This window comes from Rhamphochromis longiceps, linkage group LG13 (assembly GCF_057381845.1).
Source record: "Rhamphochromis longiceps isolate RC_006_pf linkage group LG13, R_longiceps_female_GT1.1, whole genome shotgun sequence".
NCBI classification, from domain to species: Eukaryota; Metazoa; Chordata; class Actinopteri; order Cichliformes; family Cichlidae; genus Rhamphochromis; species Rhamphochromis longiceps.
Window position 1 is genome coordinate 28,548,005 of NC_140569.1, and position 143,529 is coordinate 28,691,533.

The following is a 143,529-nucleotide window of genomic DNA, read 5'->3' on the forward strand; positions in this document are numbered from 1 at the left end:
GATGGAGCAAGATGGAGCTAGTACTGCAGGGCCATTTTAACTCAACGCAATGTCAGTGAAAACAATGGCTGCACTGTTCAAGGGTTTATTTGTTTGGAGAACTTTAGCTGGGACTTAACAAACCAATAAGAAGTCCCACACCAGTGCTGGATTAGAGTATTTTTAAGTAACCTCACATTCTTTGAAAATTCCAGTGGTCTGCCTTCGTCATCGCTCCAAAGCTGGGTCACATTTTCTCAGCATGTTGTTTAGTGTTAGCTGTTAATTTGACATCCTCAACTCTGGCCCAACGGTGGAGCTGAGTAGCACGGTCAAATCTTGCTGTAAGCTGCCAAAAACACAGATTTATTCCAGACGTTCAGTGATGCGCTGCATTGCTTCCTGAATGGCGACCGGATCTCATTAAGCTGTTCCCAGAAAGAGGAGTCAATGTTTGGGCTGCTTGTACGACTTACCCTGGCACCAGATGTTCTTGTACCCATTAAATGAGAGAATTCCACTGTGCCAGCGCAACTGAAATCATGCTTAAAACACATTTGCCGCCACATGAAAAACTAGCAGAGGTAAGAAACAAAAAGAAGGACAATGTGTTACTTTGATGTTTGTACTCATCATAGATTAAGAAAAATTGATATGTTGGATTATGTTGATTCCCCACGGAGCCTTTAAGAAATGAGTGTGTGTGCACGTGCTCGCAGGTTTGCGCATCAGTTTGCAAAGCGCATTTTTAAAAAGCAAAAGATCACAAGCGCGTGTGCATTCGCTGCATTGCATGGATGTGCAAGTGTTTATTTTAATGCACCGTGCATCTACGAGGGTGAGCTTGATTGACAACAGAGGAGCGGGTGCCTGGCCGTGCCTGTGGTCAAGGCAGGCTGTGGGAGGTGGAGGGTGTTAAGTCATCAGTATGAGGCATATGTCAGAGATCAGTGCTGTACTGCGGAGATCATTTAGATGAGAAGGGAGGAAGGGCACCAGGGGTTGACGGAGTCAGAGATTACTGGCGGCTTGGTGCCTTGACCGCAGGCCATTCTGGCTGTTTGTTACACACAAACACGCACACATATCTCTCCTACTGTATCTTCCTTGCAAGTGCTGACTGTGGAGATCCAGCTCTCCAGAGAGTGTATGCAAAGCCCCGTGTTAATAAGATTGCCTTCCACTCTGAGTGGTAGTGTATCCTCTTTTGTCTCTGGAATAATGACAGGGGGAATAAGAGACTGGCCCTTCAACCTCATCAAGCTTTTAAGTGTCAGCAACTGAAGGAAAACAGAGTGTGTGTGTGTGTGTGTGTGTGTGTGTGTGGGAGGGCTTTAACTGTTAATCTAAGTAGATGTGCTATGATAGTGCTGCACAAGACTTCCATGACCACCGTCCCAAATAGTCATGTCAAGACCGTGGCTCAGGGGGTTGGGAATCGCATCTGTAACCGGAAGGTCGCCGGTTCGATCCCTGGGCTCTCTGTCCTGGTCATTGTGTCCTTGGGCAAGACACTTTACCCTACTGGTGTTGGCCAGAGGGGCCGATGGCGCGATATGGCAGCCTCGCTTCTGTCAGTCTGCCCCAGGTCAGCTGTGGCTACAACTGTAGCTGCCTCCACCAGTGTATGAATGTGAGATTGAATAGTGGTATTGTAAAGCGCTTTGGGTGCCTAGAAAAGCGCTATATAAATCCAATCCATTATTATTATAAAAGATTCAGCCGGATGCCTCAGAAGTAGTTTGTAACCTCTTCCACAGCAGCTGGCTGAATTGTCAGTGGTGTTTTTTGTTACCTCGCAGATGTTTATTGTCTGCTTGGAATGATAATGTGAAAAATCACTGTGGAAATCCTCCATTTTAACATACTGAACCAGACCTAGTGAATTAGTCCCACTTCATGGATTACAGCAGTGAAAGATGCATTTAAATGGGTGTTTTTCTAGAATCATTCGGTCGTTCGGTAAAACAATAAGCTGTAAATGCAACGCTTAGATACAATCAGCTGTACTAAATTGAAATTGTAAGTTCAATTCAATTCAGTTTTATTTGCAAAGAGCAAATTCCCTGAATGAGCTCTGTATTGTAAAATAAAGACTCTACAATATTAGAGAGGAAATCCCAACAAGTACACGACCACTTATGAGCAAGCACTTAGTGACAGTGGGAAGGAAAAACTTCCTTTTAACAGGAAGAAACCTCCAGCAGATCGAGGCTCAGGCAGCATCAGCCATCTGCCGTGACCAGTTGGTAAAAACAGGGATACCTATGAAACTCTAGTTGTCTGGACCAGCGGTCCCCAACCTTTTTTGCGCTACGGACCCGTTTATGTCCGATAATATTTTGGACTGGCCTATAAGGTGTTGTGGATAAATACAACAAAATAAAAACAGTACCGGTACCCCCCCCCCCAAAAAAAAAAAAAAAGATTTGTTCATAATACACGGGAAAAGACACAGGGAAACCGAGTTAATGATAAAAACTATTTTTAAAAAAACAATAAAAACCCTGAAAACCATACATTTCACACCCGAGCCTCAACTCTCGTGGCCCGGTACCAAACGGTTCATGCACTGGTACCAGTCCGTGGCCCGGGGGTTGGAGACCGCTGGTATAGTTGGTCTCCAATGACTCTCCGTAGTCTCTTTTTACCTGCTGAAAGTTTCCCTGTGAATACATCAGCCAGATAAATAGCTTGTAAGTCTGCTGTTTGGGCCTACACATAAGAACGAAGCAAAGGGCTGAAAAGCCCTAAAATATTTCACACAGATGAAGGAAGATGCGATTGCGTGATTACAAAAATCCATTTGATCCCCCATGAATATGAAGAGTATAGGTGAGTGCAGCTTCAGTGTTCAACTAGCAAAGAGATTAGGGTATGCTTTTTTTAAAGTGAGGTAGCTACTGGTGCTCAAACACTTGATGGGAAATTTACAGATTCTGGCCGATTTTCTTTTCTGTGAATCAGCTTTAACATACAGTGGGGCAAAAAAGTATTTAGTCAGCCACCGATTGTGCAAGTTCCCCCACTTAAAATGATGACAGAGGTCAGTAATTTGCACCAGAGGTACACTTCAACTGTGAGAGACAGAATGTGAAAAAAAAATCCATGAATCCACATGGTAGGATTTGTAAAGAATTTATTCGTAAATCAGGGTGGAAAATAAGTATTTGGTCAATAACAAAAATACAACTCAATACTTTGTAACATAACCTTTGTTGGCAATAACAGAGGTCAAACGTTTACTATAGGTCTTTACCAGGTTTGCACACACAGTAGCTGGTATTTTGGCCCATTCCTCCATGCAGATCTTCTCGAGAGCAGTGATGTTTTGGGGCTGTCGCCGAGCAACACGGACTTTCAACTCCCGCCACAGATTTTCTATGGGGTTGAGGTCTGGAGACTGGCTAGGCCACTCCAGGACTTTCAAATGCTTCTTACGGAGCCACTCCTTTGTTGCCCGGGCGGTGTGTTTTGGATCATTGTCATGTTGGAAGACCCAGCCTCGTTTCATCTTCAAAGTTCTCACTGATGGAAGGAGGTTTTGGCTCAAAATCTCACGATACATGGCCCCATTCATTCTGTCCTTAACACGGATCAGTCGTCCTGTCCCCTTGGCAGAAAAACAGCCCCATAGCATGATGTTTCCACCCCCATGCTTCACAGTAGGTATGGTGTTCTTGGGATGCAACTCAGTATTCTCCTTCCTCCAAACACGACGAGTTGAGTTTATACCAAAAAGTTCTACTTTGGTTTCATCTGACCACATGACATTCTCCCAATCCTCTGCTGTATCATCCATGTGCTCTCTGGCAAACTTCAGACGGGCCTGGACATGCACTGGCTTCAGCAGCGGAACACGTCTGGCACTGCGGGATTTGATTCCCTGCCGTTGTAGTGTGTTACTGATGGTGACCTTTGTTACTTTGGTCCCAGCTCTCTTCAGGTCATTCACCAGGTCCCCCCGTGTGGTTCTGGGATCTTTGCTCACCGTTCTCATGATCATTTTGACCCCACGGGATGAGATCTTGCGTGGAGCCCCAGATCGAGGGAGATTATCAGTGGTCTTGTATGTCTTCCATTTTCTGATGATTGCTCCCACAGTTGATTTTTTTCACACCAAGCTGCTTGCCTATTGTAGATTCACTCTTCCCAGTCTGGTGCAGGTCTACAATACTTTTCCTGGTGTCCTTCGAAAGCTCTTTGGTCTTGGCCATGGCGGAGTTTGGAGTCTGACTGTTTGAGGCTGTGGACAGGTGTCTTTTATACAGATGATGAGTTCAAACAGGTGCCATTCATACAGGTAACGAGTGGGGGACAGAAAAGCTTCTTACAGAAGACGTTACAGGTCTGTGAGAGCCAGAGATTTTCCTTGTTTGAGGTGAACAAATACTTATTTTCCACCCTGATTTACGAATAAATTCTTTACAAATCCTACCATGTGGATTCATGGATTTTTTTTTCACATTCTGTCTCTCACAGTTGAAGTGTACCTCTGGTGCAAATTACTGACCTCTGTCATCATTTTAAGTGGGGGAACTTGCACAATCGGTGGCTGACTAAATACTTTTTTGCCCCACTGTAACTGTTCTTCGTCCTTACAATATTACTGTATGCGTTGGACTCAGTGTTGGTCAAGTTACTTGAAAAAACTAATCAGTAACTAATTACTGTAATCCCGTTACTTTACTGATTACTTATTTTCAAAAGTAATTAATTACTTAGTTACTTGGTTACTTTTTAAAAACACGATTTACAAACTGAATAGGTAATAAAGAAATAGATCTTTCAGCCCAATTCTACTTTTTCTGCATAACCCCATCCATCCATCCATCCATCCATTCGCTTCCGCTTATCCTTTTCAGGGTCGCGGGGGGCGCTGGAGCCTATCCCAGCTGTCAAAATGTAATCAAATGGAAACATCTCTTTTTAAAACTTTAAATCCGTTAAATTTATGTATCAAGCAAAAATTTAATTATATGCAACATTGTCTGACTGGAAGAAATTTGTTTAAACCTATTTTCTGCACATTCCAGCACATAAAATAAAATATTTTTTTTGTGTTTACACTCACTCTTTCAAATAGATGTAAGTGAAACACAGCAGAAAATAAATAAAATCAAAGACTCAGCGGTCCTGTTGCTCTATTTTCACCTGTAAAGCAGGAGTAGGGTAGGCAGAGGTTTACCCTGATGCAGGTGTGCCGCGGCGGTCAGTTGAAGAATCCGCGAGTCTCTCTGTGAATTTCCCATTACGTCGTTGCGCACTCGGTGCTTGCTTGGAAGTTTAGGGGTCCTTTTCGCTGTAAAAGAAGTTTTCTTCCCACGCACAACGGACGCTAATGTTTTTGTCACTTTTTATGGAATCAAACTCAAAGTAAGGTCAGTACTTCCACGCTTTAAACGCTGCACGCTCATACTCTCTCCCACACTTGATATATGATCCACTGTTGATCTGCACACAGCTGTTGTCACAAACGTCGCACTCGCTTACGTCACTGTCATGAGACATTCTCGCAAAAAAATCACGGTTTTAGTAACGCAGTAACGCAGCGTTCCTACGGGAAAGTAACGGTAATCTAATTACCGTTCTTGCAATAGTAATCCCTTACATTACTCGTTACTTGAAAAAAGTAATCAGATTACGCGTTACTGCCCATCTCTGGTTGTACTTAACACAACACTCAAATACTTAATAAAGTGGGCTTTAATCCCTGGATCTCATTAACAGAGTCTGGCTGGGACGAAGAGCTGAGTACACCTCAGTTCCCTCAACAACTCTACAATAAAGCAGTGCATGCATGCTCAGCAAAAGTCCTGTCTGGGTAAATAACAGTGTCCAGATTCCTAACAGTAACAGCTTGTTTGTTATATCTGTGCCTATCCCATATTGCATTGTAATCTACAACAGCATTATGTTCACTTAGAGGCGATTCCTATCTGCGCCGCTCTCCGTGTCCCAAGCTTGTTTGTTTCGTTGAAAGAAAGAGCGAGTATGTGGAGTAGGTAGCGATAAGAATAGCTGTTTTATTGTGTGCCACTGCCTTGGCCTCTAATACCGAATGTGTTATCTGAGGGTGCAGCATGCCACACTAAGCTATGTGCATGTGACGCATGGCTGAGCAGCATTCCTCCTCCTGAGTGCATCGCAGGGCAGAGATAGTAGGAAGGCAAAGGCAGCCTGACTGCCAACAGAGAGGGAAAGAGGAGCGAGAGAGGGAAGAGAGATGAAGGGAGGGCGCAATACCGGGAACATGTAGTTAAGTGGAATGAAGTACCCTTTGTTGCAGATAAGATCATTCTGCTTCCCTGGCCGGCGTCACTAAAGCAATTTGAGCACGACGAATGTAGCTGATTATGTTGTTGGCAGACCACAAAATCCCTCACTGACATGCAGATAAACGTTGCTCCAAGTAATAAAAGACCAAAGGTTTCCCCTCTTTCATGCAGCCATGATTTTACTTTTATCTTATATTTAAAACACTGGATTATGTGACTTCACTCTGTAAGTTGAAACAATGACTAAATGCAGGGATGCTTGTATCATGGAAAATTAAGACGGCTCCTTAACATCTTTGTGCAAACGACTTCCTGAAAGGATCATAGGCCCCCGGTCCTGGAGTGTTCTGTGAAATACACAAGTAACTGTAATTACTTTTCAATTTATAATATATTGTCCGTTTGTAGCTTTCTAGTATGAATTCAAATAATTCTAAATGCTGTAACCTTTGATTGCTAACAAACAGGAGACTGCAACCAAAGAAACAAACAAAGTGTAAGCAATATGGGGTCTAAGCTTCAACACATCTCAGTATTTAATATCCAAGTACTCCAAACACTACAGGAAGAAGGGAACGCCATTCATTCAGAAGATATCCCCTCAGTTGCTGTTTGGTGCAGAGCGGTTTCTATCACATCCATTTAAAAATTACCCATGAGTGTTCAGCTGAAAGCCTAATCATACAATTCACACCATTAGCTTTCTTATAAGATCGTTCAGTGAGACTCTACGGCCCATGGACGGAGGCATTGTCTTCCTGAAAGAGAGCACTCCATCGGAATGGAAATGTTCACAGTATATAGATTATAAATTAGAACAACTTTGTATTGATCCGCAATACAAAAGGCATGTCTGTGAGAATCGTAATGTATGGATGTTACTACAGGTTGAACCCTAATGTATCTGTAATAATTTATAGACTACATCTACTCTGCTGAAACAATCTGATAGAAATAGTTGCTCTTTTATTCTATATTCTGCTCTATGCATACTGTTACAATGGTCCATACTTATATGCAATAAATAAATATGGTCAATGTTTCAAATAATGAGAATACCTGCGAGCCAAAACTGTGCAATGCATTAAATTGTCGGCCATATTTCCTAAATGCAGCTGTTATTTTAGGCACTTTCCTTACTGAAACACTAACCAGTTGATCACTATTGACTAAATATCCTGCCATCTGTGCCTCAACCCTCTATTGAAGTCATTTAGGACTTTTCCTCCTGCAGTCTTATGCAAAATTAGAATCGTCCGCGCCTGCTAGACTCATTGTTTTGCTTTGCATCTGCTTTCTCTTTTAATCTGTCTCCAGTCCGTGTTATCCGTGCCCCATTAAATAAATTCGGTGTGTGTTTGATTTCTTTATCTGTTACATAATCTTGTGATGTTATATTTTATTTACAGGAGTTATCTAAATCCCGTTTAATAACTAATCCCTTTAAAATCAGATGAATTTCCATTAAAAGCATGTAAAAATATGATCATCATTGAAACAAATTGAAAAAGCACCTAATAACATAAAAATGTTCTAATGCAGCTAATGTAAAATACGAAGTCTTAAATTAGTAATTACGGCATGTAGAAAAACACAAGAAATGTAAATAAGACTCACTGAGTGCACACCGTGTAGCCGCGGCAACGTGGATTTGAAACAGGAAGTGATGGCTTTAGCTGGTTTGGTCTGTGGGTTGTAGTGGCATGGAGCAGGGCCATCTTTCTGAAGGAAATAGCAAGAAAATATTGATGTGTCTAGCTCTGTGATTAACCTCCAGGGTGCTTACCCACCAAGCTTAGAGCAAAATTGTCGAAGACTAAATAGAAGATGAAGATGTAGCACCAAGATGGCCAAAATGCTCCAGAACAAGAAGCTTCACCAACTAAAGGTTGATATCAGCCATTTCTATCTTTTATATACAGTTCACAGGTTCATGGTGCACTACTATTGCACACCATGTCCTCTATCATTTTTAATTCCTTGGCTCTTTGATGTTTGCTCATGAAAACCTGTTGTTGTCCCAGTCTGATACTCAGTGATCTGAAGGATGTGCTAACCATGTACACCACTTCTATTTCGAGGTCTTACATTTAAGACATACAATATATCAATTCAGTCCTGACTTTTTAACCTTTGCCAGCAGATGTGTGGTACACAGATTAGCAGCGCGGTCACTGGTTCAAGCCCTGACTGGAGCCTCTCTGCGTGGCGTTTGGATGTCCTACCTGTACTTGTGTGGGTTTCCTCTTCTTCCCACATTCTAAAGACATGTTAGGTTAACTGGTGAGTGTATATGAGATAAAGTGTATGGAATAAAGCACAGTATGAACTTATGGCATTAGTCACACGTGTCTTGGCTAAAGAGCTTTGAGTGGTCGCTACAACAAGACAAGCACTTATATAAATATCAGCGCATTTCATCACAGGTACATTCAAGGCTAGTTTCTGTCAGAACTCGGTCAGTCCTTCTTCCTCTCTGTGCCTTTCACTTCTCCTTTCCCGTTACCCACTAACACACATACTGGTCATCACCAGCGGCGTGCCATGCAGAAATAGCATCACCCCTCCTCCGCTCTCCTCCCCAGACATAAGACTGTCGTCCTGTCCCTGAACACAGGACGGGCCTTTTATTTTCCATCCCTCCTTGATTCTGACAGAAGAAGACAGGATAGTGCTTTTTTCCCCTCTACCCTTCTCCTTGCAGCAGTGGCTACTACCATTACATGCCATTTGATTCCAGTTGCCAGCTCACTTGATCCTCGGTACCCTGCCTGCCAGCACCTCGGCACGCCTGCCTCATGCTAACAGAGGTGCTAATGCAGGTGTATTTCATGGGAGTCATCAGGCAGCTGTGAAACTCTTGTGCATGTGTGTTTGGGCCAAAGCACTTGGCATACTTTCCTGCTGCGGTACAGTGTGTAAGAAAGGCTCTCCTGGGCGACGTAGGTACCTGGCATATTCTGCAAATGTCTGTGAAACTTTTAAACTTTGACGTCTTTTTCCACCGGTGCCTTGATATTCATTAAAGTTTTAAACCTTTCTAAGATTAGGTGAAATCAAAAAAAGAAAGAAATATCTCTAAAAGATTTTCTTAAGGAAAGTTTTATAGAACTTTGCAGTTTTCAGTTGTGTAGTTGAAGGTATCACTACTTTATGGGAAAAGTACAAATGGAAAATAATAATAACTCCACCCACTGGGTAGATCTCAAATATGTTCAGCCGATTAGAAAAGACATGAGATTTCTTCCTCTGGGGGTCCTAAATGAATGCCACTGCCAGCTGTACAGTAGGCCACATTAACAGATAACAATAGAGAACATCCACATCAGAATATGTGCAATTTTTAAATGAATTCAGGTGAGTTTAAATCTCAAGGCTTAAATCTCAGGTAGTGCAGTTAAATCAAAAGAACAACATATAAATCTGAGACGCAAAATTTCACCAGAAAGGAGAAATTAAGTCAAATCAAGCTAAATAAGTAAATTAAATAAATATACTCCATGTAAGAAAGTCAGATTCGTGTTTTTCTGAGTTACAAGTGGAAAGAAATTTCAAATTCCCGCGCTGGGCCACACCGACTTCTTCATCACATACCATTAACCCTCCTGCCATCCTTTAAAAAACTCACACCCATCACCCTAGGGACCATTCTCAGCCATGCCATAAAAAGACCATATATCCATATTTTATTCCACTTTAAATTAGCCAACCTTGTAAAACTACTTCTCCCTGAAATATTCATGTAAAGTTTTAATTATATTTTCGTTGTTTTAACCCTTCAAATCCCAGTGTTATTACATGAGCGCCCTGTGTTATAAGCCCCAAAAACCAAAAAACGAAACTAAATATTTCCACAAAAAACCAGTTGAAGTAATATGTGATTGTCATTATAAGTAGGCCTTTAGATGGACCAAAGATTGGCACCAACATACATTTTGACCTGCCATTATTTTTTTTGCATTTTTTTTGCAGTTTAAAAATTAAAACTTCAAGGCCCTGAGTCTTCATTGACATCCAAGAAAAGAAGAAAAAATAAAATCATATGATGATAATTTGGGGTTGAAAAATAGCGTTTATAATGGAAGTCAATGGGCAGAAAATGGTCCCCAGGGTGATGGGTGTGGGGATTTCTGCTGCTCAGCCATTTTAGGCTGATTTAAGGAATTCACACTGGAATATTAACATTGACAGGTAAAAACTATCCTGTGGCAAGTTTGGTTATATTCCACTGAACACAGTGGAAATGGCAGCCATTTAACACATAGCAGTGGCACAAAAAGGTCCCAAGAAGGCAGGAAGGTTAAGACTCCTCAGCTTTGATATTCTAATGTTTCCCACATGCAGCTGCTTAACCTTTGACAAAAAAATCTTGTCTCTGAGTTGCTTTGACACCAGCGATGGCAGAAAACTGCTCCCAGCTCTGTAGTAATAACACCCTCGGGATTTCTTAGCGCCTTTCCTTCTCTGTCAACACTCAGCAGCTGCCAGCGCAGCTCAAATATCCATCGGCTACCAGCACCGACGCTGCAATTTGAACCAAAGCTGACTGGTCAACCAGAGCAGTGCCATAACAGGCCTTCAAATGGGGGAAAACGATACAGTCAGAGCGCCCTGGGATCGGTTTTCTTCAACCCTTGCGGTTGTCATAACTGCCTTGTGCACATTAGGTCATAGCTTGTAATCAAAACCTATTGAAAGTGTATTGTAAGGAAACTTTTTGTGGACAATGGAAAGACTGAATGGTGTTAATAATTGGTCCTGGCGATCAGATCCTACTTACAGGCAGAAAGCTGATCCGCTGCACAGTCGAGCGAAACATCACATGCCTGCGAGAACAGGAGATAAGAGAAGGAAGGGGGCAAAAGAGCAAATAACAATAAGGAGAAAAAGTGAGAGAAGAAATGGATAAGGAAGTTTGTGATCGACGGCAGAGGAAAGGAGAGCAACCTGGTGATTGCTCCTCCATCTTTGAGCTGCATGGAGGTGAGAGAGGGAACCAGAAAGCCGGATGAGGAGGAAGGATTTCGCGATCAAGGGATGATTCATGGCTTGTCTGCGCCGCTGTGATCTGAAAGTTAAAGAGTGGCTGTTTGTAGAGCGCTTACTTGCAGGGAATCTTCTCCACTGGTCTCGCTGTCACATTGTAGTCACATGGCGAAGTGTTTATGTGCTGGCAGAAGGAGAATAAGAAGATAAAGATGTTTTTTTTAATATATACACCCTGAGTTTGTTTTTGTTTTTTGAGGGGGGCACCTATTGTGCTTTAAGTAAAGTATGGATGATAGCTGGTTACATCCAAACAGACTTCCACAACGGAGCAGTGAATAAATATTGCTGAAGTAAATTACACCCCTAGGCTAGTGAAAGCAGAAGTCTATCATTCAAAAGTTTCTGCTCATAATGACTTCAGTCTCTATGGGGAGGTTCCCAGGTTTGACTCCAGGGCCTGAAATCTATACCTGCTAAACTTTACTGTTAGTATATGTGGCTGTAAAATAAAAGATTTTTCTCTTTTTTATTGTTTTAACAAATAACCATTTACTCTTCCACGCATCAATAACCTTGACTTGCTGTATTTATTTTTAGTTGCATAAGAGCCAGATTAGTTTGATCATATTTTCTTGTGCTGTGTGGCACGAAGTGAATTCAGCTATGTGAAGGAAAACGTTTCCACTGGACTATATGCAGTGCTATGGAAAGCTAAGTAAAGCCTTGCTGTTTCTATTGGATTTAATGGGGCTGGTAATGTGGTCTAATGTCTAATCAGATGCATTTGATTGATTGATCATTAGCAAACGCAAGCATTTCTAGTTTGCTCGTCTGGAGCATTCATGTGTGTGTTAACTGCAAATTCAGGGTCAGACCGTACAATGCACAGAGAAACTGCAAAAAACAAAGGGTTGTCAAGCTAATATGTCTTGTTTTAAGTAAAAAAAAAATGCCAATGAAACCAGTGAAACTTCTCCAGTTTTTCTCTAGTTTCAAAATTCACTGTTTGAAACAAGTTCCTTCGACTCACTGAAATGTTGCCCTGTAGCTGATTGTGTCTTCTTTTAAGTGTAATGAGATAATTTTGACTAGAAAATAAGACAAATATATTTGGTAAGATTTTGAGTTTTTGTAGTGTAGTGGACAGCGCTGTGTTTGGCAAATCCACACAGAACATATCAGCACAAACACCTGATACCAAGTGTCAAGGACAATGGTGGAGGGCTGGTTATTTGGGCTTGTTTTGCAGCCACGGGACCTGGGAACCTTGTACTCATTGAGTCAGCCATGAACTCCTCTGTAGAGTGTTCTGCAGTCAAATGTGAGGCCCTCTGTCCAACAGCTCAACATTGGCCCAAACTGAGTCATGCAACAGGACAATGATCCTAAACACAGCAGCAAATCTGCAACAGGATGCGTTAAAATGTCTCAGAGTCTAAACTGAAATGCTGTGGCAGGACCTTTAGAAAGCTGTGTATAAACTAATGCCTTTAAGAAACTGATAGTCGTAAAGAAGCTCCCCACCTTGATTTGTTGACATCATACTGGGTTATTTAAGCTATCTCAGTGATTAAATGTTAAGTATAACTTCTTCACGCTAAAAGAAAGGGGAACAATTTAGAGGTGCACCTTGTTTTACCGGTTAGTAGGTAGTTACTGGAGCCACCTAATATTGAACTGGGCTGTACCTGACCCACAATGTAAACCTTTGTTAACTCAAGAAAAGAAGCTTCATACTCAGCAGCAACTGGTTGGTTACACATGGCTTCTGTCTCAAGTGAAAGCAAAACTAGAAAGCAAAAACTATGAAAACTTTCAAAAAGGATCAGTAAATGAGTCTCAGTGCTACCTTGTCTCTAATTCCAAGGGTGAAAATGTCGGGTCGGGGGCAGTTCTTGAAAGAGTAGGAAGCCTGGTGCATCAGGACTTCCTGGGTGGAGTCTGTATATTCATACGCTCCAGGCAGCAGCAGATCCCCCTTACGCACACCCAGGGTCTGAGTTTTTCTGCCCACACCTTTGAAGCCGTAAGTTTTTTTCACAGGGTTCAGGTCAGCCTCCTCAACGAAGTCTCGGACGTGGTAGGTTCCCGGGATGGGTGTGTCCTGGAAGAGTGGGAGCATGGGGAATCTCTGACCCACGTTTCTTAATTTCATAACTATTTTACAACAGTTCAAAGTCTGACATTTTGGAACAATGCAAGAGCAATGCTGCAGTAAGTTCATGGATGGGTGACCTCATGAGAGACAGCTGTTGAATTCCACTGAAGATGCCAATTTCACTCAATTTCCAGCAACCAGAATGATCGAAATCATTGATTAGTTGAAGGTTAATATTAATGTCATTATTTTCTAATGCCTGTCGTTGTGATGTGTCATTTTACTCATGCATGTAAGTGGCATGTGGGTTTTGGGCTGTGCTGAAGCACACACTTGGTTTCAGAGAGTCCGTGAAACCAAACAGCAGTGCGACACCTACTCTCAGTGCTCCCAGCCACCAGCTCCCCCGGCCACACAGCTCCACCGTGTCATCACCCTGCAGATAGGGACGAGGCACAGGTCACACCAGACTGCTTCTGCTATGATGACATCGCTATGCCAACGATGTGTTGATTCGTCTCCCACCTTGTCCTCATGAAACCACACACAGAGTTATGAGGGTTTTAAAGATAAAGCCTCACCTTATCTGTCCTGTGACCACTCCGGGACATGTCACCGGCTTCAGAGGCGACTTTGTTTCATCGTCCTGCGCCGCGCTCGCTGTCGTTCACTATCTGCTTAGTGGGAGATCCAGTGACACCTGACCACCATTAAAACAGGGATCGTTACTATAGCAGCAACTCCACTATCGATCAATTTTTCAACAAGCTGGCCTCGCAAGGGGAGCTAAATTTAGATTGGCTAGTTTGGCTGAGAGTAAGACACATCGGTGAGCCAGCACCGAGTTGCTGTAGGTGCTGCAGGTGGTTATGTGGTTGTCACTGTCTGCATCCCATCCATCCATCCATCATCTTTCATTGTCCAGTTTCCATAATCATAGGGATGGCAGTATTCAACATGTGATATATGGAGGAATACTGTCAATTTAATAAGAATACACAGAAAACAAAGCAAGACTGCATCTCTTCTTCATCACTGTCTGCAGGAAAACTGTGTGTGTGTGTGTGTGTGTGTGTGTGTGTGTGTGTGTGTGTGTGTGTGTGTGTGTGTGTGTGTGTGTGTGTGCAAACGCTCACACCTGAGATCGTACTCCAGGATGAACTCTTCTTCCCTCTTTATTTCAGTACAGCAAAATTCAAGACCGCCAGCTGAAGCGAAAATCTCACTCTGGGAACAGAAAGCGCTACACTCGGCCCGGTTGCCAGGCTACATGCAGCACATGGCTGGAAGGAGCCAAGAATTCATGCTTCCGCTGCTTGTCAAGGAAGTCTCATGTGACACCACAGCGCACTAGGAGACATACACACATCTTCACCCTGACTCCCTCATGTACAGTCATCTCCAGTTCGGACAAGGCATGAATGCAGGAGACAGCTTCAGCCTAGTGTCGCATGTGCAGCGTAATTAACAACTTTTTTTATAAGCAGGCTGCGATGACACTTCATCTGTGAGGGTAATTTTTTTTTCTTTTTTTAAAAAAAGTCTTGTGATAATTGGTTTTAACACGATCAGTTTCTTGTGTGATCGATTCACACCTGAAATCGCCGTGGTGTTCCTTTTCGTTCTGTGCCTTGGAACTGCAGCTGGTGCCGCGTGAAAGCAAGAACCCACTCATTTGTGTCACTGCACATGACACGAGACGAAGCAGAGTCAGATCGGGGGGTAGTGCAGTTACCTTTTCTGTGTGCTAGCTGTTACCTCGGTGCATTTTGTAATGCTCTAAATGTTTAAATGTGCTTCCACAAGGGAGCTCTGAGTATGCATGATTGGCCAAGCCACAAACAACTGCAGCCTGCACTGCTCCCGGGGGGGTGGAGGTCAGACCCTTCACATAACTTCACACATAAGACAAGTTTCATCCGGTTCAGCATTATGATAAAAGCTACAACACCACACTTGGTGGATGTTCATTCAACTTTTACAGCAAATGAACAAATCACCAGTACAGTGCTGTGCAAAAGTCTCGAGTCTTAATATTTTGCTGAGAAAATGAGAAATAGGTGCAAATTTAAATAGAAATTCAATGTATGAGGCAAAAAAAAGACTTTGTACAATTCTAATTAGCTTGAAATTCAATATGACCACCTTTGTTGTTTAACTGTAGCCACTCAGTGCTGTACCTTCCTCCTGACATCTTCCACACATGTTGATGATGATTTGAACCAGAGATTCTACATTTGGATTCATCACTCCATGAGACCTGTTGCTTCTGATTTTCAGTCTAGTTATTGTGTAATTTGGTGATGCAGCCTTTTCCCCGTTACCTTTCCTTGAGAATGATCTTCCGACAGCCACCCACTCCACTGAGGGTATTTCTGATGAGGCCTCAGTGAAACATAGATGGATCAACCAAAGCACCAGACACAGGTCTCAGGTCTGTGTCAAGTCTTTGCCGGGTTTCTATTTCCTAAGGAAGTGACTTTCAGATCCTCTCCACATGCTATTGATTTTGAAAGCTGCCACTTCTTCCGTCCCCGACTTGTCTAGGTTTCTCAGTTTTTCAAGGACACACTTCACACTGTCAACAAGTTTTCAGCTTGTTGGTGCAAAATAGCTACTTTATGCCTGTCAAACATATCTTTGACATTTTTCATAGATTAAAAGTACAAGTCTGGATCATTGGACGTAAAATACAAATATATAAGGAGCGGTTCCAGACATTTGTTCAGTACCATATGACACAAAAATACTTGTACTAAATATTCAGGCTTTCAGGTACATGCATCCAGCAAACTCAGTTAAATTATTTTGATTCGTCATAGATATGGTTGGAATAAAATCAAGAACAAGATCATCCCTAGTAATGAAAAATTAAATTGTACGTTTGGGTTTTTTAGCTTAGTTTTCTGACCTGACACTTTCCCATCTACCTGTATGTGTTACTTTTATAACCTTCATTATAAAAGATTGGGACCTGATCCAAATTTTAGACAGCTGAGAACACCCAGCATCTTCTGTCAGTCTTTGGATTCCCTACTTGAATAGGTCGTCTGATCATCCTATCATTTAACCTGTCAGCGCTCCTGTTTGGAACATGTTTCCTTTCAGTCACCCAGTTGCAGCAGCTCATTAAGGTATGCACACTGTTTTAAAATGTATTTGCATATTTTGATTTGTGCAGATATTTGTATTAGAAATGCAAATTACAAGGTGATTCCATGATCCCTACCACCAGTGGATTCAACAACAATAAACTTAGCTGTATGCAACATCACATTTACTGCAACGCTGCAAAAGCCAGATGCACATCTTCAAAGTGCGGTGATTGCATCCCCCCCTCCCAAAATGGGCTGCAAAAAACAGCAAACAAATTTCACACGGGAGGCAGCACAGAGGTCCACAATAGAGCTTTATTTTGTCATTCATCAAAATAACAAACTTAGTATCTCTGCAAGCTACTGTAACAAACTCATCAGAAATAAAACAGAAAATAAGAGTCCCACACAGGTACACCTATTTACACCATGGTTTCTGATACATGTTCAGTCACCCACATCTTATGATTGGGGGCAAATGCCACGCAAGACATGAGGCAGTCAGGTCCTACATGGTGCTGTGCTGGCTCTAACACACAGCCTATGCAGTCAGATGGGCGAGCTGGACAGTACAAGGCTAATCTAATTTCGAGTACCATTGTGTGTACTTCAAAATAGAAGCCTTTGATCCCACTCAGTGCTTTTATTTTAATGACAATGCACATCTGACGTGAGCTTTTCTGAACATTAAGAGGCATTGGCTGATGCTCCTCAGTGCTGTGGGGAGGGGGGTTAACAGGGGGACTTAATTGGTAAACATCTCATGTATTCCAAGCAACAAGAAGAGAAAAAAAAAAACCAAACCTATCAAAACTGGAGCATCCTGTCTTCAATACAAAATGGGAATTATTACAGGGTATACAAACTCAACAATCCATAACCGAAAACAAGACAATTTTCAAATATGGGTAGATTGTAAATTTTATTGGAAAAAAAAAAAAAATATACAACTTGGAATGGATTATTTGACCTGTGGTCATTTAAAAAAAAAAAAAAAAGAAAAGAAAAAAAAGAAAAAAAAAAAGTAGTGAGTAAAACATTAAAAAGCATGGTAAAATTTGTCATTTTTCTGGTATATAGAACAGCAGATACAAAAAGAGTTTGTACGAGTACCTAGGAGATACACCCGTGTCATTTTTTTGCAGTAGTGCAATGCTGAGATTTCCATATATACTTTGTCCGTAGTCCATGCAGAGTTTCAACTTCTCTACATCGTTTCCATGCCAACAGTGTTGCCAAGTGACAACCAGCTGACAGGTTTCCAATGTCACCATGCGTGGAGGGGGCCCCGAGCACATAACAGGAAAATTCCAAGTTCTCCAGCTTCCAGGGGCCTCCACGGCATCTGGTTGTATGACCGTTCTGTCACTCCAAAACACCATGACAGCAAAAGAAAGGGACATGGGGACAAGAGCCTATGCAGTTTACATGCAGTTCCTTTGGACAGCAGAAGGGGCAGGGATGAATAGGGGCTATTAAGATTTTACAGATAAATTACACAAAGAAAAAAGGCAAATTATTTATATACGAAATCTGTACAAGGCCTTCACTTCGCCGTCATCATTTGTACGAACTCTGCAGGGTTGAAGAGGGGGAAAAAAAAAAAAAAAAAATTATAAAATTTTACATTTAAAATGTCAGCCCAAAATTTTTCCAAAAACAAAAAAAAAAACAAAAAAACAAAAAACCAAACACACAAACAAAAACAACCCCCCCCCCCCCCCCCCACTAATAGAGAACTATATACCAACCTTCATAGTTGACCTGTCCATCCCCATCAATGTCTGCTTCTCTGATCATTTCATCCACCTCTTCATCAGTCAACTTCTCACCAAGGTTTGTCATCACATGGCGCAGCTCAGCAGCACTGATGTAGCCATTCCCATCCTGAGAAATCAGGTCAGTCAGTGAGCTCCCCTTCTTACAAACTACAGTGCAATGTACACTAGAGCGGCTGGATGCATTTACCTTGTCAAAGACACGGAATGCTTCTCTGATCTCCTCCTCGCTGTCTGTGTCCTTCATCTTCCTGGCCATCATGGTAAGAAATTCTGGGAAGTCTATCGTTCCATTTCCTGAAGAAAAGAAGTTTTTAAGAAGCAGCACATTTGAGCTACTGACATCTAGCACAGTGACTGTAAACTGCTGGAAGCCTTTGAGGTTTGATCGAGTTCTCACCATCAGCATCCACTTCATTGATCATGTCCTGCAGTTCTGCCTCTGTGGGATTCTGGCCCAGAGAGCGCATGACTGTGCCCAGCTCTTTGGTTGTGATGGTGCCATCTCCATCCTTGTCAAAGAGTGAGAAGGCCTCCTTGAATTCTAGTTGCAACAAAGAGAGTTGGCTTTTTAGTGAGGGGAAAAAACAAAACAAAAACCACACCTGTAAAGCAATTGGCAACAACTGGCAAGACACCACAACATCATGTCAAAGCCCACTTTTAAGACCAAGCTCATAATTGTATCATTAAATGTCCATATAAATCAACTCCGAGATACTGATGAGACCCTCTTGAGTTCCAACTACAAGTTTCTGGCTAAACAAGAGCACCGACCGCGAGGCGGAGCAGCAGAGGGCAAAGTTGTGCTACATCAACGACAAATGACAGCCCCGTGCAGCTTTGGTGGAGCCCTGAGGGATGACGAACAATGACACACTCATCAAGCGTGATGAGGCCAACGGGAAATGTGTAGTGGCGTGCAGCAGCTCGTCAGTGTCAGGAAAACTATGAACCTGCCCTGCCATTTCCAGGGTCAAACACATAGGGCAACACCCCTTTTTTGTTCTGACAGAGAGGGCCTGCTGTGCACAGCGGGAATATCAACAGGGACCGATTTCCATGGGACAAGCTGCAGGTCATGCGGGAAGGTATAAGGAAGCCACTAAATCGTATGAATCATCTTTATAGACTTTACAGGCCTGCATTATTTACATAACACCTTATTGTAGCATACCAGCGCACCAAGCCCAGTATACTACCACAAATGTTCTTGTAGCACTCCCATTTCATGAGCAAGTACCTCACACCATACGCAAGCATATAAAGGTGAGCACCAACAGCTCGCCAGAACGCACAGCTCTTTCAGATTACATCATTATTACATGGCAACCATGAAAATGCAAAGTTTTCCATGAGGGAGTCCTTAAGCGCTCCAGTGCCAGTAAGCAACAGCGGTTTCTTTCATTCCAGTTTTATGACCAGCAGGCTGCTCTGTGGAACGCCTTAAAAGGCAAAAGTATAAATCCACTGCAATGGGATGCAAAGATCCATAAGGTAGGCCACTTGCAGTTATGAGGAAAAGTAGAAGATCAATGCAGCCATGTCTTACCAGCAATCTGCTCTTCTGTAAGTTGATCAGCCTGCAATATACACGAACAAAAAACAGCTTTTAGTATGCCAGACAAGAAAAATAAAAAATACACACACGCCTCGCGTTACACTTAACCCCCCCATGCTGGTTTACGTGGATTCTCTCAAATCTACAGCCGCGTTTTGGCACAGCTGCTACAGCTGACGAAAATTATGTTATTACAACAGCAATATTTAGTACTACCAGTAAATTTGCACAAAGGCATTTTCTTGACTGTAAGCCAACACTTTGTCCTACAGAAGAAGGAAAGAAAAAAAAAAAAAAAAAAAAAAAAAGATCGCCACGCCATTGGCAATTGCGCGAAATATTGGAGCGATCTTCGAAGACCCCAAATTTGCGGTATAAAATTAATGTTGTACAATTTGGCGGTAAACGTTAGCTAGGCAGAGCCGCACTTAGCTAGCTACCATTACATGCCGGTTCATCAACTCAAGACAACGCCACACACGTTCAGCACAATGAGTGACTAATACAGCAAGTAATACCGCGTTTAGCAAATAGTCACAATACAGCTTACTCGGTTTAAGGATACTAGGCGGGACACTAGCTAGGACGCAGCTGAACTGCCATAAAAAGCAACGTTATTGGGACACTCGACGCACATGCACCATTTTAAGTGTAAATGCGTAAACGGTGCTCAACAGACGTTATACTTTCATTCAGACTAAACAGAAGCTTCCTCGGACGGGTTAGTTTTGCCTATCTACTGTAAAGAAGACGTTTACTCGGCTAGCAATGCGGTAGTTACAGCAGGCATTTTTGAGTTACGTTTTATTTCCGTTCATTCCGACCGGAAAAAAAAATAACGGGTTAGAGGTTTACGAACGGATCCAACCCGCAAATGAAAGCCAGTCTTATTTCCCTTACCATTTCGATGTAGATGTAGTGGCTGGTTCACGACAAATTCGTAATAACCCTAAGCCGAATAAGCTTTCAACACTCTCTATGAACACACTGACACAGAGGCAACTGGACTCGCCTTTAACGGCTATTCGAAACTCCTCCTCTTTTTTAATATCAATCCGCCAACTCGCCTCTTCTACAGGTCCCTAATTATTATTATTTTAAAAATCGTAATCGATATCTATACAGTAAGAACAAGAAACAAGTTAAACATTCATCTATGAATGCTGTGAAGGTTTCGGCTCTGATATTTATAATCACACCGCGTATCCCCTGCGGTCTACATAACGGCGGATTAATACTTTCTGCTACTACGTGATGGGGCACAAGCTGTAGCCGAAAGAAATCGCGCTTTCTGATTGGTTTGTTTGTACCTGCAATGCGTCACTCCCATGGTCTGCGCTGCCGCTGCATCTTATCCATAGACATCTCAGTCAGTGCCACAGGCACAGCAGACAAGCTTGTTGCATAGTGTGTATACATATGGGCAACGTCTTCAGAGAAGCACAATAACACAATTCTGATAAGTAATTAGCTACCAGTAAGAAAAATGATTACTTGTAAATGAGCTAGCACTGACCCAGTTTGTGCTTCTATTTATTCTATTACTGCAGTTTTCTCATTTCTGATTGCATTACTTATATTTTATTAGTGTGCTGATAGCCATGCTGTTTTAAATGGCTGTTACAAGGTTACCCCAGACTGATCCTGCGTTCCTCCTTTCTGCTGTGCAAGTGTTCATCACTTTGAATTTTATGCATAATTAGATGCAGCGTCAGGGATGGAGTGTTTGGGTCTAATAGTTAGGTGTTACAGCTCATGCATGTGTGCGAGTGTGTGCACTGTGCACATTTAGATGTGTAATATGTAAGTGGGTCTGTTGCTGTCAGATGATGCTCGGGTCTCATTGTGCTGCTGCTGGTGTGGATTGGAGTATCTGATAGCCTGATTGCTTATGCCTGACTGCTCTCCTGTCTCCCAGTGACCACCTGTCTCTACCCTGGCCCCGTGGGAGACGGCGGGGAAGAAGGTGGAGGAGGGTGGACAGAGATGTGTGAGGAGAAAGATTTGAAGAACAACTCTGGAATGTACTAGAATCTCCAATGTGCCTAAACAGCCTCAACCCCCTGCCTTTCTCCCAGTTCTTCTTATTATTAGAGACGAATGTCACACTATAAGCATAAGCAGAATTTGTCACATTTATATGGAAGAAATGATGACCCAGAGTGCTTTCCGATTCCATCTGGGCTGTTTACAGAAGTGCTGTTGATCGTGCCCTGTGAGCCGCTGAGCAGCCTCAGAATGAGCCGGCCAAGCCCACTCTACAATTGCGAAACAAAAAGTAACTAATCTGAATCGTACTGGATTCTTTTCATTGAACTCTGTTTTGTTATTTTCCCCTATTGAGGTTTTTGTCACTGTGCAGATTAGGCAATGCCAGAGGTGACGGCACAGAAGCCTGAATCGGTCACAAGAACCAGTTAAGCTGATCCATGTGCGATGACTGTACACTGAGGTGTACGAATTCACTTTGCGTCTCCTTAAAAACACTTGGCAAACAGGACAATGTGGACTTTTATGCACTTTTGTCAATGCCGCAGACATTTAACTGCTTTCAGCTCTCACGTTATTAAGGAACGTCAATGGGGAATTGCTCTAATAAGACCTTTTTAGACACAATGGTACACTGTTGGGCCATAAATATTTCAAAAACATAATAGCTTTCCACTTTGGCCTCCTGCCCCGGTTTCTATAGCTACACTTTATCTAATGTGCAGTATCGGCTGTTTGATTGGTTGATAAAGTGACTTTCAATGCCCCCCAGGTCTCAGAGCGCCTCGTTCCGGGTCAAAGGTATGTACGGGCTGGATTTTAATAAGGATTGGGCATACTGGAACTAAAGAGGTGTTACTTAATGGTCTATAAAACTTGAAACCAGGCTCCATGATGTAAGCCAAGCAGGCTTTAAAATGAACACTAGGCTTAACATGGAACACTACACAGTATTTGTTGCAGGCATGTTTTGGCATTATGGATGTTGGGTATCGTGTTAACTCCGGGGTATTATTTTTTTTTATTATTTATTTAGTTGCTCAGATTAATCACAATGCTCAAACCACTGCAGGGCACTAGCACATATTACGTCTCCCCTCTTCTTATCAGCTCTGTGAATATGTAACTACCTCACGTATTGCTTTCTTATCAAACGCTGCCCAGCCCAGAGCTTGTTTTCTTTTTATAATACTGCAGTTTTCATTACTGTACTGCAGGGGTCAAAGTTCGCTTTAGTTCAGTGGAAATCAGCTCAAGTCAGCCCTCCATCTTCATTAATACATTGCTTCCCCCAACACGTTAATGCTCCTTCCCACTGACAGCAGTTAGCTTTAGAGGTGGGTGGATCGATCCAGATATTGATGGTATGGATACCAATGCTGCTATTGGTACTGGAATGATACCAGTACAATAGGAGGGATACTTTGTTCTATCCTCTAGGTTCAGTATGCAGCCCACTGAATTGTGTTAAATAAACTACCTTATTGGAAATGCTATTTATAGCCTATAGCATGTTTAAACAACAGAAGCGGACCCAAAGCGCTTTAAGAGACAGCCATTTACATCCTATGTGCTAGCCCTGCGACAGACTGGTGATCTCTCCGAGCTGTACTCCGCGTCTCGCCCTATGGTAGCTGGCATAGGCTCTCAAACAAAACAGCTTTCAAGCAAGTTGTGCGAGGACTTTGAGGGATGTGAACCGCGGGTGACAAATATGAGACGATGTTTACCTGTGTAACCGAAAGACGCGGGCGCCATTTTTAATGGATGAGGATTTGTAATGCACCTGCTGTTTCAGTGCCAAGTGAGAGGATTGCCTTTCATGGCAGAGAATGGCTGTTAGCCGTGTGTCAAGCCAGTAGTGAAAAGAGTTTTTGCATCGTGTCAGCAACGTACACATCGGGCGCTGCACCTGTTTGCTTTGGAGAGCGTGTTAGAACATCTGAATGCAACTGTGTATGTTGACATGCAGGGATGGTCAAACAGCAGGGGGGAAGGGTGCGTTTTGTGCATGTATGTATTTTATTTTATCTTCTTATGAGGAGAAAATTCAAGGGAAAAACAAGTATCTCAACAAGGTGTCTGAAATAGCTTCACTGTTCCTTAGCACTGATTCTCACAGTATGTGGCTCTCTGCTGGAGGGATGGAGCACCATTTTTCTATAGTGTTTTGGTGAATTCTCTCCCAGAATGGGAGGCAGAGCCTTCACCTTTCAGGCCTCTCTTCTGTGGAGCCAGCTTCTTTAACTTTAGGCTTAAACTTTCCTTTTTGATAAAACAAGTAGTTAGCGCTGGATCAATGACTCCGAACCCTCAGTAAGTTAAGTCTAGGCTTATATGCTGATATAACGAGTGGTTCTTCTTCACTCACCTCTTATTGCTCACTATGCATATACATCACTTTGCACTTAATCATTAGTTACTATTACTCTCTGTCTCTTTTTCACAGCATATCTTTTGTCCCGTCTTCCTCGCCTCACCCCCAACCAGTTGTGGCAGATGGCCGCCCCTCCCAAAGCCTTGTTGTGCTGGAGGTTTCTTCCTGTTAAAGGGGAGTTTTTCCCTCCCACTATTGCCAAGTGCTTGTTCACAGGGAGCTGATTGTTGGAGTTTTCTCTCTATTATTGTAGGGTCTTTATCTTATAATATAAAGTAATTTGAAGTCACTGCTGTGATTTGGTGCCATACAACTAAAACTGAACTGAACTGCATCACTGGGTGTTCAAGCGGGTTGAGATCGGTTTCCTGCAAAGATCATGACACATGGAAGGGACCGCTGTTAGCAGGATAGAAAGAGAAAAAAGGTGACTACTTGGAATATCTCTCTATTGATTTACAGCATTTCCCTCTAATTAAAACCCTCCCATGCCATAGGTACATGTCACTGTACTTTGACCCCTTGTTAGGAACAAAGGTTTGGGTTTTTCCTTTAATCTGTCACCTGTCTGTACATCTGACCAGCCTCTGCAAATAATTCCTGATTACTAGCAATAGTTCCCAGCACACAGTGGCCAGACATCTGGTCCATTCAGTAACGCTGGAAACCACTCCCTGTCAGCAAGAATGGCTTTATAGCCATTCAATAAGGGTATTAGCCATATAAGGTCTAACAATGGGCTAGCCGCTCATGAGTCAATCCCATAGGGCACCCTGGCCTACCTGTTACTGAGAAAAGACTTGTTTTTCAAAATTACATCATGAGGCAGAAATGATTAATGGCTTCAAATCGTATAAGAGGATATAGTGTTAAGCATGCACTTAGTTTCCTACCCCCTCCTCCCGAAATGTGTTACTGTTTGTAAAGCCTGGCACTAAATCAAGTGGAATGCACCCCCCTCCACCAAAAAACAAAACCTGCACATGCTAGTAGTTTTATTTGATAGGATCTGAAGGACAAAACCACTTACTGGCTGTCACTACAGTCACTACAGTTTATCTTTACTCGCTGGCTTTTTATTTTCCCTCCTGCAATTCCCCCACCCGCCCGCCCCAACACAAACTCTTTCCTTGACTCTGTCTAACTCTGCCCTTCTCCCTTCCACCCTTTCTCTCACTGGCTCGCCTCCAGGTTGTCTGCTGCAGAGTTCAAACACTGCAGCCTTCAGCAGCACAGTGCTGCTTGGAACCATCCAGAAAGGTGGCACTACAAAGCTCCGATGCCAAGGTGAATTCATCCTCACAGGTGCTACCCGTGCTTTCGCACAGGGGTCGCAGGGGTCAGGAGCTCAGCTTGTTGTCTGTGCTTCTTTCTTTCCAGAAGTTCCCCGTACAAATGTTCTGTGTAGTGTGGGTGTAATCTCAGTTTACTCTCTCAGTCAGCCCTGTAGAAAGTGAAACCAGAGGAATCAACGAGCATCACAGAGGTTAGGCAGGGGCATTTCTGTGCACGAGCACCTTCTCTGGTGTGCAAAAGAAGTGACGGGGTAGAGAGTTGCAGCAGCTCTCGCGTCCTTGACCCTTGCTGGAGTGCGGGCCAAGTCTGTCTCCGCAGTGGCAGGGACCTGCAGGGCTGCCTCGCTCCGTGCCCCCTTTCAGATGATCTCATTCTGCAGGGGGTAGCTCTCTCTGCTGCATGCTGCAGCCGCTTCCAGATGAAGGCTGCAGAACAGGTGTCAGGCTGTCTGTGTGTGCGTTTATGTGAAGCTGTGGGAGTGCTGTTTCTGCTCAGACCCAGCTCGTAAACAAATGTGATTGAGCCAGTTTGTGTGGAAAGTCTCAGCTCTGACCCCTGGTGGTAGGAGCAGGAATTGCATGAAGAGTTGTGAAAGGAATACTAATCAAATGCAATCCTGGAAAATAACTGTCTATTTCGCTAAGTGCTGTATAGAAATATAAGTATGAGGTTACATTTAATTTACATTAGGATACAAAGATATAGTTAATAAACAGTCAGAAAGGGAGCATTAAGCCTGTAAGTACTTATTTTATTTAAAGTACACTTTGTGGATAATACTTTGGAACTTTTACTGAAGGTTTTTACAAAACTTTATGTACATGCAGTATTACAGAGTACCTCTCCTTTCAGTTCAACATATTAACTAACAAGCATACAAATCTTTTAACTGCCGATTGGTTGAGTAGGTGTGGTTCTTTGTTACAGGCAGCAAAGATTAAACTGCTACAGGACTGTTGTGGTTGTTTAGACTGTCCACTTGTTTAAATAACATAAAACCCATGTCCCCAAAGGCTGACGCCCTTATTACCATCCATGGCATAAAATACATAATCAGCTAAAATTTAGACCTTTTTTGACCAACACTATCCTGCTTATACGCTAATACATAATGAGTTGTTTTACTCTGAAAATTCACTCATAGAATTCAAATTTAACTTACTTCCATGAACACTGTGAATGAAGAAAAGCTCATTTTCAATTCTCCTAACTGTGCACACAGGCTGGACAGAGTACTTTTCCACCACAGTTCAGATGCTTATTGATAACTTAATGACATCTCCTAATTAACTGGCACTGTTGCTTTAGCTTTGAATGATGCACTAATTGTAATTATTTCAATGTGATATGGTGACTATAATGGCTAATGTCCTCTTTTCTCATAAAGTGCTTGATTTAAGAATGTGAGCAACCCGCCTATATTACCTTTAAATGTTTAAGGAAACACTTCTTTTCACTTCTTGTTTTTCCCGTCTTCCTTCTCTCACCCCAACCAGTCACGGCAGAGAGCCCCCCCCCCGAGCCTGGATCTGCTGGAGGTTTCTTCCTGTTAAAAGGGAGTTTTTCATTCCCACTGTATAAATAAAACTGAATTGAATAATTGAATTCTATTAGCACGATCCAGCTGTCAGCAGCTTCAGTATGACTCGTATCAGCTGGCAAGAGGATGTTTGCACATCTGTACTATCCTTAGCCAAACAGACTTAGAAATGGTTCTTACTTGCAGAGTCTGGGAGGTTTTACGACTGACAGCTTCCAGCTGCAGCACTGAATCACTCTTGCTTTGTCAAATTTATTGGGACACAGTCAATCAATAAACAATAAAGGGTGTCACTTTCACAGCAGATAAATACCTTTTAAAAAACAGCGACATCTACTTTTCATGGATTGAAGTCTCGGCAGAATAATAACACAAATTGAATTCATTGTGTTTTACTGGGTATGAGTGCTGCTGGTTTTGTCAGTAGGGATTAATTTTACTTAATTTATTGTGAGCAGATCCTGACATCGGGTATTCTGACAAATGCTAATGTTGCTATCAAACAAGCTGTTGGCGTTGGATCAGCTGGAAACCAAGGACCACTGCAGTGGTTTACTTTTCATCAGCGTCTCCAGCCAAGAGGTTGTCGAATTCTGCTGGGTAAGACTCTGACTCTAAACTGTCGATCTTGGCACATCCTTCACTGGATCAATGGAGAGGATTGGAAATAACTGTCTTTTAAAGTCACTCGGGTTTGATTACTTCTTTGTGATGGGATAAATCAAAATCTGTCATCTCAACATTTTTAAACACCTAATGATTAGCCACAACATTAAAACCACTGTTAGGGAAAGTGACAGCCCTCTGGCATCCCTGGGGCGTGAATTAGTGATGTTTATCATACAGGACTAATTTGCGCTCATTCTCCTTTGCATGGATGCCTTGACGCATGTAGCATAAGAGACACTGAGCAGCCATCCCCTGTCGCTCGTCATGTGTCAAAAACATAGCTGGGGGGTACGTTTTAACCAAAACCACCATCTCTTCCTTAACCCTAACCAACCAAGTTGTTTTTACAGAATAAACTGAGTGGAAGTGAAAGCAACAAGCACGGAGGAACAAATAAATGCAAAACCAGCGCTCAATTACACCTCATGCTTACAGTGCATCAAGATGAGAAGACACTAGAAATGAACAACATTCTGCCCCAGCACCTCACCGACGGCAGCCTCCTCCCCAGCAGAAAAATACACCATGACTTCACAGCAATTTCTTAAAGATAACAACAAAAAGAGGCTGACCCATAGTTTCATACTCCACAGAGTCCACAGGATGCCCTAAAACAGCCCACAGCCGCAATGATCCACAGCTGAGACCACAAGACGCCTCATCAAGAGGTCCCATGTCGACGCGCTGATGGCTGAGAGGTGATCTGGGGCACGAGGGTGGCATACACAATTGTGTACTGTATGTGGTTTTAATGTTGTGGTTGATAAGATGCAAATGTGCGTGAGATGTATGCAGCTGTAAGCGTGTGCTATCTATGGCGCTGCCTTGGTACGTAGTTGTCCAGGATTCGAGGGCTGCAGTGAGTAATGTACTGCAGAGCCGGGTCTGAATAGTTGAAGGGTGGAGGGTTGTACTGCTCCGGGATGTAGTTTGGATACAGGTGGGGGATTCTGGAAGAAAACACACAGGCCAGTCATACTGAAGAAGTAAACATGAAATCACCGCAGTCTACAGGTCATGATTCTGTATTCATATGTGCATTTTTCCAGACAAGGAGATGGTGGCAGAGTCTTGGATTAAATGGGTCCATATGTAGTACAGCCTGGTTGCAGCATCGACCTCTATCGATAGCAGGTGTTCTCTGTAGATTCTACTGTATTTTCTTCTAATCTGATTAATACCCGTCCACGTTTCCACACAATAGACAATAATTTCAGTCAAATTTATGGAAATGTTTGGATGGGCAGCAGTTGTTGTGGAATACTCACTGACTCATGCATATTCATGCAGGCTCCAGCACAGTGTTGAAAGAGGTTGAAATCTGGGGCTAAAGCTGATTAAAAACATGAAACACACATCCCGAATGGCTCTCTAGATTCACCGTCGTCTGATTAGCCATTCACTGGTGTCTGATGGTATATAATTACAGTTGTTCTTTGTGCAAATATGTATATCCTCAATGATAATGAGGTACAGGCTGTGGAACCTGCTGTACCATGAGTCATTCTGTGAATAACAGACCCAAAACAAAAACACATATCTTGCCAAGTGATTCTTTGTAATGCTGCCAATTGAATGTGCAAACCTCCTCAGACCCTTTGTTTGTTTCTTTATTAGAGTTCATTTTGTGATATTGCTCAGTCTAAACTGCAGTCGGAGTGTTGAAATGTTATATCCAGAGCTGATTTTATAAGATATTTGATGCAGCCTGATGGAAAAAGTGAAAAGAAGGAAATAAAACTATAGCTGCTCTATCATAAGGACTACAATGGTATTATTAAGTAATCCAAGTATCTGTTTTTCTCTGAAAACATGATAACTACCTCCCTGGATTTTTATTGTTCACTTTACTTTAACAATCTCAGAATGCTTGTACCGTCCCCTCCCTGTCTCTTGGTAAATGGCAAACGTCAGACTCTTATATAGTGCTTTTCTACTCTCGGAGTACTCAAAGTGTGCATACAACATGCCTCATTCACCCATTCACACCAACTCATACAATATATCCTCAAGTGCAATCTCACCAATTGCACTTCAGTGAATGCATTCACACTCTGACGGACACATCGGAGAGCAACTTGGGGTTAGTATCTTGCCCAAGGATATTTGGCATGCAGACTGGGGAAGCCAAGGATCGAACCACCAACCTTCCAGTCAGTAGCTGATCTGCTCTACATCCTGGGCCTCAGAAAACCAACAGCAAGCCACTCTATTACCTTGTTTGGATGCTCTACGTCCGTGCGGAAGTCATAAACAGATCTGCGGTGCACTTTTTAACGCACACACACACACACAGATATATATTTAATATTTATCTGGATATATCAGGTCATCGAAAGGACTACATAAAAAACACATAATATAAAAAGCTTAAAAAGATCAAAAACTACAGTTTTTGTTGTTGGTTTTTTTTGAAGAAGACATTTCAAAATACAGTTTTTTCCCCCCACACTATAAGGCACACTGAAAATCCTTTAATTTTCTCAAAAATCAACAGTGTGCCTTATGTATTAATTCTGGTTGTGCTTACTGACCTCGAACTGATTTTATGTGGTACTTTGGTAAGCTATGAAGCCGCACCGCTAGATTGTCGGAGCATTACTGCTACTATAGTCAGGAGTCTTGCAGAGTAATACCTACTGTGCTTCAACATAATATTATGGTGTGTGTATAAGGACCCCGAAATGGCACCTGTTAAGAGACACGCTGAAATTCCCCAACTGTCAAACTCAGACACTGAAGATGAAGAATTTGATGGATTTGTGGAAGAGGAATGAACTGAAAAAGCGAGTGTATTGTTCTACACTTTTTGTGTTACAACTGAACAATGTTGAGAGTTATTTTGAATCAGTTGAATAAAGTTCGACTTATCTGACAGTTTTGTTTCGCTTTATGCGCCTTATAATCCGGTGCGCCCTGTAGTCCAAAAAATAAGGTGTAAATTGTAACTTTCTTGCTTTCTTTCCTGGAGCACTCTGTGAACCAGAATCTAGCAACTAGCAATAAATAAACAAAAACATGTTTGGGAATTTGAAGTCATTTCCAGTCCATTGAGATGAAAAAACTAAAGTCAATATTTTAGATGAAAAATACACAACCTAAAAATCAGTTGCATGAATTAAAGACAAAGCAAGCTCATAAAGAAAGCGCAAATAATGTGTGTCTTCCTCACAGCTCTAATTCCCTGCACCTGTGAACCAGTTTTCTTATTTTGGCTGCTCATAAAGAAGGGGAAGGGGTTATCTGTCTCACCCTAGCGCTAGCATCCTCCTTCACTACATCTATGAATCTTCACTGTGGTCTTCGCTTTCTCTTCCTGCCTTGCAGCTCCAGCTTCAACATCTGTTGTTCAATACAGGGAGTGCAGAATTATTAGGCAAATGAGTATTTTGTCCACATCATCCTCTTCATGCATGTTGTCTTACTCCAAGCTGTATAGGCTCGAAAGCCTACTACCAATTAAGCATATTAGGTGATGTGCATCTCTGTAATGAGAAGGGGTGTGGTCTAATGACATCAACACCCTATATCAGGTGTGCATAATTATTAGGCAACGTCCTTTCCTTTGGCAAAATGGGTCAAAAGAAGGACTTGACAGGCTCAGAAAAGTCAAAAATAGTGAGATATCTTGCAGAGGGATGCAGCAGTCTCAAAATTGCAAAGCTTCTGAAGCGTGATCATCGAACAATCAAGCGTTTCATTCAAAATAGTCAACAGGGTCGCAAGAAGCGTGTGGAAAAACCAAGGTGCAAAATAACTGCCCATGAACTGAGAAAAGTCAAGCGTGCAGCTGCCAAGATGCCACTTGCCACCAGTTTGGCCATATTTCAGAGCTGCAACATCACTGGAGTGCCCAAAAGCACAAGGTGTGCAATACTCAGAGACATGGCCAAGGTAAGAAAGGCTGAAAGACGACCACCACTGAACAAGACACACAAGCTGAAACGTCAAGACTGGGCCAAGAAATATCTCAAGACTGGTTTTTCTAAGGTTTTATGGACTGATGAAATGAGAGTGAGTCTTGATGGGCCAGATGGATGGGCCCGTGGCTGGATTGGTAAAGGGCAGAGAGCTCCAGTCCGACTCAGACGCCAGCAAGGTGGAGGTGGAGTACTGGTTTGGGCTGGTATCATCAAAGATGAGCTTGTGGGGCCTTTTCGGGTTGAGGATGGAGTCAAGCTCAACTCCCAGTCCTACTGCCAGTTTCTGGAAGACACCTTCTTCAAGCAGTGGTGCAGGAAGAAGTCTGCATCCTTCAAGAAAAACATGATTTTCATGCAGGACAATGCTCCATCACACGCGTCCAAGTACTCCACAGCGTGGCTGCAAGAAAGGGTATAAAAGAAGAAAAACTAATGACATGGCCTCCTTGTTCACCTGATCTGAACCCCATTGAGAACCTGTGGTCCATCATCAAATGTGAGATTTACAAGGAGGGAAAACAGTACACCTCTCTGAACAGTGTCTGGGAGGCTGTGGTTGCTGCTGCACGCAATGTTGATGGTGAACAGATCAAAACACTGACAGAATCCATGGATGGCAGGCTTTTGAGTGTCCTTGCAAAGAAAGGTGCTATATTGGTCGCTGATTTGTTTTTGTTTTGTTTTTGAATGTCAGAAATGTATATTTGTGAATGTGGAGATGTTATATTGGTTTCACTGGTAAAAATAAATAATTGAAATGGGTATATATTTGTTTTTTGTTAAGTTGCCTAATAATTATGCACAGTAATAGTCACCTGCACACACAGATATCCCCCTAAAATAGCTAAAACTAAAAACTACTTCCAAAAACATTCAGCTTTGATATTAATGAGTTTTTTGGGTTCATTGAGAACATGGTTGTTGTTCAATAATAAAATTATTCCTCAAAAATACAACTTGCCTAATAATTCTGCACTCCCTGTATATCTGCTACCCCTCCTCTTCAAATGTCCAAACCATGTCAACCCTTTCTAACTTTCTATCCTTTTGTCATTAACCGCCCTTAATACTCGTCTGCATCCACTCCACCCCATCCACACTGTCTTCATTGTGCATTGCATCTGTTGCTTTGGATGGTTGACCCCAGCTATTTAACTCATCCATCTTTACTACCTCTAGTCCTTGCACGTTCACTGTTACATGACTTTAGATACTGCCGCCCTCTTATTCACATACATGTATTCAGTCTTGTTTCCACTGCCTTTCATGCTCTCAAATTACAATGTGATCTGTGAACATCATAGTCCATGGACACACCCTTCTGACCTCATGCCTTCGTTAGTCTAACAGTGACCACTCTGAAGCCTGTGCCCCCAGTGCCCAACACCTACATCTAACATCAACATGTAACAAAATTCGATACCTGATATACTGGGTATATTTTCAATACCAAATTATACACAAAGCTAGCAGCTAGCAGTTTCCCCATTGCCTGCCTTCATGCTAAGCTACGTTCCTGCTCTCTGTAACTTCATATTTACCACACAGATATAAACGTAGTAACTTTCTCAGGTAAGTCAGCACACAAGAAAATAGTAGTCAGTAGTTTCCCTTTCAAAAAAGGTTTAAGCTATTTCTTTAAAACAGGAGCATCAAACATAAGACCCGGGGTTAGATTTAGCCCACAAAAGACTCCAACTGGAAAATGTTAAGAAGGGTAGAGATTTTGGACTTCTAACTGTGTTTTCATAAGTTTTACAGGTTTTCCTACTGATCAAGACCTCCCACGTGGTCATTCATACTGCACTAAAGCAACTAAAGAATAGGTTAAAAAACAAAAATTATTCTGTGAATTAGCAAAAAACTAGCAACCAAACTTTTGCTGTAATTTTATACATCTATTTTAGATACATTTGGTCCACCATGTAAAATGAGTTTGACATCCCTGCTTTAGAACATTGCAATAGCTGACTGATTCACAATGCTGTTTTAGACATTTTGCTGAAAGCCAACATTGTCTCTAATTATAAATAAAACCTGAATGATTTGTTCCACCGATGAATGTTCTCCCCCCATCAATACACTGGTTTAGGCTTTATTGTACCCGTAACTATTCCTCAGTGTTACCCAAGTGCAGTTTCATAACTCGGCCCAAAGCTGTTAGTAGGAAGTGTCTTTGTTTAATATAGCAGTAGAGTGGGCAGTCTGTACTCCAACTGAGAAGTTAAATAGAAGGACGACAGTGCTGCAGCAGCAGAACAGCAGACAGGATTTAAAGCCTTCAAGTTGCTGCAGAAGATTGTCTCTGGGCAGACCTACTTGACTACTGTACCTTGAAATGCACAGTGTGTAACTGTGTTTGTGCGCAAGCAGTGTATGTGCGTGTTGGCCCGGTCACTCCTTGCAGCAGTATATCTTTTGATGACCTGCAATAAACCTCGTTTCACCCTGCCCAAAGGAGCTGCTGACCCACCTGAAAGCGTGTTTTATATTTATTCATTAGAGTTTTAGTGCCCCACGAAGGTCTGGCTAATTTGTAGGCTTTGTCTCAGCACAGCTTTTGTGAGGCTGTAAAGCTCATTACAGACCAGAACACATGAGGCCTGATGCATGGTGCTCACTGTGCGCCAGGAGACAACAGTGTCATATGAATGAAAAAAAAGAAACACTGGAAATTAACGCCGCTATTCTTGGATCTTAAAGGGCAGTGAGTTCATGGAACATTAATTCTTAGCTATCAAAATGTAGTGTTAGTCAATGAAAACACTAACTTTTATACTTCAGTTTGCATTCATGTTATGTATAAATTTAAAACTGTATATAAGCTCGTGTCACTCACTCTCCAGTAACAGTCTTCTTGCGGCAGCAGAAGACGCAGGCCAGAACAGCCAGGAGCAGCAGCAGCAGCAGAGGGATGCAGATGCCCAGAACCAGCCCCAGGACCAGGTCTACCTCTGTGTCTCCCACTCGGCCTCTTTCTGTAATAGATCAGCCACTAATGAGCCAAATAAAAAACTTTGTCTTGTCTTTACAGGCCCGTGATCTCTCAGCCTCAGACACAACACATACAACTCAGTAAAAGGAAGACGAGTGAGATTTCTATCAAACAATGGTTGCTATGCAACCTGAGCAGCGTTTTGAAGGTTACTAATTTGGTAACTTGATGTAGAACCAGGACGGACACAAGATGCTCACCTATGATGCAGGACTGGCGTTTATTCACGTCAGTCTCGTTGCAAATACACCGGTAGCCACCGTAGGTGTTGGTGCACAGAGCAGGGTGGTCACACTTATACTCGTTACTACTACACTCATCCACGTCTGTAGGCAGGGAAACAGTCTTACTAACACTGTTATGCTTCTGCTAATAAAATACACAAAAATACACGCATAAATATCCAAATAATGACATCAGAGTATGTATGTGTCGTCCATGCAACAGCATTTATGCTAATGTCTTTAATGCTGAACTCCAGTTGAGTAGATTTTTTGTGTGATTAAAAGTTAAAAATAATCTTTATTTATCTTGTGCCATGTCTCCGTGCAGCTTTCCAGTTCATCGTCTGTCTTAAACAAGCTGTGTGCATATAAACCAACTTTCTTCTGATTAGCTTTCCCTCACAAACAGAAGGCTGGATGGGTGTGGCTTCTCTGCTTGCAGCTATATTATTGACATCTTACAGAAACAAGTGGGCTAAAACCTTTGAGAAACCTGGAATTTAGAGGAGTCTGAAGCCTGAACTCTTGCATGCTCTGACCTCATTACTTGAAACTTTGGCTGTGTTTATAATCGGCATCCACACTAGTAACAGCGCATATACAGATAAAAGATATTTTACCATTAACTTCTATGGCATGGATGCCATAGTGGCTGCTGATTCTGGTCAGGTAGTCTGTGATGTACCAGTGGGGGGTGTCACTGGACACTTTGATTCGATATTCGAGCACATCTGGTGTGAATCCCTGATTGATCTCGGTGATGTTATAATACTTGTTTGTAAAACCTCTGGTTAACATCTCATTCAACTGAGAGAAAAAAGAGATTATGATTGTAAACTACTGATAAACCTGTATTACTGTTACAGATGAACGTGTTACCAGACATCTCTGATGTACAAACACACCTGTTGGATCCCACCAGCTGCGTTCTTTTTCCAGGTCACAGAGACATTGAACATGTTATAGCCTGTCGGCAGAAAGAGCAGCTTTAAGCATCTTTGCTATAATAATTTTCCATAAAACACCAGAGGAACAGGTGAGCTGTGATGAAGCTACAGGGGAAACTATATGGGTGCGCTTACCTGGGGGATTAGGAGAGTCACCTGCAGAGAAACACATTAGCTGAGTTATAATAAACCAGCAGGTATGCTCTGCTGTAGAGCACAACTACAGTTTTTACATATGCAGAGACTACAGCAGCTTCAATTTGTGCCTTTCTGAGTGTGGAGGTGATTGTAATACTCCATCACTTTTAAGAGAGTCAGTTTCATCAATAGGCTGTACATAAATGATGGAAGTAGGCACCATGAGTTAGAGCATATTTAGAAAGTGTCATGGTCATAATCCAGTTTTGGATTCCTGTTTTGATTCCTGAATTCAGCTGCACAGTGCAGTATGTAGAGCACTATATCTCTAAGATTAGGTTTAAAACTTTCCCTTTTGATAAGATCAGGTGACCCTGAATCCTCATTTAGTTACGCTGCAATATATCTATTCTGCTGGGGGTTTCCTCTTCATTCACCTCTTTTCTCTTGGTGTTTATATGTCACTATGCATTTAAACATTAGTTATTATTAATCTCTGACTCTCTTCAACAGTGAGTCTTTTACCCTATCTTCCGCTCTTCACCCTCAAACAGTCGCAGCAGATGGCCCCGCCCCTCCCTGAGCCTGGTTCTTGTCACAAAATTAATATATTGTTAGTGCTTATTTAGTGCTTATTGTTACTTGCTTTTAATATAGTTTGCTTCCAGTCTAAAAGGGCCAACTCTGAGTAGAATCTAAGCCAAAAGTACTGACAGGAAACTGCATGCTTTTGCAGAGAACAGGAAGTTTTAGCGCAGAGCTGCACAGACATATTAATAAACCAGAAACAAAAAGCGGAACTAAGTAAACTGTGTGTTGGTGTGACGTAGTGCAGAAATACGGATTTAGCTGGCAAAGAATTCAGACCTGAGCGTGTGTGTTCGTGTGTTTGGGTCTCCATTTCCGGAAATGCAAAATAAAGATTATTTTTTCTGCTTGACCACTCTGAGTTCAGTCTTTCTCTGTTGCCAAAAGAATTCAAAAGAACGGAATTTAATATTCTGCTGGAGGTTTCTTCCTGTTAGAAGGGAGTTTTTCCTTCCCACTGTCGCCAAAGTGCTTGCTCATAGGGGGTCATGTGATTGTTGGCCTTTTCTCTGTATGTATTATTGTAGGGTCTACCTTACAATATAAAGCGCCTTGAGGCAACAGTGTTGTGATTTGGCGCTGTATAAATAAAACTGAATTGAAGAGTTGAATTCCTTTAGCATGATCCAGCTGTCAGCAGCTTCAATATGAGTCGTATCAGCTGGCAAGAGGATGTTTGCACATCTGTACTATCCTTAGCCAAACAATCATTTTGTACCCAGCATTATAAAGTGACATGGTCTTTCTCATAGAGGGTTGTCTGAATGTTGGAGTTTTCTCTCGAATATTGTAGGGTTTTTACTTTACAATATAAAGCACCGTGGGGCAACTGCTGTTGTTTTGATTTGGCCCTTTATAAATAAAACTGAATTGAATTGAACTGAATAGCAAATAGGTCCTGGATTTAAATCCTCTGTTGTATTTATTACATGTGGAGTTCCCATGTTCTCGCAGGTATTCTAGCTTCCTCCTATGCACAGACCAATGACATGTATGTCAGCTACATCTGTAGATGTGAATGTGAGCATGAATGCTCATTTGTCTCTTGTGATAGCCGACAGACTGGTGACCTCCCCTAGCTGGGATAGGTTCCAAGTAAAAGATGATAAATGGTTTGGATTCATTTGCTGTTTCAGGGTTGTTGAAGCTTTTTGAATCTAGTGCGTGTACATTTATTTGATTTCCTGCTGTAACTTTAGAGGTATTATAGTAACTACAGTGGAAGCTATGTGTTGAACACCTGTTAAAGTTTCCACAGTTCAAAGAAAGTTTAAAAGGGTCATCAAAAAGAGGAAGTACTCTTTGTCACTAACTAGTCATTAACCAACTCACTCGCTAAGTAAAAACTTCTCCATATGAAACTGGTTAAGATCTCATTAAGACTTAGAAAAACCTATTTAGTTTTTTATTTTTTCTCAAGACAATTTTTTCTTATAGGTTAAATAAGTGCATTGTGTCAGCCTCTACACTTATAAGTGTAAATATTAATATTAAATATAATGTCTGGGGCTTGCTATTTGTGCGCAAAACTGTTTATTCCTCACATTACACAACTGACAAATTACACACCTGTCTAGAGCTACATGAGTATCTGCAAACTGTCATCTGACTCACTCTAATGCATTTATGGACATTTAGACTTTGACTGCCACAATAGTCCACTACATGTGAGGGTGAACGTACCACATCCTTTATCATCCTTGGAGTTTTTATATCTGCAGATGCATTCATAGGTGCCAAGCTTGTTCTTACACTCATACTTGGCATTTTGACAGTTCTGAATCTCTTCGCACTCGTCTTCATCTATAATACAGACACAAAGAATGAAGTGAAGACGTTTTAAAAAGCTGCATTATTATTCATGCTCGAGTGCTGAGTGCTCACTACCTGTGCAGTTGTGTCCATCTCCATTAAAGCCTTCCATACATGTGCAGGTGTAGCTCTGTTTTGTGCTGTTGCAATAAGCATATTTGTGGCAGGGGAAGGGAAAAGGAGGGATGCACATGTCTGGGAAAAGGAAGGTGCAGGGTGAAATTATGGGGTCAGTCATGGTGGTTTTTAGAAGGTGATAATGTGTTGACAAGTAAAAAAAAATCTACATACTACTTTCAAAGCACTTGTATCCTTTTTTCCCATTAGCGAAAGTGTTATCAGGACATTCACCACAGGTGAACTGGCCAGACTCTGATCGGCACTGCACTCCTCGGAAGCAGGGCTCGCCTCGACATAAATCTGTAGTGTTCTCACAGAATTTCCCACTGAATCCCGTTGGACACAGACACCCCACCACCTGGAAGGTTAGGCACATTGTAGATCACACATAGCGTTCCTATTTCACCACAAAGCTGCCCTCCCTTTCAATAAACTAACTTTCTTCAGATTGGTTGCCCTTTCCTTAAGAAGGTCCAAACCACAGACTGTAAATAAAACACAGTTGTGGCTACTGTGAGGTTGCCCACTGGTTTCAGGACTGGACTGGACATTTTGAAGGAGGTATTTAGTCTTTTCAGGGAAAAAACAACCTAGAAGAGAGTGTAGTGCTAAGCTATCAGCTAACTAGTGAGCATGGTTAGCGAGCATGGTTAGCACGCTCCATAAAGTGTATGCCTCTATTGCACAGGTCCAAATTCCTGTTAAACAGTTTAGAAACCCAAGCACTAATTTTTGAAGAGTCTGTATCAAACATCAAGCCATGTTTTTGGTCAGTTAATAATGCTAAAAGGCATTAACAGCAGAAACATAGTTGAAGTGTCCAGTTGAGTGACTTAAGTTAGCAGAGGTATTAACAGACAGCTATTAGCTACAGTCAGTGTTGCCAAGTCCTCAGTAAGGAAAATCACTATTGGTTGTCCTAAAAGTCACTAGAAGTTGCTAAATGACATCATCGCCTAATTTGCATAGTTGGTCATGCTAATGTAATTGTAACCTACGTTGTAGGAGAGAAAAATAACGTCGTGGAAGAGACATAAAGTGAATAAAAAACATCCTAAATGCATTTAGAATTATTTAGAACTACAAATTAAATTTCTTTTAGTAATTATTGTTTTTTTAATGTAACAATTCCAACCTTGCTCCTTTATCAAGGCTTCCACCGGCAAAAGTTACCTGAAAAAGGCACTCTGGTGGAGTTACTTTGTGTGTGTGTGTGTGTGTGTGTGTGTGTGTGTGTGTGTGTGTGTGTGTGTGTGTGTGTGTGTGTGTGTGTGTGTGTGTGTGCGTTTATAAGCAGTTCTAAACCTTGTGATCCACAAAACGGCATAACAGTAAAAGAACTGACTGCGTTTTCTTTTACAGCGGCTTTGCTCATGTGCGATTCATTTGCAGTTTGGACCCACAGGTGTGAACATCTGCTGCCCTCATAGCAGCTGGGGGAGGACTATCCTCTGCCCGTGAGCGCTTTGGCACGGGTGAGGTGCCCACGGCAGCACCGCTGCTTGTTGAGAAGAGCGATATGCGCTTTCACGTCAAAAGGTCGTCATAAATAAGTCTCCAATAACACCAGAAAAAGTAGCCAGATTTGTCGCTAGTTGCTAAGGGGGTCTGAAAACCCACTAAATATAGTGACAAAGTTGCTAAGTTGGCAACACTGGCTACAGTTGCCTGTGTTGTGACACCTCCTAGTCAAAGAGTAGGAGGATATAAATACATATATTTTTGTTCGTTTAGGGATGATTAACATTCAGTATACTATGAGTTCTTGTCAGGGCTGCCGCTACATCATCTTCAGTTACACCTGCTTATCACTGTTCAAAGTTGACACTGGCACAAAGCTGCAATTTTGTAAACAGAAATTATGAATGCCATGACAAGAAATGCTGCAGTTAGATGAAAGTGTCAGCTCAACTGAGACAATAGAGCACCTGAAACTTTCCCTGCAGATGGTTTTCAGTGATGCTGTCATACTGGCACGTTCCTCCGTTGAGGCAGTTGCAGACACGCAGGATGGGAGTGAAGAGGGAGCTGCCCAGTTTGTCACTGACCTTGATGCTCAGCTGGACAGGCTGGGTACTTAGAGGGGTCCAAGTCAGGTAGCCATTACCTGGACAGGAGAGAACACAAGAGGCTGTAAACACCTACATCACTGAAACAGCATTTCATATTTTTTCATGTTTTGTGTATTTTGTGTCTTGTGCTAGTCACTCTCAGCATTACAGTCTACTGACTCAGCTCTGAAATGTCCCATCTGCTGACAGACTGCACTGCCGGCTACAGCGGCAGCCTCTCCATCCCTCTAACAAATGTCAACATGTCATCTGTTGACGTTACGGAGAGTCTGAGTAGGTGTCTCACCGCTGTTGATCGAAGCTTGGGGAGGCCTGGGTAAGAGCAGCGAATAAGTGATGTTGTCTCTGTTGGCATCCTCAGCGATGATCTGAACGCTGACCTGGGATTTGACCTGAGAGCGGATCACTGTGGGCTGTGTCACTATGGGAGGCATGTTACCTGCCAGATCACAAAAACACTGTATCTAATTATTACAGGTCAGTGATAAAAATGCACCATTGTTTTTTAGAGACGAGTTCAGACGAGTTTACCTTTGATCAGGGCCAGATTTTGAAATTCTGTCTCAGCTTTCAGAGTCTCCTGGCCCAGTTCAGGAACACCGGCTGCTAGTGTGTCATGGACACATTGCATGCTGCTTTTACAGGTTCTTGTCAGCTCTTCAATCTCAGCAGGACTGATGCTTTTCAGCAGGTTCTCAGTGGGGGTGACCACCAGTGAATTCATAGGAGTTAGAGAGGACAATAGGCTCTCTGGGCCTGGGACTGCCCCTAAACACACACACACACACACACACACACACACACACACACACACACACACACACACACACACACACACACGATTAAAATTATACTGCATCGTTTAAAAGTACACATACACCATTAAAATGAGCAAATTCTGTTTTATGCTTCATCTCCTGTTATCTTTGGGCCAGAAATGGCCACCTAGTGGCAGCATAGCATTCATTTGGAGTTGTGCTTCAGACAAACTGATGAACATCAAATAAAAACACTCCTCTCAGAAATGATTTGTATTAAGCTAATTCTCAAAATGCCCCAACCTGTTTCTAAAAACAGCAATGATCCACTCACAGGACAAACCAAAGAGATGCAGTTGTTCCTCTGCAGGGGTGCTGACATCCGTCGAGCGAATGGCCTTGCCATCGGACATGAGGAAATCATCAGAGGGGTTGGCGCTCCAGAGGCCCATGAGACCCACGGTGCGGTTGAAGAAGGTCTCAGGAACCTCCACTAAGGCGCACAGCTGATTGCTACCGCCACTTCGCCACACCACCACGTGGAGGCCGTTGGCATACACAGCCGCGCAGCGTTGCAGTTCGGTACAGCGCACTGCAAAGTTATTCTTACTGGCATGTACAAGACCTGAATGGACAGCAAACATATATGCATCATATAGTTACGACTGTAATGTGTTGTTTATAATAGGTTTCAAATCTGTAATACTTCATACACGTGCCTGATTTACTGTTATATAATTGTTACATACTTTTTAAAAGGGATCTATTATTACTGCTTTTCCTCCTTTTTAGTCATGTATACACTGTTACAGTGATGGATGATTGTATTAAATGTGTTGAAAATTTAAAATAATGAGGTAATAACAAGGAAATCTCTCTGAGCCAACTGGTTCACTTTGCTCACTTTGAATGAGCCTTATTTGGTCATCTCAGGCACACGGCTCAGGCTGTGATCACAGACTCCTCACCCACCAGCGGCATGCAAAGCTTCTCTAGTACACTTAAAGAATAAAAATATACACTTGAGATGTGTGTGGTGATTATTACCAACGGTGACTGGGACTTCAACGTCATCCACCAAAACTCGCAGTCTGCTGTCCTTCTCTGAACTCCTCCATTCAATCTGAAAATTTCAAATGTTTATCTGGAGCTTGGTTCATCCATGGAATATCAACAGTATCATCTAATATCTATTTAAGCCTGCATGCATCTTGCAACGAAAGAAGCATAGGAAAAATATGGAATTAAGATTTCAGATAAATTCATTACTGCCTAAAGATTTTGACACTGAACCTCATGTACCTGCCACAACAGAGATGATCGCACATGTTCAGTCAAACTGATATAGATCTATGTGCAGCAGATTTCTACTCTTTTATGGAAAATAAAGAAAGTGTAATCATCTGTTTACTTCCCGAAAGTTAGAGGATTACTGCCATGTGCATTTTATAATGAAGTGGAGATGATAAGTTTAGCTTAGAAAATCTCGCTTAAGCTAAAAATCCATCTCCTGAGTTAACTCCCAGAAGTGAATATGTATGCTTTCCCAACTGCGCACACAGACTTTCTCGCTCTTATCCTGACCTTGCCAATGCCTTGGTAGAAGGCAGCCATGCGCACCACCGCTGGGACTTCAGTGATCCTGTTCGCGTCTGGGTGTAGCCTGTCAATCTGTCCTTGCAGGGTGAAGATATTAGAGCCGGTGGCAGATGAGAGACGCAATATCACAAACTCTCCCAGGGCCTTGAAGGAGTACGTTCTCCCATCGAAGGTGATGAAATGGAGGCTGCCATACACCATTGCTGCACGGGGGGAGGATTGAGAAATTAAAAAGTTTTTCACATCTTACTGTCAGGGGCTGAGCCTGTGACCCAGCTTTTAGATTTTTTTATGTTAGATTGCAATAATGTTAAGTTTTTGTGTTATTATTTAGTCAGGGTTTAGTTGAGTTTTATTCTAGTTTTTATTTCATCCATGTGTTTATGAGTATTTTCCAGTCTTCTGTCTGTCTTGCCCATATGGAAAAGAAATAGAAAAAAAGACTTGGCTTACTTCATATAGTGAATCATATCAGGCTTATATGATTTACTCATGAAAGTGGCCACTTCCTCATTACTTTCATATACTGTTTTAGTAAGTATCCAAAACATACAAGTTTCATTTATATAATTTTTCAAGGGATCTTATATCTGTTTTCACTCTTGTATGCTTTTCATACAAGTTTCACGCAAGAAACTTTATAAAATTTATGTATATCGTTTCCATATGGGCGTCCTCTATGTTTAACGTGTAGTTATGCCGTGCTTTTGTCTTCCTTATCTGTTCCAGTATGTCTCTCTTTTTGTTCTGTTTCCCCAGTGAGTCATGTGTTTGTGTTTCCATGTCTACTGTCAAGCTTGTGTTGTCATGTCTACATTCCATTATATTTCTGTTTTATTTTGAAAGTTCTAGGTTTTACTAGTTTGGGTTTTCGTTTCAGTTTTCGTCACTGTTCATTTTTTGCCTTTTGTATTCATGTTTTTGGGCAAAATAAACGACTCGCCTTTTGTTAACGGTCATCCACTTGGGTCCACATCAAAAACACACCGGCTTCTCAGCCGTGACACTTACTTATACAGACAGATTGATATGTATTAGTTTTTCTTAAAATGGAGCAGCCGCTCACCTATACCCTGTGTCACCTTCCTGGATTGGGTGAAGCCGTCAGGTCTAGTCCAGCTGTAACCTTGACAGCGGTCCAGCGGCCTCTTGTCGAGGTAAAAGTGGCAAAGTGGAGACTCCATACAACACCACTGAAAGGGCAGGAGATCGTCATCTGAAGAGAGAAGTTTAATAAAATAACATAGTCGTGTTATTTCATCAAGCGGCCGTGACAAGTTCGTACATTACACTAATATGTTAGTTAGTAGTTATACTAGTTTTGTGGCTGAAAATGCCTGTATTACCAATATGTTTCTGTATGCTGTATCCAGAGAAGTAGCGCTCATTGTATCCAGCTAGCAGGGCACCATCAGGTTCATACACACACCTCTTCCCTGAGCCATATATATTGGACAGGACTGAGCGGAAGGTCTGCCCCTGTGCACTCCCCCACCGCTGACCCCTCAGCTTCACCACAGTTGGACTAGGCACAGATGTATCCTGCATAAATAACAGATCCTCCAGAACCTGGTTCCGTGTGCAGGGACAGGCAGGCAGCCCTTTTGTCCACTCATCAGGATCAGGCTCCATCACTGCCCACTCCTGGCACCTGAAGCCGGGATCTACGTCTGACCCCGTCGGTCCTGTCAAATCATAGACCAGCTGGCCTAAGTTCCCCATGGTTCCTTTCACTTGCTGAGGCCTGTATCTTCCCCCAGGGCCAAAGAGGTTTTCAGGAGGGACTGGGATTTCCTTGATAGACAGCTTTCCATTTGTGTAGCCGATAAGAGCATCGTGGTATTTTCTCTGACCTGGGCCCCATTTCATCTCCCCGTATCGCAGGAGGGCAAAGGAACGCGCTCCGTCTGTGGTCAGGATACACTGGAAAGTGTTGCTCTAAAAATAACAAACTTTAACTAACTCAACATGTTGCAACAAAAAGTAAATTTAATGAATTCAATCACTTATTCAAAGTGGCTAATAAATGTGTGCTTTTGTTTTGATGTACTTTGCTTCTAGTATTGTCAGTACAAAAGAGCAACAAGAGCTTAGATACAGTGTAAAAGTGATCTGATGAAGACTGGCAGCAGATATCACTGCACTCTGCATTCAAGTCCTTCAGGGCAACACAGCCCCAAGGTGGCACCAGAGCTAAATAAAACAGCATGTTCCAGGACTCAGGACTGAATGCCTTTCTTTCAGCTTACTGTTCAAAAGGCTCACGTTGCATAAAAGAATAACACGTAAATGAGGTCAATCTGACAAGTAACCAGTTGCACTCCCTGCTCAATCAAACCTTTTACTGGAACTGGTACATAAGAGCTTTCAGGAACAGGTAGAGCCTGAATCAGAGGTTCAGATTATAAACTGGTCATTAACTTTTCCAGTAAACACTATGAATGTGAACATATTTAGCCCAGTATTATAGTAAAAAAACACACACACAAAAAAGCATGTTGATGCATTGTTGTGAGACGGAGTTTGGTAGTTTTGAAAATAGTATAATAAAGCAAAACTTTTACAAACATCATTAACATCAAAACCCACTTTTGCTCTTTTTATCTTGCCTTCTTATGAAACTACTGATTATGACCATATGCAATGTTTGTGTGACATGTCCATATAAAATAAGAATGCAAGTGTTGGCTGACACTCACCTCTGAGAAGCTGACCTTCTGGAAGGAGACAGGCATCACATCGTCCCAGGTGATTTTGAGGATCCAGGCAGGGGTAAAAGCTGGCTTGTTTTTCAGGTGCTCAAATTTTGTTACTTCCTCAGCCGTACGATTAACCACTACCTGGGAGTAGACATCTGACACATTCCGTGTGTGGTATTCCTAACATTTAACAAGAAAGGGAGTATTAAAACAAAGCAAGTACACCGTGGTGAGTTTGCTCTGTAAGCTGTATCTCTTTAAAAGAAAACTAGGTTGTTCTTTGTCTCGGTTTTACTTTATTGTTTCAACCAAACAAAATCATGTAAAATGAACTTCAAAAGTCATTTTGATCCTAGCTCAACAATGACATCTGATGGCATTGAACCTGATAGAGGAGCCGTCCATTCCCTTGAGTGAGGTCTGCATCATCCCAGAACACAGCTAACAAAGTCAAGTTCATGTGGTCAGGGAAACCACTGGCGAAAGGAGACGGGAGGAGATACTGCTCATTCTCAACAACAGATTGAAACTGGACAAGCCCATTATCAGAAAACTAAGAAAACAAAAGGAGAGACAATATCAGACACACATTAAAATACCAATCTTCTCCTATGAAACTCGATATTTATGGCTAATTTTACTGCTCTCCTCACTATATTTACTTCATTATAAAGAGCTGAGTGCAAGAACTCCCACTGCTGTAAACCTTTAAGTAAAATCTACATTATTTGCATATTTTGTGGCTAATACCCTGCTGCAATTAGTACATTGCATGTACAGTATGCGTAATTCAACAAATGTATAAGTAAGAAAATGTCATTCTCGTTTCTGAAATGTGTTGTTTCTATTATATTACTGCATTTGCATCACGATTTACTCATTAGTTGCTGCTACTTTGAAGGAACGTTCTACAACATTATAATAAATTGGGCACTTTTGTTCCAGTATTTATAGATAATCGTAGTAAGAACTCACATAAATTCTGTCGTACAATTTCCCCATGAAGGGGAAGCCCATTGGTGGTGTGATATATGGAGAATTTCCATCTTCTGTGTCTATGTTTACTTCATTATCCCCGACATCATCTCCATAGGGAAACAGATTTCCCTCTGTGGGGGGAATAACAGAAAATTAATAAGTTACATTTTAATGTGAACATATTAAAGTCATCAACTATCCAAATCAGTTTGCTGTAAACATGCACAATTATTGTTTTGATTGTTTATGTGTCATTAAAAGTAATCCGACTGAGCTTTGCTGCTACCCCAACATGCTGTGAGCTAGACTATTGTCCTTTTTGCTAATACAACATGCTGAAAACTTTCTTAAAGCATGCTCAATCATCCAGAAACGACAGAAAGGTACATAAAGTTGATTCTTTTAATCTGAAGGTAGTGTTTGTCACTGATCCAAGTCTCCACTGAGGACTGAAGGAGTCACTTGGATGAGTGACGAAGTGTTTCTCCCAATGAAAACACTACGTTCAGCTAGCAGCCTAATCTACATTGTGTTAGATAAACATATTTAACCACCTCAGTGGTAATATAAGGAAGCACTTTGAATCCACAACCATCGACTGAAAACGTGTAAATAAAGGTAAGGTTTTCTTATTTCTTTGTTTTTTGTTTTCGTTTTGTTTTCTCATTTTGCAGGAATGTTAGCTTAATCAGTAAGGCAACGCAGGTATACTAACAAACGCCTTTTTAATTACACGATATATTTTAATGAAGTTACATGAATTAATTTCAAGGCTTAGCATTATTTGCAGGCTGTTTTTGAAGTGATTGTGACAGCTTCAAATAGAATTTCCAAATTTAGCTTGCCAGCAGGTCTAATAGATGCTTGTAGCACAGTGAAAACCTTTTGTTTAGATAATGCATAATTTGACCAAAAGAAAGTTTTGAGAACGTAAAATAAGAAAATATTCACATTTCAAACACAAACATCAGTGTATAATTATTAAGGTGATTAACTAAGACATAGCCAACCCGTCATAGTTATCCTTCTGCATAATGTGCTGTTTCTCAGACAGGAGCAGGTATGAGACCCTGGTAGGTTAATACAGGACGATTCCCCACGACATGGATGGAGTGACGCACACTCGTTCAAGTCTGCACATCCTTCTTTTCCATGACCGTTGTCATTGGTGGGTTTCCAGCCCTGATTGCACGAGCATTTAAAACCTCCTACATTGTTGATACATGTGGCAGCAGAGTGACAATTCCCATTCATGGCATTGCATTCATTAATATCCACACACAATGGCCCCAAACTCATAAACCCTGGCATACATATACAAACAAATGAGCCTGGGGTGTTGTGACAGTGAGCAAGAGGGTGGCATGGTTTACTCAAGGCAGCGCATTCATCCACGTCTCTGCACCAGGAGCCGTTTCCATTGAAACCTGTTGGGCAGTGGCATGAAAAAGATCCAGGTGTGTTCAAGCAATGTGCCACTGGGTGACAAGGTGAATCCTTGCATTCATCGGTGTCAACACATGCCAGCTTCTCTTCATGATATCCCAATGGGCAAGAGCAGCTGTATGATCCAGGCAGGTTTTTGCAAACTTGGTCAAAGCGGCAGGCGTTGGTGTCTTTGCATTCATTTATATCCTCACAGCCTGAGCTAATGGCTTTGTACCCCGGAGAGCACCGACAGAGGAAGGACCCTATGGTGTTGTTACAAAATGAGTGCTCTGGACACTGGCTGTTTTCTGGTTCCTGACACTCATCCACGTCCTGGCACTCAGTACCATTCAGTTTGAACCCTTCATTACAGGGGCAGTCGTAAGACCCGTGGATGTTGACGCATGTGGAATGGGGCTGGCACACTGAAGAGTTTGAGCACTCATCCACATCTACACATTCCGTATTGTTACTCCAGAATCCTTCGACACATTCACAGAAATATGAGCCAATAGCATTGACACATGTTCCATTGGTGCAAAGCTCCCCTAGTTCTTTGTTACTACATTCATCAATGTCCACGCACAAGTTATCGACACTGGAAAATCCTCTGTCACAAGGACACAGGTAACTACCATTGGTGTTGATACACCTGCTATGTTCCGGACAGGTAATGTTATCTAGGCATTCATTGATCTCCTCGCAGACAGTGCTATTTCCTCGGTAACCTTCCCAGCATTTACAAAAAGAAGATCCAATTGTGTTTAAGCAGTTGGAAAATTTAGGACACAGAGTAAGGCCAAGTGAGCACTCGTCTATGTCCACACACAGAGTGCCATTCCTTGTAAAACCAGGGTCACAGGTACATTTGTAGCTCCCTTCTAGATTAGTACAGGTACTGTTGTCAGGGCAAGGGAAGTCACCCATCGCACATTCATCTATATCCAGACAGTGCGTCCCGTTGTCTTGAAAACCACTCCAACATGTGCAGATGAAGGAACCATTTGTGTTGAAACAGTTGGAGAAGGCAGGACAGATTTGATGCTGTAGTTTGCCACATTCATCCACATCCCAGCAGTCAGTTCCTGTTCCTTCATAACCATCTGCACACTGACAGTAGAAGGAACCCTCATGTGGAAGGCACTTGGCGAGTGGGTGGCAGTTGGCACTAGCGTTCAGGCAGGTTGTTTCATTCACACATGTTCCCTTGTTGTACTCCCGTCCCAAGATACATGAACAGGTGTACGATCCGGGAATGTTGCTACACGTCATGTTCTTGCTACAGGCTGTGACCAGCTGACATTCATCCACATCATCACACACAAAGCCATCACCCTGGTATCCATGCTTGCACTGGCAGCGGTAGGATCCGTTGGTGTTGAGGCATAAAGCTAAGGCGCTGCAGTTGTGTGGCAGGGTACTATTCTCCTGGCATTCGTTCACATCCTGACAGTCAAAGCCATTTCCCTCCATGCCAAGTGGGCAGACACAGGAGAATGATCCAGGTGTGTTAGTGCAGCTGGCAGCTGGGTGGCATCCTTCGTTTTGGCCTTGGCACTCATCGAAGTCTATAATTTATCCAAAATGGGACAGTGTCAGCGAAACAGCTCCGAATGGTGCTAAAAAAAAAGCTCAAAGAAAGTCCACTGATTGGTGCAAAAGAACCAATTTTTCCAATTGAAGGTTAAATGAGGATTTATTACTTACCAGAGCAGTTTTTTCCATCACCCATAAAACCGCTGAGACAGAAACAGGAATGGCTGCCCACTGTGTTGACACACTTAGCAAATTCACTGCAATCCTGTTGACCTGTCTCACATTCGTTCACATCTACAAAGGTAACAGGAAATGAGGTGTAAGGTAGGGTAGAAAAAAAAGGAAAATAATATAGATTAAAAAAATGTTATATGCAAACTTTAATCTAGAAGTGAGATAAAATACATATAAGTTTAACCTCCTAAGACACAAACTCTTCCATGGCATGCATTTTTAATTTCTCTTTGCTATTTGGGCTGATTGGGACCTGATGAATGTAAAAACAAAGAATTATGTGATTTTTTTTTAACCTGATTTTTGTTTCTGAGAAAAATTCGATCCGCATATAAGGATGTTCGCTTTAAATTCAGATAGAAGAGTGGCGGTATAACGTCCTTGTAAGTGTATATCAGGCCCTTGTAGAGCAAAATTTTGTATTTTAGTCTAGACAACCCAAAATGTGATGTCCACATTGGACGCCAGGTCTTAGGAGGTTAAAACAAATATTAGGAAATGAATACTATAAATGAAGTAACTCATTATTCTGGATCCAGGAAGAGCGGGTGGTTTGTTAATCAGTATTAAGCCTGGTTTCTTAAACAGTTTGAATAAAAAGCCCAATCAAACCGTATATGAGAGATACGCATTTATATTATTGAGAATTTTGTTTTGTTAACTTTATAATAAAGTGTTAAACATGCCTTGACAGAGTAATTGTGAGACATATGAAAAGTTTGTTTTACCGACACACTGAGTTCCATTGAGAGTGTAGCCCTGTTTGCAGGTGCAGGAAAATGATCCTGGGATATTTTTACACTCCATTTCATTTTGAGGACAAACATTTTCCCTCTGGCACTCGTCTATGTCGGAGCAAGTCAGTCCATTGCCCGTGTAGCCCAGGTCACAAACGCACTGGTATCCAGTTGGTGAACGGTGGCACAGGCCGCGACTGTCGCACGCAGGGTCACACAGTGGGCTGGGTGGCACACAAGTGTTATTAAAGGCCACTGTACCATTCAAACATGAGCAGACGTGAGAACCGGCCGAGTTGATACATGTTGAGAAAGCGGGGCAGGTTGTATTAGAGATGGAGCATTCGTCCACGTCCTGACAGAAGAAGCCATCGCCCCTGAAACCCTCCTGACAAGTGCATAAGAAGTTCCCTATTAGGTTAGTGCAGTTTGCTCGTGCGTGGCATATATCCTTCTGAGAACACTCGTCTGCATCCACGCACTGAGTGCCGTTTGCTACAAAGCCACTCTTGCAGGTGCAGGTGTATGAGCCTTGCGTGTTGATACACGTGGCATGGACATGACATGGGTTGTCTTTACACTCATCAATATCGATGCAATTCATGTTGCTACCAGGGCGGTAGTACCCAACCCGGCATGGACACTGGTACGCCCCGTCGGTGTTATTGCACTCTTCATTCACGCCACAGGGATTCTTCAATTCCTTGCACTCATTTATATCCTGGCAAAGAGTACGGTTAATCAAGACGTAGCCAGGCTGACACAGGCATGAAAAGGATCCCTGATTGTTGACACACGTAGCTTTGTTTCTGCAACCTCCGTTATCCACCAAACACTCATTTATATCCCTGCATTGCTGTATCCCATCTCCAGAATAACCCACCTGACAAGTACAGTTGTAGGAGCCTGGAAGGTTAATGCACAGAGCACTGGTGTGGCACTGCTTAGCCTGCGAGCATTCATCCACATCCTCACAGGTAAAACCGTTCCCCCTGTATCCCTCCAAGCACTGACAAGAGAAGGACCCAGGTGAATTCGTGCAGGTTGCGTAGGGGCTGCAGCGGCCGGGCACGCACTCATCCACGTCAATGCACTGGGAGTTATTAAAGATAAAGCCGCGGCCACAGTCACAGTAGTACGAGCCACCAGTGTTCACACAGGTAGTGGTAGAAGGACAGATGTTAGTTCTTTCACACTCATTTATGTCGTTACACTGTCTTCCGTTTCCAAGAAAACCAACTGGACAAGAGCACTCATAACTGCCCATCCTGTTGATGCACACCGCCCTGGGGTCACATGCATTGTTTCCATTGCATTCGTTTATGTCTACGCATGTCAGCCCATTCCCAGCAAAGCCACTTTTGCAAGTACACGTGTATGACCCTAAGCTGTTTTCACAATCTGCAAAACGGCTGCAGGTGCTAGCGGCACATTCATCGATGTCCACACAATTCCTTCCAATATTTTCAAAGCCAGGGCTGCATACGCAACTGTAGGATCCAGGCAGGTTTCTACAACCTCTGTAGCCACGTCCAGAAGCACACACATTTGGAGTCTCTGAGCATTCATCTACATCCAGACATAGGTACTTTCCATTGCCCTTATAACCAGGATTACAGGCACAGACGTGAGACCCTGGGGTGTTGGTGCAGGTGGCGTTCCAATGGCAAATATTCGGTGTTGTGCATTCATTAATATCAGTACACTGAAAGCCGTTACCACTAAAGCCACTTTTACACTGGCATTTTCGTCCTCCCTCAAAGTTAGTACAGAGGGCATATTCATGGCAACCCCCGTTGTCTCTTTGACACTCATCTACGTCCTCGCAGGTTGTACCATCTCCAGTGTATCCACTGCGGCAGACACAGTTATAGCTGCCTAAGGTATTGGTGCAGTCTGCCTGTTTGTGGCAGTTGTTCAAGCCACTGCCACATTCGTCGATGTCGCTGCACGTCAGACCATCGCCCTGGTAGCCCATTCTACACACACAGGTAAAGGTGTTACTGATCCTTATACAGTCAGCGTTGGGGTTACATTTGCTGCCTGCTCCCTCACAGTCCCTCAGATCAACTGAAAAGACATAAAGACAAGAAATGAGCTTGAAAGAAGATGCACCTGATCATGTGTCACCTGAAAGTATTATGCAGAAGTCTGACACCTGCACCGCAGTAATCCAGCACTGCAAATAGACTGAACAGCCACAGAAGTGAAAACCTGTGAAGGCAAAGAAAAGAAAATTATGGGAACATAACTATTTAAAGTAGCATATGCAACAATATACTTTTTCTAGAAACATTCTGTACTCTTCTTGGACAATGGATAAACAAGAAGAGTACATACAAAGGTATACAAAGGTAAGGAGAGAGGAATTTCATCCAACTTGGACATTTTATAGCTCTCTAAGTACAGATAAACACCCATGTTATACCCAAGTGGCCTCAGTTTCTACCTTATGTAGAGTGAGGTGAAATGTCATCCAGGTTTGTTTGTCAAGCTTTGGTGTGTAACTAGGCTTTTGTAACCAGAGAGCATGTGTTACCTTTTTTACTCTACTTACAGGCCTACTTTCATCACTCATCATCATTGTTACGGTCGATTTAACACAAATAAACCTATGGGGTTATCTTGACTCACCATCTAAGTAGGACTGTCGTTTGCAATAAGAAAAAACATGTTTTTGTTGAGTTCCTAAAAATATACTATGGCTACATCATACCATGAAATTAGATCTCCTATAGTTAATGCATTCACTTAATAAAAGAAATGTCAAAGTAATCGTAACACTTTCTAAGACATAGCATGCCTAAATATTCCAACCTGGTTTTACCATAAATGAAGACATTGAGTTTTATATTTAAAGCAAATATTTCATTTCACCTAAAAATAAACGCCCCAAACCCGATTAAAGGTCTTTGTGTGATTAATTTGTCTTTTGTCTCACAATGAGAAATCGATTTTGTGGACTTGTAAGATCTGGCAGTTATTTGGCGTCTGAAAAAATGTCATGTGCTGCACAAACTGGCTGATGGTATTAAAGATCAAAAAGCAAAAATCATTTCTGTTGATGACGTTATAATTTTCGGCATTATGATGACAAAATTTTCAGTTTTTTGTTGACTTCAGAGAAGTAATAAGAAATTAAGGTAATTACAATGCTCTGCTCTGATAATCCTGATTTACAAAATGAAAAAAGTGAAGCACTTTTGTTATTTATTCATTTGTTTTTTGGTTTTGTTTTAGGTTCTTTTTTAATTTACCTGACCTGTTCATCCTCTTTGTGTTGTAAACTGAAAGAAACACAGTTCGCCATTCCACTGCCATATTTTCTACTTCCTTTGCATGATTAAAGGTTAAAAGTAATTACAGCTGACAGCTATAGGATTTTTAATGGATTTTGGATACCAGTATTTGGGGATTTAAAAGTACTATATTCCAATATATGAGACAACTTTTTAAAATTTATTTGGACACACAAAATTAGAACCGTTTTTTATAACCTTTGTTATATGTTTTCTTTTAAACTACTCACTTGCACTTATCACCGATTGCTCAGCAGCTGGGTAGTTGTATTTGTGGCATTTCAAACACTGGTATTAACACCACGGAATATTGATTTTACATATTAAAGGAAGTCAAGTAAAGGAAGTCTGCTGTTTTTTTGTTTTGTTGTAATGCATGTTACTGTGTAACACTATGTAACATGCATTACATAGTAAAATAAATATTCCTGTGTCTTTATGTCTTGAGCATTTGAAAATGCTGTATTAATGTGAGTGGAGAGGACAACCTCATTACAGGCTAAATACCAGGAACTCTCCTTAAGTCGCATTAAAACTGGGCGAGGCTGCTGAATGAGAGTTCAAATGTCTCCATTATTCAAAAAAAGGCGATCAAGACTGTGCAACCCTCATAAAATAGTTAAAATGTGTTTTTCTCATCTCTTCTTTACTTTAAAACCATTTTTTAACTTTGATAAATTGCAACGCCGATAAAATGGCAAATAGCTAACAATGGCAGGCAATATTGTCAGCCGGTATTATTTGCTGATTGGTTGAGGTCTAAAAAACCTCCTTAATTACTGGGACTTGGTGCAGATCATATTACTTCCAGGCTGGACTACTGTAATTCATTATTATCAGGAAGTCCTAAAAACTCCCTGAAAAGCCTTCAGTTTATCCAAAATGCTGCAGCAAGAGTCCTGACAGGGACTAGAGAGAGAGAGCAGATTTCTCCTGTTTTGGCTTCCCTTCATTGGCTTCCTGTTAAATCCAGAATTCAATTCAAAATCCTGCTCCTCACATACAAGGTCTTAAATAATCAGGCCCCATCTTATCTTAATGACCTCATAGTACCATATCACCCTATTAGAGCACTTCGCTCTTGCTCTGCAGGCCTACTTGTTGTTCCCAGAGTATTTAAAAGTAGAATGGGAGGGAGAGCCTTCAGTTTTCAGGCCCCTCTTCTGTGGAACCTGTCATGGGTCTGAGTCTGTGACCCAGGGATCATGTGTTATTTTTGAGTTGAATGAATATTATGAGTTTTATTCGTCTTTCTTAATTATTTATGGTTGTGGTGCGATCTGCTCCTGGTTCCTCATTTCCCTGTGTGTTGTTATGTCAGCTTTGCTGCCCCACCAGGCCTGCAGAGTCCCTGCCTTGGAGCCAGCCACACCTGTGACAATCACTCACCTGTTGCTGATCTGCCTAATCAAGGAGCTCTACTCAGCGCAGGATTATTAATCTAGAAATACAGTTAGTGCTCAGCTTGTATAATCGTGTTTTCAGTTACTCTCTTGTTGGAATAGTTGATGTGTTTTGTCTGTCGGTGGATGGGACGGCACTCATCGTGGCATCTCTTGTTTCCAGGGTGATTACGCAAACGTGTGGAGGGAGCAGCACACTGTTGAACACAGCACTGAGGAGGACGAAACAGTACCACGCATCACGGAGAGGAATCACAGCACGGGGAATTGGGAGAGCACACACTGTGGATTACTGGCACTGTTTTCTCTGTAAATAAACACACTTTCTCCATTCTAAAAGTCCAGCGTTTGGCTTCTTTTTCAGCCAACCTTGACAGAACCAGCTTCCAGTTTGGATTCGGGAGACAGACGCTATCTCTACTTTTAAGATTAGGCTTAAAACTTTCCTTTTTGCTAAAGCATATAGTTAGGGCTGGACCAGCTGACCCTGAATCCTCCCTTAGTTATGCTGCAATAGACGTAGGCTGCTGGGGAATTCCCATGATGCACTGAATTTTTCCCTTTCATTCACCTTTCTCTCTCAACATGTGTTAATAGACCTCTCTGCATTGAATCACACTTGTTATTAATCGCTGTCTCTCTTCCACAGCATGTCTTTATCCTGTCTTTCTTCTCTCACCCCAACCAGTCGCAGCAGATGGCCCCGCCCTTCCCAGAGCCTGGTTCTGCTGGAGGTTTCTTCCTGTTAAAAGGGAGTTTTTTCTTCCCACTGTCACCAAAGTGCTTGCTCATAGGGGGTCATATGATTGTTGGGTTTTCTCTGTATCTATTATTATAGGGTCTACTGTACAATATAAAACGCCTTGAGGCGACTGTTGTTGTGATTTTACGCTATATAAATAAAACTGAATTGAATTGGATTGAATTGGAGGTATCTCCTATCACTGATAGTATGCAAATCAAAAAATGGAGAAAGTATTAGAGTGTTTTAAACACACTAATTTCTGTTTTTTCAGCTCACATAAATTGGTTGTGAATACTGTTAGGTTTTGTATTGTTGATTGTCATTTATGCTTAGAAATATTTAACCATATATGCTTAGAGTTTTATAATTAGTTGTAGATTGGTAGAGGTTTGATCCTTGATAGTCTGCAAACTTTGTGTGCATTAGAGAGCACTCTGGGAGCATGGGAAGTGGTCGTACCTTCTCTTATTGTCTTATGGTAGGATAAACGTAGCTATATCTGTTTTAGTCTAAGTGCCTTTTGTTTAGATGAACTGTTGGACTTCCAGACCAGCAGGTTTAGGGAAGTCTTTATTGGGTCACACTCTGACCCCCCCCCCCCCCCCCCCCCCCCCCCACACACACACACACACACACACACACACACACACACACACACACACACACACTCAGTATTCTTTGTTCACATGTATACCTATGTAAGATGTTATGTGTTAATGACCCTATGCATATTCATGTAACCACAATAAAAGGAGTGCTATGGGGAACCTGGCTGAGAGTCTGACGGAGGTCAAGTGGTGCAACGACACTTGGCTCCAGGCAGGTCTCCCTCATGCATGAGTAACAAGAAGAACTTTGCCTACTTGGTGTTCAGTGCTTTTGCTGTGTTTTTAAATTGTCTCGTTCCAGCGGTGGGCCTGTGCTAGACAGACCCAACATTAATTGGTCCTTCGATGCCAGATCCCTAGAATTGACATCCACCGAGGGGAAAAAGAGACACGCCGAAAGACGTCAGCCAGGACGTATAGAAGTTCCTGTAGTAAAGTCCCGAGACGTGAGAATTTGTCATCGGGCCGGTGGATTAGCTGTCTGTTTTTTCTCCTCGCTGGATGGTGATTGACGGGATTCGAGATTAATGCAAGAACAGCACCAAGTAAGTACTGTACAAAGAAGAGCGCTGTAGCTGCGCGGGTTCACGCGGACCTGAGCCGTGCGGTTAATCGCAGGCTTATAAAGGAAAGAGAGCAACGCCTATGCCGTGCGGTTTCACGCAGGCAGGTGCAGCTCAGTGACTGCGCGGGTACACGCGAGTCCAGGAGCTCAACGGCCGTGCGGGTTCACGCAGGCTGGGGAAAGTTATAGGCCTGTTTGTGTTGTTTGTGTACGTCTGTGTCAGTTGTTAAAAGTAATCTGCATTAAGCTTAGGGTTGCTCAAATTCAGTACAATGACATATGAGGTGAAGTGATATAGGTAAATATTTTAACTAATGATGTGCATAGAGGCACTTGACCTGTTTGAAAGACTGTCGTCTTATTATGAGCCGTTGTTGAGATATAGAGCACACCTGCGAAAACAACTAATATGCTGAACCCTGTATGAAGCGGCTGAAAACTACTTGATGGAGAAGCTGAATTGAATATGAAAGTGCAGGTCTTTGCCACTGTGGGCAAAGCACGCAACCACTGTGTGAGGTTGCGTTGTGGTCTCTTCTGAGCTGATTAGCAAGCTACACATTATCAGATCGAGAGCTGGCTGAGAACTCATCAAAGAGAGGGAAACAGAACTATGATAACTGTGATAACTGGAGTGTGCAGCGTTTCCGTGAGCAGTTTTTCTGCATCTTGACTCGTGTATAGAGTGTTCATAACATCAGCAGTGTTCAATGCTTTTGCTGTGTTTTTAAATTGTCTTGTTTCAGCAGTGGGCCTGTGCTAGACAGACCCAACAAATACACTTGCTCAGGTTTTCAGTATTTTAAACTTTGACCTTTTTAATATGAACACCTATCACAGGAAACATAAGTATTGGCTCCTTTTACATATGTAACTATAGTTGATAAATTAAACTCAGAGTTTCAACTGTGAGTTAGTTTTGAGGTGAGGGCTTTAGTTTAAAATCTTCTTGGCATAATGTCATGTAGTTTTCCCGCCACCAAAGCATTTTTATGGGAAATGACTCACCCAGAGTACAGCTGAGCTAAATTATGAGAATAATACCAACAATCCCGTTTCTTCTGCTCAGATTACCATCTAAATGTTAAGACTGTCTCCAGGGCATGCAACACTATTGTCTGTGTCTCAGGAGAAGGTTCTGGATGGACAGTCAGTACTGAGGCTGACTCCAGTTGCATCAATATGGGCACGCCTAGTGTAAATCATATTAATCTTGTTTAAGGGGGAGTCCTGCTTTAACAAATGACAAATAAGAAGTCCGTTGCCACGAACGCTCTCAGTCTTGCTAAAACTTTATGTCCTCTGATTTTTTTTAATTGGTCTGCTCTTCCGTACTCTACACTTTCTGTGAGTAAAAAGGTTTATTTAAAAAAAAATACCAGTCTCATGTCAAGCTGTACTTGATTAGCTTAGCACAGCACAAAGACTCTAAACATGGAAACAGATATTCCCTACACAGCCCAAAGTAAAAGAGACAGGCTTGTGAACATATTATATCTTCTTTGTTTAGCTGCAAAAAGAAAAAGGAAAAAAGACCAAAATAAGTGGCAGCCTTCTAAGAAATAGTGCAACATATAAGCCTCTGTGAAAGCCAGAGGTGGAAAAAATGCATACAGAAAGTAAAGATATTTAAGCTGAAGTGTTGGAAGTAAAAGTAAAATTACCTAAAGATAAATACTCAAGGAAAGTACAGTAATGTAGAATTTGTACTTCCCACCTCTATAAAAAACCACATTGTATTTTTCAAACTTTATTTGCTCCCAGATTGTAAAAATGATGCAAAATATATTTATGAATTTAATTCATTCAAAAGCAGGTTTTGTAAAAGGTTATAGAGCGACCCTTCTCACTCCTCCTGGTATTTAACAACTACCTGTAGCTTTAGCTGGTTTGTATTACTAATGTGCCGATTACAGGGGATTACTGGAGTCCACGGGGGGGAAAAACATTTTCTGAGCAGCATTTCTTTATTGTGTAGAAGAAAAAGTCTTGAAATTGCACTTTTGTTTTATATTAAAGGGGATTAAATGCATTTTGCTGGTTCGGCCCACTTAAGATTAAAGTGGGCTGGATGTGGACCTCGACGCAAAATGACTTTGACAGCAGGTCACAGTTAACGTGCACTTGTATTTGCCAATGTCACAAACTGATCCATGTAACGAGGCACTATCAGTCCAGTGAAGCTTTCGTGCTTTATTTATATTCAAGCTGACATTATTTTTCAATAAAAAACGCAATAACGATTATTTTACGTTACCTTTACACGTGAGGCTGGGTGACTCTAAGTCACGACAGTGCCTTGCCCCCAAAAAAAGAATGAAATAAGAGCAGAATAAAGTAGTGGAGCTCCTTCCTCACCTCATATTTCTGAGTCCGCTGGTCCTGTTTAAGTCTGAAATGGGGTAGAGAGTGTGGGCTTGCCACCTCCAGATCCTTCTCTTTCTCTGCTCTTTCCTCACAAGGTAAAACTTTATTTCTCGAGCAGCTTCTGTCGCTTTCTTCTCCTCCAACTCTACCTGGATTTCTCCACCCCTCTGGGTACAATAGCCCATCGCATCATACTGTCCACTGCCTTGACATCTTAAACCTCTGGGAAGGGGAACACCCATGTTGCCCTGATGTATCAGTTCACACACAATAAGTGGAACAGACCCAGAGGCCCTGGATTGTCCTCTCTATTGCAGACAAAAGATGGCAAAATTATTTCTATTCACCTGTTCAGCACAGGTGAAAGAGATCTGAAGCCTTCTAGTGACATCTTAGAGGTTTGATTGTGTTGCTCAGAAAAAATCAATTTAAATATTTTCTTATTTACATATTTTTAAATTCTGGATCCTGGAATTCTTACATCAAAACAAGGAAAAGATGAGGAAAAGACAGTTGAGCTAGTCCCCGAATCAGAGTTTGCAAGCCTGGATTTTTTGCTGTTACGCTCTTCTTCATCTACATCTTCTTTTCTGGACCTTTTCGTGGATCCACCAGGCAGCGGTTCTTCTTCTGTTACCTGCTGATTGATGTCCTCATCAGCAATATTACCAACGTGAGGACAGCCCTCGCTATCAGTGTCACAAGCAGAGATGAAGTCAGAGTCATCATCAGAAAACTCCTCGCTCCATCTGATTCTTTTGTTTGGTTCCACATCTTCTTCATCCATCTCTCTAGACCTCCTCCTGGATACAGCTGGCTGAGGATCCTCTTCTGGGATGTACTGGTGAACATCCACACAGTCTTCAAATGCCTCATCAGAATCATCACTTTCAATGCCAACAACAACAACAGCATTATGATCATCATGCAGTTCATTGTGGTCAACATTGGCATTATTGTCTCTCACATTAATATTGAGAATGTTTACATTGTTCTCAATGATATTGTCAAAGTCAGTGTCAAAGTCCTCATCATATCGTGCCTCCATTTAATCTAATAGCTCATTCAGCCTCCAAAAAATGATATCATAGAGATCAAGATAAAGATTGTTCAGTAAGTCCCAGAGTCCACCAATAGGCTCATAAGCTGGTTCCTGATCTCCACTTGGAAACATTTCTGGGTTAACCTGTCGGCCTGCAAGATCATTTTATCTTTTAATTAGCATTCATAAATATCTCCTGAAAATATCTGCTGTCTCAGTGACATCATCAACTCTGCAGGTGATAAACCAGTAGTGGCATGCGGTGTGATGCGATAACTGAACAGAAATTGGGACAGTCTGGTTTGCAAGGTATCACCTTTTACTTTCTTCATCCCCTCCTGGGACTGGACCGCCCTCTCAGCCAACCCACTGGAAGAAGGATGGAAAGGTGCTGACCTCACATGGTCAATGCCATTCTGCTTCATGAATGACTCAATCTCAGCACTTGTGAAACATGTTCCATTGTCTGAAACTAACATTTTAGGTGGTCCAAACACACCGAAACTCTGTCGCAGTTTCTCTATAGTCACCTGTGATGTAGAGGATTTCACAGGGTAAATGTCCATCCACTTGGAAGGAGCATCCACTATGATTAGAAATATCTCCCCGAGGAAAGGCCCTGCATAGTCCACATGGATCCTGGACAATGGTGACTCCGGCCATTCGCAAGGGTGTAATGGTGCCGTAGGTGGAGACTTGTGGTGTTTCTGACACTCCTCACATGCCTGCACTTCCATTTCAACGTTCTCATCCATCCCAGGCCACCATACATAAGACCTTGCCAAACCTTTCATCTTCGACATGCCTGTATGAGTCTGGTGCAGGAGTTTCAATATTTTGTCTCTGTCTTTGGTGGGAATAATTAGTCGGGCTCAGCAGAGCACGCAATCATCCCTCACACTCAGTTCCAGCTTTCTCTGTCGATATGGCTTGAAACAGGCCCCGGTCTGAACAAGCCAGCCTTTTAAGGTGTACTCACGAACTTGCAACAATAAGACATCCTTAGCTGTCCAACGTTTGATCTGTGCAATGTCAACTAATGTGTCATCCAGTAGATTCATCATCAAAACCTGCTCAGCCATCTCTTCAGGCACTGAGTCTGGTACAGCGGTACCTTATCTCTATGAAAGTCATAGAGAGGTGTTCTTTAGTTGTTCCTAGTTCAGGTTTTGTTTTGGTTTTTCCCTCGTTTTTGTTGTGTACACCGTCTGCAATAAAGCTCGCTCGCATCACAGCCAGTGCCAACGTTTTGGGTCCTCATTCTTACAACACCACACGACTGCTGCCGCAGGGTGATAGCAGGTATTTTTTCAGCCCTAATTTCAGTCTGCACTTGAATTTGCAGCAAAGGTCAGTTCATGACAAAGGGACAGTGTTTTGAAACGTGGCAGTTAGTTCTAGCACCAGTGACATGGTGGCGCCATCAATTAAACATCCTGTTCACGTCACAGAATGACACAGTAATAAATCCTTGGATGATAAAACAGCCACAGATACTGCGCAGGCTCATTAACTCTGTCCACTGTTGAGAAAACTGGGACAGTTTTATGGCCTTTCACTAAGATTTAAGTGTCTGGTCCCTTTTAACTGCATAATTGGTTACCCTGGTTACATGTAGCAGTGATAGACTCTGCACTGCTATCAGTGTCTGTATGTGTAACAAACTCAGCATCTATTCTGCATCGTCTAGGCAGGCGCATTTTTTTTCTTAAAGAAATCTTAATGTAATGTTTTTCCATTGCAAATATTAATCACAGTTAAATTAAGGGGGCTGGCAGTAAAAACTAAGCTGAGCTGTGATGTCATCAAGTACAGCTCAGTTCCTATTGTAGAACGATACGGACTTGGTTCTTCATCTCACCTGTGCTTTGGTTCCTGTCCAAAACAGGTTTGACCAGGACGCACATGTGCAGAGAAAAGTAACCTTGTTGGGTGCGTGGACGGAATTTTTCATTCGGTCTTTGACTCTGCAGGAGACAGATGCATAGGAAGCGGACAGACGAAAACTTTCTCCTTCACGTTTGATTATGACAATGTGGATGTTTGCTGTTCTGGCCGCTCTCGCAGTAGCAGCCTCGGATCAGAGCTGTAAGCAGTTTAAATTTGATACAAACTTTATTCTGCTGAAAAGAAATGCACATTTAATGGAAATTTTCACCCAAAAAAAACCACATTTCAAAGTAAAGACATAGATATATTATGATTATATGCGATGTAGTTTTGCTTTTTACTTGACCAAATATTGTAATTAGCCGCCAGAGTTGAACCAAAAAGCTGTTTTTAATGTTATGCTAGCTAGTTTTGTTGGTGGGTGGCGGTTTAGAAGGTTTGTACCGCTCTGTTGGGACTAGCAGCCGAAAGATTCATCCTTATATGTTGAGCTTGAAGAGTTTTCTTCTTCTTCGGCCATGTTCTCTTAATAATACACTCACTTGGTTGATTACTTTGCCCGTTTCTTTTATTGTTAGCAACACAGGAAGGGAATGCGATACATCATTGCAGCAGTTCGCGCCAACTGAACACACACACGGAACAGGAAGAGGAAATGAAAAAAACAATCACCAAAGTAGAGCAGGGCGATATGGCCAAAAATATTTATCACGATATATATTTGAAAATTTGCGATAATGATATAACCGACAATATAATTGATGCGAGACAAAATACAACTCCACAACATTACTAGCGCAAAAAGACAACCTTCCATTTATTTTCACTTAAACAAGAAGCTGGTTTTTATGTACATTAAAGCTTTATAAAAATGTAACAGTGCAAATGCAAATTCCTTGCTGAAAGTTTAACCAAAAGGCATTTCCAGTAGAAATGGGCTGACATATCCTGAGCATAACCATGTATAATATCCACTGAAGTTAAAAAGAGGTGCTTTGCAACATTAAACTGCAGTGTGCAGTATGCATTTTTCGGACCGTAAGGTGCACGGGATTATAAGGCACATTAAGCGAAACAAAGCAGTCAGATAAATCAAACTTTATTAAACTCATTCTTCTTGCTTCCTCCACTTCTGTACCATTGTTTCATTAATGTTGAATTCTCTGGCAGCTGCTCTATTCCCATGTTGTTGCAGTATATTAATGACTAACCTCGTATTGTGGATGGATTATCTCAGTTGTTCTCCTGACTGAAGTTTGGTCCGTTTACAGCATCCTGCCATGCGATTGCATTTGTCTCTAACCATGAAGAACCTTCACGTTAACTTTTATAAGTGGAAAAGTGTTAGTGTTCGTCCTCCAGCTTCACTGTTTATGTTATGCTAACATAGCTGTGTCGCTAGCGATCACGTAGCACATCATTATATACCAGCTAGCCCAACTTCAGTAACCCTACAAACGTCACTGCTGTTTAGTTTCCTGTCTTCATTTATGTTGGAAGTGATAGCAGAGCTGTACGTTTGATTTTTTTCAGAAATCTCTCAGTCAGAACATGCAATATCATGCTTAGGTAACTAGCGAAACTAGCGAGCTAACTTCCGCTAGCTTCCTGCGAACTTCTAACTCCGTTAAATGTAATAACTTTTGTTTTCATGGATGCCTGGAAGTTAAACTTTATAGTTACACCTGGTAAAGCAGCAATGCTGATCGTTTTATTAAAGATGAAAGAATTTAGACAGTTTTTAACTCTAAGTGACGCTGCAGTGTTGTTTGACCTGAAGCATACGGAGTTTAGGACCCAGATTACTCCCAGATTTAAGAGCATCTTAGTCCGACAAATATGACAATAACAACGGCCGCTTGCATGTTCTGCAAAAAAAATGTGCTTTGTCGTGTATCTGACGGACAAACACCAAACCAGTTCCACATCACGGAAGTTGCACCATTTTTACAAACCAATTCTGGTTCATCTGTTTCACTCAACAATCGGCCATGTGCGTATGAAAACAAAGGCACTGCGCATGCGCGTTTTACTCCCATTCTATCGCGATATTTCATTTTCCTATCGTTGCCTAACATTATACCGGTATTACCGTGAACGGTATAATATGGCCCAGCCCTACACCAAAGTAAAATCTCTTTCAAAATAAAATGACAATCAGAAAACGACAATCAGAAAAACGTCTCTCCCAACATAAAATAAATCAATATATTTACTCATGAGAACACAAATCTAACACCCCCCCCTTGTTCTCATGCTATCAACCCATAGCATCTTATGCATTTCCAAAGAACCATTTTTGAAACTTTCTGAGTCTCACTCTTGTGACTGGTTTTGTTAGTATGTCTGCAGTCATTTCTTCTGATGGACAGTATTCAATGCAGATTTTCCCTTCATTTACCGCCTCACGAATGAAGTGATATTTCACATCAATGTGTTTGGACCTCTGTCTCTTCACAGGGTTTTTACTCAAAGCAATGGCCCCTTGGTTGTCCCCAAACAGTTTCGTACATGTGTATCTTTTCTTGTCCATGCCGTTTAACAGTTGGGTTAAATACATGCTCTCCTGAGTAGTGGTTGCAAGACCAATGTATTCAGCTTCACATGTTGAGAGTGCCACTGTAGGCTGTTTCTTTGTTTTCCAAAATATTACTGGTCCCTCTTTAGTAAGTGCAAAACAGTAGCCTGTTTTACAGAGGATGCCCAGTCTGAGTCACTGTTTTTCTTAAAGATCAGTTCAAAGTCATTTGTACCTTTCAGATACCTGAGGACTTGTTTTGCCGTTACTAGGTCCTCTCTCATGGGTTGAGCTAGTGTTTGAGATAGTCTGCTAACAACCCAGTTTATATCTGGTCTCGTACACGTCATGGCATATATCAAGCTGCCCACTATTTCTCTGTACTCTCTTGAGTTAACAGTCTCATTTCCATCATTTTCTCCACACGTGGTAGTATCCGTTTTTAGTTCGCACGGTGTGGATCTGGGTTTGCATTCAGATGTCATGTTTGCTGTTGGTGCAAATGTCTCTTGGTAGTCTATCCCTTGTGTCTGGTTGTAACCTTTTGCTACAAACCTGGCTTTGAATATTTGTCCTTGTTCGTTTTCTTTGAGGGAGTAGACCCATTTTCCTCCAATGGTATTTCTACCGGTAGGTAAAGTAGTCAGTTCGAATGTGTCATTCTCTTTCAGAGGGTTGATTTCTTCTGTCATTGCCTGTTTCCTCCTTGGTGCTTCTGGTGATTTCAGCTCCTCTTTATAGGTTTGGGGGATTCCACAGGTTGCTCTGTAACAGTAATCAACACTCACAGAGGTTACATTTGTTAAATCTTTGCAGTTAGATGTGTAATCCTCTAGATATTTGGGAGGTTTCCTTTCTCTGTTAGGATAGCGCTCAGTTTGTTTTTGCTCATCATCCTCATGTCTTTCTATGTCAGGGTTTGGTTCGTTTGTGGTGGTTTCCTCATCTCTAGGGGGTCTGTTCTCTGTTGCATTTTCGTTTTGTTGTCCTGTACTTTCTTTTGAGGGTACTACATACTCATAAGTCTGAATTTCTGAGTCATATTCATCAGTCTGTGTTTGTTGTTCAACAGTGTTCTTCTTGATAAATCTCACAAGCCTGTGTTTTGACACTTTTCCTGTGCGAGGGTTATAGACCAGGTATGCTGGGCTATTTTTACTATAACCCACAAATATTCCTTTTTCACATCTGGGATCAAGTTTCTTGTGGTTATGTATGTATGCGTAACAGTCTGATCCAAATATCCACAGTTTTGAGAGATCTGGTCTTTTCCCTGTTAACATTTGATATGGTGTACTTTTAGTCCTGTTACTGTAGCAGCTGTTGCGGGTGTGAGCTGCATTTTGAATGGCGTAAGGCCATTATTCTTTTGGCAGCTCTTTTTCTAGTAAGAGACACCTCCCCATTTCAAAGAGAGTTCTCCATTGCTTCTCAGCTGTGCCATTTTGATGAGGAGAATATGGTGCAGATGTTTCATGCTTTATGCCTTTTTCCCTTAAAAGAGACTGAAAGGAACTGCTTGTGAACTCTGTGCCATTGTCCGATCTAATGCACTTAACACTGCCGTATGGTGCACAGTCGGCTAGAAACTTTGCTGTGGCCTCTGTCGTGTCACTTTTCTGTTTTAGGAAGTAAACTGACACTGCCCCTGAAAAATCATCGGTAAATACTATAGCGTATTTATGACCACTTTGGCCACTTGGTTCAATAGGGCCGGCTAGGTCAGTGTGTACCAACTGTAATGGTTCACTCGCTTTTGGGTCACTTTGTCTGTTTCTGTTGTTAGTGAATTTCCCTTCTGTGCACACATTACAATCTAGCATCCCACTGCCTGTGATTTTCATGCCATCTACAACATCGGGTAGTTTTAACACATCGCTAACATTACAATGTCCTAAAATTTCGTGCCATGTTTTTACATCACAAGCCAGATTAACAGTATCACAGGACATTATGTCATTGAGTGATGTTTCAATGTTTACCATTTTCAAATAGTAGAGTCTGTTGTATTCTTCGATGGGGAAGACTGTCCCATCTTTGTTCACTAGTTCGTTCTGTCCCTTCTTGAAGACCACCTGTGCTCCATAGGTTGTAGCTGCCTTCACTGAAAATATGCTCTGAGGGTAGGATGGGATGAACAGAGCATCTCTTAGTGTGATGGTAGTACAGTGTCCTTGTGTGTCTTGTAGAGAGACGTTCGCGTCTCCCCTCTTGAGTGCGACGTTGTTTGTCCTGGATCCATCAGCGAGCTCCATGTAGTGTTCCCCAGGATCAAAGGTCTCGTCGAACTTTATGAACTTATTCTTCTCCGTAATGATGTGTGAAGTCGCACCACAGTCCACCATTAGTCCTTCTCTCATTATGTCAGTAGTCAGAGGTCTTTGACTGACTTTAAATACAAAAGTCTGCTCTTCTTTCTTGCCCTCTAGTTTTACTACAGTTAGTTTTGCGTCATCTCTGTACTTGGTTTTTCTTCTACATGTCTCATCACTGTGTGTCGAGCTTCTATGGTAGTTACACCACTTAGGTGTTCCCTTTTGGCGACAATCTTTTACAAAATGTCCTTTGTTTCCGCATCCATGACAGGTGATTGATGTTAAATCAACCTTCATCACACTATCCACTTTTACTTTGTTGTCAAATTTTTCTGTTTCCTCGTAACTTCGTAGGTTGCTTTTGAACTGTGTGAATGTTAAATCTTCACTGCTTTGAGTTGTGTGGATAGCAAATGGCTTGTAAGTTTCAGGAAGCCCCTTTAAGATCATGGCGATAATAAGTCCATCACTGATGACTTCTTTTGCATTTCTTAGAGAGGTCACTGCTTTTTCAGCTCGGATAATATAATCTGTCACTGTCTCATCTGGTTTCTTCTGTAAAGACGTCAGCTCTGTGTACAGTGCGATGATTCTGGGCTTGCCTTTACTATCGTAGTGGTCACGTAGTATTTTTAAAGCTTTTCTTCCGTCGTCAGCCGCATCTCTCATTACCAGTGACAGACTTTTGTCATCGAGAAACTGTATCAGTTCAGCGTAGCATTCAGCATTCTTCTCTGCATCTGGGTTAGTGACTGATAATATAGTGTCCTTTAGGCCAATGATCCGCATGTGGCCGAGAAACTTCGCCTCCCAAAGTTCGTAACTGTTTTCGTCTCCGTTGAACACTAACCTCTGCCATCTTCCTCCTGTTGTGTCACGCCTGGGCCCATAACCTGTTGAGCTTGAAGAGTTTTCTTCTTCTTCGGCCATGTTCTCTTAATAATACACTCACTTGGTTGATTACTTTGCCCGTTTCTTTTATTGTTAGCAACACAGGAAGGGAATGCGATACATCATTGCAGCAGTTCGCGCCAACTGAACACACACACGGAACAGGAAGAGGAAATGAAAAAAACAATCACCAAAGTAGAGCAGGGCGATATGGCCAAAAATATTTATCACGATATATATTTGAAAATTTGCGATAATGATATAACCGACGATATAATTGATGCGAGACAAAATACAACTCCACAACATTACTAGCGCAAAAAGACAACCTTCCATTTATTTTCACTTAAACAAGAAGCTGGTTTTTATGTACATTAAAGCTTTATAAAAATGTAACAGTGCAAATGCAAATTCCTTGCTGAAAGTTTAACCAAAAGGCATTTCCAGTAGAAATGGGCTGACATATCCTGAGCATAACCATGTATAATATCCACTGAAGTTAAAAAGAGGTGCTTTGCAACATTAAACTGCAGTGTGCAGTATGCATTTTTCGGACCGTAAGGTGCACGGGATTATAAGGCACATTAAGCGAAACAAAGCAGTCAGATAAATCAAACTTTATTAAACTCATTCTTCTTGCTTCCTCCACTTCTGTACCATTGTTTCATTAATGTTGAATTCTCTGGCAGCTGCTCTATTCCCATGTTGTTGCAGTATATTAATGACTAACCTCGTATTGTGGATGGATTATCTCAGTTGTTCTCCTGACTGAAGTTTGGTCCGTTTACAGCATCCTGCCATGCGATTGCATTTGTCTCTAACCATGAAGAACCTTCACGTTAACTTTTATAAGTGGAAAAGTGTTAGTGTTCGTCCTCCAGCTTCACTGTTTATGTTATGCTAACATAGCTGTGTCGCTAGCGATCACGTAGCACATCATTATATACTAGCTAGCCCAACTTCAGTAACCCTACAAACGTCACTGCTGTTTAGTTTCCTGTCTTCATTTATGTTGGAAGTGATAGCAGAGCTGTACGTTTGATTTTTTTTCAGAAATCTCTCAGTCAGAACATGCAATATCATGCTTAGGTAACTAGCGAAACTAGCGAGCTAACTTCCGCTAGCTTCCTGCGAACTTCTAACTCCGTTAAATGTAATAACTTTTGTTTTCATGGATGCCTGGAAGTTAAACTTTATAGTTACACCTGGTAAAGCAGCAATGCTGATCGTTTTATTAAAGATGAAAGAATTTAGACAGTTTTTAACTCTAAGTGACGCTGCAGTGTTGTTTGACCTGAAGCATACGGAGTTTAGGACCCAGATTACTCCCAGATTTAAGAGCATCTTAGTCCGACAAATATGACAATAACAACGGCCGCTTGCATGTTCTGCAAAAAAAATGTGCTTTGTCGTGTATCTGACGGACAAACACCAAACCAGTTCCACATCACGGAAGTTGCACCATTTTTACAAACCAATTCTGGTTCATCTGTTTCACTCAACAATCGGCCATGTGCGTATGAAAACAAAGGCACTGCGCATGCGCGTTTTACTCCCATTCTATCGCGATATTTCATTTTCCTATCGTTGCCTAACATTATACCGGTATTACCGTGAACGGTATAATATGGCCCAGCCCTACACCAAAGTAAAATCTCTTTCAAAATAAAATGACAATCAGAAAACGACAATCAGAAAAACGTCTCTCCCAACATAAAATAAATCAATATATTTACTCATGAGAACACAAATCTAACATTATATAATACTGAAAGTTTTTTTTTTTTTTAATTTAAACATCTTTAAGTCACAGTATAGTAATGTGGTTACATATACAGACGCTCGCATGATTGTGGTTGATGTGAAGAAGGTGAAAGGAGATCGCACTTATGACCTGTCCAGAATGGCCTACTACATGGAGAAAGACATATGTACAACCTTTTTGTGTGTGTGCACGTTTTGTATAATGGACCCACTGGCTAACTCCGTCAATCCACGTGACTTTCTGCAGGTGAAGATGCTGCCACTGTTTACTGACCAGAGCAGACGCTTTACTCCTTCTGTGGATGGGCAGAACCTGATGATGGAGAAGATCATCATTTACTACGTGGATGAGGAGCCCCCGACTGTTCATGCATCTCGTCCTCCTTGTCCAATTTTTTTTTAATTTTTAAAGGAAATTTTAAAAATGCTTTTTTAAAGTAATCCCTTACCATCTAAATGTTAACACTCTTGAAATTTCACTTCTTTTTATATTAAAGGGGATTAAAGGCATGGTTAAACATTTTTATACTGAGACAAAGGGGAGTTTCTCTGGTTCGGCCCACTTAAGATTAAAGTGGGCTGGATGTGGACCTCGATGCAAAACGACTTTGACAGCAGGTCACAGTTAACGTACACTTGTATTTGCCAAAGTATGTCACAAACTGACACATGTAACACTCCAGTGAAGCTTTCATATATTCAAGCTGACATTAATTTTTAATAAAAATATCAGTGCATTAGTAAAACGCAATAACGATTATTTTACGTGAGGCTGGGTGACTCTAAGTCATGACAGTGCCTTGCCCCCAACAAAAGAATAAAATAAAAGCAGAATAAAGTCGATCCTTCCTCACCTCATATTTCTGAGTCCTCTGGTCCTGTTTAAGCCTTTGAGTTTATCGATTTTGGTACAGAGTAGAAAAGGCTTGTGGATATTCTGGGGTTGCTGTAACTCAGGAGGAAAGTCTCTTAGTGAAGATCAGATAAAATCTGATTTCGGATGTTTATGGTTTGTGTTAATGTGCGTTCCTACTAGAAAATAAAATAACCATTCTCTCTCTTATTTTTAAAGGAAGTGTGCATGCATCCAGCCAAGTTTTTAAGTACATGTGTTCAACTGCTTTCTAATAAAAAATATCTAATCAGCCAATCACATGGCAGGAACTCAGTGCAGTATGTAGACATGGTCAAGACAAGCTGTCATGTTCTGTTTTAGACTTCATCTGGGTGAGATTATATTCTGAGTGGTTTATGTTTGTTTTCTTGAAGTTTTCTGTTCTCGTTTGATCATTGATCAGAAGTTTGATCACGAGTTTCTGTTACGGTGTGGGTCTCGGGTTCTTAGTCATTCTTTCATTATGTTTAGAGTGTGTCTCTTGTTTCCTCTTTTATTCTGATAGACTGTGTTCAGCGTATTTAGTTTTGCTTCCTCCCTGTCTTGTCAGCTCTGATTAGTCCCAGTTGTGTAACCACCTGTTCCAGTCCCCTCGTTATCCTGCCTGTGTATTTAAGTCTTCAGTCTCCCTGCTTGTTGTCACATCCTCCACGTTAGCTGTGTGTTGTAGTTCCATGGTCTCAAGTCTCTGCAGTTGTTAGTTCTAATTTGTCTTTATTTTGTTTCCTTCATCTGCTTTGTTTTTAGTTCATTTTACCAACAATTAAAGCTGCTGCTTTAAAGTTTGTGTCTCAGAGTCCTGCATTTGTTCCAACCCTTGCTTGCCGCACAGCTCACCATGACACGAGCTGCTGGAGTTCAAGCCAAGCATCAGAATGGGAAAGAAAGGTTTAATTTAATTGATTTGGGACCTTGCATAGTTGTTAATGCCAGGCAGGTGAGTATTCTGGAAACGGTTGATCTACTGGGATTTTGATACACAAACATCTTTTGGGTGGACAGAAAATGGTCTAAGAGAAAACACTGATGTCAGAGGAGAATGGCCACACTGCTTTAACATGACACAAAGGCAACAGTAACGCAATTAACCACTCGTTACAAACACGTTATGCAGAAGAGTGTCTCTGAATTCATGTTAAATGAATTGCAAATGGGCTGCACCGGGTGCTACTGCTGTTAGCAAACAACAGTAAACTGAGGTTACAGTTTGCATGTGCTCACCACAATAATGTGGTTTGATGAGTTTCGATTTTGTTGCAACATCTAGATGGTACAATCCAAATATGGCATGAACAACATGAAAGCCCCTTTCCGTCTTAATGGTTCAGGCTACCAGTAGTGGTGTAATGGTGTGAGGGAAATCTTCTTGGTATCAAAGAACAGAAAGCCGAGGTTATAGTTTACATAAGATCACTAAAATGTTCTGGTCTGATTAGTCTTGAGTTCTGCTGCTGTAGTGTCAGACTTCCTTGTAAACAACCATGAATCTGTTCTGCCTTTTATCAGTGGTTCAGACAGCTGCTGCTGGTTCAACATGTATTTTTCCTTGATGTTACCTTGTCACAGTTTAGGCTCCTTAGTACCAACTGAAATTTTCAGGGTGAGATTCACATCTCAATAAAAAACAGAGAATTATCTTTCAGTTAACACTACTGATTTACATCCTGGAAGAACTTCCATACTGGAAGAAAGAGCGAAAGAGATCATATGTAAAAGGGAATTTTTGAAAAAGTGCTTATAAACGTTATAAATGATCTTTTTTTTTCTTAAAGAAATCTTTTACTTCGTGTTATGTTTTTCATACCAGTTGTACTTTCCATTGCAGATATTAATCACAGTTAAATTAAGGGGGGATGGCATTAAAAACTAAGCTAAGCTGTGATGTCATCAAGTACACTTCCGTTCATACTGTAGAACCACCGCGCTGCGTTCTCCTGAAGACTTTCGTTTGAACGAACTTACGCCCACCGGAGCCTCGACTGAATTCTTCGTTCGGACTCTGCAGGAGACGGACGCATAGGAAGCGGACAAACGAAGACTTCTTTCTTCGCCTTTGATCATGAAAGTGTGGGTTTTTGCTGTTCTGGCCGCTCTCGCGGTCGGAGCCTCAGCTCAGAGCTGTAAGTAGTTTAAATTTGATACAAACTTGATTCTAAAAAGAAGCCACAGCTCAGTTTGAGTAGATTTAATGGAAATTTTCACAAAAACGAACAACCCCCCCCCCCCCCAACGCATTTTAAAAGTTCAGAGCACCTTTATTTAAGACATAGATAAATTATCTTTCTATGAGATGTAGTTTTGCTTGTTTTATTTGATCAAATATTGTAATTGGCCACCAGAGTTGAACCAAAAAGCTGTTTTTAATGTTACACTAGCTAGTTTTGTTGGTGGTGGGGAAGGTTTCTTCCTCTGTGTTGGGACTAGCACCCAAAAGATTCATTCTTATATTCTTATTCATTCTTATATAATACTAACTATACTGTACAGTCACAGTATAGTAATGTGGTTATGTATTGAGTTCCTGTTAATAACCTGCTAGTGTGGTGGTGTTTTTTCCTCTTTAGGTCCAACAACATGTGCCACTATGAAGTGGGCTATGTGCGACGGACCCCCATGTTCATGTACTCTTCTGGTTGGTAATGGTACAAAACAGCCCATAGACTGCACAGCATGTAAGTTTAGAAGTGGTAAAGGGGCTCCTTCCTGTTTCATGTCCTCTGTTTGACACTCCAGCCTGCTCATGGTGTGCATTTTGTTCCCCCATCAGTGATCCCCAAGTGCTTCTTGATGAAAGCTGAAATGTACAGAGCTAGAAAGGCCCTGGGCACTCGCAGTATTGGAAGAAAGCAACATGAGACCGCCATTGTGGACAACGATGGCATCTATGACCCTGAATGTGAGAATGACGGCAAATTCAAGGCCAAGCAGTGCAACAACACAGATGTGTGCTGGTGCGTCAACAGCGCTGGAGTCCGTCGAACTGACAAGGGAGACCAGACCCTCCAGTGTGAGAAGCTGGTGGAGACCTAGTAAGTGATTTCACTATAGTGAAGGATTGCTGTGAGGATGAATAGTTCAAGTATTCAACATTTCTTTATTTTATTTTTCCCTCTTCCAGCTGGGTCCGTCTTCAGCTGACACACAAGGAGGGGCCCACCAACGTGAATAAAGACAATTTGAAGACGTAAGTCCACTTCAGCCCTTATTAAAAGTTAAGAAACATGCTGAGGCTGACATTTCCAGATCTCACCATCCTAATGTCTTTTTTAAAACAGTGCTATTGCGACTAAACTTAAAAAGCGTTACCAACTTGACCGCAGCCTGGTGAAGGAGATTCAGGTGAGTGACAGTCCAACAAAAAACTGTTTGTAATTTAGAACAAAGCAAAAAGCACCACTGCCATGCTAACTAACATCCTGTCATTCTACAGTATGACCCAGACGCTCGCATGATTGTGGTTGATGTGACTAAGCCAAAAGGAGAGCGCATCAGTGACCTGTCCAGAATGGCCTACTACATGGAGAAAGACGTATGTACAACCTGTGTGTGTGTGTGCACGTTTTGTATAATGGACCCACTGGCTAACTTCATCATTTCATGTGACTTTCTGCAGGTGAAGGTGCTGCCACTGTTTACTGAGCAGAGGACCTTTACTGCTTCTGTGGATGGGCAGACTCTGATGATGGAGAAGATCATCGTGTACTATGTGGACGAGGAGCCCCCGACCATGACCATGAAGCACCTGACAGGCGGGATCATCGCCGTCATCGTGGTGGTGGTGCTGGCTGTGATTGCTGGCCTGCTGGCTGTGATTGCTGTGGTGAGCGCATCTGCATGTCAGAAGTGTCGTTTAAAGAACAAATGTTAAAACAAAAGGCCATAATTTAGTTTCTTCTCTGTGTTTGTAGTTCTTTGTCCAGAAGCGACAGAGGAAGTACAAAAAAACTCAGGTGAGATAAACGACCTGCTGTCTGTAAATTTATCTTTTGAGAAAAAAGGGTCATTATATAAACTTTTTTGGTGTGTCTGCTCTTTCCTCCAATTCAGCAAAGAGAGATGGAGCAAATGTAAAGCAGAGAGAGTGTGAAGAGTCGACGCATACGCGTACCTGACAGGCAGGATCATTGCTGTCATCGTGGTGGTAGCGATTGCTGTGATTGCTGTGGCGAGTGTATTTGTAGAGCAGGCACGTGCAGAGGGGGGGGGCTAGAGGGGCTTGAGCACCCGCCCCTTTCCTGATGGGTGCCCAAAGTGCCCTTTTGTTGAGGCAACTTTTAAATTTTTTTTATTTATTTATTTTATGTGTGTGTGCGTGCGGAGTCCTGTCTGTGCCCCTCAACAATAATATTTAACTATTAATCACAGTTTTGCTAAATAAAAGGATCTGGCTTGCATCAGTCACATGATCACATTTAACCAATGATCGCCCTCGACGGCAGAACGCGCTGGTTACGAGCCGGGAACGAGCTCACAAAGAGCACGCGCATTTTTTGCGGTCCGGAGCTGTAGGAGAAACACAAGTTAACTCAGAGACACAGACTGATGCAACAAAACCAGTAAGTAGGTGTACAGCGTACACTGTAGTGTGTAGCACACAGGAGTATTAGCTTATTACGTACACGTTGGTAAGCTGTCTTGTTGCAACTGACTAACTGAAACAAACGAGCGTGCTGTGTGTGCAACAGCGCGACAAACATTACCTGTCCTTTTATTAACTGCACAGGTAGTGCTAGTCATAGCTGCTGGCTACCTGTGCAAGGCTGTCATGGGTCTGTAGCTCTGTCACCGTTTTAGTGAACATATTTAGTTTTAAAGTAAGTTTCCGGGCTTTTCCTCCCTTTCTGGAGGGATTATATTTCACTAAAAAACGATCTAATATGCATGTCCACATAATAATTATTATAATATATTAAAAAACACACGCTGTATTTTAAAGAACATACATTAAGAAGCAGATTATATTAGATTTATATTTTAAATAAGACAAAATTTGGATTTTACAGCAGTAAAATGATTGTATCTCTACAGTTTAAACATGTAATAAACTTTGCCCCTGCACAGAGTGGATAGTGAAACAAATGGAATCATCATAAATACATTATTTCATATTTATTACTTCCCCCTCCTCATTGCTTTATTATTGTAGCTCTAGTAATAAATAATAATGTAAAGATTCTGGATCAGCACCATGATGCCCATAGTATATACAGTATTCTGAAGAAGGTCTAAAATGTCACTGTGTGTGCATGTGTGTGTTTTATTTAGATGGATTTAAAAAAAAAAATATTACTCATGATATAACATTGTCCAGACATGGCTGGTAAGGACCTGAGGAGGAAACAGTAGGAGCTGTGTGAGGCTACTAAAGGCAGGGCTATAACATTTTTCTGTCATCATTTTATTTTAGATTAAGTGCAAGAGTTGTTAGGTGTGGACAATTAGATTATAGTTTATTGCAATAGCAAGTTGTGCCTTGTTCTTTTTTTTTTTTTTTTTTTTTTTTAGGGAGAGAAAGAAAACCAAAGGGGAGAAGAGACGGTGAGAAGGGGGGGAAGAAAGAAAAAAAAAACAAACAAAAAAAAACAAAACACCTGGGTCACCTGTATGGAGAAAAAAAACAGAAGAGAAAGCAAACAACAAAGAGCAACATAATAAAAAAAACAGCACCATCACTATAAACTAGCTAGCAGTAGATATCAGTAGATACTAAATAATAAACGATATTGTGCAGCACGCAAGATAGACAGCGCACCATGTGCTTTGAGGCAGCAGCCAAGAAAGCTGTAGTCCGCGTCTGTGAATACCCGTGTGTACACCTGTGTGCATACCTGTGTGGATCAGCATGCTTGCATTCCAAAGGTTTCTCCATGTAACGATCTGCTAGGGAGTGTGGGGGAGCCACAGCCCCGTCCTCCAGGGCATGAAGCAGGTATGGAGGAGATCAAAACTCCAGACATCCAGAGGCCCCCAGAACACAAGAGACCAAGGAAGACCAACAGAGGGGCAGCCGCGCCACTGTTCCAGTAAGAGCTGAGGAGAGTCCCAGATGAGGGCTCACTCAGCAGCCGCGGAGCAGAAGCCAGGGGGGGGGTTGCATTGACGCGCCCGTGAGCTCCGCCGGCAGCCAGCTGTGCTTGAGTGACCGAGCCCCAGGCCGAGAAGCCGGGGGCACCCCACCTCCGAAGTGGCCCGAGCGAGCCCCAGGCTCCAGGCCCCGATAAGCGGCCGCCAAGGAGTGAGCCGGTGTGTACCCGGACGCCCATCCCCAGACACAAAGAACCACCAACGCACCGACACCTGAGGGAGTCCGCCACCGGCAGGGGAAGTGGTGGTGGGTGGAGATAGGCCTCCAAACCTTGGAGGGCCTGAGATGTCCCCAGAGAGGTGGCGTCTGATACCCAACCTGACATATAGACACAGAAATACAGGCACACACAGACACAAACATCCATTCCCACCCTCATGCTCTCATATGCACTTACTCCCCACTCAACCAACGTGGAGACAGACATAAAGAGACGCTGTACACACGATCACACTCCCCAAGCGTACTCTACGAACCGGGTCTAGGTACCCTTGCCCCTGGAGGGGGGAACTGCACCCAGACCCAGGTGGTGTTACCCTTTTCCCTGCGGTGGGGGGAGGCAGACCGCCCCGACTCCGCAGCAGCAGGGAGGCCCCACACTCCAGACCGCAGTCGGACGGCCAACTCCTCCTCCTAGCCCCCCCGCTCCAGCAGGCCGCAGAGAATGGGGGTGAGAGAAGACTTGTTCTCACATAGCAAGTGGAGAGTGATATATGAAATGATGGAAGGAAGAAGAGAAGCAAAGAGTGATTCACAGGCAGAGCCTAAATTATTTCTCACAGTTTTTTGTTGCCCTATGGTTCCAAGCGCTGTCACCAATCTTTGCATTTTGTTATTATCTCATGACACTTGTTTAATCAGCTACCATCTCTCCTATGGACTTTTTAATGTTTACAGTCTCAGATCAACACAGCCCTGCCCTTCCCATATTAGATTCTTGATGAATGTGTGTTGTTGTTATTCAGCCTGGTTCAATGTGCCCCTTTTTAACTTTGAGCACCCGCCCCTTTAAACCTCTCTGCACGGCCCTGCTTCAGTGACATTGTGACAGTTGAGGAAGTGGAGTGGGTAGGAGTGAGCTGCCGTTTCTTTTGATCACCTGTTTTCTCCTGTTTTGAGTAAGTTAAGGAGGTCAGAGTCTGTCTTCGTTTTTGGCACTTGTTTTGGTAAGGTTAGGTGTGTGGGAATCAGTTTAGATTTGTTTTGTTTATTATTTTGGCCTTAGCTCACCCCGACGTGTTGACACACCTGTTTTGTTGTATCTGTTTTATCACTTTGTAAATAAATCACCTTTTAACAAACTGATTTGTTTCCTGTCACTGCTTCGGTCTTGTGGGGCGAGCGAGTCCTTCACTCATGTTATTGCCTGGCCCCTAGATGGGTCGTAACAACCTGCTTTAGCAAATGACAAATAAGAAGTCCATTGCCATGAACACTCTTAGTCTTGTTAAAACTTTATGTAGTTTATGTATAGTTTTTTTATTGACATGTTTCTATATTATATCTTATTTTTTCAGCTGCAAAAAAAGGAAAAAAGATCAAAATAAGTGTTTTTACTTCAGAAAATTATTATATGTTGATAGGCACAGTGAAGACTGACAGGAAAGTGGAGGATGGAGAGAGGGGAAGACCGCCTGGGTTCCTCCACAGTCGGCAGATCTCTGTCCAATGATGCTTTCATGTCAACGTGTGCCAAAATCTCTGAGGAATGTCCAAAACATGTTTATGAATTTAATTCATGCTAAAAGCAGGTTTTGTAAAAGGTTTTAGAGCCATGCTTCTCACCCCTCCTGGTATTTAATAATGTTAACATATTCTAACTGTAGCTTTAGCTGGTTTGTATTACTAATGTACACTGATGACAGTAACAAGGCTCTTTGTGGGATTTTTTTTTTTAAAGATCTAATTGAATTTTCTTGATTTGGGTTGAATTTGCCACGAAGATCAGGGCCCTATTTCAGGAAGCCGGTTTAGAAAACTCAGAGTGAAAAACGACACTCAGGGTTGAGTAACCCCGAACTGTCCAACTCGGAATATTCGGTTTCAGAAAGGCTGATAACAATTAGTTCAATCAACGCGGAGTTGCTTTAACCCCAAGTTAAGCGCGCGCACGAGGATACATAAAGCCCTGATTAGTGGAGCACAGATTAAGCGAGTCACCATGGAGACGGAGGGAAAGAAGGCGCGGTCAATGTATTTTACAGCGCTTGAGGCCGAAATTCTGATGGCAGCATAGGGCTTTGGAGCGTGATGTCACGGGGGTGGGCGATAACATGCAAATTTTGCGGGACAAAAGTAACACAGCCTCAGCTACAAAAGAAAGGGAGCATGCATGGCAAAACATAGCCGACAGAGTCGATGCGTGAGTGTTAATTTAAACATTGATCGAGGGATTTCCACCCATTTAACACGTTATTTTATTATATTTTATTTTATTTTTTATTTCATACATTTTATTTTGTGATGTGATGTGAGCGCAGGTGCAACCCAACAGGCCCCAAACGTTCCTGGCAGCAAGTAAAAATGAAATATAAAAATATAGTCCAAACAGGTAAGGTGTAATTGTATTATGAGCCATAGTGCTTGGTCTGTTTGTCCGATGTAAATCAATTGCAGTTAGAGGCTACATTAATTACCTCTCTGTAAGCACTTATTGAAATTATCTGAGCACATTACAAGTACATATTTGCTTACTCTATATTCTCAAATGTGACCCGTTATAGCCAACAGAAAAAAAGCGGAGGCCTGAAAAACAGGTGGGGGTCCTCCTCCACCACCACTCACAGAGGCTGAGCAGTTGGCTTCCACATTTGTGATAATGTTGGCAGCATCACATATGATCTTCACAGTGCAGAGAACACAAATTAGCATCCATTACTATAATGAAATAATTTGTTAGTTTGAAATGCTACAGGGAACTATGTACCTGTACATTAATGCTGTGGAAAGACTTCCTGTTCACATAGTCTCCTTCATTTACTGAAGGAGCAATGATTGGAATGTGAGTACCATCTATACAGCCAATCACGCCTGGGAACCGTGAAAATAAATGTAAAATTTAAGTAGTAGTTCAAGTATCACCACATCATGTATTAAGTTTTGTTCATCCTGCTACCTGCAATTTTGTGGCATCCCTCTTTGATAAATCTTGTGGGTCTATGACCGGGGAACACCACAGACGAGTACAGGAGACGTTTCAGTGCAACTGTAACATTCCTGACTGCCCGACAGACGGTAGCCTTGGAAACGTGCTCAGCGTCACCAATATTATACAGAAAGTTCCCGTTTGCAAAAAACCGAAGTGCGATACGAATAATATGTACAGAACTGAGAGAATGTCCGCGATGTGTCACATGAGCAATATATGGCCTGAGGATGTTATTCAAATAAATTATAGATTGTGCTGAAAAACGGTGACGTTCACACAGGAAATCATCAGGAAATGATAAAATGTCCGAACGCGCTCTAATCACTCTCTCCCGGCGGAGAGCTCTGCGGAGAATTTGGGCTTCAACATCTACTGGCTCTTCAAGGAAGTGGCACGCCATGTCTGACACTTCCTGCAGTCAGGTTTCCGACAAAGAGGCGGAGAAAGTTAGGGTTAGTTGAAGTAAACCTGCTAGGGGGCAGGTTAGCTTCACGGAGTGTGTCATCATAGTGACTCACTCAGGCTGCAGCTGAACTCGCTTTGTGAAACCGAAAAACCAGAGTTTTCGTTAACTCAGGGTATACTTAGTCAGACTTTGCACTAAACCGGCTTCCTGAAATAGGGCCCAGTTCACAACAAAGTGACAGTGTTTTGAAATGTGTGCCAGTCAGTTCTAGCACCAGTCACATGGTGGCGCCATCTCTCAGCCATTCTGTTCACGTCACAGAATGACATAGTAATAAATCCTTGGATGATAAAACAGCCACAGATACTGCGCAGGTTTATTAGCTCTGTCCACTGGTGAGAAAACTGGGACAATCTTATGGCTTGTTATAAAGATTAAGGTGTCTGATCCCTTTTGACTGCACAATTGGTTACCCTGGTTACATGTAGCAGTGATAGACTTTGCACAGCAACAAGCAACAGTTACAAGCTCAGCATCTATGCTGCATGCTTGTTCAGGCAGGTGCTGAAAAAGCCAAATTTAGCTGTTGGCTAATTGGCATCCAGACTGGATGCATTAAATAGCCTGTATGGCTTCACACAGAGTTCCAAACTTGTCCTACAAGCTTCCTTAAAGTAAGCTAGGAGGCTACGTTTTTAAGTATGAGTAGTTATTTTTATTTAACTTAAAAAAGAAGCTCAAGTGGCTTTATTGTCATTTCAACCACTGAGACCATGGTGCTACATGTAACAGTAAATCAGCACAGGACTGCATAAAGTGCAAGTATGCAAAAATTAAAAAAAAAACTGTGCAACAGAACGATGCATACACTAGTCGGTGCAATAGAAACGTGCAACAATGACAGTGGGTTGTGCAAAAAGTAGCTGAGGTAATGAAATGAATGTACAAAGGTATGTGTGAGTCTGTGATTTCGGGTATGTTTATGGTTTGTGTTCATGTGTGTTCCCACTAGAAAATAAAATTAACCATTCTCTCTCAGGCCCTCCAAATTATGGAGGCCTTTCTGCCCTCACCACACTCCCTGCCAGTGGCTGATGCCCTCAGGCGTCGGTGTGTTGGTGGTTCTTGGTGTCCAGGGCTGGGCGCTCAGGTATGTACCGGCTCACCGTAAAACATGGGCCCGGGCGCCGTGACTCGGTTGGGGGGCCCTCTGGGCCTGCGGCTCGGTTCACTCTGGCACAGCTGGCTGCCGGCAGAGCCCATGGGCACGCCACTGCAGCCCCCTCTGGCTTCTGCTCCGTAGCTGCTTGGTGACCCTTCGTCAGGGGCTCTCCTTTGCTCTTCCCAGAAGGGTGGCACGGATGCCCCTCTGGTGGTCCTCCTTGGGCTCTCACACTCTGGGGCCTCTGGATGTCTGGGGCCTGGATGTACTCCATGCATGCTTCATGCCCTGGGGGACGGGGCCATGGCCCCCCACACCGGCTAGCAGATCGTTACATGGAGAAACCTTTTGAATACAAGCGCGCTCATCCACACAGGTGTGCACTGTTCATAGACACAAACCATACCTTTCTTGGCTGCTACCTCAAAGCACATTGTGCGCTGTTGGTCCTACGTGCTGCACAACAACATTCAATATTTAGTATTTACTGTTTTTTACACATAGCTAGATTAATGTGATGGTGTTGGGTTTATTATGCTGCTCTCTTTTTTGTTTTCTCTTTTTTTTTCTCTCAACAGTTGATCCGGGAGATTTTTTTAAGTGTCTTTTCTCACTGTCCCTCTTCCCCTCTGTTTTTCTTTTCCTTCATCTTTCTTTTTTACCTTTCTTATCCCCCAGCCAAGTCTGTCCCGTCTGTAACAACTGAAAATAAAAATAAAATAAAATAAATAATAATAACAAAAAGGTCGATCAAATGGACCAATATGGCAAAGCCGTGATGATCCATTTGTAAATCCGTTGGGTATCTTTGTTGACCTTCAGACAACAATTCTGACGGCTAAAGAACGAAACGGGACAGATGGAAAAAACAACAACAACAAAAAAACATTCTCTCTCTTATTTTTAAAGGAAGTGTGCATGCATCAACTGCTTGTTAATGCAAATATCTAATCAGCCAATCACATGGCAGGAACTCAGTGCAGTATGTAGACATGGTCAAGACAAGCTGTCATGTTATGTTTTAGACTTCATCTGGGTGAGATTATATTCTAAGTTGAGTTATACTCCGAGTGGTTTACGTTTGTTTTCTTGTACAGTGTCCTTGGGTGTTTTGAAAGGCGCTTTTAGATCAAATGTATTATTGTTATTAATATTATTATTTTTAAATTTGATACAAACTTTATTCTGCTGAAAAGAAATGCATAGTTCAGTTTGACCTAGATTTAATGGACATTTTCAGAAAAACAACAACAACAAATTTAAATTTAAGACATAGATATATATTTCTATAAGATGTAGTTTTGCTTGTTTTGTTTGATCAAATATTGTAATTAGCCGCCGGAGTTGAACCAAAAAGCTGTAGCTAGTTTTGTTGGCGAGTGGGGGTTGGGAAGGTTTGTTCCGCTGTGTTGGGACTCACAGCCAAAAGATTCACCCTTATATAATACTGCATCTTTTAAAAATAAAAAATTATGCTTCATGAAGTCACAGTACAGTAATGTTATTACGTATTTGAGTTCCCGTTAATAACCTGCTAGTGTGGTGGTGTTTTTTTTTCCTCTTTCTCTTTAGTTCCAACAACATGTGCCACTATTGTTAAGGTTCAAAATATTGGGGATGGAGACAAGAGAAACACCACAATAACAACACTGGTCCGGCCGGGTCAAGTCAAACGATGATTTTAATGGTCACACACGTGGGAGATGGAAACTGTATGCAGACAGCCTCAGATCTCATCACAAAAAACACATCTCCATAGTTTTGTAAAAATCAGGGTATTAGAACGCCCCTTCATGCGTAATGACAGGTGTTATACAATCAATGTTGACAGTTTTATTTAACACAGAAAAATAACATTGTCTCCTTCCCGAGGGCAGACGCTGACTGCCCCCCATCTCCTGGAGCCATCCGTCCCCTGCAGAGACACAACATTGCAACTACAAGGACTTCCACATTGATTAAGACGATCAGTGTGTATTGCTCTAAAACAAGTGTATAATACTAAATGAATAATGCTTGGTCAGCTACCACTACTTAAAACATAACAAAAAACATAACTGAGTACAAGATCACCAAGAATAACATCGTATAAGTGCTGTGTAAGCATGTTTGCATTTAGCCCTCTGCACTCAAAACCTGCAATATATCAGTCCGGACCATCACGCCGAACGAAGCTTATGACCTTCAAAAGACCAAGTGCCAACTCATCATAAGCACAATTGCAAGGTGTGTCTGAAATTATTGAAACCACTCTTTTTAACAAAAGACAAACAAATTAACAAATCTTCTAAACGTTATTCAGTTCATTTCAATCATTAATGATTAAACATGAAAGTGATGATTTATGCTTTTCACTGATTCTCTAAAAAAGCCCGGAAACTGACTCAGGCATTTAATATTTTAATCAATGTCATTTAATTACTACCACTTTAAACTTAGCAAAACATAATTGAATAGAAGACCACAAAGAATAATATGATATCAGTGGTATGTAAGCGTGTGCGGCCCTCTATGCTCGAAGCCTTTCCCCTCAATAGATCAGTCAGACATTCACGCTGACTGTAGCTTTTAACCCTTAATTAACTTGAGCACAACTCTATAATAAGCAACAAACTGCAATATGTATAAGTTGATCATGGTCACATCTGCAATGAAAGATCATATTATTATTCTGGTACCTGTAAGTAAAAAATCAAACTAGAGTTATAACAATCACTGTAGTACAAAGGCTAATGTAAGATCAAAACTTCAGTATATATTTAATGCAAAGCTGGTTATATGATTCTAATGAACTAATAGTGCCATATTAAAATGATGAAACTAGAAGAGGAAAAAACATCCCCTTTTTATTCTACAATTCCCTCTGATGTTGTGTCCCTCCTCGGCCTACACATTCAGTTCTACATTCATCATTGGCATCATGGACATTGGGGTAATAACTCTGGGGTCCACTGCCCTCACAAACATACTTTCTGACACTCTTCTGGCACAAGGGATGAGACAACAACAAGTAACCATAATACCCACCACAATAGACAAAGAAAGCATGACCGAGACCATAACCCCCTTCCACCGTCCGAACACTGAGGTCAGCCAGCCTTCCAACGGATTATCAACACCGGAGTGATCATGCATAGTTTCAGAAAGGCTCTTTAGGCCCTCCAGTGCCCTGGTCACCGAGCCATCTGGAGCAGTGTTATTTGGAATGAAGGTGCAACATTGATCTCCGAACATAGAACAGACGCCCCCCTTTTCTGCCAACAACATATCAAGAGCCATTCTATTCTGCACTCCCATTAACGAGGTCGGACCCACCTGCTCCGCCAACCCCTCCATGCCGTCTCTGGTAAGGTTAGAGAGTCTCAGTACATTATAATGAACATAATTGATCCTATCTACGTTCTTGTTTGGGGTCACTGGAAAGAAAGAAGAGATTATTGGAATATTTTCAAACCCAGCTGCTATTTGATCAACAAGTTTAAATTCATTTGGAACCCCCCTGGGCACTCCAATGGAGTCTATCCAGGTGGGGGAATTCATCCTAGGGTCATAGGCATGTGTGCCATGAATTCCTCTCTTCCTCAAAATGTGTCTTTTGCGCCTGGCTGCCAATGTGCGTGTGTTGTGTGGGGGAACCGCTTTTACCTGATTTCCAATTAGCATAAGTGGCGCTCCTAGTCTCACCATCGCGCACGTCCCCACGCTCCCAAGAGGAACACGAACCAATAGAGTCCTGTGTCCGCAATAGTAATACAGCCCGCTCCTAGCCCACGTCCCAATTAGGGTGGCTGCATCACTCACATTGTTGGTGGTCCTCCCCGTCTGGGTGACCGAACACCAACTGGGGTCAATTTCCCCCAACCGGTATTTAACTTTATCTGTGGAAAACGTAAAACACGTATAATTATCTTTCCTGGGCATAAACGGCCCTACCTGCGTGAGTTTGCCAATAGGGGGAAACAGACTGGACAACACAGTGCAGTTCCCCGTATTCACAGCTCCTCTAGTCATTCGCAACATACAATCATAGCCCCACTGATCATCTGGATACAGCGGTGCAGGCTCTATAAATAAACGCGGCCTTGCAGAAGCGCAAGCTACACAATTAGCCACTTTCTGCTCTCTAGCATTTTGGGCCATCCAGTCCAGCCAGATGTTACTGTCACTGAACCCGGTGGCGCGTTCAATCAAATCCTGAGGTTTCAGTGTGGTATAGTCCACCGACACTACTCGCCTCTCCCTTGGTTCGTGTTCTTCTGGTGTAGCCTCCGACGACCCGCTCCCCTTTTGCCCTGTAACAGATACAACAGAGCTTATGGAACTGGAAAACACGCGAGTTGTCATTTCTTCTCTACCTGACGGTACAGGATTAGTTTTTTCTAGGAAATTAACTTTAATTAACCCTTTTGGATCCACCCCTGCAGTTTCCACCCCCAAAATTAAATACATAGATTGTTTCCGATGCCAACTCCCCAATGATAAAGTTAACACATTTCCAGATGGACTGAAATCCCTCTGAAGTTTAAGCTCGTTTTCTGGTCCTAGCCGATAACATAATCTAATTCTAAACCACCATATGTGCTGAGACACTCATCCTTTTTTACCAGAGACCTCGCGCTTCGCTCTTGCCCGCAGCTTTAAGTCACTAAGGATCACGCGTGATGTAAGTGGTGTATCAAACAACGCTGGGCCGGCATGGCCTCCGTGTTCAGACTGGTTTCCCGGGTCGGTCTGCAACAAATAAATCAAAAAACAAATAGCTGTGATTAGTAACATAATTGACATCAAACCCATGGTAATTTTGAACATTGTGATAACTTTTGAAACTTTTCTCTCATCAGGAGTGTCTGATTGTTGTGATGGCATGGTGATATGTGAATGTTGTAATGTAGCAAAAAGTTCAAAGCCCTTTATCAGAGCCTCTCCTTTGTTCTAAGTGTTCAGTGTGGTACCGCTCCTTTTCGTTGGCGCGGCGACCTCCTCCTAGGCTGCTCTCCCCTCTTCGGCCTTCCGGGTAGACCACCGGTCGGCCCGTTGCACAGGTGTGAGGGTTTATTCTGCCTCTCAATTTCACCTGCGTTGGGTGGAGATTGATCCTTCCCCACCAAGCCCTCGTGCGCGGCCGCGCACTGCGTCCAGTGGTACCAGGTGTCGCCTTTCCCCTTCAGTTGGACCGCTGTCGCCGTCCGGGCCGATACCTCGTATGGACCAGTCCAGCGGGGCTCCTTCCACTTGCGTTTGATAACTCTCAGCCACACTGCTTTCGCGTCCGGGACCTCTCCTCCTCCTGTGGGCCCTTCACAAGCCACCTGTTTTGTGAAACTGGATACAAGCGCCTTCAACTCGTTCCAGTAGTCTGCGTGAGACCTGTTCCCTTTTGTGTCCTGTTCGACCGAGCCCACCGTCCAAGGTGCCGGAAACTGTCTCCCGGTTTGCAGCTCGTATGGTGTAAAACCTGTGGATTGATTAACAGAACATCTTATGATCATCAAAGCAACCGGCAGGGCTGCGACCCAATTTAGCCCTGTTTGCGCGCAGATTTTGCCAATTTGTTTTTCAAATTTAGGTTCATTCTTTCTACTTTCCCCTGAGACTGAGGATGATAGACTGTTCCAAATTTATGTTGGACGCCCAACATTTTTTCTACTTTTTCAACTTCATTAAATACTCTTTACCGACTTTAACTGCATAACACACACACGGGGATCCTCATCAAAGTCAAAACAGACACCCACCAGCAACTTCAGTGAGTAGACTTTTAATTTAATGCAGCCCAATTTGGCAAAATTTGGGAATCAACTCAACAGGTAGTGCCTTACCTTTAGATGTACCCGCGGAGCCCACTCACATCAGATCCCTGGTCCGTGCCTGTCCGCTCGACAACCTCGGACCGTCCAAACCTCCGACTTCCACCCCAATATCCCGGACGAAACACCACAATAACAACACTGGTCCGGCCGGGTCAAGTCAAACGATGATTTTAATGGTCACACACGTGGGAGATGGAAACTGTATGCAGACAGCCTCAGATCTCATCACAAAAAACACATCTCCATAGTTTTGTAAAAATCAGGGTATTAGAACGCCCCTTCATGCGTAATGACAGGTGTTATACAATCAATGTTGACAGTTTTATTTAACACAGAAAAATAACATTGTCTCCTTCCCGAGGGCAGACGCTGACTGCCCCCCATCTCCTGGAGCCATCCGTCCCCTGCAGAGACACAACATTGCAACTACAAGGACTTCCACATTGATTAAGACGATCAGTGTGTATTGCTCTAAAACAAGTGTATAATACTAAATGAATAATGCTTGGTCAGCTACCACTACTTAAAACATAACAAAAAACATAACTGAGTACAAGATCACCAAGAATAACATCGTATAAGTGCTGTGTAAGCATGTTTGCATTTAGCCCTCTGCACTCAAAGTCAAAACCTGCAATATATCAGTCCGGACCATCACGCCGAACGAAGCTTATGACCTTCAAAAGACCAAGTGCCAACTCATCATAAGCACAATTGCAAGGTGTGTCTGAAATTATTGAAACCACTCTTTTTAACAAAAGACAAACAAATTAACAAATCTTCTAAACGTTATTCAGTTCATTTCAATCATTAATGATTAAACATGAAAGTGATGATTTATGCTTTTCACTGATTCTCTAAAAAAGCCCGGAAACTGACTCAGGCATTTAATATTTTAATCAATGTCATTTAATTACTACCACTTTAAACTTAGCAAAACATAATTGAATAGAAGACCACAAAGAATAATATGATATCAGTGGTATGTAAGCGTGTGCGGCCCTCTATGCTCGAAGCCTTTCCCCTCAATAGATCAGTCAGACATTCACGCTGACTGTAGCTTTTAACCCTTAATTAACTTGAGCACAACTCTATAATAAGCAACAAACTGCAATATGTATAAGTTGATCATGGTCACATCTGCAATGAAAGATCATATTATTATTCTGGTACCTGTAAGTAAAAAATCAAACTAGAGTTATAACAATCACTGTAGTACAAAGGCTAATGTAAGATCAAAACTTCAGTATATATTTAATGCAAAGCTGGTTATATGATTCTAATGAACTAATAGTGCCATATTAAAATGATGAAACTAGAAGAGGAAAAAACATCCCCTTTTTATTCTACACTATGAAGTGGGCTATCTGCGACGGACCCCCATATTCATGTACTCTTCTGGTTGGTATTGGTACAAAACAGCCCATAGACTGCACAGCATGTAAGTTTAGAAGTGATAAAGGGGCTCCTTCCTGTTTCATGTCCTCTGTTTGACACTCCAGCCTGCTTATGGTGTGCATTTTGTTCCCCCATCAGTGGTCCCCAAGTAGGGCTGGGCCATATTATACCGTTCACTAGTGATGTGCGGATCGATCCTGAAATATCGATTCCTCCGATACTAATCATTTATGTTCTAAAATCGATTCTCACATTACAATATCGACATTTTAGTAATTTAGAGTAAATTTGTAGTTTATCATTAACAGGAACACAGTGGAAGGAAACTATAACATTCGGGTTGTCTACATTCAAAGGAACTACTTCCTCTTCCGCCTTTCATAGTCATGTGCGAAATACGTCTGTATAAATGTCTCGCCGCCCCTTGGCGTGCGCACTCACAACGATGGCTGAGCGTAATTGTGTGGATGTATTTTACCTCCACAAACAGCTGAGACGTGGTTTGCAATACATTTGGCAAAAAACTGAGGTGTGGCCATACTAGGGAGACATTCAAAAGGGCTGTTGGGGGGGGGGGGGGGGGATAAATACATTTTACAGTGTTTATTTATAGGATAAAATACGTTAAATGTCACCGTTATTATTGGCCGGCCCGGAAACAGCGGGGGTGTCCAAATTCAGAGGCTGCTTCCACCTGAGGACCCGGCCTTCGCGGTCTAAAGAAAGCCGGGTAGTACGTCACAGGCTCCCTCGGTGGAGAGAAACTCTGCCGTCTGCTCCTTGCTATCTAGATATAACAGGGCGCTGGCGTAGACTCTTCTGTTTAATCATTTTCTGTTTGATGTTTATTCAGCTGTGTGAAAACCCCGGAGGAACCCTCCCGAGGGATTAATAAAGTTTAATTTAATCTAATCTAATAACTTTAATCTCAGCCAAACCGATTTACCCACGAACAAATAAAACACTGAAAAAGCCAAACAATAACATTTTTAAGTTATCAAAGTGACTTATATATCCTGTTTAACCCGAGTAGCGAAAGACCGCGGGGGTTTGAAGACGATGTGTCGGTCGGCTCAGATATTTGAAGTTTACACATTCTCACCTGAAAATATGTTAAAAGTTTTTTTTGCGACCCAGAAAGAGAAATAAGAGTAATATTAAAACTAAGTCGCTGCCGTCATTGCTGGAATTGGCTGGGCCACGCTATGAATTCTGCGATACGGTTTTTCAATTTTGTTGTCCGGGTGGAAAATCGGGGGAAATTCAGGAGAATGGTGGCTCCGGGAGATTTTCGGGACGGGCACTGAAATTCGTGATTCTTCCGGAAAAATCTGGAGGGTTGGCATGTATGGTTGTGGCAACATCACTAACCTTGACAAACACCTCAGAGTAAATCATATCACAGAATATGACGAGCGTATGTTGAGGCGAACTGAAGAGGAGGAGAGGGACAGGTGCTGCTAGGGCGAGACAGACGTCTCTCATGAAGTCCTTTAGTGCTGCAGGCAGGCAAAGTGTTCAAATAGCGCAAAACTTCAGATTTTTTATTTCTATATGATGAACTCTGCATTATTAAGTAATAAGAACAAGTAATCTGATGCCCTGTAATCATTATGATGCTATAATTTGAGATACAATAAATAAAATAAGTTTTTGTACAAAGTATCGGTATCGGATCAGTATCGTCGATACCACCCTGAATATTACTTGGTATCAGATCGGAAAGGAAATCAGTGGTATCGCACATCACTACCGTTCACGGTAATACCGGTACAATGCTAACGATAAGAAAATGAAATATCGTGATAGAATATGGGTAAAACACGCATGCGCAGTGCCGAAAAAGCACAGCGGCAACGGAGAACGAGAAGGGGGAAAGCGGATTGTTGAGTGAAACGGATGAACCAGACTGCCAACCCCTTAGTATTGTGGAGAGTGAGTGTAACGTACTGGGGGAATAGGAAGACATCTTATCAGAACCTTATCCACCTGGCTTTACAGCTTTTGTGTACCCCAGCTTCATCTGTTCCTGTGAGTTTCCAAAGCTGGGGAAATGGTGTATAAAAAAAACAAAAAAACAACCGCAATAGACTGAATGCAAAAACATTGGATAAACCTATTTTTCTGAATAGAAATTTATAATAAACTGAGTCAAATGGGTAATATTACATTCACAATACTTTCATTTTAATTTTCACTTAATGTCATTCATAATATATTTTAAAGATGTCTACAATATTTGTAATATAGAAGATATAAAATGATTCCATGGAAAGTACAATACCTTACCGTGTATACAGTGTATATAAGTATGACTAGGTCATTGAATCAGTGTCTGTTGTGAGTCTCAAGTAAGTTGCCTGCAATGATATTTAAGGTCCAGCAGGTGTCAGTATGGAGCAAAAAAGCAAAACTGTGCCGATACAGTTTGGGGAATGTGCTGAAACGCTTCACGAGGCCTCATCTACCCATCACTACTGGTGCGTCAACAACTCTGGAGTTCGTCGAACTGACAAGGGAGACCAGAACCTGCAGTGTGAGAAGCTCTATTGGTAATTCACACACAGTTTCTGTCCCTCCACACACAGGACTCAGTTCTGCTTCTATGGGCCACCTTTGTTTACTCTTTCCCACCCAGGCTTCTAGACTTCTGATTGACTAACATTTCTACACAATTAGGAATTTATTGCCACCTGTTGCTTTGGCATGTTCCTGGCAGCGTTTTCCTTCGTTTTTGGGGTTTACGTGTGGATGGGATTTCTTTTAGAAATAAAAACTCAAAAACTGTTTTCAAAAATGCCCGTGTACGTGTGGATGTAGCCTCAGCCCTCAGTCTCCCTCTGCTTGTTGTTATGTTGTCTCAAGTCTCTGCATTTGTTAGTTCTAATTTGTCTTTATTTTGTTTCCTTAGTGTTCATCTGCTTTGTTTGTAGTTCATTTTACCAACAATTAAAGCTGCTGCTTTAAAGTTTTTGTCTCGGAGTCCTGCATTTGTTCCTTGCTTGCCACATGACACGAGCTGCTGGAGTTCAAGCCAAGCATCAAAATGGGAAAAAGGTTTAATTTAATTGATTTGGAACCTGACATAGTTGTTAATGCCAGCCAGGTGAGTTTTTTGGAAACTGTTGATCTACTGGGATTTTGACACACAAACATCTTTTGGATGAACAGAAAATATTGGAAGTTCTTTGGGTGAAAATATCGATGTCAGAGGAAAATGGCCACACCGCTTTAGCGTGACACAAAGGCAACAGTAAGTCAAATAATCACTCATTACAAACAAGAGTTTCTCTGAATACATGTTGAAGCAGATAACAGGTATTTTTCCAGGTAACCTCAAGGAAAAATACATGTTGAACCACCAGCAGCTGTCTGAACCACTGATAAAAGGCAGAACAGATTCATGGTTGTTTACAGTAAAGTCTGACCTGACCTCCTCACAGTTTAGGCTCCTTAGTACCACCTGAACATTGTTTATACACCACAGCCTAACTGAGTCTTGTTCCCGACTATTCCCATCACTTTATGACAACAGCGTACTCATCTTCTCTGCCTTCTTACAGCAGGATAACGCACCATGTCACAAGGCTCAGATCATCTCAAACTGATTTCGTGAACATGATAGCGAGTTCACAGCACTCCACTGGCCTCTACAGTCAGCAGATCTCAGTCCAATAGAGCACCTTTGGGAAGTAGTGAAACCAGAGACTCACATCATGGATGTGTGATGCTGTCATGTCAACATGTGCCAAAATCTGAGGAATGTCTAAACTGGTAAAAGGTGTGCTCTTTGACTGTTACTAAAAAAAGTCTACTTAAACAATTCTGTATAATAAAACATAAAAATCTTATGGGGGAACCAAAACTTATTCATGCAGCTTTTGGACACATTTCTAGAATCACTTAGTAGACAGAATAGATTTGGACCACAAATACCTGAACTACAGGTTTGGGGCCTCACACATTCATGTTATTAGTTACATCTGTGTCACTAACAACATAATCTTTGTGAGTGTCAAGGTTCATGACTCAGTCTGAATGAAAGTCAAAAGGGGGTTTATTTATAAAAGTGACACCAGGTGAGAATATCCATATAGTGCTGTTCTGGGGCAGGGCAGGGGGTGCAGAGCAAGGTCCAAACTCCTTTTCACACTGCCAGTGACTCACAATAATCCAAAAGCCACTCCAGCCCAAGCTGGACCCTTATCCACTCAGGGTTCACAAAGAAGGGAAGCGGTTCAGGAAAGTCCATACACAAGGGGAAAGTCAACGTTAGCAAAGCGCATGAAGAAATCACTAGGTGAGCTGGGTTACACTGACACAGGTTAGCACAACAATCCAACAACAAGTCTTCTTCTTCTTGTACGTATTATTGGCGGTTGGCAAACAACTGCATGGTGCATTACCGCCACCACTGGTATGGAGTGTGGACAGGACTCACGCTCAAAAAACAAACAAAAAAAAAACCTTCATATCCTCCCAAACAACCTTCCTTCTCTCAAAAACTGAAACAAGGCCTGATAACATTTATCCCCCGACTCCTGTAATAACCCAACAAGATCAAGTTTCATAGCAATGCTACTGAGACTTTGGGCCACTCGTCTCCTCTCCTTATACTTCCGACATTGCAAAATAACATGCTCCAAAGTTCCATCCTCTCCACAATAATCACATTTCCCTGAGGCATGTTTCCCTATCAAGAATGGTGTAGAATTCAAACCCGTATGTCCAGATCTCAGTCTTGACACCACCACCTCCTCTCGCCTACTCCTTCTTGTGGCTGTCCTCACTCCCACCCCCCTTTGAATTTTATATAACCACCTTCCCCTCCTGTCTTCGTCCCACTGTTTCTGCCATCTACTGGCAGAACAGTGGCTGGGAAAGAATGTCTCGGACTCCCGGACCATCAGCACCGGCTCCCCTCAGGGCTGTGTTCTTTCTCCTCTGCTCTTCTCCCTGTACACCAACTGCTGCACCTCCACCCACCAGTCTGTCAAGCTAATCAAGTTTGCAGATGACACCACCGTTATTGGACTCATCTCGGACGGGGACGAGTCTGCCTACAGGAGGGAGGTTGAACGTCTGGTGTCCTGGTGCAGCCACAACAACCTGGTGCTGAATGCCCAGAAGACAGTGGAGATTATTGTGGACTTCAGGAAGCACACAGCCCCACTCCCCCCCATCATCCTGACTGACACCCCCATCACCTCTGTGGACTCATTCCACTTCCTGGGTACCACCATCACCCAGGACCTGAAGTGGGAGCCCACCATCACCTCCGTCATCAAGAAAGCCCAGCAGAGGATGTGCTTCCTGAGGCAGCTGAAGAAATTCAACCTGCCAACACGGACGATGATGCAGTTCTACACTGCAATCATTGAGTCCATCCTCACCTCCTCCATCACCGTGTGGTACGCTGGAGCCACTATCAGGGACAAACAGAGACTGCAGCGTGTTGTGCGCTCTGCTGAGAAGGTGATTGGCTGCAGACTCCCATCTCTGCAGGACCTGCACACCTCCAGGACATTGCGGCGTGCAGCTCGGATCTCAGCTGACCCTTCTCACCCTGGACACAGTCTGTTTGACCTGCTCCCCTCAGGCAGGAGGCTCCGGTCCATTCGCACCAGAACCTCTCGCCATAAGAACAGTTTCTTCCCCTCTGCTGTTGGACACATGAACAATAACCATATGACTGTACCCGCCACTAACACATGACCCTACACTGTGTCACTGCATCATTCTATGTTTGGCACTGATCACCACCTGCACTCATGTATATATCTTTCAACGTAGCACTCTTAATTCTTATTCTCATGTATATATCTCATGTATATCTCATGCACATATCTTTCCACGTAGCACTTTTAATTCTTATCCCTACTTTTATTTTTTTCCATGTCTATTTAAGTGCTATTTATGACAGCATGTTTGCACTGAAGCACCGCAGCAATTTCCTAATGTTGTAAACCTGCTCAACATTTGGCAATAAACCCCATTCTGATTCTGATTCTGATCTACCCCTCATTTCTAGCTTAATAATACTTCCTCCTGACCAAAATTCACCGCCAGATCAACCATCTTATGATTAGCGGCTTCCTTTGCTAACCTATCCGCTGCTTCATTCCCCCTTAGTGAGCCGGGACCCATACAAACACTACTGACAGACCATCATATGTATCCTGAAAAGAGTTTGCTGAACCTCTATTAAAATATCTGACCTACCTTTCAAATGACCATTCTGTAGACTGACCAAGGCTGCACTTGAATCTGAACAAATAATTGGTTTCAAAGGCCTCAAATCTTCCACCCACTGTACTGCTAATAGAATCGCTATCATTTCTCCTGTAAACACAGACAATCCATTATTAATCCTCTTCCCAATTTTTACCATAAAGTCTGGAATTACTACTGCCACCCCCACTTGACTAGCTGGTTTCTTTGAAGCATCCGTATATACTTGCACATAACCATAATACTGATCGATGTAACCCTGAACTATATTTGAGTCTAGACCGCCTGTCCTGTCCTTACTCTTCTGGCACAATAAAGCAAAATCTACAGCTGCTTCAGGAAGTAACCATGGAGGGATTGCAGGCCTCAGCACTCGCTGACATATGTCTAAGTGTTCCAATTTAAGTTCTCTAGCTCTTCCCCCCACCACCCCCCTCCTCCAATCCCTCTCTCAGCAGCAAGACATCTCCCCCCCTCCCCAACATCTCCCAGTGTCACAGTGGATCAGGTCAGGAGGCAACTGAGGAAGCTTCGCCCCAGAAAGGCAGCAGGCCCAGACAAGGTGTGTCCTAGGATGCTAAAGGCGTGTGCTGCTGAACTTGGGGAGCCGCTACAACGAGTCTTCAACCTCAGTCTGCGACTGGGGAGAGTGCCCGCCCTATGGAAGACATCCTGCATCGTCCCGGTCCCCAAAAAGAACCGGCCCAATGAGCTGAATGACTTCCGACCGGTGGCACTGACGTCACATCTTATGAAGACTCTAGAGCGGCTCTTCCTCAACCTCCTCCGACCACAGGTACAACATGCCCAGGACCCACTACAGTTTGCATACAAGGCGGGTGTCGGAGTGGAGGATGCCATCCTGTACCTCCTACACAGAGCCCACTCACACCTGGATGGGGGAAAAGGCACGGTCAGGATCCTGTTTCTTGACTTCTCCAGTGCCTTTAATACCATCCGGCCCTGTATGCTTCAGGAAAAACTGAACAGGATGGAGGTGGACCCCTGCCTGGTGGCTTGGATATCCGACTACCTCACCGACAGACCACAGTACGTCAGGCTGAAGGACATCACGTCTGACACTGTGGTCAGCAGCACAGGAGCACCACAGGGAACTGTGCTGTCCCCTCTTCTCTTCACCCTGTACACCTCTGACTTCTGCTACAACTCTGAATTATGCCATTTCAGAAGTTTGCAGACGACACGGCCATCATGGGGTGTATCTGGGATGATCAGGAAGAGGAGTATAGGAGTCTGGTGAGGAACTTTGTCGCATGGAGTCACACAAACCACCTGCAACTCAACACCTCAAAGACCAAGGAACTGGTTGTGGACTTCGGGAGGTCCAGAGCAGGTCCACTGCCGGTTCAGATAGAGGGGGAGGAGGTGGAGGTGGTCAACAAGTACAAGTACCTCGGGCTGTGGGTGGACAATAAACTGGACTGGTCATGCAACACAGAGCACCTGTATAAAAAAGCCCAAAGCCGACTGTACTTCCTCAGGAGGCTGAGGTCTTTTAACATCTGCAGGAAGCTCCTGAGGATGTTTTACCAGTCGGTGGTTGCTGGAGTACTTTTCTATGCTGTGGTGTGCTGGGGGAGCAGCACAGCAAAGGAGGACTCATCCAGGCTGGAGAAACTGATCAGGAAGGCTAGCTCTGTGGTCGGCATGAAGCTGGACACTCTGGTGACAGTGCCAGAGAAAAGGACACTAAAAAAACTGCTGGACATTATGAACAATGCTGGGCATCTTCTGCACACGGTCGTAAACAACCAGAAGAGTCAGTGACAGGTTGCTTCTCCCCAAGACAAGAACCAACAGACTTAAAAACTCCTTTGTCCCACACGCCATCAGACTGTTTAACTCCTCTCTGGAGGGGAGAGGGAGGGGAAACAGGAGGACAAAGGAGGGAGGGACAACTAAGCTGTAGTGCCTCTTCACCTCACTGTACAATACCTTGTGCAATACTTTTTGTAAATAGTCAACAGTGCAATTCACTTGTATTTTTATTCCTATTTATTCTATTTATCCCCTTCGTATATTTTATTTATATCTGTCTCTGTATTTTTATATATATATATATATATATATATATATATATATATATATATATATATATATAAATAAAAATATTAGGGGTGCAACAATACACAAAATTCACGGTTCGGTTCGGTTCGATACTTTGGTGTCACGGTTCGATATTTTTTCGATACAAAAAAAATGTTCATGCCTTTTAAATTTGTCATTTATTAAAATTATAAATATATATTTTAACACAAAAGTACAGTTTTTAAATTTAACCCTAACCCTTGTGCGTGTTGTTTTTTAGCTCGTCATATTGCAGCCACAGAAATTCTTTTGTCCATGAAACCATAAAGCTGCACTTTCTTTTTGCCTTATAGTCTGATTTGTCATAACTTCTCCGTTTTGTGGTAAGCTTTTCTTTGGCTGTCACTTCTTCACCCTGACCTGTCTTATTTGGCTCAGCAGAACTAAAATATATATCTGTCTGTGAAGGTTCTCAGTCATCCAGGTCATCGTAGTCAAATATATATCCTGCCGCACTCACATAAGCTCAGCGATTCTCTGCGCGATCAACCTCTCACATGTTTAAGCTGCGGGAGATTTCACTTGTCATGTTTGCATAGTAAGCTAACAATTAATAAGACGATGTCAGAGGAATTGGTGCACAAATTATCATCACTCACAGATCAGTGCTGTCGCTCTCTATACACAGTTCGCGCTATTGCAAAGTGAAAGCAAAAAAACAAGCGCAAATTCAAACGCGATTTCAATATGTCACATATTGACAGTGGCTCACCCAATGACATAATTACCCAGCTACATTTCTGAAAGAATGCAAAAGCATTGACATATATTTTTCCTTCCTACAATAGCCCGACAGGCAGGGCAGAGATAGCCCCGGGACGTCGGGCTAGCGATATTGCGAGCCCTGTATCTGATTGAGGAATCACTCATCTTTGGAAAAGAGAGTTTATTACAGAGAAATGTCTCTTTCCAAAATAAAAGCTATACTATCCGCTTCTTCTGGGCTATATTCTCAGCAGCATATTAAACATATCAGGTCTCCATAAGGAGAATCCTGTGCTAACAGCTGTCTAAATGACTCGGCTAAAGTTAGTAGCATGCATGCTTGTTGTTTTTGTCTTTGCACTAGGATGATGTCGGTGTAAATGTGCAGTCATATTCGTTGTGTTCCCACTAGTGCTTTCAGGTTAATCTCGTTGAAATAACCTTAACGCCACAACACGGCAAATCTCCGTTAACGAGCTACCCTATACAGAGGGGCTAGACGGCCAACACGTTAACGAGCTAACTGCGCTAACACACTAGCTCCCACCCATGTAATTGAGCATTGCATGGCACATCCAACATACTGTTTTACTTTAGTCCATGACTCGCTTACCTTCAGGGTCATACGTCACATGAAAACCAAAATAATTCCAAACGCCAGATCTGAATGAGGGTGGGGAGGTCCACTTCTGTCTTGCTAGCTTGCCCTGCGCTCTTCCTTCTGACCATGCTGTCTGTGTTGAGTGCTCAGTGAATCTGCGTTCGACTACTCCGCCTAGGCTGCACTCTCGAGCCTAGGCGGAGTAGTCAAATGCAGATTCACTGAGCGCTCAACACAGACAGCATCGTCAGAAGGAAAGTTGATAAAATAAATTACAAATTTTGTATTGTTCTTTTTTTTTTCTCCCCTTTGGTTTTCTTTCTTTCTCTCCCCCTCTTTCTTTCATTCTTTCCCCCTGTCCTATCCCACAGTCATGTCTGTCCCGTTTGCAACTGAAAATAAAATAAATTCATAATTATAATAAAGGTCAATCAAATGGACCAATATGATGATCCACTTAAAATAAATCCTCTTGGCATCTTTCTTGGCCTCAAGACAACAATTCTGATGGCTATAGATCCAAACAGGACACAAAAAAAAAAAAAAAAAAAAAATTTGAAAAAAATTGTATTGTTCGATACATATGCGTACCGAACCGAAAGCACTGTATCGAACGGTTCAATATCGATACAAATATCGTTGCACCCCTAATATATATATATACATATATATAAAAACACCCAGCACGCCCCTGCGGGCGGTTTATCCTTCAAGCTCGGGTCCTCTACCAGAGGCCTGGGAGCTTGAGGGTCCTGCGCAGTATCTTAGCTGTTCCCAGGACTGCACTCTTCTGGACAGAGATCTCCGATGTTGTTCCCGGGATCTGCTGGAGCCACTCGCCTAGCTTGGGAGTCACCGCACCTAGTGCTCCGATTACCACGGGGACCACCGTTACCTTCACCCTCCACATCCTCTCGAGCTCTTCTCTGAGCCCTTGGTATTTCTCCAGCTTCTCGTGTTCCTTCTTCCTGATATTGCTGTCATTCGGAACCGCTACATCGATCACTACGGCCGTCTTCTTCTGTTTGTCTACCACCACTATGTCCGGTTGGTTAGCCACCACCATTTTGTCCGTCTGTATCTGGAAGTCCCACAGGATCTTAGCTCGGTCATTCTCCACCACCCTTGGGGGCATCTCCCATTTTGACCTCGGGACTTCCAGGTTATACTCGGCACAGATGTTCCTGTACACTATGCCGGCCACTTGGTTATGGCGTTCCATGTATGCCTTGCCTGCTAGCATCTTGCACCCTGCTGTTATGTGCTGGGTTGTCTCTGGGGCATCTTTACACAGCCTGCACCTGGGGTCTTGCCTGGTGTGATAGACCCCAGCCTCTATGGATCTTGTACTCAGAGCTTGTTCTTGTGCTGCCATGATTAGTGCCTCTGTGCTGTCTTTCAGTCCAGCTTTGTCCAGCCACTGGTAGGATTTCTGGATATCAGCCACCTCCTCTATCTGCCGGTGGTACATACTGTGCAGAGGCCTGTCCTTCCATGATGGTTCCTCGTCTCCCTCCTCTTTCTTGGGTTTCTGCTGCCTGAGGTATTCACTGAGCACTCGGTCAGTTGGGGCCATCTTCCCTATATAGATCTATCTAGATAGATCGATCGATCTATCTAGATAGATCGATCTATATAGATCGATAGATAGATAGATCGATCTAGATAGATCGATCTATATAGATCGATAGATAGATCGATAGATAGATAGATAGATAGATAGATAGATAGATAGATCGATCTATATAGATCGATCTATATAGATCGATCTATATAGATCGATCTATATAGATCGATCTATATAGATCGATCTATATAGATCGATCTATATAGATCGATCTATATAGATCGATCTATCGAGCTATATAGATCGATCTATATAGATCGATCGATAGATCGATAGATAGATAGATCGATCGATAGATCGATAGATCGATCGATAGATCGATCGATAGATCGATAGATCGATAGATAGATCGATAGATAGATAGATCGATCGATAGATCGATAGATAGATAGATAGATAGATCGATAGATAGATAGATAGATAGATAGATATACACACAATATATAATATTCTGTAACTCTGTAACTTCTGTCGGTGCTGTGCTTTTTTTGGAAATCGAATTTCCCAGAGGAACCCACCCGAGGGATTAATAAAGTTCTATCTTATCTTATCACCCATCCAAAACTCTTTAACTCCCTCCCACCCTTCTCCCAGCAAGGTCTAAGTACATCTAATGTAGGGTGATCCGTCCCCTGACCCTGTAAGTTCCAGCAACAAGTCTTCTTCTTCTCCTCCTACGTTTTAATGGCGGTTGGCAAACAACTTTTAGGTGCATTTACCACCACCCTCTGGAATGGAGTGTGGGTCGGAACAGTTTTGTAATCTACAGCCTCGGATACGCACCCGTCGATCTTAAAAAGCCCAACACTGCCCTATAAATAACATCCCCTGCATCCCTTTGAAATATGTCCCTCACCCTGAACACACTGAACACTATTTTCTTACAATTCAGACTTCAATACTTCCCTTTCTCGCATGTACTTTTTGCACTCCAACACTACATGCTCAAATGTCTCTTGTCCACAGAAGTCACAAGTCCCTGTGTCATGTTTGCCCATCTTTTTAGGTGTGCTATTCAAGCCTGTGTGACCAAATCTTACTCTCGAGATGATATCCTCATCTCTTCTACTTCTAAAGCTCCTTCTACATTGCCCGACTGTTTTCTGCATGCTATAATAATACCTGCCTTTCCCCTCTCCGTCCCATTGTGACTGCCACTTCTCCTTTAACTTTACCTTGATTATACTTTTCACCTCACTTTTGCTGTATTTTACAGGCAAACCTACATGACTCCTTCTTGCTGCACCTTTTGCAAACTTATCGGCCTGTTCATTACCATCAACACCGATATGCGCAGGAACCCATAAGAAAACCACTTCTATCCCTCTAGGTTTAATTCTTTACAATAAATGAAATATCTCAAAAACAATATCTTGTCTAGAGTTCAAAGACATTATCTATACTCACTAGTGCGCTGCTAGAGTCCGAGCAAACCAAATACCTCCCTATTGGTGCGTCCTCCATCCAGGTCAAAGCCAGTAAAATTGCTACAAGCTCCCCAGTATAAACTGCCAAATCATCTGTAATTCGTTCACTCGCCACGAAACTTATGTCTGGGAGAACAAATGCAACACCCACTCTGTTATCCAACACTTGTAGTCACCCCCCCTCCCTTACGTAGGAAATAGAAGTCAGGAATTATTTGCTCATATAAGCAAGGTGGCAACACTGACAAGGCTACTGCTGGGCTAAGGTCTGTGCCACTAAATCCCATCTCGTTGACTTCTTTCCCTATAGCCCAATCCCTTTTTCTTGGCAAGGCTTAAGTACACTCTGCGCTATATGACTTTCACTATGTCCCTTCAAATTTGCCCAGTAAGTCAAAGCAATTTGACGCCTCCTTAGTTATAATGGTTGCTCCCCCATTTCCACTTGCAGAGCAGCCACTGGAGTAGTCTTAACAGCCCCACAACACAACCTCAGAGCTTCATATTGAACTCTGTCCGGGTCATTTAGCAAAGTTTTAGCTGCTGAACCATAAACCAGACACCCATAATCCAGCACTGACCTAATGAGACCTACATATAGAGCTCTCAATGTTGTCCTATCTGCACCCCAGTCATTACCTTTTAAACATAGTAAAATATCATTTTCCATGTAAGCCGTTCATCAAACCAAATACCTAAGTATTTAAAGCAATCAACCTTTTTTTATGTAATTCCCATATAGCTTGAGACTCAACTAGCAATTTATTCTCTTATGTGTGAAAACAATCCATTTTGTTTTTGAAACGGAAAACCTAAACCCCCATTCCAGAGCCCACCCCTCCACCTTTTGTAATTCTCGCTGCATTTTAGCCATGGTGAACCATAAGTTTCAACAACAAGTCAGCCTCCACCAAGGCCTTAAGTAGTGCAGGAGTAATCAGCAGCAATGGATGGCATGTGTGTAATTATCAGTGATGGCAGACAGGTGAGTAGAGCTGAACAGATGAGTACTGAGGCGGGGACCAGAGCCAGACTCCACCCTGGTGGTGAGGAGTGAAGGAAAAACAATAACAGACAATCCAGGAAACCCTGGGACGATGACAGTGAGCTGTCCTTTTGTTCTTGGTTTCAGTGTTATTTTGTTCATTACTCAGACTGTCACTCCTTACACAACAACTATTGTTACTTGTGTGCTGCTCCTACCGCAAATGTCTGCCATGAGCTGGAATTACAGCTAATAGTTTATCACAGACTGTAATGAGAGACATGAGATTATAATATCTAGTATGTAGAGCTAATACGAAAAGCTGTAAGACTGATACTTTTGCACCTATGTGTACTTGTTTTGAACAATTTGGCTAACCTTTGTGTTTATGAATCGGCCTCATTTTTATTGTAGCTAAAAGGCAATTCCTTTTTGTTTAAGTTAAATGTGACCAGAGAATGGAGCGCTACGTTACCAGCTAAGGCTAACCAGCGTCATCCAGGCACAGTGACACAGTGACCTGCTAATTAGTGCCTTCAATTAAAAAACCAGAACCTCCAGCAACAAAACTGAAGCACAAATATCTCGAACCATTTGTTTCTGAAATGACTGTAGTGCTTTTTTTTTTACAGTGCACACACAAAGCCATGTTTTTACAAAAAAAAAAAATTGTAAACATTTTTATTGTATGGCACTCTCCAGTGACACAGCATTTGAGAAATAAAGTAAAAATATAAGATATGCAAAATATATACAAATAAAATAAAAGAAGCTGTAACAAGCTACATACATATTTCTTCTATTTTTCCTCTTTAAAAAGAACAAAGAAAACAAAATGAATATATAGAAAATATATATAAATACGACACTCTTGCCTTCAAAATAAATACCAGTGAGTGAGCTGTGTCGGTGGAGGTTTGCTTCATGTAGTTTCCAGTTTAGTTTTAGTAAACTATAATAACTTTGGTGCACGATATGAAAGACTTACACCACTTGCAGATACGATCTGGTGTCTTTAAACAGACAGACATCACACTTTCTTGTTACATTTAGTTCCAAAGATTTAATATGTTGTTCTCATGACAAATCTGGAAACCCATTTGGTGTTCGCCTGACCTTTCTGTGTACTTAGTAGTTATGGGCTACAACTTCCTGTTTCATATAGGCACGGCTTTTGTATGCAGATGAATTAAAAAAGCTACTAATTGAAATAAAGATCTATATCATTTTGAATTTAATGCATGATATCCATTAGACTTTTGAAAAACTGTTTACCTTCTCGGCCTTGTCAGATTGGCTCGGACACTAGCGATCACACTAAAAGCAGACCTTTTGTTCCTTACCACCAAATTTTGTACATTTAATCACAAGTATCTGCTTGTAGACAATATTTATGTCTAAAAAATATAAAGAAAGCACTTTGTTTATGGTATACAAAAAGAATAGGGCGTGTTTTTTAATTGGGAAATACATGCAACACATTTTTTCAGTTTTTCCTAGTGAAGCGATTTCTTTCCAATATGTGTCTTTGTTTCCTTTCGTGTTTCTGGAGTGACATATAAAACCCTGCTAAAGTTTTAAGTGTTTAACAACTGTCTTCTTTAAACGGGTAACTGTCCAGACTGAAGAAGAGGCAGTTAAAGATTCTCAATCTGTAAACACGCTCATGAAAAAGAAAGGTGTGTCAGGAAAAACACAAAAAACACACTGTGTGCCATAGGTGGCAGCAGAGCATTCGTCTGGTTCGCTGTGCATGAAGCCCAAATAAGAACTGTCCCCAACTTAAAAGTTTAATCTTTTAAAACAACACTTTATGCCACTTGATCCCAGCTAGATCAGGTAGGAAAGGATTTGTGCAGAGCTGGTGAGAGTATCTCTCAGACAGAGACCCGAGGCTGTGACTCATCCGTGAGAATGTGACTCACAACACCTGAGAAATGTTTTCTCCCTCTCCGGTTTCTGTTAGATACCTGCTGATGATGTCATCGCATCGCGGTGTTTCACAATTCATAACAAGGAAAAACATCTGCATGAACAACACTATGTATTTTAAAGTGAAACTACACCATTAGGTAGTTTCAGTGTAGCAACATGGGATTTCTAGTTATCTGCCACAAAATGTTGCGGGAATATTATGATGGCGGTCTTACAACAAAATACGTTGAGAATAATAATTATAATAAACGCTTTTATTTGTTTAAAAGTAAGGTTTATGACATGAATCAACACCACATGACATGGCTTCTATAGCCTAGGAGAGTTTGCCTTTTTCTACATGTTTTACACGAAACTCAACAAGCACGTCAGGAAAATATCAACACGGAAAACAGGGGAAAAGAGGGGAAAACACCTTAATAACCAGTTCCCTGCAGTTCCTAACGGACTCCTTTCTGTGTTAGTGAACCCAAAACACTAAAAGCCGATGGTTACATAGGCATTTAAAGGTATTTAAAGATGAATTCAACCAAATTTTAAACCAGTTTCAGATAATTTTTGATAAATATAACAAGACGATGACGTCACAAGGGTAAACGTTAAATTTATTTATGATTTGAAAATGAAAATATCTCAACAGAGACAGAGAGGGCAAATATGGTCATACCGGATATAGGTGCGTTTCCCCCGCCCCCTCCCCACTCCGCACTGCGCCGCCTATGCAAATTAGCCTGACGTCATGAGAGTAATTCTCTTATAAATTTTACTGCTCAGGTCCTTCCTCCATCAGGTGTGCAACAACTACCAAACGGAATATAATCCAGGATAAGCTCTGCTTTGAATTTGAATTCAACTTTTAAGCGTGTGCTCGCGCTCGTTCGGTTCCTCGTCTCACCTGTGAGTGCGCGCGCTTTAGTTCCTCTCTAAAACAGGTTTGACCGGGACACACCTGCGCCGAGAAAAGGAGCCTTGTTGGGCGCGTCGAGGGCATTCTTCACTCGGTCTTTGACCTCTGCGGGAGACGGACGCATAGGAAGCGGACAGACGAAGACTTTTTTTGTTTGATCATGAAAATGTGGATTTTTGCTGTTCTCGCCGCTCTCGCGGTCGGAGCCTCGGCTGAGTGTAAGTAGTTTAAATTTGATATAAAATTGTATCCGGCTGAAAAATCGCACAGTTCATTTTGACGTAGATTTGATGGAAGTTTTCGCAAAAACAAACATTTTTAAAGTTTGAACCAGCTTTATTTAAGACATAGATACATTATCTTTCTATGAGATGTAGTTTTGCTTGTTTTATTTGTTAAAATAATGTAATTAGCCGCCAGAGTTGGACCAAAAATCTGTTTTTAATGTAACACTAGCTAGTTCAGGTGGGTGGGGGTTGGGAAGGTTTGTTCCGCTCTGTGGGGAGAAACCAACGCCCAGGCAAACCTGCCGGTCTACCTGTACGATTTAACGTCTCCGTTTCGAGCTATAAGGAAGACAAAAGACTAAATCTTTTCAAACACTGTCATACCAAAGATTCATCTTTCTATTGTATTCCAGCTTTGTGTGTGTGTGTGTGTGTGTGTGTGTGTGTGTTAAGCCTCGGGAAGTCACAGTATAGTAATGTGGTTATGTATTTGAGTTCCTGTTAATAACCTGCTAGTGTGGTGGTGTTTTTTCCTCTTTAGGTCCAACAACATGTGCCACTATGAAGTGGGCTATGTGCGACGGACCCCCATGTTCATGTACTCTTCTGATTGGTAATGGTACAAAACAGCCCTTAGACTGCACAGCATGTAAGTTTAGAAGTGGTAAAGGGGCTCCTCCCTGTTTCATGTCCTCTGTTTGACACTCCAGCCTGCTCATGCTGTGCACTTTGTTCCCCCCTCAGTGATCCCCAAGTGCTTCTTGATGAAAGCTGAAATGTACAGAGCTAGAAGGGGCCTGAGCACTCGCACTATTGGAGGAAAGCAACATGAGACCGCCATTGTGGACAACGATGGCATCTATGACCCTGAATGTGAGAATGACGGCAAATTCAAGGCCAAGCAGTGCAACAACACAGATGTGTGCTGGTGCGTCAACAGCGCTGGAGTCCGTCGGACTGACAAGGGAGACCAGACCCTCAAGTGTGAGAAGCTGGTGGAGACCAAGTAAGTGATTTCACTATAGTGAAGGATTGCTGTGAGGATGAATAGTTCAAGTATTCAACATTTCTTTATTTTATTTTTCCCTCTTCCAGCTGGGTCCGTCTTCAGCTGACACACAAGGAGGGGCCCACCAACGTGAATAAAGACAATTTGAAGACGTAAGTCCACTTCAGCCCTTATTAAAAGTTAAGAAACATGCTGAGGCTGACATTTCCAGATCTCACCATCCTAATGTCTTTTTTAAAACAGTGCTATTGCAAATGAACTTAACAGCCGTTACAAACTTGACCGCAGCCTGGTGAAGGAGATTCAGGTGAGTGACAGTCCAACAAAAAACTGCTTGTAATTTAGAACAAAGCAAAAAGCACCACTGCCATGCTAACTAACATCCTGTCATGCTACAGTATGACCCAGACGCTCGCATGATTGTGGTTGATGTGACTAAGCCAAAAGGAGAGCGCATCAGTGACCTGTCCAGAATGGCCTACTACATGGAGAAAGACGTATGTACAACCTGTGTGTGTGTGCACGTTTTGTATAATGGACCCACTGGCTAACTTCATCATTTCATGTGACTTTCTGCAGGTGAAGGCGCTGCCACTGTTTACTGAGCAGAAAAACTTTACTGCTTCTGTGGGTGGGCAGACTCTGATGATGGAGAAGATCATCGTGTACTATGTGGACGAGGAGCCCCCGACCATGACCATGAAGCACCTGACAGGCGGGATCATCGCCGTCATCGTGGTGGTGGTGCTGGCTGTGATTGCTGGCCTGCTGGCTGTGGTGAGCGCATCTGCATGTCAGAAGTGTCGTTTGTTGTTTTAACATTTGTTCTTCAAGCCATAATTTGGTTTCTTCTGTGTTTGTAGTTCTTTTTCCAGAAGCGACAGAGGAAGTACAAAAAAACTCAGGTGAGATAAACGACCTGCTGTCTGTAAATTTATCTTTTGAGAGAAAGGGTCATTGTATTAACTTTGTGTGTGTGTGTGTGTGTGTGTCTGCTCTTTCCTCCAATTCAGCAAAGGGAGATGGAGCAAATGTAAAGCAGAGAGAGTGTGACGAGTCAACGCATACAATCGCCTTTTTTGGATTACCTTGTTTTGTTTTCTTCGCTGTGGGAGCGTGCCATTTTTATCTTTTGAGACTTGCAGATTGTAAATGAATAATCACCTTTCTGTTTTCTTTGTTGGGGTGTCATTACTGCTACAATTTATTTATAAATCATGTAAAGTCTTAAAGCATCATCCCTCTGGTCTACATGCCATATAAGTACTGTGCATTTTTTTTTTTAAAGTGTGCCTGACATGCCTCATTTTAACATTAGAATTTAAATTCCACATCATAGAGTGTACAGTTTCTTACTTTCTATTGTGTTTGTTTGGATTGTTTTTAATAAAACATGCTTTAAAAGACACTGAAGCAGGTTTCTTGATGTTTTGGCTGTATTTTTCCACTGTTACCAGACTAAATGTGGGGGATGGGAACGAGATGGAGGAAACTACTCTGAAAACTGCTGAACATGATGAGATGATCGAAGCTGATTTAAAGTTGTGTGGGTTTTTAATTATTCTCCCCCCCTTCCTCGATACTCCACCTCTCAGACATTTTTTGGTGTATTTCCTTAGAAGTGTAAAGCCTCCGTTGTCTGGGAAGATGGCTGCTCCGATAGTCGTTGTTCGTAACAGGCACTTTGTTTACAGGGGGCAGGTCTGCTGGAGATCAGCTACTGCACGGGTGTGGCAGGAATCATGTGAATGTGCTTTGCAGTAGGCTTTTGTATGTTAAGCAAAACTCACAGCTCTTAGCAGTTTTGTGCCACTATGGCCAAGATGGAAAGGACTTGTTTTTGTGTGTCACACTGCCTCGGGTGAGACGGACAACCTTTTATTATAGGTAGGCATTTCTAGCTGCGCTCAGGAGTCGTTTGGTGACGTGTTGAACCTGTCGGACAGGTTCCATCTCACTCACGAATGCATGCATATGCTTGTACTGAGACTGCCCTCGGTTTAAAATGTTAGGGCAGGAATGATTGACTGAGTCAGGTGAAAGGGCCAAAGTCCAAGTGGACTAAAATGGCAGACATCGTCTCATCAAACAAACTGAAGTTGGCATTATCTATCAATCTGAATACATAAATAAACCGCCTGGTTTCCTGTTGCAACATGTTTGTATTGCAAGAAGTATGTGGTTGGTTCTGTACAGCTGTGGTCTGTGAAGCTAGCACTCGAGGAGGCCGTGCTTGTTTACACTTTTTCAGTGTGGAGCCTTCCTGAAGCTTGGAGCACATTTGAAAGAATACTGACCTAAAGAAGTATACCTTCCTGTTTATTGTATGCATTTGCATTCTGTTTTCAACAGCAGCAGTTGACTTACTTTCTTTTAACCTCAGTCCCCACATAAAGCACAGTATCAGTCACCTGCTCTACCTTAGTTCCCTCTGGCCTCACCCAGCACCCTCCTGTGAGCCCCGCCCCCTCTCTCTAGCTCCATAGCAACAGGAGCACAAAAGCAGATCTCTAACTTGTTCAGCCAGGTTAGGTATCATATAGCTTCTCTCCTTTTACCCTCCCCCACCCCTCGATTCTGTGAAAGACTGCAGGAATGAAGGTGTGCCGCTCGCTGTGAGGCACCTGTTGCAGGTACCGACATGTCGGTTTTCAGTTTGCTTCAGTGGGGCGAATTTAAAGCTTACTATAGATTTATACAGTTTCCTACAGGGTGAGGATTTTTATATGACTGTCTGGGATTTACACCCGTGGCTCAAGCAAACTTTCATTTCCAGCACACAGGATTTCCAGGATTTAGATACATGTATTCCATGTCACAAATAAATAGAGCCTGATTATTCTCACTGTATACCGGATCAAGATAATACTAGGAGTACCTTACATTAAACTGTCATGCCTTTCCAGTTTGTCTTCAGGTTTATATCAGATTCGGTTTCGTGTTCTGTCACACCAGCAAACAAAGAAAAACGTTACAGTTCTCTGGAATTTCTGTTCAGTGACCAACGGATGTTTTCAACAACATGCTAAAAACACATTTCCTACATCTTCTCACCTTCTTTTTACATACTTTTTAAGAAATACACATTTCTTAGAGCTGAGTTCACACTGCTGAATTTTCCTTAAAAAAAGACCCCTTAGCCATTAGTGTGTGTGATTTTTTTTATTATCCACACATTTTCAATTAAAACTGCTTTCTCATTCAGACTTGACAGCCATCAAGGCTCCGTTGTGAATGTTTACTCACCATATTGTTTACTGGAAAAATGGGCAGTGGTGTTTCATCACTGTCTTCCAGTTTGACCTGCTCACAGCACAGTTTTCATTTACCTTCAATATTGTCCCTGACATGAACCGAGGATTTTTCTGTGTGTGTGTGTGTGTGTGTGTGTGTGTGGAGGTGGAAAGTTTATGATGAATGATTAGACTGGACTGGAACCTTCTGGGCAGAATAAAATGAAGCCAATGGAAAGTGCAGTTCCTCACATGGCCACTTGAGGCTGGATACAAAAGTGTTAAAATGCCAAATTTTGACTTCATAACAGCTAAACAAGGAGTTTTTTTTTTAAAATAATACCTAAGATTTTATATGTTAATACCTAAAGTGGGGCAGTTGTAGCAGATGGCCACCGAACTGTGCAACGGACTCAGTATAGAGGAATGTGTGTCATAAAGAAACAGCACACTTTTCCATACTTCCACGAAAGCTGTCAAGTAACATTCTGAGTCGAAACCTCCTGCTGATTCAATCCACTGACCTCACCAGAAAGGCCTTATGTATTTGTACATGATTAAAGTTTTACCACTCTCCTGGCTGTTCAGTAACCAGGAGCACAAAGAGGACAATCTGGTTCCTTTACAACAACACAACCCACCAAGTCCACAGTTCTTTTCCTCACATCTACTGCAAAAAGGAGCACACAGCCCCAGATGAGGTGGTTTATACACATTTTAAACAGCTGTGCTCCACTTCCATCTGGTTACCTGTTATTGCCTCTCGCTTTCATCATTATGCATCACTTTAACACTAAGAGTTTCACTTCCTGCTGGGGCCACTCTGCCCTACAGGAAGGCAGGAAACAACAGGCGCCCTCTTTAAAGGATTTTTTTTTAATAACAAGTGATCATTACCTCCTCTGCACTGTGCATTACGTTCTAAAGACAGGAATACAAAAATTAACTGAATGCACACAGAAATGTACCAGGTAACACTGATTGATAGAGACGTTTCAGAACATTTGCTCAGTCTGTCAATAAATACTGTTGATTTTTCTCCTTGGAGTGACAAAATGAAAGCAACACAATCATTAGGGACACAAAAAATGTTAAGCAAAGCCTCTTAGTGCTTCTTGGCCCCATTGTACCTTTGTATAAAGCCTTTAGCTCCAGTTTGAGCCACAGATCTCATCAAGTGTTCTCTGAGGAAGGTACCAAGGCGCTACATGGTGATACCTGCAAATTGCTGCTACCTCAGCTGGTCTGCGATATTAAACTGCACTCAACAGATACGTTTTTGTTAGCGCCCGGCTCGTCACGAAGGGGTAACCGTTCCACTTATTAGAATTTAGCTGGGCTTAAGTGCGCAGATGAAACCATGCAGCTAAAGATCCTACATTTCTAATGTAAATTAAGACCAGGGTGTAAGTCTTTGCGCCATCACAGCAGAGTGGGGGCCTTGCTGGGGCGTCCCAGAGCTGGTGGGGATTTGCTCCTCAACTCTTTGCTCTTCAGGCTTACGGGCTGGGCCACCATCAGGGCCGGAGCAGAGAGGTGGTGGGCGGCGGCCTTCTGCTGATGTGCGCTGTTGATGTAACTGAAAATAAGGAGCGTGATCTCCCTGATCTGTGGACAAAACAAAAACAGAGATGCATTCCAGTTTTTGTACATCTCATAGACTATATATAAAAGATGGACATGGTCTTTGCATCTAATAAGTGAAGCCAGTGCAGAATCTGCAGGATCTGCAGGAGGGAAAGTCCTCTGTTTGCAGAGAGAAGTCGACTGGAAGGAAAACAACCCTGATCTGTGACCTCAGATAGATGAAGTAAGTTTGTTTGTAGCCCTAGGTGTGGGTTTCAGGTCTTCTCTATAAATACATTATCTAGTGCCAAGTTTGCATTTGTTTATAACGTGGTAAGAAATGCACAGCGGCTAAAGGATTTGAGCCAAATTGTCAGCGTAAAAGATTCAAACATGAAGCTAACTCCAGCACCAAAGTGACATTCATGAAACATTTACCCAAGACATTTTTATTTTGTCTGTATCCAAAGAATGTAGTATAGACATGAACGAACCTCTGTTTTTTTTAATGTCAAAAAGACAGTAGCATTGTTTTAAATTAAAAAGACCAAATGTTACTCAATGGATAAGACACAGCTTTAGCTTTAAAAGAAGGTAAAACAGATGAACTTGTTTGAATCATGCAGTATTTGTTCTGCTGTGATTTTCTGTGAAGTTCAACAGTTTGTTTTCTTCCCTTTTTCTATAGAGAACTGGAGAATAGAGGAACAGTGGTTAGCACTGTTGGTTTACAGTAAAAAGACCCTGGGTTCAAATCCACCGGCAGGCTGTGTGGAGCCTGCGTGTTCTGCCTCTACAGGTAAATGGCCTGTATTTATATAGCGCTTTACTAGTCCCTAAGGACCCCAAAGCGCTTTACATATCCAGTTATCCACCCATTCACACACACAGTAGCCACAGCCACCCTGGGGCGCACTGACAGAGGCGAGGCTGCCGGACACTGGCGCCACTGGGCCCTCTGACCACCACCAGTAGGCAACGGGTGAAGTGTCTTGCCCAAGGACACAACGACCGAGACTGTCCAAGCCGGGGCTTGAACCGGCAACCTTCCAATTACAAGGCGAACTCCCAACTCTTGAGCCACGATCGCCCCAGCGTCCTCCCACAAATGACCACAGACATGAATGTAGTGTTAACTGATGATTCTAAATTGGGTGTTGGTGTGGATGTGAGCACGCACGGTTGTCTGTCTCACTCTGTGTTAGGCCTGCAATAGTATAGACCTATCCAGGGTGTGCCCTGCCTCTCTTCCCATGACACCCTCCCCACAACCTTTGGCTAAGTGCAAGAAATGGATGGATGTTAAAAACTAAAACAGGCATTCTTAAAAAAAACACTAAACTCACACATTTTGTGATTAACAACATAGCTAACACCAAAAACACTCACCTGAAGGATTCACAAAGAATTAGACGAACATCTTTTACATAATGTCTCTGTTATTTCTTTGTGTCGTGCCTTTAATTTCCCAGAGAAATCTGTTACGTTCTGTTTCACTTTGGTCGACTCCACTCATTACACGTAACCAAGAGTCAGGCAGGAGTTAATTGTCTAACTTGTCCTGTTGTTTTGCAACATGTACTGACACATACTCAGATAGAATGAGTGGAATGAAAGGCAGCAGTGTGACACAGTTTTAACTTTTACTACGACAACAAATGTGCCATCCATTTTAAGAATACAAACTCTGCTTGGCCGCCTGGACTGTCGCCCTCTGGCCCTCTCACTGACCTTGGAGGGGTCCATAGCAAACAGATGTTTCTCTGTAGGTTTGTCTTTGCTGGCGTTAGTGCCGACGTTCTGACCCATCACCAGCATAAAGTCCTGCTTGCAGCCTCCAAATGTCATCAGGTTCTTGTAGGAGTAGCACACCAGCAGTTTCTGAGTACCAGACACATAAATAAATTGTAGTAACAGAATTCGATTAAAAAATAGGATGTGAAATGTAAAAACTGAATTCTGGGCCTCAGTTTTAAGATTAAAGAAACAACAATGACATCAAAAACGATGTAACGCTCTGTGCTTTACATTATGATACTTAAAAGTGATTTTACACCGTATGCAAATGTTTACTTCTGGAGTTTGAAGAAACACATGACGACTAAGTAACTGTTAATCTGAAATCACGGCAGCAAAGCAGAGAAATCTTTCCTATGCAGGTTTCTGAGACTGTGTTGCACAAAGCTGCTCACGATGGAGTTGTGCTCCAGAACGCTGACACCATCTTCATGTACAGCCAGCCAAACACGAACACCAGGGTCCGGAGAGGGCGTGATGGACTAAAGCAGAGAGAACAGAGGGTGAGGTTAGTTACGAGCATGTTTTCACGATGTGTCGAAAAACTGCAGCACTCACTCTGTCAGATACTGTTGACACTGTAGTGGGAAACAATGCAAAGAAACCTATTTCAAGTTTTTGTCCCCTACTTTTTTCTTTTCTTTTCTTTGAAGCACACTGACAGTTTATTTAGTTTAAATGTTGGCCTCCATTCATGCTACTTCTTTGTAATTTGTAACATATATTCAGTATCTGAGATGATAAGATAAACTTTATTTACAAACAGATTACTGCTCACACATGCTCACCTCTGCTTCAAACAGTCGGGCACCAAAGAACGGCCACTTCCTGGCTACGGTCAGGTAGATCCTGACGCACTCTGGTGAACTTCGACCCCTGAGTGAAGCCCAGCGGGCAGAGAGACGCTGTAGCAGTTGTCTGAGGGAAAGCCGAGGACAAAATAGAGTTTGCTTTTAAAGCATTTACAGTTTTGTAAGTCTCTTTTTGACCATTAAAGACTTGAGAACACAAAGACAGGTACTGTATGATGAAAGAAAAATAAAACACAAGCAGTCACAAAGCTGCTTTCTGGGGTGGAAACCTTGATGTTATAGGTGTAATAAAAGACTATAAAAGCATAAACAGATAATGTGCATGCACTACAAAGTAGGACGTGAGTTCAGATTTAAAGCCACTGTTTCTCAGGGTGTGTTTTGTGTCTGGTACCTGAGCTGCTCCTCAGATGTGCTCCTGCGGTAATGTTTGGGGTAGAATCTGTCCAACACCTGCTTCAGGTTCTGATTAGACTTAGTCTGGGCCGATCCAGAGGTGGAGAAGGGACGCTCAAAATCTCCAAATTCCACCTGTACACAAACACGCAGTGCAAGCAGTAAGTATTCAGAAATTCTTCACGCTCTGTGTCTCACTTTAATCCAGGAGTGGATACGACATATGTGGCATTATTCAGCTATAAATTACATTAAAAAATGCCGAAAAATGTGGCAGATATCACTGTTTTTAGACCAGGGCCTGAGTTACACATGAACCACTGCATAAAGCCAGGCCACATTACACACGCTGTGAAAGAGATATGAAACGCAAGAAGTGAGTTAAAAGAAAAATCACTTGATATCAGACCTGTGCGAGCAGTGCGGCCATTTCCAGAGCCAGCTCCTTGTTGACAGGAAAGTGTCCGGCTACGATGGCTTCATTGGTCTGATATGCCAGCAGTAACCTCTCCCTCTCTGACTCCCCCCTCACTTGGAGAGAGAAGTAAAGTCTGAAGATGGAGAGGAAAAGTTAAAGAGAACTGATATGAGGACAAAGCGACCGGGCGATAAATCCTCCTGAGAGAAACATGTAATCCAGGCAGTAACTCCAGTCTCTTTGTGTGGTGACAACAAATCCTGATCTTCATATGCAGTCTGCCTCTGATCCGCCATCTAGTTTAATTTACAGTGAAGAGCGATGCCATCAAATATAATCAAGAATTCTAATTATTTAAGACTGAACTGCAACAGACAGACTGAAATAAAAGGGGTTGAAATCAATGCAGCATATTTTATTTCAATGTTTTGTTTTGCATTCGTCCTTTTTTCTCAAACTTGCTACACAGGACACAGACTCAAGCTTTACAAAAGCTTTTATGCAACGTGTGACCACTTGGCATCCATGGTGTGTCTCACCCAGCTGTAACCTTTAGTGACCCTCAATAAGCAGAATAGCTAACAAACTCTTTTATCCCAATGAGCATTACTTCAACACTGAACTGTTGAACCTGATGTTTGGACGCTACCTGTTCTTGTAGGTGAGGCGGACAGTCCTGGTGTTTTCCGACTTGCCGGTGTGATGCTCCTTGGAAGCCTGCTCCCATTTGGAGATAATGTCACAAATCTGCACATGAGACGAGACACCTTTGTGTGGGAAAACGCAGATTTTTCAATCTTCCTAAAGTAATCACCGCATGACTAAAAGGCGCACCTTCAGGCCTCCTTGCAGACAGTGTTCCAGCGACCGTCCAGTGGGGTCATCGGTGTACAAGCTGAAGCCAGAAAGTCCCGTTTTCCTCATGCCGGTGTCCTGGTTGAGACGACACTGGAACTCGTCCACCGTTGTTGAGGCGTCAAAGCTCACCACCTACAGTACAAGGTGTAGGTGAACAAGGAATTAAATGCATAAGTGGAAGACGCAATAATCTAATCTGAGTGTGCAATGATTCTTCAGAGTTTTCAAAATAAATCCGGGTCAAGCTTCAGCTCAAAAGAACAAGATTTCTGACCCAAAACATCTGCATGGTGTTAAACTTTAAATGCTGTTTACAGAAACTGTGATATATCGACACTGACTCAGGTAACCTGTTAATGTTTAACAGGTGTTATGACTGGCTGATATGGAAAGATGAATTGTTGTGCGCATGTGTGAAAATGCATCTACTTCCTGTCACAGCGACGGTTTGAACAGATTTTTCTCTTCCCGCTGATGATTGACTGTGCCGCGTTATTAGTGCCGATACAGAAATAAACTTCACAGACAGAAAAACACAAGACAATTGGTCTTTGATCTTCTGTTCTGTTAACATTATACATTACATATTATGGATGAATATCATGAATAATTTATATTTGCCTGGTTATTCAATGAATAATGAAATATCCAACATCAACGTCAGTAACGTCAAAGTTGCACTAATCACGTGCAGCATGACTTCAGTGCAAGCTTTCCTTTACTAATACAGGCACATAACAAAGCACACAAAAGTATAATCTAACATAGATTTTATATGCTGGCTTGGAAAGTTCTGGAATATATATTTACATAGTCTCGCCAGCAATAATTATAGGTTACACTCAAAAAGAGATTTTTCACCCTCAATAAACAGATAAGATCAAATGTTTATTTATTAAAAGACTTTTAAAAAATGTCCTTGGTATAAACTGAATTTATACCAACCAAGTTAATTTCATTTGATCAGATCCCTTTAAATGTAACATTGTACTTATGCAATAAAAATGTATGGAATTAAATGAGCCAGCATTTTGGGCAGAAAAGTTTTCATAGTCCATATAACACAGCAATCAACATGGACATGGAGTAGTTAAACATGTTTAAACAAACTAGTAGCAAGAAATGCAAATTTTTACTCTGGGGTAATACAAATAAGATATCCACAGCAGATACGGCAGAATTTGCCTTTTTTTGGAAGGGGTGATCATTGCGAATAAATAAAATGAGGCGCTAAAAGTTTAGGGTTAAAGAAAGCTGCTCTGTTTCATTCTGAGAGGATCGTGAAGCTCTGGACGTTAGGGTGGATACTCCATGGTTAACCTCAAAATGAAGGGAGCAGCGGGGTCATAACGATAACAAATAATTATCAAAGCTGTCAAATTAAAAAATCTTAAAATGTAATTAAAATTAAAAATATCTTGAAACCAACTTTATATAATACAGGGTATTTATGTTTTGCCTTTACTTTATTCTCTCACACAATAAGCTTGACATCGATTACAAACAGACACAAAACAGGTTTCATAGCTTTGTTTGTTTTTGAGTCCTGAACTGTTAATACATGTAAAGGTAATGATCTCATCACTTCCAGTATGTATAGGCGGGGACAGCCAGGAAGCAGGTAGCAAAGGGAAACACACACACCCAGGGGAGAGATGCAAGGTTAGCTTGATACTGGGTGGAGCAGTGAAGCGAAGAGAGCGACGATGGTGCCCGGAGGGACAAAGTGAACAGATAAACATCTCTGTGTGACTTTGATGACAAAAAGGCATAATATTTGGCATTTTTCTCATATTTCTCATATCTCATAGTTAGTTAGCAAGAATCAAGCGTGGATGAGTTAGTTTCACTCAACCATCGTTTAAGCTAGGAAAAACATGCAAATCAGCACAAAAAACAAGCCGATATCAACAACAACAACAACCACAAACAGAGCCACAGTTCATGTATGGCTCCGGTTTAACATTTAGGGCACTGGTTCCTGTTTATTGCATCACAAAAAACTTGACATTTTGGACAATTCGGCACTTCTTGTAACCGCAATAAAGTGGATATTTGAGGATTTAGATGTACACAGGTCTGTGTAGAATATGACCTAAATGCCTTAATGTGTACATAGCTCTTTATAGAAAAGCAAAAAAAGGAAAAGTGAACAGGGAAAGTCTCACATTGGACACTAACCAACCATAAAGAACATAGTTCTGGAAAAGTGATACTCAGTAGCATGATTTTATGAGGTTAAAGGTAGAAAAGCAGTGGATCCTTGTATAAACACCCCTCAGCAGAGTATCTGTCAGTGGGGTTGGGCTATCATCTAGTGCAAGAAAACATTACAGAAGTGACTCTGTTACGGTTTATTAAAGAGCCGAGGCAAAGGTCGAATGGCTTTCAAACATATACCATAATCCTGCACAACTGTAAATCCGTTTAACTGGGTCACATGACTCACAGCATGTGATTTAAAATGGTGTATATGGTATTGTTTTACTGTCAGTTGAAAAATAGCGGTGCTCAAACTGCCACATACATCATTAAACTGTTAGGACTGGAGGCAGGCAGCCGTTGATCATTGTTTTTTCTGTGTAGTGAGTGACTATTATACCTGGTATGTATTGTTGAGGAAGTGCACGGGCACACTGAAGGGCAGGGAGTGATGATAGGGATTCCTCAGAAGAATCGAAAGAATCTCCATACGGGAAGGCCTGGCCTGTCTCTCGCCCTTCTGCTGTGTCCGCTCCATGGAGCGCTGGCAGTAGATGGTATACTTACCCACCTCTGTCCTGAGGACAAAATGTAGCCACTCTTTAGTTACAGATACGTGAACATTTTTATAGCCAAAATTCCCTGAAAGCAACTCAGATCTCAAAGCAAAGGAAATGAAAACAGCCATCAGTAAAATAAAAGAGAAAGAGAATAAATATGTGCTTATGAAATAACTCGGTCTTTCAATCCCAAAATATTATAACTGTATTCAAGCTGATTTATTATACAGTATTCCTGGGAAGGAGGTAAAGAAGTGCTCGAGTGCAAAGAGCATATCTATCCAGATGGTACATACACAGTACACTGGCTGTATTTTGTGCTTTGTTTCGTTGTGTCAGTTTTCAGGGCCCCTGTGTTTTCTCACCTGGCATCTGCATGTCTTTTGAGGTGGATCTGGAGCAGCCAGAGGAAAAGGTGCTGTGGCAGAAACAGTCCCACACACAAGGCTAGAAACTGCCAGCCCTGGAGAGCGACGTGCAAACACTCAGTCACCACATCTTTAACAAACTGTCACATGCATGACTCGGTGAATTTCTATGCACGACCACAGCTGACAGACTTAAGACTGCACTGTTTCCTTGTTTCGTATAAAGCATAAAACAAGTGGCCATACTGGTTCCTGTTAATCAGCTACACTGAGTTCATTCATGTACAGGGATGATCGTGCTGTGACACAGTGTTTTGGTTTTTAGCTGAATGAGACATCAGCACACGCTGGAATCTTCTGTTCTTTCTGCCCTCTGACAGTATTTCTGGTTACTGGCTATGGAAGATTACCACAGAGTGACAGGTTTTCATGCCGACATAAGAGAGGCAAGACTCTTCTTGCCTCTCTTATGTCGGCACTTTTCTAAAATTGACCCGTATAGTAATAGATACTAAAAGATCTCCTTTCTAGGCAGTTTTGATATTTGTTAGGTCAGTGAACCCTGATGATACCACGCCTTTTTTGCCAGCCTTTCCACTTAACAATGCATACTGCTGCTGCCACTGTGTGGTGAGAACGCAAACCTGCAGGGGTCCCGGATGGCCGTGTGGCTGCCTCTTGCGGGTCTGCTTGATGAGTTGGCAGAAAAACTCATTCTGAAGCTCGGGGTGGGCCAGGCACACCTGCAGGGCACTCTGGGCCAGGGAGACGTGGTAGTCGATGGCCGGAGCATCGATGGCCACGTTAATGAAGAGCTGACAAGTCTGAGAGGCGGTGATGGAGAGAGTTTAAAAGAGAGAAAATATTTTTGATATAATTAGTTATTTGATAGAAGAAACATTCAGTGACTACATTTTTTATTCGAACACGTGGAGGTTTGTGGTACCTTGAAGAGTTTCACTGCCTCTGTCTGCAGAGCTTGTGAGGGCAGGGTGGTGAGAGGAAATGACAAGGCTTCTTTGCTGAAACACAACATGGGATGTCTCCAAATCTGAGAGTCTGAAAGGTAGGTAGGAGAGTGGGTCATAAGAGTAAAAGACGGAAGGAATAGCAACTAAAATAAAAATGAAAGAAACAATGTTGTGTACTTCCAAAACTGAACTAAGCTGAGTCAAATTTGTCAAAACAACCTCCAATAACAGACAGTGGTGCATGCATTTTTATTATTGAGCTTTATTACTGCACTGCTGTAAACGTGACCTGACAAATAACGTCCCTGCATTAATAAGAAAAACAAAAACGAGCAAAAACTAAGCACAAAAATAAATATTTTAAGAATTTTTGCTTTGTTTTCTGTCTAATTATAGTCTCTTGACAAAAAAAATGCTCACTGTGCTTAAATTCAACTACAACTCTGTGCAGAGGACAACAAATCCTACTGTATTTCACATAAGTCTCTCTAACTGCAGACTCCAAAGTGAGGCTGTAGTTGTCGAGCTGTTACTGAATGACTTTGAAAAATAAAACACTGTTGAAAGAAAAACAATCTTTGCTTCTACTTAAGAAATTCCCGAGCTACAGTTAATTTCTGTCCCTACAAATAAAACGTACCCTCAGTGTACACTGCAGGGCTATTTAATGTCCCTAGAGGTAACTGTACGTGCACCATTTTGACGACCAAATAGATGCCCAATAAAATAATATGTTCACATGCAGTAAAACGTGTGCAGGACACAGTTTGTGGTCAGTAAAACACTGTGACATAAGACATTTTAAGTCGCAATAAAATTATCTGTGGATGAGAGAAAGTATGAAAAAATCTGCATCAAGTAAAACAAAACTATAAAACACAACACAAGACAAAATCGTTTGTACTCACTTGGATCTCCATCCAGCTGGAAGAGTTTTCCCACCAGTTGTTCGAATTCAGTGCCAACTTTGCCCACCGTAGTGCCTGCTGCCACAGACAGATGGTACAGCCACGACTCCTACACAATGATCCCAGAGACAAAATCACAACAGGAAACATAATTATGCATAATCATCAGTTTGTAGTTTAAAATTGACTGGATTGGTTTTTAGCTTCAAGTAAAATACAGGAAGCCCCTCTCATGGAGCTGCTCTCAGTCTCAGAGCAGATTTGTTGCAGTACAGAAAAATGACTGTACACATGAGCTTAAACGCCATGGTCAGAAGATACACGGGTCTGCCTGCCTTACAGAACAGAAAAGTTCAACCTTTCAGTCCCGCGCTGACCTTTTCATGGCAGGATTCAATAAGCAAGTAAGTGGGTCCTTGCTCCTGTGGGTGGATGGCAACGGTGAAGGGTGCCGGCTGTAGGCCTCGCCCGCATGCCTTTAGGTCGTCATCTGAATCTCTTGACCTGTCCACCTCCTCCACCCGAGCCTCCCACAGCTTAATCTGACCCAGCGGGAACTGGAAACAAAAGCAGACGTGCGCTCCACGTTCAGTCACAAGTAACAGCTCAGGTCAGTTTTGAATTGATCACCTGCTCCTGACAAAGGCTACAGATGTATTTCTACAGATGCACACCTTGTCCTCTTGGCTGCGAAAGTAGTACAACGTTTTGCCGATCAGAGCACACCAAACCCGCTTAGAGTAGCCGTGTTTCACCTGCAGCAGAGGAAGTACAAATCGGAGCGTAAAACACAGAATTTTGTGAAATATTGTTCCATTTTCTCTGTGCTATTAGAAAATGATTAAACTTTGATGCAGGGACCTTGATGAGTAGTCCCTTCATGCCAGGGCGAATATCCGGCTGAGTGAAGAGAGGACTGGCGGCTTTCAGCCTCAGCACGCTCTGCAGGACCCGAAGCCACTCCTCGAGCAGGTTAGGAGAGTCCGCCTTCAGGTAGTAAACGCGCTTTCCTGTTACTATCTACACACAAGGATAAATAAAAGCCCAGGTGGACGTGAAAATGTGAAGGAAAGGATTTAAAAGATCTAGAAATGTTAGATGATTGTGGCCGTTCATCGAAGACTGAATACCTGGAGAATCTGCTTGCCCTCGCCACGGGCGATGCTGCTGGTGGCGCTGACCTTGATCTGACCCTGAGGTTTCCTGATCACATCGCTCTGTGGAAGAATCAGAAATCCTAATCTTGTTAACCTGTTGGCCACGAGTCTCAACAAAGGAAAAAACAAAAACGTTTCAAATCCAGAAAAAGTAGATGAAGTGATTGGGACAGGAAGACCGCCCGTTTCCATTCTCCATGCGGAGAAGCCAAAAGTAGCTTTTGTTGTTGAAACCAACATACCGGTGACTTATAGTAGAGCAGCTCTCCATCTTTGAGGACAAACCAGCGTCTCTTCCAGGTCTTCTTCCAGGTTTTGACCATTTTCAGCAAATAGCCTGACTTCTCCATTGGCTCCTAAAGGTTGTGACACTGTTCAGTTTTATGCAGCACCAAAGAGAACCGCTAATGAAACAGACCTGAGAAATTAACTAAATGTTGGCTAATGAGCCTTAGGTTCAAAAACATGATGTCATCATGCTGTGAGCAGAAAAAACAAAGTCACTACTCAAATAGCTTTTGAAGGTAGAGGTACTTCAGTAATGCGGTCGCATCAATTTCTAATCTTAGAGTTACCTCAAAGACTTCAGTTGTAGTTTGCTTATTAAAATTAGCTTCAAATGATGTAACTTAACCAGTCAGCATTGTTTAAAGCATGGAAACTAACAACAGTGGACCAAAGTGTTGAGCTGTCACTAACACTCTTGCCGTTGTCACTGGGTGAACAGCAGGTTTTGGGCAGTTTCTGCTCAGGTTCCAAGCACTCCGTGTCAGTGGAGTAAGCATCAGGAGGGATGGCATAGTCACACTCTGATGTCATCGACGCCACGGACACAGCTTGAGGACAGTAAGTTCACACATGAAAAACAGAGAAAGTCAGTCTTTGGAGGTGAAGAATTAAACAAAAAAGCTTCTTAAATCTCCAGGTCCTGTGATAGCCACATGAGACTAGCTCCAAAAATGAGTCCATCCCCACAGATATCAGTCTTAAAATCAATTCTCAAATACTAACTGATACTAAAAACTATTTAGCTATAAGCAGTTAGCCAATAGCTACAAATTTAGCCTGTGGTTCACAAGCTAGTGCTCTCCGGGAGGGTTGTGTCAAATTAAACATGCAGAACCACTGACTGTGTCAACGATAGCCACATTAGCTATTTAGTTATAAATGAGTTAGTAGCTAGGAGCTATGGCTAATAATAAAACTGCAGCATTAGTGTGCAGCAAATGTTATTAGTCCTGCCTGTCTGTAACGTTATAACAGATGGTACCAATTTAACAGGATAACATAATTATCTGGGTTTAAAAACTATTATGTTTCTCTTAACGACTGAACCTGACAAGTGTACTAACAATTCAAAAAATGGCAGCTGACCTTAAGTGGTCAGTTGGACTCATAGCCTGTCTAATTTGGTGAGTGAAATTTAAGTATTTTAATTAGTAGAATAGAATAGAATAGAATAGAATGCCTTTATTGTTACTATACAGTTGTACAATGAGATACAGAGTATGGTACTAATATAGATCTGTGTGATGCTCTTACACAGTGTATGGTTTAGAGTTGGACCGATCCAAAATTACGTATCGGTCCAATGCTGACCTAAATTACTGGATTGGATATCGGAGAGAAATAAAAAATATAATCCGATCCATTCAATATCACAAAAGCACCTCACAAAACTTGCGATATAGCATAACCCAGCTCATAACCGTAGCACGTCGGAGGAGTATGCGTCTCATGATAGAGCGGCTGTGGCGTGCGAGACCTGTTGGCAGTCTGGTTGAGCTTTTGGAGCCTCGCTACCTGCTTCCAAACCGGCATTTAATCTCTGAGAGAGCTATCCCAGGGAAGTAAAGCAAGTGTGTAAGATCATCTCTGAATGTTTGTAAAGCATTCCCAGTGAAAGCTGGGAGCGACTGCCTCTTCTTCTCTCTCCCTCCCTCTCCTGTTGCTACTTCAATTGTGAAACTGATCAATGATCAGCTGATTGGCTTTTCTGTCGCGAGTCAGTCTCTCTTGTTTGTTTATCGCCCACTTTGCGCCAGAAAGAGGAAACCAGCGGATAAACAACAGCAGCACGTTTAAGCTTGATAAGCTGTTGTTAGAATGTATTTAATATTACTTTCTACACCAGGATCTTTTTCCACGTAGCTGACAGCTGGTATGTATAGAAGTCCATTATTGTCTAATATATACCCTGGTAAGCTATAGTACTTTTTCCTTTGGGAAGGTACCATCTGTGCAGTCTGCAATTCTGTTGAATAAAGATATTGAATCTATTTAATTACTGTAGAAAAATTATTGATTTCTGTGCATTTTTTTTTTTTACACTTGCATTAAATTACAGTCGATTACGTCGATTAAGCATCACGAGGCGGAAGGTGGGGGGTGGTTCCCTATTTTTTTTGCTGGGAGTTGGCAACCCTATTAGCTGGGTTGTTTAATATTTCCTCTAAGTTCTCTTTAAAATACCAGAATAGGGAGGATGGTGCAGGTTTATGTCTATTAGATTGATCAGTGTTGCTGAACTATGAAATATTTTGGGTGCAGTGTATTTTTTGCATACAGATATAACAGAATAGCTTTAGTTTTGTTTTGTTCTTTAAACTTGAGTATGAACTTATACACAATGCAGCAAGATATTTTAAAAAAACATTTTATTGATTACAAAATACACTATATCGGATTTATATCGGTATCGGCAGATATCCAAATTTATGATATCGGTATCGGACATAAAAAGTGGTATCGTGCCATCTCTAGTATCTTATCTAGTACCAGGGGTATAAAAAACTTAAAATGGGTAAGGTCACAATGCAAAACTAGAGGCTATGTCCATCTTTTATATGCAGTGGTTGTTTGTACCTCTCTTGAGAGAGCGTGGGCTGCCTGGGCTGCTGTCTTTTCTGGAGCTGGAGGAGGTGTGGGAGCTGCACAGGGAGCCGTCCTCGTCTCCTGAACTAGATGACTCCTCAGAGCTTGATGACTCATCTGAGAAGGGACTGCTGCTCAGCAGAGTAGCTTTCTGCAATTTGAAAATGGCACACACTCAGAGCCATATACTAGATATTAAAATCCACTTTGGTGACACAATTGCTGTTAACTATAAACAAAAAGCATTTTCTTTTCAAGTTCACAAGTGATCAAATAGATAGTGGGGGAATGTACAGGTGTTACAATTAAACATGGCCTTGTACTCTTATACTTACCCCCTTCAGAGTAGTGTAAACTGGTGTAGTCATGTTTTTATAGATGAGTGATGTGTACATTACAAAGGCTGGATAGGAAGACTGAAGGGATGGGTCTAGGACACAAAGTACAGTTTGTTTATTAGAAACCACTACAGCAGACTAAGCTGTCAACTAAGTAGGGAGACCTGTTTTTTACCCACTCTCTTACCTTTGTTAGACAGGTCTGTGCATGAAGTGTCAGACAGTCTGATTCCTGATTTAGCAACAGCATATATACGACTTTCCTGAAAAGAAAATGTGCCATGTCATTAGTCAATTTTAAAACCAAGCCTGCCATTAGATAATAACATTTAAAAGCTGTAACTGCATACACTATATTTATTTTTGTATATCATCTACCTTCAGTATATGAAGGCAACTCCTGGTTAATAATATGAGCAAGAGCTCATCTTACCTTTAAACTGACTCTCAGCTGTTTAGCCAAGAAGTAGCAAGTAGCTCAACAACCTGCCCATTACTTTAATTTGCATTTAAATTTAATACATTTTTTTAATCTTTAGCGACTTCAGTGCTTTTAAGTTATTTTTACATAAAAATTTCAACTGTTACTACTTTAAGCTTAGTACTTTAGCCGTTAGCCGTACATTAGCTAATACTTAATAGCTTTTTGTTTAGCATTGTAGCTGTTAAAGCTAGCAATTTAGCTAACAATTTTACCAATTCAGTATGCTAATTTAACTTTTTGTTTCATTTTATGTCCATTAATTTACTATTATTTATTTTGACTGGATATTTTTTACTATTTATTCACTTTGGGCTTCAGTTAATTTTCTGTTTAAACCCTGTTATCCGCCCCATTGCTAAGACAGCTTTCTAATTCTAATCACTGAATTTATCTATTTGAAACTTTTCTGTTTACTCACATTTACAGCAGATGGCAGTGTAAACAACAGAATTACAAACATGGAGAAGTTCCTGTACTTAGTCCAACACTTAGAAGAAAATATGTGGTTAAAATTGTAATGTTTCACATGAAGGACTTCATGAAGGACTATTTGTGTTTCACAGTAGTGCAAAATATTGTTTCCTTTATCCAGGAAAAACAAATTCTGTAAAAAAATAAACAAATTGCCTAAAACATTAGCAGCTTTCCAATGTATTAAGGATTGATTGCTGTAAGAAACATATTTGATTTCTTTATTCATACTTAGCTGAACATTGGGAATTTGTTTTCGAATTTGTTGCCAGTGCCAAATTTGCAATTAAAAAAAAAAACACAACTTGGTGTGCCTAACATGAAGGGCAGTCTTACCCAGGAGGGGAGCCTGTGTAAAGGTGGAGTAGGAGGTTTGCTGCCAGGTGTGGTGCTATCACAGTCTGACCTCTCTGAGCCCATCTCTGTCCCAGGTTCTGATGAATTTGGTGCGGATGGCACGGTGGTTGCTGCTTGTGAGCCGGGAAGGATTTCGGGAACTGTGGCTTTGCCCGTTTCCATTCCAACCTCCTGCTGTGCATCAACATCAGTTTCCTGAGGCTGGAGGGGGCGCAGCATGCTGAGTGCATTACGCGTTTGGCCATGTGCTGCCTCACTGCTGATTGACGGCTGGCTTAGGTGTTTCTTGGCCAGAGACACGTTCATCAACCCGAACCCCGTAGGAGTCCTCAGACGGGGCTGTTTGGGTGAGGCGGGGTTGTCTTTTGGATCCTGGGGCAGGTTGGGCCGTTTAGGGGTGAGAGCTGGTGTGAGGATGGGGCTGGGAGTGTTAGGTTCACTGGAAGATGATGAGGAGTCAAGTCTCTGTGACTGGAATCGTTTGTTGAGCTCCTCAGAGGTGCAATCCTCCAACTTAACCGTGCGTCCCTCCTCCTCGTCATTCTTACACCCTGCTAGTGTTCCATCTGATGGCTCCAGCAGGCTAAAGCTGGGGCGCTCTGTACGCTGCATGTCATCGTCAAACAGAGAGCTGCTGTCGTCTGAAGCTGTCAGGTAGGTCTCACTGCTGGGCCGGCTGAACTCCAGAACACACGCTCCGCTTCTGCTCTCACATACTTCTTCCTCCACTGATGCAGCACTGGAGAGCACAGACAATACGCGGCGGGACTCGGGTCCAGATGCATTGCTAACAGAGCTTTCAGGTGCACCGTCATCCTCTAGCGGAGAACACAGCAGTCCAGTTTGGCTCGGTTTATGGACTTCACCATCTGTCACTGATGAGGATGTCTTCTTACTACTTTTATCTGCCAAAGAAAGCATAAAAATGTGTAATAATTTCACAGCTGGTGGAGCACTAAAGACGAAGCATTTGAGATCTTTCTAGATTACAGATTACAATTTAAGTGAACTATGTATTTCAAAAAAAAGAAACAAAGTTAAATAATTCAAATTAAATAAGTTAATTGAAGGATTTGTTCCTCTGGGATAGTTGCCCCCTCTCTCTGATCTAATTTCTCTCCCTCATTTATTTTCTGGTGAATTTGCAAATCTACGCTAGTGCTAATGTTACAAACAGAAATACATCTGACAGCTCGGGTGGAGGCAGCATTCACCATGCAAACCTGACATCTGTGTTGCATCTGACCAGTGCAGTGTGCAAAAGCACAGGAATAATCATTTACTGTCAGATCCTGACTCATCCTTTTCCTGTTTGCCCTGTAATGCTGTGTATTAGTTAAAGTGAGTATTATATATTGAAAGACTCAGATATTAATCTTAAGACACTTCTGATCTTCTGGAGTCTCATTAACTACATTTTGACAGACATTTCAATGTAAAACTCAAAAACACTGCAAGGCGCTTTAAAAAGTATTTTTATTGACCGCATTTTATATTATGGCTGACTTGCGGGATCTGAAAGTGAATCTAAATACATATTTAATGAGGTCTGCAATAATAAGTGTGTTCACGGGCCAGATTTACTAATGCTCTGCACCACAGCAGCTTGTTAGAAGTCTGGTTATTATTGTAATGTACTGGCTGTATCTTTGTCTGTAAGTTAGACCATTTTTTGTAGATCACCTGCAGAACTTTCCAACCCCATTCGTGCAAATCTGCAATTGCGGCATCACACAAACTCCCCCCAGTTAGTAAATCCTCCCCTATGTGTGAATGCCTTTCCTGTGGCTTCCCTCCAGGTTCCGTTCTGACCCACCTGACACACATCACTGATCACTGAGCAGCAGTACATTAACTCCAGCTCTTCAACCCACTTTTAGCCCCTCTTCAGGGTGTTTTTCTGGACCTTTGTGCCCAGGAACACCATCTAGTAAATGCTTTGTTTTGACTAAAGCTTTCAGCTCTTCCTCTACAATACTTGGTTTATGACCAAACACTAGGAGAACCAATTCTTGTTCTCATCAGCCTCTGCTATGCTGTGTGTTTATAGCTAATTAGTGAGTGTTGGCTTTCTAACACACTAAAACCAGTTTGGCAAACAATGTTAATACAATTCCAGCACCACATTAAATAGATCTGCACAATTATGACTGAAGAATCTTAGTATCTCACAGTTTAACTATATTGTTTCTTCACATTCTTACTCTAACTATCAGTGATGTTATTATGTTATATAACTATCACACATTATTATTATTATTAAAAGTCTCCAAATAGCCCATAAAATACTCCAGTGGCAAATACTTTCCTTAATACAGCATGACTATGACCTCACTCAGATAGTTACCATCCTGTGTCCAGCTCTGCCCCAGAGTCCCATCTAACCACTCACAGATGCTGTTTTCATTATCCATAGCTGCGTGACTGTGTGGGGACTTACCCGTTTTGTCCCTGGCGTCTGTCTCCCCCTGTGTGCTCAGGGTCTTCTGGGACGGCGCTGGTCCAGTCAGGACCTGCGGGTTCTTCCCTCTCACCTGAAAGCAGCCGAACGTCAGGCTGCTAAGACGCTGGGCTTCACCTGGCCTACACAGGGCTCCAGCTCCACCCTTGCACTTCTGCTCAAAGGCTGCAAAAGCAGCAAACAGTCATGCGCATACTGCAGCGTGTGCTTACAATGTATTAGCATTGATAAATCTGTATTTGCTAGTAGCAGGCATTTAGGAGTTTTAACCTGCATAAATAACTTGCATGTTAACATGTTCCAACAAAGTTCCAAAAGCTTATACCTTGTATTTGTTTTTGAAGCTCCAAAATCTGAGCCTCCTGTTGTTTGTTGGTTTCTCTTAATGCTGCATTCTCTACCTCAAACTGAAGCACAAACATGTTCTCAGATAAACCAGCAACCACATTAAATACTTTAACTTATCTTCCAGATTTCCGTGTCTTTCTTATCTGTGTTTTAGGAGCCTTTACAGCTGACGCACACACAGATTTACCTCTGACAACTTCAGCATCACCCACTCTTTGATCTTAGCTGCCTTCTCTTCCACCGCCTTGGCATCTTGAAGGCGGAGCTGTTTCTGTTGAAAGAAGTAAAAATGAGCCGTCTGTCTCTCTGGGTGAATATATTTTGGAATAAGAAGGGCAGATTTAGACGAAGCGAAACAGAGAACAAGGGCGGGGAAACATAAGTGAACAGTAAGGAGGTTAAAGATGGTGTTCATAGAGATAAACGTGGTATTAAATTTTAAAAAAGGGGATTATGAATTACTCCACTGGCATCGCATCTGTTGAAATTCTTTATGCGTGTGCTTTTTCTTACCTGCTCCTCCAGCTGCTGCTCCAGCTGTGCGATTACATCCTCCTTCTCCTGCACTAACGCCTGCAGCTCCTGGCACCGCTGAAACAGACGCACCTCTGAGTCTCCAGACTGACCATCTGCTGCTTTGAGCTTCTCCTCCATCCACTGCACCTGGAATCATCACACATGTACTCACATAATCGCATTCCGACACGTCGAAAGGAAAGACAAACAAACTTGTGTTTCTGGTCCTCACCTGCTGCTGAGCTGTGAACGCCCGTTTCTCCGCATCGATCACCTGCGTCTCCAGTTGTTGAATCTGGAAAAGCAAAAGTTTATTTTAACTGGACTTTAAAAATAAATAAATCCTAATATCTTACTAGTCTTGTTACATGTTCACACAAGGACCACATAAACATACAGTAACCCCGTCTGATCTAAAATTAGTAATCAGTTTCCTTTCAGTGATCCAGACTGCAAATGTTTGCAAATGCATGGAGATGAAATATCCACTCCACTCGAGCCTGAAGCCAAACACAACAGCACCAAATAAAGACAAAGAAAGTCTTGCATGCCTAACGAGAACTCCACTCAAGATAACGCTGCCACGCTAGAAAGGAGCAGATGCGATTCAGCTGGGTTCTGTTATTCGAAGGAATGCTATGTTCAGATAGATTCACATTCATTTGCAGCCATTTTTAACACAAACTACTGAGATGTTAAGCAACCTACAATGCTAGTTTATTTATCTTCCTCGTGATGAAGATAAGGTGTCATTCAGTGCACGCTGAAACCAAGATGGCTGCTGATTGGGAAAACTGTGTTTGTTACTCTTAGCAATCCAACAAACATCACGAAAAGAACTTAACATCCAAAAGATTGGTTAAGACTTGTATCTTCACAAAGAAGTTTTGCTTCATTTTGTGTGAGTATTTCCACAAACTTTGAAGTTTAGGGTCCCTTTCTTTCATCACATGTGCTCTACAAGTAACACCTGGCTTATTGGATTACCTGGAGCCTGGAATTAATTTTGTCTTCTAAGAATTTAAATTGGTGATCAAGAAACATGACAACTAAGAGGCTAACAGAAGATATTGAAGAAGTTAAGAAGTCTCTTAACTTCATGTCAGAGGAATTGAGTAAGGTGGTGAAACAGCAAGCAGGACTACTGGACTTAATTGAAGAAGTAAGACAACTGAAGATTGTGATTAAGGAAAAAGACAAGAAGATTGAAGAGCTGGAAAAAAGAGTTGAAGATTTGGAGCAGTATACAAGAATGGAAGATGTGATTATTTCTGGACTGAAGACAAATCACTACACCTATGCACGGAGTACAGCAGGTGACAAGGAGGGGGAAGATGCACCAAGAGCTGAAAAGGATTTGCTTGAGCAGCAAGTTATTCAGTTTTTCAAAGACAAAGATATTCTTTTGGATAGCAAAAACATAGCTGCATGTCATACTATTCCACAAAAACATACCAAGATGCCAACTATCATACTACGATTTGTGAACAGGAAATATAAAGTTGAACTGTTAAAGATGGGAAAGAAGTTAAAGGGAACCGGCGTATATGTGAATGAGCATCTCACCAAGAGAAATGCTGAAATTGCACGACAGGCAAGACTATTGAAGAAGGAAAGGCACATCCAAGATACCTGGACCAGGAACTGTAAGGTATTCATAAGACTTAATGGGACACCAGAACAAGCTAAAGTAATTGTTGTCAGAGACATTGCAGATCTTGAGAGATTTAAACAAAAGAAATAGAGTTCAATGTAGAAAAGAATTGTGTTGCTGACTGTGATATGAACAATATCTGATAAGTGTGAGAAAAATAACTATGCATGTGAATGTGTGAACAAAAAAAAGGCAAAAAATGGAATATTTTGGATCTCATGATTATAAATTTTATGAGTTGGACAATAGTATTGATCCAGATATCCACCTCTATCAGAATGTTGATATGACATGTGAATATTATAATGGGGAAGAGTTGGATCCCAAGATAAAAGGTTTTTCATTAATCCACTTTAACAGTCGGAGTCTTTACAGTAATTTTTCTAAAATCAAAGCGTATCTTGATCAATTCCAAAATAAGTTTGCAGTGGTAGCAATTTCAGAAACATGGTTGAATGACGACGAAGAATTGCAAGATGGACTAGAGGGCTATGAAATGTTTTGGCAAAATAGGAAGAATAGAAGAGTAGGAGGTGTTGCTATGTTTGTTTTTTCACATCTTAAATGTAAAGTTGTTAACAATATGACTGCTGTGATTGATAACTTGATGGAATGTTTAACCATTGAAATTCAGGTTGAAAGCTCGAAAAACATATTAGTTTGCTGCATTTATCGTACACCTGCATCCTGTATAGATCAGTTTACTAAAGAAATTTCTGTAATATTGGAAAAACACAAGGAGAAGGTGACTTTTTTTTGTGGTGATTTTAACATTGATCTATTGAAGGCAAACGACCATAATAAGACTTCAGAATTTATTGATACAATGCTTAGTTTTGGATTCCATCCGTTGATTCTAAAGCCGAGCAGAATAACGATGGATAGTGCCACTTTGATCGACAATATTTTTGTCAATAAGATAAACGGCAAGATACATAGTGGACTGTTAGTCACAGATGTAAGTGATCACTTGCCTGTCTTTTCAGTGTTTGAAATGAACAATCAACTTCATTTTCAAGAGGAAAAGCAAATGGATTACAGTGGTAGAATAAAAACACCAGAACAAATTGCGGCTTTTAAAACAGACTTAGAAAATTATGACTGGCAAAAAGTTTATGTGGAAGACACTAATGATGCATACAATGCGTTTTTGGATATATTTTTGTCAATCTATGACAGCCATTGTCCAATTAAAAAGTTTTCTAAAAATTATAAAAAGAAAAAACCATGGTTTACACAAGGTCTGGAAAGAGCCTGTAAAAATAAAAATAGGTTATACAGGATTTTTTTGACACATAGAACAAAGGAAAATGAAGACAAATATAAGAAATATCGAAATAAATTAACATCTATTATGCGATACGAAAAGAAAAGATATTATGAACAGCTGCTTCAAAAACATAAAAGTAATATTAAGGCTACCTGGAGTGTATTAAATAGGATAATAAAAAATCAACATAATACATGTTCTCCAACACGTATTGTAACAAGAGGTAATGTAGTGATTGAGAATACTGAGAGCATACTTAATGAATTTAATGATTACTTTGTTAATGTAGGTCCCAACTTGGCAAAAGAGATTTCTGTACCAGGAGGAAATGATGAAGTAGATTCTACTTCTTGTAAATGTGACTCAATGTTTCTTGGTGGAGTCTGTGAGAGTGACATTGTAGAAGTGGTGAGTAAATTCAAGAGTAAAAAATCCACGGATTGTGACGACCTTGACATGTCGCTAATTTAAGAAGTTCTTCATAGTGTCCTTCAGCCGTTAACATACAGTGGGGCAAAAAAGTATTTAGTCAGCCACCGATTGTGCAAGTTCCCCCACCTAAAATGATGACAGAGGTCAGTAATTTGCACCAGAGATACACTTCAACTGTGAGAGACAGAATGTGAAAAAAAAAAATCCATGAATCCACATGGTAGGATTTGTAAAGAATTTATTCGTAAATCAGGGTGGAAAATAAGTATTTGGTCAATAACAAAAATACAACTCAATACTTTGTAACATAACGTTTGTTGGCAATAACAGAGGTCAAACGTTTACTATAGGTCTTTACCAGGTTTGCACACACAGTAGCTGGTATTTTGGCCCATTCCTCCATGCAGATCTTCTCGAGAGCAGTGATGTTTTGGGGCTGTCGCCGAGCAACACGGACTTTCAACTCCCGCCACAGATTTTCTATGGGGTTGAGGTCTGGAGACTGGCTAGGCCACTCCAGGACTTTCAAATGCTTCTTACGGAGCCACTCCTTTGTTGCCCGGGCGGTGTGTTTTGGATCATTGTCATGTTGGAAGACCCAGCCTCGTTTCATCTTCAAAGTTCTCACTGATGGAAGGAGGTTTTGGCTCAAAATCTCACGATACATGGCCCCATTCATTCTGTCCTTAACACGGATCAGTCGTCCTGTCCCCTTGGCAGAAAAACAGCCCCATAGCATGATGTTTCCACCCCCATGCTTCACAGTAGGTATGGTGTTCTTGGGATGCAACTCAGTATTCTTCTTCCTCCAAACACGACGAGTTGAGTTTATACCAAAAAGTTCTACTTTGGTTTCATCTGACCACATGACATTCTCCCAATCCTCTGCTGTATCATCCATGTGCTCTCTGGCAAACTTCAGACGGGCCTGGACGTGCACTGGCTTCAGCAGCGCAACACGTCTGGCACTGCGGGATTTGATTCCCTGCCGTTGTAGTGTGTTACTGATGGTGACCTTTGTTACTTTGGTCCCAGCTCTCTGCAGGTCATTCACCAGGTCCCCCCGTGTGGTTCTGGGATCTTTGCTCACCGTTCTCATGATCATTTTGACCCCACGGGATGAGATCTTGCGTGGAGCCCCAGATCGAGGGAGATTATCAGTGGTCCTGTATGTCTTCCATTTTCTGATGATTGCTCCCACAGTTGATTTTTTCACACCAAGCTGCTTGCCTATTGTAGATTCACTCTTCCCAGTCTGGTGCAGGTCTACAATACTTTTCCTGGTGTCCTTCGAAAGCTCTTTGGTCTTGGCCATGGCGGAGTTTGGAGTCTGACTGTTTGAGGCTGTGGACAGGTGTCTTTTATACAGATGATGAGTTCAAACAGGTGCCATTCATACAGGTAACGAGTGGGGGACAGAAAAGCTTCTTACAGAAGACGTTACAGGTCTGTGAGAGCCAGAGATTTTCCTTGTTTGAGGTGACCAAATACTTATTTTCCACCCTGATTTACGAATAAATTCTTTACAAATCCTACCATGTGGATTCATGGATTTTTTTTTCACATTCTGTCTCTCACAGTTGAAGTGTACCTCTGGTGCAAATTACTGACCTCTGTCATCATTTTAGGTGGGGGAACTTGCACAATCGGTGGCTGACTAAATACTTTTTTGCCCCACTGTATATTTGTAACAAATCATTTCAAACTGGAATTTTTCCAGATAAAATGAAAATTGCCAAAGTGATCCCACTATATAAAACTGGTGATAAACAGATTGTGTCAAACTATAGACCGGTATCTTTACTGCCTCAGTTTTCAAAGATTCTTGAAAAACTATTTGCAAACAAACTAGATTCTTTTATTGATAAATATGATTTATTGAATGATCATCAGTATGGGTTCAGAAGAAATCGCTCAACATCTCTAGCTGTGATGGAATTTATTGAAAATATTGCAACGGCTGTGGATGAAAAACAGTTTGGAATAGGTGTGTTCATTGATTAACGTAAAGCCTTTGATACGATAGATCATTCTTTACTTTTACGGAAGTGTGAAAGGTATGGTTTAAGAGGTGTTGTACAATTTTGGTTAAATAGTTACTTGAATAATAGGTTCCAATATGTGAGTATTAATAACATGAAATCTAAACTTAGAAAAGTAACTTGTGGAGTTCCGCAAGGATCTGTTTTGGGACCCAAGTTATTTTCACTTTATATAAATGATATTTGTACAGCCAGTGATACTTTAAAATATGTGATGTTTGCTGATGATACAAACTTATTTTGCTCTGGAAAAGACATAAAGAAATTACTGAAAACAGTGGAAACAGAACTCATGAAGTTAAATAGATGGTTTGTAATTAATAAACTATCATTGAATGAAAGTAAAACAAAATTTATGTTATTTGGAGGTAGTAAAAGTAATATTAAAGTAAAATTGAATTTAAATAATGTTGAAATTGAAAGAGTATATGAGACAAAATTTTTAGGAGTAATTATTGATGATAAACTTTGTTGGAAGCCCCACATAAAACATGTGAAACGAAAATTATCCAAGTCTATTTCTATTCTTTATAAAACAAGAGATTTTTTGAATAAGAACTGCCTTTATTTATTGTATACTTCCCTTTGTTTGCCTTATATGACCTACTGTGCAGAAATTTGGGGGAACACATACAAAACATATTTGGATTCAATATTTAAATTGCAAAAAAGAGCTATTAGAATAATAAATAAAGTTGGATATAGGGAGTCCACCAACCAGTTTTTTGTAGGATCATCTATGTTAAAATTCATGGACATTATATATTCTAAAACTTTAGAAATGATATATCGTGTGATGAAAAAGAATGTTCCAATTTGTATTTTAAGTATGTTTCAACTAAGAGATGGAAAATATGATTTAAGGGGGTCTTATAAGTTTGAAATGCCTAAAGTGAGAACCAATGTTAAGTATAGATGTGTGTCAGTTTTGGGAGTGAAATTATGGAATGGACTTAATGATGAACTGAAGATGTGTTTTTCTTTGTCATTCTTCAGGAAGATTTTAAAAATTAGTATTATACAAGGTTATAGAAATTTGGTTTGTTAAAAAAAAATTGTGTGTTGATTTATCATTGATTTCTTTTCAAACTGTTATACAACTTATTTATCAATGTTATTTATTTTCTTGGTTAAGGATTTGATTATTTCTATGGGGGTAAGGGATAGGATAAGTATAAGCCATAAGGCTTCAGCCTATTCCTTTTTCGGTTTCTGTTTGAGTACTTTTATGTAAAATTATAATCTGTTGTTGTTGACTGAAATAAATTTCAATTCATTCATTCATTCATTCATGAACTTGTAACTGGGAGGCTAGGGATGGATTAATTTGTTTACAACATTGTTATAAAGTCTTTTCATGGCTGTAGAAGTGCTGCATATAGCGCCTTTAACCATTACATAATGGTGATGAGGTGCCAATGTTACAAGTAGCCCTTTGTGTGCTAAGATCACAGCACTACATGTGGAAGCTAGCAGGAGTGTGCTAAAACAACAGCAAAAGGTCACACGGATTAAACACACGCACACACACACAGACATGAGATTTAAAAAAAACCTGTGGGAATGAGCAGCGAGACAGAGGGATGACTTGATGAACAACATTCCTCTGAAATTCCTCAGCTCAGAGTGCCGGAAGCAGCGTAGGAACTAGAGATGGCACGATACCACTTTTTTTATGTCCGATACCGATATCATAAATTTGGATATCTGCCGATACCGATATGAATCCGATATAGTGTTTTTTAATCAACAAAACTGTTTTTTAAAATATCTTGCTGCATTTTGCAAGTCTGCAAGTTCATACTCAAGTTTAAAACAACAACTACACTAAAGCTATTCTGTTATACCTGTATACAAAAAAAATATTTCATAGTTCAGCAATACTGATCAATCTAATAAACTTAAACCTACACCATCCTCCCTATTCTGGTATTTTAAAGAGTACTTAGCGTAAATATTAAGCAACCTAACTAATAGGGTTCCAACTCCCAGCAACAACAAAAAGAAATAAATAAAAAATAGGGAACCACCCCTCACGCTCCACCTCATGATGCTTAATCGACGTAATCAACCTTAATTTGATGCAGTGTGAAAAAAAATGCACAGAAATCAATTATTTTTCAAGAAATATTAAATAGATTCAACATCTTTCTTCAACAAAATTGCAGACTGCACAGATGGTACCTTCCCAAAGGAAAAAGTACTATAGCTTACTAGGGTATATATATTAGACTTAATAGTCACTATATACAGTAATTGACTTCTATTCATTTTACATCAAATTAAAACTTTGGGTGTCAGATAATTATTTATTAAAAGCTAGACATTTTAAATGAGAATAAGAAAGAAAAGTATGTCTTTGTGCCCCCTTTTCCCTGTTAATGCCCTATCGGCCCCCCTGGCTAAACTTTGCTAGATCCGCCCCTGCACAGTTACCAGCGTCAGCTACGTAGAAAAAGATCCTGGTGTAGAAAGTAATATTAAATAAATTCTAACAACAGCTTATCAAGCTTAAACGTGCTGCTGTTGTTCAGCCGCTGGTTTCCTCTTTCTGCTGCAAAGTGGGCCAAAAACAAAGACGGACTCGCGACAGAAAAGCCGATCAGCTGATCATTTAAGCAGTTTCACGATTGAAGTAGCAGCCGGAGAGCGAGAGGCAGTCGCTCGTTAAGCTTAACGCAGGAATGCTTTACAAACATTCAGAGATGGACTTACACACTTGCTTTACTTCTCTCGGGGATAACTTTGTCGGAGATGAAATGCGGGGTTGCTAGCGAAGCTCCACATGCTATCCAGACCACCGACAGGTCCCGCATGCCACAGCCGCTCTATCACGTGATGCATACTGCTCCGACGTGCTAACGTTCTGAGGTGAGTTACGGCGTGTTGCAAGTTTTGTGAGGTGCTTTCGTGATATTTAATGGATCGGATTACATTTTTTATTTTTCTCCGATATCCGATCCAGTCATTTAGGTCAGTATCGGACCGATACCGATACGTAATATCGGATCAGTCCATCTCTAGTAGGAACCACTGTCTTCTGAGGAAACTCTCCAACCTCAGAAGCTTAGAGCAGGAAAATATGCAGGATTATAGATGGAAACTGTCTGCGTAGCAACCACCATGGCAAAAATATTCCTCGACATGTCCACATATATACAAAATGCATTTAAAAAAATTAATCTGTAATTAACATGTGGTGTATAGTACATGTACACCACTGCTCCTTTTTATTAATAATAACAAAGAGAATGGACTGGCATCACTTTCCATCCATTATCTTCTGCTTATCGAATTTAAGGTTGCACGGCAACCATAGGGCAGGAGGTGGGGTAAACCCTGGACAGGCCACCAGTCTGTCACAGGGCTAACACAGAGAGACAACCATTCCCACTCACATGCACACCTACGGGAAATTTATTATCACCAACCCCACTAACTCCATGTGGGAGGAAACTAGAGGACCTGGAGAAAACCCACACAGACACAGTGGGAACATGCAAAAAACATTTTTTGTGGGGTAAAGTTGAGGCAATTTTATCTGTTCACAGGAACAATGAACGGGGTTTCTGTGTGCTGAACATCCTTCTAATACTGTATGGATTGCAATGTAAGTTTTCTTGAAGGACTTAGATGTCTCCATCACTCGCTTAAAAAATATGTTTTACAATTATTAAAATTTTTATATTTTTTGAGGAAAATGTATCAGTTGCTTTTATGTTAATCAAAAATGATTTCTTCCTTTAAAAGTCTAATAAAGTATCATTCTATTTGCAGCCAGCTCACACACTCGTGTGTCACATCAGCTATGCGCTGTGAATAGCTCCTTGTCTTATGTTACTCCGTAGAAATCGACAAATTAGCACTTAAATTAGTAGCTGCCATATCCAAACTTGATGGAAACCGCTGTGAAGAGCGACATCTGTTTTTAGCCTGGAGACAGGCATGGCTGAGCTCCAGTTTTCCCTGCTTCTGTTCACTTGTAGAGACCAGAAGAAGTGGACCAAGCTCAGGCCAAAGCCGGGAAGCCACACCCTGCCAGACACCCACACTGTTTCCACCGCGCAACGTTTTCTGGACCAAAGTGGAAGCGAGGCCTTTTACACAACCGCTGTTCCACCTGACATTTGAACAACATTTCACAGAAGCGGATTCTAGGAAGAAGAATTTATAGGATTATGTCACTGCGTTTCCACATATGGAAAAAGGCTGTGGGTGTATTCAACTCAGTATTTGGACAGTTGAGGTAGAGCTTTTGCACATCTGGTTTTTGAAGATCTATTTTGTCCTGATAAAACTGACAAACTGTGATGAATCCAACAATAACACAGATGCTGCAGACTTTTCTTCACCTACTGCTGCTGTCCCTGTGAACCTCAGAAGCATTACTTTTAAGGATTACTTTTACTACAGGAAAAAGCACATTGCGATGAAGAGCAGACACGAATAAAGGTCAATGCGTATCACACACAAATGCACAGTCTTTCTCTTCCCTATATAGATCCTCTGCTGTACCACAAACGACCGACCACATGTGCCTCTCTCAATGACAGATATAGCATCTGGCTGAGCACGCCATGTTAATTACAGGCCATGTATACTGTAGGCTACAGCTGGAGTCGACACGCACATGGACTTTTACGCACACACCACTTAACAGTGTATACAAAGGCTTAAACACATTAACTGCTGCGTATCAGAGCATTCGAGTAAGTGTGTGTTTGCTTCATGATGTTATATATAGGATGAACCCAACCTGGGCGTGTGTGTGTCACATCCTGTACAGCTCACTTAGGACGGGATAAGAGTAACGCCTTGCTACTCTCTTTGTATTCAGGCACAATACGAGCACTGCTATTGCCGCTTCATCGCGTCCGGCCCTGGCGCTCACGTACACGTGATCTCTGTGCTCTCCCTCAGCCTCAGGTCTATCACCTCTGCAGTCGACTCCCCGTCCAAATGCAAAATCTGAAATCCAGTTCAACTTCCATTCCTGGAATTCCACAACTGACGCCCTGTGGCCAACCTCCCCCTGAACTCGCTCCATCCATCCATCCCTCCCCCACCACTCCATCCGCAGGCCAGACAGCCAGCTCACAAAGCCTCTTTCTGTAGGCTGCGACCCACAGTGCTTACCTTACAGTTAAAACAGGTTTAACACCACAGACTTACACCAAGTATGGTAACTTGCACCGGGGGCTAACGCTGACAAAGACTTTTATTGACAGATTAAGTACAAGCAACTAAGTAAGGACATATATTTTACATTTCATAGGGGATCTAGAACGTTCATTTCATGACAGTCAGTTCAGAATAATCTTAATTATTATTTGAATGGTTCTGGCAGTTCACACAAAGTCTGAAATCAGCTGTTTTAGCTTCTGCTTCACTTCAAGCCATTTTCTTCTGATCAGGCGGGTGGGGCTTCTGTGCTCCCAGTCAGAGCTGTGTGTGTGTGTGAGATGGCCATGTTAGTTCTTTAGCTCTCTGTGACCTCAAACAGACCGAAGAGCAGGAAAAGCCTCTGAAACAGACCTATTAGAGCGTGCAGTATGCAGCTTTTGGGCCACAGGAATTACTTGAACAGAGTTTGACCTCATTATATGAAACTTTGACCACATTTACTATGAGGATCCACCACTGTAACAATAGATATATGATTTAAAAAAATATAGCAATGCCAGTTGGGCTTCCCTTACAATCTAACAATAAACTCTAGTTCCTTTGGCACACTCTGGGGCAGGCACATACCATAGCTGTCCAAAAAACAGAACCCCAGCACGTGCAAAGTGGAGACGGACACGCATGAGGAAAAGCAACATCTGTTTGAAAATGTTATGGTTAGCCGTAGGCATCTATGTGGCTGTGACTGGGCAGCCAGAGACTAAAACTGCAAGCGGATGTTTATGTGTAGCAAAGAAGGAGCAGAAAGCTTTGTGCGCGGTGCTTAAACTGAGACACTTTCTCTCATATCACATCACTGATTGGTGTCTCAAATCTGCATTTTGAGGCATTAAAATTAGCATTTTGGGCCCCACAATGATGTTTTCTTTTGAATAAAGTTATCAGATAACATTTTCGAGGGTCGATAGTATTCGCCCGCTCAAACACTGACCTTTTTATAGAGCCATAGCAGAAACCACTGCTGTGCAATGATGTGGAAATCTTGTCAAGGTCGAAGAAATCATTCGGCAAAAAGGATATTTTAAAATATTTTGAAATGAAACCTCAAGCAGTCAGCAAAACACTGAGTTCTCACTTTGTCTGCAAACACAACAAGGACCAAAAATATACGTTTCTGGACAAGAACTACATCCAGAAGACCAAAGTGAACACTGAATATTCTTGGAGCTTGAGAGATTCAAGCTGTTTAACAGCAGCTGGGAAATACTCAGCTGTACCTTTAAATAATGTTAAGTAACAGACAGATAAAATATTAAAGTGTCAAATATCAAAATCTAAACATAAACATCTTGGAGGGGATGTGTTTAGGGTGACCAGATATCCCATGTGGGACTACAGACACACAAATACTAACAGAAAGAATAGCATCTGAAATAACAAACAATGGTCTTAACTGTAATTAAAAGAGAAGAAGGGAATCCACAAAGACAATCACATAAAGCCATGGAAACAATGGTTTGGAGGATAACACATTTATCCGACTATCCAAGCCTGGATAAATGGGAGGACTGTGTCAGGAAGGGGATCTGGCAGGAACCTGTGCCAAATCAGAATATGGACCCATATACTGTGGCAACATAATATGTGTGTGTTTATGTATTATCTTTGATATCCTAACACGTCTGACGCAAACATACTCTTTGTTACTCCGGATCCGGCCGTGCTTACAGCACCACACAAATAACTTGTCAGATAATATAATTAAAACGCTCCAAACAGCCAACAGGCCCATTTTCAAGGTCTGAATTGGTGAAGCTGGGGCATGTGCCAGTCAAGTGGCCACACCTCCCTAACTTTGACCACTAATTTCACCTCCTGTCTGTTTTGATTTTATCGCTACTTCATTTTAACATTTAGCATCCTGTCTTTTTCTTTTCCAAAACTTTATAGGGAGGTTGAGAATCTCTCCTGAGACAGACACACAGGCACATGGACACAAGAGAAGAAGTGAATGAATGCATTACTTTAAAAAAAAAAAAAAAAAAGGAGGGTGAAGGCTGATATATAGAAAATGTAACACACATGGTCGCTTTGTCTTCATAAGGAGATGTGTAGCCTACTGTTACAGCTGAGAGACCCCGCTGGCCAAAACCAACATGCCTCCCAAATCCAAATATCTGTACACACACACACACACACACACACACACACACACATACTCGCTTAAGTCCCGTTTGGGGTCGCATATCTTAACTCCCACCCTTTGGGGACACCACTTTCTGTATGGTTTAGAAGCAAGCTGGCAACTCAGTTTTACTCCTCCAAGACCACAGAAATAAAAAATCACTTGAGATTTTCATTTTAAGCAACATTTGTCCAGACAGTATTTTTACCTTCACATTGGGGACTGGGAATGTTTAATGTCCTCTTTGGGGTCTTCAGCGATACACAGATAAACAAACTATTTTATGCTACTTTTGGGGACCTTACTTCCATTTGGGGTCTTCAGCGACACACACATACACAAACTATTTTATGCTACTTTTGGGGACCTTACTTCCATTTGGGGTCTTCAGCAATACACACATACACAAGTTATTTTATGTCAGTTTTGGGGACCATACTTCCATTTGGGGTCTTCAGCGACACACACATACACAAACTATTTTATGCTACTTTTGGGGACCTTACTTCCATTTGGGGTCTTCAGCAATACACACATACACAAGTTATTTTATGTCAGTTTTGGGGACCTTACTTCCATTTGGGGTCTTCAGCAATACACACATACACAAATTATGTTATGCCACTTTTGGGGTCGTTACTTCCATTTGGGGTCTTCAGCAATACACACATAACTTCAGTTTTGGGGATATTACTTCATCAAAGTAAGTACAAGGTAATGTTATGATTTAACCATCTAGAAATGTTTTAGGATGCTGCTGCTGCTCAGTGTCACAATGTTAAAAGCCATCTTTTTCTACCCAACCTAACAATATTCATTGCAATTAGGTCTGCTAACTTGACAAAATCCAATGGATTTGCCAGAACTTCAAAGTCAGGTCATTACTTATTATGAAAGAAATCACAACTTATTGTGCCACAGAAACATTTAAATATTCTGCTTCTTTTATTTCTACCGTGTTGTTTTTAGCACTTTACATGCACTTCATGTATACACAGGAACTTGCAGCAACAAAGAAACAACAAAATATCTGCACAATTCATTAAGTGCTTCTACCTGCAAATGTAAAAAACTTTGATTCCAAATACATCTCATACAGTGCGAAGTGGACACAATGAAAACCATGTTAAGAAAAAAATGTCAACTTGAAAAGATTTGTTTTTTTCCCTCTCAGAATGACAAAAGGTTTTAGGAAACAAACTTACACCTGCTTACT

General features: G+C 41.8%; 7 protein-coding genes and 1 pseudogene across 11 annotated transcripts in view; 2 read left to right on the plus strand and 6 right to left on the minus strand.

The window, feature by feature from the left end:
* Positions 1 to 6,463: 6,463 nt before the first annotated feature.
* stpg4 (sperm-tail PG-rich repeat containing 4) lies at positions 6,464 to 13,955 on the minus strand. The gene is made up of 7 exons (XM_085428921.1): positions 13,926 to 13,955; positions 13,724 to 13,780; positions 13,096 to 13,350; positions 11,363 to 11,427; positions 11,038 to 11,083; positions 7,875 to 7,979; positions 6,464 to 6,604 (listed from the first exon to the last, which is right to left on the minus strand). Exons 1-7 carry the CDS (start codon positions 13,953 to 13,955, stop codon positions 6,545 to 6,547), a joined length of 618 nt encoding a protein of 205 aa, XP_085285047.1. The 3' UTR covers positions 6,464 to 6,544.
* Positions 13,956 to 17,136: 3,181 nt separating this feature from the next.
* Positions 17,137 to 20,807, minus strand: calm2a (calmodulin 2a (phosphorylase kinase, delta)). Its single transcript, XM_085428922.1, has 6 exons — positions 20,679 to 20,807; positions 19,770 to 19,800; positions 18,618 to 18,761; positions 18,408 to 18,514; positions 18,191 to 18,326; positions 17,137 to 18,014 (listed from the first exon to the last, which is right to left on the minus strand). The coding sequence occupies exons 1-6, from the start codon at positions 20,679 to 20,681 to the stop codon at positions 17,986 to 17,988; spliced, it is 450 nt and encodes a 149-aa protein (XP_085285048.1). The 5' UTR covers positions 20,682 to 20,807; the 3' UTR covers positions 17,137 to 17,985.
* Positions 20,808 to 27,019: 6,212 nt separating this feature from the next.
* On the minus strand, positions 27,020 to 59,505 carry LOC146656051 (uncharacterized). The gene is made up of 25 exons (XM_085427651.1): positions 59,416 to 59,505; positions 52,596 to 52,651; positions 50,429 to 52,507; positions 49,638 to 49,760; positions 47,513 to 49,498; positions 46,500 to 46,633; positions 45,910 to 46,077; positions 45,525 to 45,704; positions 44,172 to 44,763; positions 43,892 to 44,041; positions 42,811 to 43,028; positions 42,274 to 42,349; positions 41,561 to 41,851; positions 41,000 to 41,236; positions 40,755 to 40,907; positions 40,325 to 40,503; positions 38,568 to 38,754; positions 38,352 to 38,471; positions 38,148 to 38,267; positions 35,874 to 35,894; positions 35,697 to 35,758; positions 35,412 to 35,598; positions 34,768 to 34,893; positions 34,412 to 34,550; positions 27,020 to 28,599 (listed from the first exon to the last, which is right to left on the minus strand). The coding sequence occupies exons 1-25, from the start codon at positions 59,418 to 59,420 to the stop codon at positions 28,458 to 28,460; spliced, it is 7,731 nt and encodes a 2,576-aa protein (XP_085283777.1). The 5' UTR covers positions 59,421 to 59,505; the 3' UTR covers positions 27,020 to 28,457.
* A 373-nt stretch (positions 59,506 to 59,878) lies between these two features.
* Positions 59,879 to 61,269, minus strand: LOC146656052 (uncharacterized; annotated as a pseudogene).
* Positions 61,270 to 72,749: 11,480 nt separating this feature from the next.
* epcam (epithelial cell adhesion molecule) lies at positions 72,750 to 74,919 on the plus strand. The gene is made up of 9 exons (XM_085427652.1): positions 72,750 to 72,859; positions 73,304 to 73,411; positions 73,507 to 73,768; positions 73,858 to 73,923; positions 74,015 to 74,078; positions 74,170 to 74,268; positions 74,353 to 74,549; positions 74,647 to 74,689; positions 74,787 to 74,919. The coding sequence occupies exons 1-9, from the start codon at positions 72,799 to 72,801 to the stop codon at positions 74,808 to 74,810; spliced, it is 924 nt and encodes a 307-aa protein (XP_085283778.1). The 5' UTR covers positions 72,750 to 72,798; the 3' UTR covers positions 74,811 to 74,919.
* A 30,227-nt stretch (positions 74,920 to 105,146) lies between these two features.
* Positions 105,147 to 107,919, plus strand: LOC146656054 (tumor-associated calcium signal transducer 2-like). Its single transcript, XM_085428924.1, has 9 exons — positions 105,147 to 105,493; positions 106,044 to 106,151; positions 106,247 to 106,508; positions 106,598 to 106,663; positions 106,755 to 106,818; positions 106,910 to 107,008; positions 107,091 to 107,288; positions 107,375 to 107,416; positions 107,525 to 107,919. The coding sequence occupies exons 1-9, from the start codon at positions 105,436 to 105,438 to the stop codon at positions 107,546 to 107,548; spliced, it is 921 nt and encodes a 306-aa protein (XP_085285050.1). The 5' UTR covers positions 105,147 to 105,435; the 3' UTR covers positions 107,549 to 107,919.
* A 1,739-nt stretch (positions 107,920 to 109,658) lies between these two features.
* Positions 109,659 to 143,529, minus strand: part of plekhh2 (pleckstrin homology domain containing, family H (with MyTH4 domain) member 2) — a 273,542-nt gene continuing 239,671 nt past the window's right edge. For 4 of the 5 annotated variants that reach the window (XM_085428930.1, XM_085428931.1, XM_085428928.1 and 1 more), the window contains 28 exons: positions 129,839 to 129,901; positions 129,604 to 129,753; positions 129,278 to 129,361; positions 129,068 to 129,149; positions 128,722 to 128,907; positions 126,261 to 127,186; positions 125,157 to 125,232; positions 124,967 to 125,061; positions 124,623 to 124,782; positions 122,457 to 122,593; positions 122,000 to 122,113; positions 121,731 to 121,817; positions 121,462 to 121,620; positions 121,275 to 121,355; positions 120,978 to 121,157; positions 120,601 to 120,709; positions 119,668 to 119,780; positions 119,366 to 119,545; positions 118,719 to 118,816; positions 118,194 to 118,371; positions 115,568 to 115,723; positions 115,383 to 115,480; positions 114,725 to 114,866; positions 114,314 to 114,450; positions 113,896 to 114,025; positions 113,503 to 113,589; positions 113,042 to 113,191; positions 109,659 to 111,352 (listed from right to left, as the gene is read on the minus strand). In XM_085428930.1, the coding sequence (XP_085285056.1) occupies positions 111,167 to 111,352; positions 113,042 to 113,191; positions 113,503 to 113,589; positions 113,896 to 114,025; positions 114,314 to 114,450; positions 114,725 to 114,866; positions 115,383 to 115,480; positions 115,568 to 115,723; positions 118,194 to 118,371; positions 118,719 to 118,816; positions 119,366 to 119,545; positions 119,668 to 119,780; positions 120,601 to 120,709; positions 120,978 to 121,157; positions 121,275 to 121,355; positions 121,462 to 121,620; positions 121,731 to 121,817; positions 122,000 to 122,113; positions 122,457 to 122,593; positions 124,623 to 124,782; positions 124,967 to 125,061; positions 125,157 to 125,232; positions 126,261 to 127,186; positions 128,722 to 128,907; positions 129,068 to 129,149; positions 129,278 to 129,361; positions 129,604 to 129,744 (4,272 nt within the window). In that variant the 5' untranslated portion in view covers positions 129,745 to 129,753; positions 129,839 to 129,901 and the 3' untranslated portion in view covers positions 109,659 to 111,166. Of the gene's footprint in view, positions 111,353 to 113,041; positions 113,192 to 113,502; positions 113,590 to 113,895; positions 114,026 to 114,313; positions 114,451 to 114,724; positions 114,867 to 115,382; positions 115,481 to 115,567; positions 115,724 to 118,193; positions 118,372 to 118,718; positions 118,817 to 119,365; positions 119,546 to 119,667; positions 119,781 to 120,600; positions 120,710 to 120,977; positions 121,158 to 121,274; positions 121,356 to 121,461; positions 121,621 to 121,730; positions 121,818 to 121,999; positions 122,114 to 122,456; positions 122,594 to 124,622; positions 124,783 to 124,966; positions 125,062 to 125,156; positions 125,233 to 126,260; positions 127,187 to 128,721; positions 128,908 to 129,067; positions 129,150 to 129,277; positions 129,362 to 129,603; positions 129,754 to 129,838; positions 129,902 to 137,719; positions 138,003 to 143,529 lie in introns of those variants that run through there. The other variant, XM_085428932.1, reaches the window with a different exon arrangement.
* LOC146656056 (uncharacterized) overlaps positions 141,260 to 143,529 on the minus strand; it is a 45,221-nt gene continuing 42,951 nt past the window's right edge. The window contains exon 10 of the mRNA XM_085428813.1: positions 141,260 to 141,268. Coding sequence (XP_085284939.1) covers positions 141,260 to 141,268 — 9 coding nt within the window. The remainder of the gene's footprint in view (positions 141,269 to 143,529) is intronic.

Bases quoted from the DNA above. Each gene is read 5' to 3' on its own strand.
- stpg4 (XM_085428921.1), bottom strand. From the start codon at position 13,955: ATGTCCCGGAGTGGTCACAGGACAGATAAG. The intron at 13,351-13,723 runs GTAGGTGTCGCA...CCACTCTTCCAG, and splicing joins GGTGGCTGGGAGCACTGAGA to GACACACCCATCCCGGGAAC. The intron at 7,980-11,037 runs GTAAGTAGGATC...TATTTCCTTCAG, and splicing joins AGCGGATCAGCTTTCTGCCT to AAAGATGGCCCTGCTCCATG.
- calm2a (XM_085428922.1), bottom strand. The intron at 18,515-18,617 runs GTGAGAACTCGA...TCTTTTCTTCAG, and splicing joins CAATGAAGTGGATGCTGATG to GAAATGGAACGATAGACTTC. The intron at 18,327-18,407 runs GTAAATGCATCC...CTGATTTCTCAG, and splicing joins CATTCCGTGTCTTTGACAAG to GATGGGAATGGCTACATCAG.
- LOC146656051 (XM_085427651.1), bottom strand. The intron at 46,634-47,512 runs GTTGGCTATGTC...TTCCCCCCACAG, and splicing joins CAGAAGGATAACTATGACGG to AGGGAAATCTGTTTCCCTAT. The intron at 42,350-42,810 runs GTCAGGATAAGA...TGAAATTTTCAG, and splicing joins TCTACCAAGGCATTGGCAAG to ATTGAATGGAGGAGTTCAGA.
- epcam (XM_085427652.1), top strand. From the start codon at position 72,799: ATGAAAGTGTGGGTTTTTGCTGTTCTGGCCGCTCTCGCGGTCGGAGCC. The intron at 73,924-74,014 runs GTAAGTCCACTT...TTTTTAAAACAG, and splicing joins AATAAAGACAATTTGAAGAC to TGCTATTGCGACTAAACTTA. The intron at 74,550-74,646 runs GATTGCTGTGGT...TCTGTGTTTGTA, and splicing joins ATTGCTGGCCTGCTGGCTGT to GTTCTTTGTCCAGAAGCGAC.
- LOC146656054 (XM_085428924.1), top strand. From the start codon at position 105,436: ATGAAAATGTGGATTTTTGCTGTTCTCGCCGCTCTCGCGGTCGGAGCC. The intron at 106,509-106,597 runs GTAAGTGATTTC...TCCCTCTTCCAG, and splicing joins GAGAAGCTGGTGGAGACCAA to CTGGGTCCGTCTTCAGCTGA. The intron at 107,289-107,374 runs GTGAGCGCATCT...CTGTGTTTGTAG, and splicing joins TTGCTGGCCTGCTGGCTGTG to TTCTTTTTCCAGAAGCGACA.